General features: G+C 41.7%; 1 protein-coding gene across 1 annotated transcript; it reads left to right on the top strand.

The window, feature by feature from the left end:
- The first annotated feature begins 11,976 nt into the window (after positions 1-11,976).
- On the top strand, positions 11,977-126,509 carry KCNK3 (potassium two pore domain channel subfamily K member 3). The gene is made up of 2 exons (XM_070947090.1): positions 11,977-12,259; positions 125,602-126,509. The coding sequence occupies exons 1-2, from the start codon at positions 11,977-11,979 to the stop codon at positions 126,507-126,509; spliced, it is 1,191 nt and encodes a 396-aa protein (XP_070803191.1).
- Positions 126,510-127,906: the final 1,397 nt, after the last annotated feature.

Here is a 127,906-nt window from a genome sequence, read left to right as displayed (position 1 = left end):
GGCCAAGCGCTTATTTCAGGGTTCAAAAGAGCCTTGGTAGCACAGTGGACTAATGCACTGTTATTAACATCTGCTGCTTGCAATTACTGCAAGTTCAAATCCCACCAGGCTCAAGGTTGACTCAGCCTTCCATCCTTTCTAAGGTAGGTAAATTGAGGACCCAGTTTGTGGGGGCAATAAGCTGACTTTGTATAAATATACAAAAAGTATGAAGGCTATTGCTTAACACATTGTAAGCCGCCCTGAGTCTCTGGAGAAGGGCGGCATATAAATTAAAGCAAAATACACACACACACACACACACACACACACACACACACACACACACACATAAGGTATCATATCAAGCCAAATGAAAATCTGCTATTGAATTCCTTACAGACAGAAATTGCCCATGTGGTCATCAAAGGAAGCAGTCCTTCAGCTTTACATTAGCTGTCAATGAAATAACTCCTTGTAAAATTGGATTGCCTACAAAAACATACAGTAGTACATGATTTCTGATTGGCTGAGAACAAGTTTTAGTGCCAAATAATGATGCAGGAGTCAGAGAAAAGGAATAATGGGCAGAGAACATAATAATCATCCACCATCACCATCTATTCTGTCATCTCTTGGATAGGTTTTCCAGGAAATGTTTCAGAACTACTGAGAACATGATTTTTGCTTTCCAAAACCAAAGTGAGTGAACTTCTGTGCTGTTAGTGATTGTTTGTAGGAGTGCGTGGTTCTTGAGATTTACCAGCAAATAACATGAAAGTAAACAACAAAGTTTGATTTTGACATTTTCTAGTTTATCATAAAACTATTAAAAACTTTCATGACATTTTATCAATACTTACAGATCTGTGCTTTTATTTCTCAGGAATAGGACAAATTAAAATATACTCGACTGCAATAGTTCAGTAATTCTGTTGAAAACCAATTTTTGTTTTGCTTTGGCTTCTGTTATTTTTAAACTTGAAGCCTGGACAGAAAAGAGAGAGCCAGATTTATTGGAAACAGCGAGCTCATTCAAGTAGCTCTGCCATTCACGTCCAGCAGCAAAATTATGGAGAGCCATCAGATGGCAGCAAAGATGTACAAGCATTCTGCCTGTTGTCTCATGTTGTCTGGGTCATTGCAACCTAGATAATGGTAGTACCCAAGTATATGGTACCCAAGCCATTGTTGCCAGACATGTACCTACATCCCAGGCAATCTGAAACTCACATCTGATTAGAACATGAATCTGTTCTGTCATCAGCAGCTATATTTTAGACCTTGCCTATCTTCAGGACTAAAACATTTAGCCAACAGATGCAGCTGACTAGAGATCAAATTGCAAACAAATGGACCCTTTAGTTGAGAGCCAGTTAGGATGCTTAGGAACACTGGCAGTAGCAAACAATATTTAATCAACAGTGATACTTGTCAACGGGACTGCAATATGTACTAACTTGGCTTGTTGAAATGAACTTTGGACCAGACCCAAATGAGCATCATTCAGTAAAGGTAATTTGGGAGCAGCAGTTATTTTTTTTTTGTTTATATCTGTTTATTGTGCCCAGACCTATCTTGTTTGGGTTTGCATTGGCTTTTGTGGTATTATGTTGTGAGCTGCCCAGAGTCAGCTGGTGTTGGGAAGTGCCCCAGTGGAAATTAAATAAAAAAGTAAACCATGTGAATATGAAAAGACCAGAAGTGGATGGCATGCATTATGTAGAAAATAGAATGTACCCTAAAGGACTTTGATAACCAAGAGCAACCATCTGCTTCGGGTACATAGATAATCAGCAGTGAGTTGTCTTATTAATTAATTTCCCAACAAGAGCCCTCTAGTCTTGATGGATTTCATATCCCATAATCCTCAGGAGAGCAATTTTGAAAGGAGGGGGAAGACCTAGCTTGGCAGTAGTTTATGTGAACTTGGCTACTATAGTAAATCACATACAGAACATGAGCCAACAGTGTGAAGCAGAGGCTAAAAGGCAAATGCTATTTTTGGCTACCTGAAACTGAGCATAGAATCCAGAACTTGGGAAGTGATTGATCTATTCTATTCTGCCTAGGTTAGGCTCCACTACTGTGTCCATTAATTCCTAAAAAAGAACATTGACAAATTGAAGCAAGTTTAGAGGAAGACTGCAATGACTGGAAACCAAGTATTATGAGGAACAATTAAATGAACTAGGTGCGCATAGCTTTGGGGGGGAGGGAGGGAAATATGATAGCAATTCTAGATTGGATGGCAAATAAATGAAATGAAATGAAAGGCTTACAATATAGGAGATGGATAAAATATCCAATGTTGCCCTGGAGTGGAGACCAGAAGCAAAGCAAGTAGATTGAGGTTAAACTTTAGGAAGAATTTCCTGAGGGTGAAAACTATCATTCAGTGAAATAGTTTCATTGGCAAGGTAGCATTTTCCCCTTCACTGAAGATTGCCAAATAGAAGCTGGATAACCAGCCATCAAAAAGGCGTTAGCAAACCTGGCACCGAGCAGGATTGGACTAGATGACTTCGGAAGTAATTCCAAATATGATTCTGTTGATTCTGTAATTATTCAGTGCTTTAGACTGCCTTTCTCCAGTATGTACATGATAAATGCAAGCCATTGAGGAATTTAAAGTCCCCTATACAGATGTTCTATCCCTTGAGCCTGTATTAGATGAATATTGGATCGCAGGCATTTCATGTCCTGTGTGGGTTTTGTTATAAAACCAAGTAGGACTTTTAGTGGGGCAATGATACTCTTTCTTAGGGTAGTTATGTGGGGATGTGTCCAAAGAAATGGAAGGGCATGTGACAGGACAAGGGAATAATATGTATAATCAATAAAGTTGATATGTACAGAATAAGAATCAGACTGTGCATAAAATCTGTATCCAACTGCAATGATACTAAAATGGCAACATGTGTGGTGACATTACACAAATACCACCATTATGTACTTGTATCCTGATGTCTGATGAAACATACATTTTAACATTTGCATGAACTATTATTGATTTATAATACATTCTTTTGTTTCTCCTCCATTGATTTCCAATCCCATTTCAGTCTCAGTTTCTTTCATGAAACTTTCTAACATGAAACTTCCATTTATCCCAAATCTGCAGCATCTAAAGAGAGCACTGGGCATAAACAAAATTTGGCTTCAGGACATGTATTTCTACTGCAACTCTTATTTGATGGCCTCTTCAGGAGTATAGTCAACGTTTCACAGCTTTGATACCCTCTAGATTTCCAGATGCATCTCAAGTTCCTGAATTTTAATAATGGCTATTGTTAATCTTGAGATAGAAATTCACATGTCTGGAAAGAATCCAACTTGATGATGATTTGTATAGATAATGCCTCTCCTTTCTAAGTTCTCCATTGTACTAACTATGTTTTGTGAAGCCATCCAGTGAGTATTTTCTTGTTTTCCCTTTTAAGATGAATAGAGCATAACAAGCAGCCTTATTCAAGATCTGATCATGGTTCCACCTGGTCCAATATTATTTACATTAGTGACTTATGGTGTGTATGGTGGCATTGGTTTAGCTCATTTGCAACCTGTTTTGTTAATTTATGGTGCAACGTATTGTGAAGCTGGGCTTGCCAAATAAATGGACACAGCCATAAATGAACACAGCAAAGATAGCTCTATGGATTTCAAACAAAGTTGTTGCCCATCCCCACCCAACTACATCTGGGTTCTAAGAATTGCAAATATGTGGGGGGGGGGGTTTAATATGGAGCCCAGGTGCTTTCTTTTAGATCAGAAAACAAAAGGTAAAATATTAACTCTCTCCACTTGAACTTCACCATCCCCTTCTCTTGTTAAAACATTAATAGATTGGACATGGTGGGTCAGGTTCTTGATTTTTTAAAATTTTCTTGCCTTTTCCCCCATGTTCTGGTTTTATTATTGTTGTGAGCTGTCCAGAATTATGCTTTACAAAATGGGTACCCATATATATATCCAATCAACCAATCATGTAAATAGGATTGTGGATCTCTAATCCATTAATGTAGCTGACAATTCTCACCAATGCTACAATAAGCAGATATTGACACAATGCCATAATAATGACATCACAATCCTGATGACAACTATTGATGTTTTGGTAATGGAAACAAGTCCAATATTAAATACTGCCTTAGTGGCCATTTTCAGATATTGTGTTGGAGTAAAAGTCAATACTTAAACAGATAGAAACTTTTATTCATGATCACTGATCAATACAAGGCTAACCAATCACCCATGGACTTCACCCATTTTATTTGAACTGTCCTGGGTCCTGAACTATTACTGTATTTTCTGCCTGATCCTTCTGATTAGAACTGAAGTCCTATCACCCTGTTTTATTCCTCTGACTGATGGCATCTTCTGCTATCTGGACAATATACTACATGACAGAAGCCTATCTTAAACAAACAAAAATTCAGACATCTGATTTCATTTTATGTAGAATTCATGGTAATCAAGGTGATTTGCAGTGATGCAGTACTCAAATAACATTAGACAAGAAGACAGTACAAATGGCTAGCATTCTTCAAGTGGAATTGTTGATTAGATTGTTCTAATTCTTCAGAAAACATATCCCATCAGAACCAACACTACTAATTTATTACAGATACATTGATCTTCTATTGCTCTGAAGGCGCTTGCAGAATAGTGGGTCATTATTGCTTGTAACAACTGTCATCTTTGTTTTTGTTCCTACATTGTGAAACTTGGAGAGAGTTGTTGGAGGCATCATATGTTTCTGTTTCCATTGTTGATGAGCCTGGGTTGCTAACACTTGACCTTGAATTCCTGATCAAAAAACAAGCAATGCCCCATTGTAAAGAGGTAACACTTAAAATGTTCCAATAGATTCAAGCATAATACTCTACTTTGGGGAATTTTATACCTTTTTTTCATTTATTTATTAAATCAGAATAAAATTAAAACTAAAACCCTGTAAAAGAAGAAGTTTGAAACTTAGAGAAGGAACAGGAACTTGAAAAGTTTTGTTCTAATCATCTATGGCAACTAGATTAAAAATAAATAAAATAATGTATTGATATCACATTCTTCTCTTATATTTTCTCCCTGTTAGCCCTATTGCAGAGGGCTACTATATAAGAATTTAGATGATGACTAGATGACAGCAAAAAGATAAATAAAAATCTAACTTTGCAGCTGTCTAGTGGTTATCTGGATTTTTACAGACCAGATATAGTTGTCTTGCAATAGAGTACCATTTTTGTCAAATTTGTATATAAAAAGGAAGGCAAAATCAGCTCATGACATTTTTCTGCAGATCCCAGATCTCTACAATAACTTTTCTTAATAGTATCCATCAGGAATGGTAAACAACAATTCTCATAATTTTCAAGACTATAGGAATTGGAAATTTTAATTATAAGAGCCGTGGTGGCACAGCGGTTACAGTGTAGTATTGCAGGCTACTTCTGCTGATTACTGGCTGCCAGCAGTTTTGCAGATAGAATCTCACCAGACTCAAGGTTGACTCAGACTTCCATCCTTCCGAGGTGGGTAAAATGAGGACCCAGATTGTTGGGGGCAATATGTGGACTCTGTAAACCGCTTAGAGAGGGCTAGAAAGCACTATAAAGCTGTATATAAGTCTAAGTGCTATTGTTATTGTTGCCAAATATACAAAAACAAAAGGTTGAAGATCTATAAATATGAACTGAGACATCTATTCACCATCCCTTTCAAATTCTTCTATATAATTTTGATGTCTATGTGTAAAAGCTCTTTAGGTTCACAACTCCTAGAACACAAGTTATTTCTCTATGAGAACAAGAAGAAATATTAAGCATTTGCTGTTTTCAGATATGGAATATACCTTAGGCACTACGGTATATTAAAATTCTGGAAAAAGCAATAAGCAGACTTGATTTATGTGTATTTAGACATGTATTTAAATGTGTGTGTATGTGTATGCTACAATGTCACCTCAAATATATGTATGGATTTCAATAGCTACGTCTAGATATTATTTTAAGTAAGGGAGAATTATTTTGGCTGCTTTCTCTCTTTCTTGGGTGGTATTTTCTCCCTCTGGTTGACTGAATATGTTATCTTCCCTCTGGCTTATTCAGCTTTCCTGGCATGTCATCTGCAGCAAGCAGAATAATCCATAGCTGCACGTATTCCTCCTTCACTGAAGTCTTTTCCAGAACACCTGATCACCTCCACTTCAAGAGCTTTCCTCCAGGCTGTCCTGTAACTAGCCAGAATTCTTCAACAGCCCATGCTTTCTAGAAGCATTTTGCTTTTCCAGCCATTACCACCCTCCTCCTCCTTCCCTAAAGTCTTCCCTTTCAACTCCCACCTTCCTCTTTCTCCTTTCAAACACAACAATACTCCCCTATTCCTACTGAAATATGCTGCCTCTTCTACTCTCAGGGTCTGCTATCAGCTTTTAAAAAAGCATGTCTATCTAGTGTCAACTTGCAAAGCATCCCTGGCCTGCTCTCGAGTTGCCAAAGGCAAGGAGGATGGGAAAATGGCAAAGCAGCACGGCAGCCATAAACAAAAGCATGTTCCAGACATATCTCTCTCAAGGCTGTCTCCCAGGGTTAGCCATAGTAGCTGGAGGGGGATGATCTTTACAACCCATGAAATTGCTCTGTTGGTGAATGTGACTGATGACACACCTGGGGGGAGTGGGGAAATAGGGTCAAGTCTGGGCTGTAAATTACATGGAGTTAGAGTTGGCTTCACTTGTAACATGCCAACATGAAGCTCCTAATAATGGCTCGAGGCTCATGATTTAATTAGGGCATCCGTCGGAATCCTGACAGCAAGCCAACTCTGACCCCACTTAATTTATGGCCCAGACTTGATCCTGTTTCCTCCCTATCCCCTGGGTGTGTCATCAGTCACATTCACCAATGGAGCAATATACATATATACATATATAACTTTTGATAAACCAGTTTGCACATCTCTTATTCATTGCTCTCAGCAACATTTCCTTGTGCATTTACTCTGCTGGTTGGTAACACAACAACAATAACCTTAACACATATGTGACAGGATAGATGAGAATCATGTGTGACTGATGTTGTGACACACTCCCTTTATTAAGATTTGAGGTGATTTTTCCATCAGTCTTCTACTGGTCATACTGGTATTTGCATGGCAAGTTGAGATATCTGAGATATTTCTCTAGCTAGATAGAAAATCGGCAGTTTAGTGCTAATGATTTGATGCAATACTACTTGGTAGTTTTGAACAATAACAATAACGGTACAATAATTTGGTACAATACAATAACTACAATAAAGTAATCAAGGCTAAAGTTAATCAAGCTCCGGGTGTTATGCAAATTCATTAATTAGCTCTTTCAGTGACCTGCTTTGGCATTAACTATGTGACTCTAGCTGCTGTGTGATGAGGTGCAAGGGCAATCTTGAGAAATTTACAATCTCAGTTCCACAAAGGAAAACTGTAAAGACACAAAAGCATCTTTAGCACTTTCAAACCTAACCTATTAAATATGGCGTGAGTTTTTAAAAGTTTATTAAGCTTTAAAAATACATTACAGCTAACATTAAAAAAAACATTATATGTAATAGCAATAGCATTTAGACTTATATACCACTTCACAGTGCTTTCCAGCCCTCTCTAAGCGGCTTACAGAGTCAACATATTGCCCCCCCAAAATCTGGGTCCTCGGAAGGATGGAAGGCTGATTCAACCTTGAGCCTGCTGAAATTCGATCTGCCAAATTGCAGGCTGATGGCAGTCAGCAGAAGTAGCTTGCAGTTCTGCATACTAACCACTGCACCACCGCGGCTCATAATAATATGATAAACTACTAAACAAAATTATTATTATTACTGTGTATAAAATTATTACCATATTTTAAAAGATAAAATACTTTTTTTATAGGGGGGAAAAGGAGAAAGAAAAGAATCCCTCTTCTAAGCTATGGAGAAGGGGGGAAAGGGTAAAGAGAGGAAAAATACACAAAACTTTTGAAATGCAAATCATCGAATATTTTAACCAGGGATAAAACAGCTAAATGGAATTATATTGCCAAAGATTAGAATACTAGAATTCTAGAATTCCACATACAAAGGGGTGGGCGCAGGGATTTTTGCTACCGGTTCTCTGAACCACCCGCCGCCATCGCTATCGGATTGGGCTGCCACTATCCGGTCCGAACCGGGAGCATTTCACCCCTATGTACATCCTGGTGGTGGAAGTTCCCTGGGAGTCATTGGGCAACAATAAGTATAGTAGTGACAGGCTGTGGTCCTAAAGAATCCACCAGCCTAGAAGAAAGACAGAGGAAAGTGGTTAGCGTAGCAATAGCATTTAGACTTGCAGTATATACCACTTCACGGTGTTTTACTGCATTCTCTTAGTATTTTCCAGAGTCAGCATATTGCTGCCAACAATCTGGGCCCTCATTTTACTGACCTTGGAAGAATGGAAGATTGATTCAACCTTGAGCCACTCAGGATCAAACTCCTGGCAGTGGGCAGAGTTAGCCTGCAATACTGCATTCTAATCACTACCCCATTACAGTTCCTACATCCCCTACCCTTAGGAGTGCCAAGTAGCCGAGGGAGAAGTACTTAGTGATGTGTAGGACTGGGGTCTCATGATAGAGCTGAATCTAGCATGGAGAATAAAAGTCAGGTTGGGAAGAATAGTAAAGCAGAAGATAGAATAAGGTTAAAGAAAATAAACCAGAATTTAGAAGATTAAAATAAGCTTTAAAAATATTAGAATTAAGATAAAAATGTTGATTGTGAATTGGAAGGTGACAAGTGGTCCTTTTTTGCAATGAAAAGCATTTTAATAGTAAAACATTTTCTAAATTCATTCATTCATTCAATTGGAATGAAAACCAAACGGAATTGATGTACAGGCACCCTTCTTCAGATCTGTATCTTCCTGATCCCACACTTACATCATTATCTCTCTCCATACTTTTCTGTCTTTACACACGTCCTATCATTGCTTTACACTCTTTTGTTTTCTAAATCTATTTTGAGCAATTGATCAATTATGAACTTTTAAGTCATTGCTAGCTCTTAGTGACCACCTAGATTTTCTCCAGGACTATCTGTCCCTAATCTGGTCTTTCAGGTCTTCCAATAATGTATTCATCTCCACTATAAAAATCTATTTTTAATTATCGCATTAACTGTATCCAATATTTTTACTTTCTTTTTCCTTTCAGTCCATTCATTCATTCTTTATTTGTTTTGCAATTCAGTTTTCATCTATTCTGTCCATATGTCCAAACCATCTCAATATAATTTTATTTTATTTTAATAAAAGATATCAAATAAACATATTTCTTTTATAATGGTTGCTTAGTTTTTTATACAATTCATATTCATCACATATTCAATCTTTTGTTTTAACTCAGATACATTTTAAGTATACACACCTTCTGTAAGCAAACCACTTTGTTATTTTAATATTTCTCTAGTTACACAGGCAACCTTATAATACTTCCACATTTTCACAGCATGCATTATTCCCTTTTCATCAATTTTCCTGGACAGTAACATTTGTAGCGTTCATTTCAGTTCCATTCATCAACATATAATTGTATTTCTCATATACATGTCTAAAATACTTCTTCCATCATTTCCTTGCTTCAGTTTCTTCCCAAATAATGTAATCACTTTTATTTTTAATTCAATTTGCTTTGCTGAAAGCTTTTTATTTTTCCCTCTTCCGAATAAATGTTTCTTTTCGTCAAAATTATGATGCATTTTCTTGGTCTCTTTTAATCTTAACCATTTCTTGTAATTTCTTTTTGCAAATAGATTTCCCCCTCTCTAGACATTAAATAATATCTTTCTCTCAACTTCATATTTTTTTTACTGCAATCATCTTATTATAGGTATTTTTTTCTTTCAGTCACTGCCCCTTTGACTTTATTATTCCACAAAATATTCTTTTTCATATTTCTCATACTTAATCTATTCCTGTAGCACTCTGTAACAGAATTCTTTTCAGTTCTAAGTAGTTTCCACCTATTTTCTCTAGGTCTACTTTTCATTCATTCTGTTTGGAGATTGACTTATCATCTAATATTTTTTCATATATGACTCATTTTTCTCTTTTTGCTGGCATGTTACTTTCATTCTAACCCCACTTCTCTTTTCCTATGTCCCCTCTATGGTCTATCCCAAATTCAAAATCTCTCTATTCCTCTCAACTTTTTCTCATTAAAAAAGCATATGTTTTTATATTTACACTCATCCCTTTGCTATATATACATATTAGATTTAAATTTGACATGTATTTAATTTGTACACTCATCAACCATGATTCTCATTCATTTGGGATTTTTTGAATGTTCCCTTTTTTTGTATTTTTGTGCTGTTTTCACTCACCTATTCATGTTACCTAGCTGATCAGCCCTGATTGTGTTCATTCAGAATTTTGCAGTTTTTTTCTCCTAACTCATCTCTGCTTTTGCCAGCAGAATATCTGGAATGTCTGGAAATGTCACCATTCACTGAAGTCTAACATGTAACGTGTACTTGTAACCAGGCTATGGATTCTTACTTTTATCAACACCCTGAACAATCTAGATGACAGCAATTTATATGGTTTAGTCCTTTATTCATAATTAAAGCCAACCTTTCATTTTTCTGCAAGTATTATCTTTATTTCACACAATCTATGTGGCTATCTTCATTTAGAACTACCTTTCTCTTTTTCTTAGTTTCACAGACACAGAACATATTTTTTCTTTCATTTCATTCATTAATAGATTATGTTTGGTTTTTCATTTCATTTCATTTATTTATTGGATGTTGTCAACACTGATTCCAAAATAACTTTGGGTGCTTAGAGACTTCTTATGTCTCAAGCTGCACTTTTCCTTATAATATAGATGCTACCATATGGGGCCGCCAAGATTGATAAATCAAGATCAATTTTATAATTTTTTAGTAAGGTAGAGTTGTAGACCAGGTTAGGAATTTCAATCATACAGTACCTATGCCACATGCAGTACTACCAATCACTTTGATATTATTGCCAGTGTGCCATATCTTCCTCCAAAATCTAATTTTAGTTGAAGCACACTCATGCTGTTTTATGCAGTCTAGGATCTCTAGTTTAGTGCCAACACATTGCCCCCTACTAGAAGGTATATGCAATATACTGATGTCAACTCAAGATACTTTCACAGTTCCGAGAGAAACAAGGAAAGTGATCTTTTGCAGGATTTTTTGGAACACAGTTTCAATCATAGAGTAATAAGTGAAAATAAGAATATTTTAAGGAAGCAGGAATTAGAAGCTGATTAGGGAGGGCACTCACACCACAGGCACTGGACTACAAGACAGGTGAGATGGGGCGAGGCAGGCAAGTTGTAGTAGCAGCAGCCTTGGGCAGATGGTAGGAGCAAGGAAGACAAAAAAAAAAGAGGGGCAAAGGTGCTAGAATAGGAGACAGAGTAATGGGCTAAAGGGATTTAGAAGGCATCTTGGCCAGGACCCGCTTAGATAGTACCACTGGTATATACCGGGATAGCTGAGAAGAGAGAAAGAAATCTCAAACAAGAGCCTAGTGGGATGCTGGAAGTTCAAAGGCGAATCTGTAGGAGCCCGCCATCCAGCCTCAGGTCGCCTCCCCGGCCAGCCCAGTAGTCCTTATAAGGGAAGGCGGCAGCCGCAGCGGCAGCCGCGACGACGGAGGTGCAGGGTTGCGCTGGAGGTGGTGCTGAAAGGACAGCTCCCGTCCCTCCCCTTCTCCCTCCCCCTTTGGAGCTGAGCGGCGGGTGCTGCCTGCAGAACGCGCCGCCTTGCCCAGCACAGCCGCCGCTGGAGCCTCAGCAGCGGCAGCAGGAGCCGGAGCAGCAGCCATGAGCCAGGCAACCGCCGCCTCTCTTTCAGCAGCACAAGTAGCCGCCGCGTCCGCTCCCGCCTCCCGCGGGGCTCCCCAGCAGCCGTCCGCCGCCGCCGCCGCCGCCGCCCGCGTCTCTCCCAGCTCGGCGGGACCATGAAGCGGCAAAACGTCCGGACTCTGGCCCTGATCATCTGCACCTTCACTTACCTGCTGGTGGGCGCCGCCGTCTTCGACGCCCTGGAGTCCGAGGCGGAGACGGCCGACCGGACTAAGCTGGAGCAGAAGCAGCTGGAGCTCAAGAGCAAGTACAACCTCTCCGAGGCCAACTACTGTGAGCTGGAAGGGGTGGTGCTGAAGCTGAAGCCCCACAAGGCCGGCGTCCAGTGGAAGTTCGCCGGCTCCTTTTACTTCGCCATCACCGTCATCACTACCATAGGTAAGGCGGGGGACAGCTGGGCTCCGGCAGCGCCTTTCGCTGCGGCCTCAGGGCGCTTTCCGCCCGGCCGGAGTGATCCCCGGCTTAAATTCCTCCCCCTCCTCCCCAGCCCACCAGGCACCCGCATCTTCCGCCTTCCCTTTTGCAGTTTGTCTCCTGCTTTTGTGTGTGTGCCGGACCTTTTGGCTGGTTTAGGAGTCTCTTCCTGTTCTCACGAGCAGGCTGGAGCGGATCAGCCCAGGAGAAGAGTTCGGCAACTTTATTCTGGGGAAAGAGACGATCCAAGAATAGAGATTGGGTCCCTCTTGTTCTCAGTTAGGTCACTACTTTTGGGAGGCGGCTGAGTGGGTGATATCTTGCTTCCTTCTAGCCTCCCCAAAGCTGGCTTACTACTGTCCCATCAACCCAGCACATCCGCTCTTTTACTCCCTGGGTGTGATGGCTGTTTTGGTCCTAGAGTACGCCGCCTGTGAATAGTTTTCTCTAGGTAGCTCTGAAGCGCCTGACTACATCCTGTGCCTCCTTTCCTGCTCTATCCCGCATTCTCGCCCCTGGTTTTCTTCCGTTGCTTTTGCGCTCCCCCATCCCCCCCCCCGCCCCGGGGAGGAGCAGTCGGGGAGGCTCACTCGGGAAGGCATCCCGTTCCTCGGCGGTGCCTGGGCATCTCAGATTCTCTCTCTCGTGTTCTTCAAGTCAAGCCGTTACCCGCGAATGGCCTTGGGGCTCTCCTCCCCTCTCTTCTCCAGGCTCCCCAGTCTGGCTGTGGAAGAGTGTGCGCGTGTGTGAAGCCTGCAGTGCATGCTAAAGCAGGGGGAACAATGGAGACAAAAGATTTTCCACCGAAAGCAGAGCCTTTCACTCTTCTTTTCCCCCACCCCGAATTTGTTTAGCCCGAGAGCGAGTGCGCCATATCTGAAGGCGTGTTGCGGGTTGCGGGTTATAATCCGTTGTAGCAGCTGCCAGTTGTGGGGCGTGGGGGGGGGAGGAGGAGGAGAATACCTGTGGGGGGAAATTATCTAAAGGGTTCCAAGTCAGGGGCAAAGCTCAGCTTCCCCCCCACCCCCACCCCCCAAAAACCCCTTCTTGGGCTGGGTAACTCCTTGGGCTAAAGAGATGAGAAAAACCACTGCATTTCAACCACATCCCTAAACTAGGCCCAGTGAAACTCTTCTGAGTAAATATGTGCAGAAGTGAGCTGTTAAAGTATCTATTCTGGAGCACGTGCTTGAGAAATTAGAACATTCTTTGCCTCTTTGAATAAACAGACTGACTTGAAGAGAACTCCACTGTATTTAATAGATTTCCTTCCTATGTGAGTCTGTCCAGGACTTCAGCCCTAAGGAGTTGTAGAACAGTGTTATTCTTTCTCTGTCCAACAAGTTTTCCCTTCCCTGCCTCTTGCTTACCAATCAACCCACTACCCCTCTCCCTCCTTTTCATACAGGTCCCTTAGAATTATTTAGATGTCCACATATTATTCTCCCCCCCCCCCCTTTCTTTTTTAAAGGGAGAAGAGATTTGCTTCCTGGTTCTCTGTTGTCCTGAAAGCATAGGGATGGTTTCTGGAGGGAACTCATCATGACTTTTGAACAATGTCTGAATTGTTCAAAATGAACAATATGAATAAAGCATCTTCTGACTCTATCTGCAGTGCATACATTCCCAATCTTTTGCTTATCATCCTGATGGGAATGGAGAGGTTTTCCCTTGACGAGAAGAGAATCAGGAATTGTGTTTCCACTCTGCTGCACAAGCAAGCTCAAAAATTATTAGGTCTTAGAAAAATACCTTATGTTAAGACCAGCAATCTTCCAACCCTTTACAGGAGAGCAAGTGTCAGTGTGTGGAATGGCACATATTGCTGAGTAAGCACACTCATAATTTCACTCATAGACCTCACCCACCTTATCAGGCAGGGGATTATTTTTGGTGCAGTAAAGGGGCAGGTTATAGCAAATTGTTCCACATTATAGGTGAGAATTGAGAAGGGGAAGGAGCTTGCTCAGTGCCCATTGGTGGGGAACTTAGAAAACTCAGTCACTTCAATGCAGAATTATGCCATGTTTGGCTAATGGCAAAGTTTTTCTTTATTTGCTGATAATTTATCTTATGTAAGAATCCATGCAGTCTTAGCTTGGGGGTGAGAGTTTAGGGGGGGAAAACATTAATAAAACAGACTCTTTGTGGGGAATGGATAAGAGGCAGCACGGATAGTAACAGATGAATTTTCAAACTGCATCACAAAATTTCACTTTTCCACTCTATTCGCAAGTCAGTTCGATTTCACAGTAAATGTTATTGTTGCATCTAAACAATTGTATCCATATTTACTTTAAAGTGAGTTCTGTTGAACTCAGTAAAATTTACTATTTTACTATTTACTTAAGTAAACATATACTTGTGTCATCTGTGGAGTGAACACTATGTTCTTTTTATTTTTGTTCCAACATTTCTGTTCTTTAACAGGACAAAAGCCGTTTCTTTGATGCTTTTAAAACTAAACGTTATACATTTTGCAACATATTAAGCCTGCTTCAGATAGAGCATTTTTAAGGACAAACAAATGCAACTGGGTACAGTCTGACATGTAGAGGAAGAGATCAGTTTAAGCTCCTAATTCTTGCTTGCAATCAGATTAATTCCTGATTTATGTTGCTGCTACATAACAGAGTAGAATTCTGGCCAAAGCCTCACAGGGACCAGACAGCCTTGAAACAGCTTTCAATGAGTCCAAATTATTTTTTGAATCTCTGGCTCTTGAAGCATTTCTCTACACCCTGTCCTTCTAAGACAGCTCTTCCTGCTCTCAATCATTGTGTCTTATTTTTAGAACATTCTCGTTGCTTTGGATCATTTCTTTTAAAAATGCAAATCTTTATATACTGTCCTTGTCTTCATGGTCACAAAACTCTTTCAGAGGGACCATCTCTTGCCCTGCCTAATATAAGTAAAGTTCACCCTTCACTCAAAAGAATGAGATAGCACTACAGAAACAGCCATCAAATAATTAAAGCCCACTAGCTGTTAAATGCAATCACTGTCGACAATAATCAAAAGCTGAAATACCTATTGGGCAACCTTATAAAAAAGGTTGGTTTTGCATATTCTCTGAAAAAGTAGAGCAGCTGCAGATCATACAGATGAACATCATCTGCCAACCTAAGGCAACCAGAAGAAGTCTTGTGGCTTGGTCCACAGACCCTGATTTATTTATTTATTTATTTATTTATTTATTTATTCATTTATTTATTTATTTATTTATTTATTTATTGGTTCGATTTATATGCCGCCCTTCTCCAGAGACTCAGGGCTACTTACAATGCGTTAAGCAATAGCCTTCATACTTTTGTATATACCTGCTTAGTAGGGCTTTTGGCCCCCCCAAGCGGTGTTCTTTTTTTATACAAAGTCAGCTTATTGCCCCCACAATCCGGGTCCTCATTTTACCTATCTCAGAAGGATGGAAGGCTGAGTCAACCTTGAGCCTAGTGAGATTTGAACTTGCAGTAATTGAAGGCAGCTGGCAGCTAAGTGCTACTTTAACAGCACTTTAGTCCCCTGCACCACCAAGGCTCTTGCCAATATAGTATTGGCATCACAAGTAGCTCCCACTTTCAGGAAGAAAAACATCCATTGGATTAAAGTAGGGCAATGATATATACCAGACTAGGAAGGGTTGGAGGCAGGGGTGGGTTCTACTTACCTTTACTACCGATTCACATTATGCATGCGCAGATTGCTTCTGATGATGTCCGGGTCAGTGGGCGGAGTCTCCCACCGCTTTTACTACCAGTTCTATAGAACCAATCCGAACCGGGGGCAATCCACCACTGGTTGGAGGGTCATAACAAAGGTTCTGAAACTGCCCTCCAAAATGAAGTGATAGCTAGTGGAATGTCCCCAAATTTAGCCAAATGAATCCCTGGAATCTGGACTTTAAAGGTAATGGTTCCCCGGCACATGCATGCTAGTCATTTCTGGCTCTGAGGCGGTGCTCATTTCTGTTTCTAAGCTGAAAAACCAGTGCTGTCCAAAGATATCTCCGTGGTCATGTGGCCGGCATGACTAAATGGTGAAGGTGCATGGAGCGCTGTTACCTTCCCACCAAAGTGGTCCCTATTTTTCTATTTGCATTTTTTATGTGCTTTTGAACTGCAGAAACTGGGACAAGTAATGGGAGCTCACTCCATTACGCAGTGCTAGGGATTTGAACCACTGAATGCTGACCTTCTGATCGACAAGCTCAGCATCTTAGCCACCGAACCACCACATCCTTTTTTGGGACTTTAGCAACAGATTATCATTGTACTGCTTTTAACTTTCCATGGGGCAAGGGGAGTGACATCACATGTGTCATAATATCACTGTTCACTTGCCATCAATACAGGGCTTAGATGCTTTAGCCTCTGCTGAGTGAAGTCTCCAAGTCACTTTTAAGGACTATTTAGTAAAGCAGTCTCTCTCTTCAAAGATGCAAAAGTATGGATCAGTTGATGCCTAACTGAGTTCAGGTTCTCACTGCCAACTTTCAGTGTATGTTCTTAGACCTTGCTGGAATTCTGCATGCTTTAAAGCTGCTAATTTACCTTCTGCTAAAAGCAATTCCCCCTCGTAGGCATGTGCTTGAATTTGATCAAACTGAATTTGTCAACAAACCATAGCCGGGTTCATGTGTAATGCAAGCAAGGTATGATTTACTAATTACAGTAATTAAGTTTAGTACTGTTGACCTTGAAAGAAACAAAGCACCTTTTGGTTTAGCAATAAATGTGTACCCAGCCAAAGACTTTGTGAAGCTTATGTCTGAGTTAACATAGGCTTCTGGTACAAGTGACGATTCCACATGCATCATGACAATAACCCTTCTGTAAATTATGTAATTTGCATGAATGACATCATGATGCACACAATATATTTGCCTTTTTCTCTCTTCCTCCATGCCCATATAGCTCTCCATTGCTGTGTTTTTGTTATTGCCAAGTAAGGAAAAAAAATATGAGCAGGAAAGTCATAATGGTTGAAATAACACAACATACGTCACCCGAAACTTGAGCTAACAAAAGTAATATATAAGATGCTATATTCAAAGAAACCATATTAGAACTTAAAACAGTGGCTTAGGTCATATGTTATGCTGAACCACTAGCAAACCCCCTTTTCCATTTTAATCAGTTTATTGTTCTGCAAACTTCCAGGACAGATTTCAATGCCAATATTAGCCGAACAGCTGTCAGTGAAAGGAGATTATTCTAGGAACTTTTGCAAAGTCAGTGAAAATACTGAGGAAAACCACTGGAGTTATGTGAAATTATTTTGGGGGCGGTGACAGAAATGGGGAGGGGGCATTTTTTAATATAAAGTAATTTTAGCCACTTTAAAATATAAATTGGCTATCAAGAAAGGTAGCGATTAAGTCAAAATCCACTCCATTTTTTTAAAACTTCATTAAAGATAAAGACTGATTAAAATAAAAAAAAAAAGCAACCCCCCCAAAAAAGTTTAGCTGGCTGGCTAAACGAACACAGTTACTAGCTAAGCCACACACAAAAAATACCCTGCAATAACGGGAATCACTTGGCATCTGAACGTAGGAAGGATGGTAAACTAATCATCTGAATCAGAGATGTCACAATCTCAGGGGCTTTGCTGGAAGGGTTCTTCTGTTCCACTTCCCCACCCTTTAGAAATTTATTTGTTTGTTTGTTTGTTTGTTTGTTTGTTTATTTGTTCAATTTATATGCCGCCCTTCTCCGGAGATTCAGGGCGGCTTACAATGCGTTAAGCAATAGCCTTCATACTTTTGTATATACCTGCTTAGTAGGGCTTTCGCGCCCCCCCCCCCAGTGGTGTTCTTTTTTATACAAAGTCAGCTTATTGTCCCCACAATCTGGGCCCTCATTTTACCTACCTCAGAAGGATGGAAGGCTGAGTCAACCTTGAGCCTGGTGAGAATTGAACTCGCAGTAATTGCAGGCAGCTGGTGCTACTTAACAGCACTTTAGTCTGCTGCGCCACCAAGGCTCTTCACTCTTGGTGGGATACAGAAGAACTGACTTTCTGTAAGTGGATCAGTAAGAAGAGGAAGGAGGTCTTAGGTACAAAACCTGTTACAGATGCTGGGGTGGAGAGTACAGCATGCAGAAAAGGAGATGAAACAGCTCTGATTAGTTAGTCAGTTACCACAAATAGGAAAACATTGTGGAGAGGCCAAGGGTAGACTGAAGTGAGATTTCCAAAGACAGGGTGGTTCAGCATTTTGTGGGAATCAAACTACACTCTTAGTATATTGCATGTGAACCAGGCCCTTAAACCATACTATGGTTTCTTCAGCATAGCACATTATCCTTGCTTACTCAGATTTAAGATTTAGCGTATTATGTGAATCTAGCAACTCTTCCATTTTTTGCAAATCCTCTATGCCAGAGGTCTCCAACCTTGGCAACTTTAAGCCTGGTGGACTTCAACTCCCAGAATTCCCCAGCCAGCTTTGCTGAATTCTGGGAGTTGAAGTCCACCAGGCTTAAAGTTGCCAAGGTTGGAGACCCCTGCTCTATGCTGCCCACTTAACTCCAGTGAAGGGTGTGGCTATATGCAGATAATTCAGGCTCTTGACCTGAGACAGAAATCAGCCTTGGTTTGAGTCAATTTACAACTACATTAATTGAAAGAGAAGGGCCCAATTGGGAACGGGCAGTCTTGGCTCAATGGCACAGCTTCTACTTTAAAGTGCCAGTTTCATTCTTCTCCTAACCTGCTCCTAACCTGCTCTTTTTGGGATATGCTGGGATCACAGCTGTCAACTGGTATGATAGGAATCATCCAGCACATCTGGAGGACACTAGATCAGGGATGGCAGTGGGGAGTGGGGCACAGAGGTCGTTTCTAAAAACGTTTGTGACCCTTCAGTAAAGTTTATTCATTGATGCTAATGGCATTGTTGATGCATTAATGATTAATTGTATGGTGTTGTCCCAATTGCTCCTAGATATTTTATAAAGAATCAAGATCTAAATATAATGATAGCAATCGCAGCAATAATATTACAGCTTCTACTGCTACTACTAACTTTCAGCACTTCCAAAGGACCTACCTTTGATGGCAGAGCTAAGAATAATTCTGGAAAAATCCTCAAGTTGCTGTAACTTGTGTTGAGCTTGGCTCCTGATGGAATATGCTTCTGTTTAAAATATGATTTTTTATAAGAAAGTGAACTCCACTGAGAAATGCTTTTAGATAAACATGTTCAGGTTGAAGCTAGCTATACATTATGCATAAATGCACTTTTTGAAAAGAAAGGGAATGTTAAAGAATTTGAGAAGCAACGTGATGTGTGTGCAAATGGCTAAGATTGATTGATCTTCATCTTGTACAGAGAGAATTAAGGATAATCCAAGTAGAGAGGAAGGAAGGAAGGAAGGAAGGAAGGAAGGAAGGAAGGAAGGAAGGAAGGAAGGAAGGAAGGAAGGAAGGAAAAAGGGCTTTCCCACAGATTCTCTACTCTTTTTTTGTTGTTGTTACTTTTTAAAAGTAATTTATGGGCATCCTTCCATGAATTTGTGCATATACATTATTTCTTTTCACCCACTGTAAATTCTCAAACTTGGCAACTTTAAGATGCGTGGACTTCAATTTCCAGAATTCCTTAGCCAGCCATGCCATGCTAGAGTGTTAGCGCCTAAAAATGGAGACCATATAGAATCGTGGCAAGATCAACATTTACTCAGGATTTCTATTTAGGCCAACCAGAAAAGGGTGTTATGCATATTTCATATTTCTCAAAGTCACTGTGTATGAATTAGGTGGCCATATAAATCTATTTACAGTAATAAATAAATATATCTGAACAATAATATATTCTAGAGAGTGCAGATTTAATTCCCTCTATAAGAAGATAGTAATCTTTTTGGCATATACGCAGGTGGAGCTAAAGTACAGACAAAATTTCAACAAAAAGTCTCATTTAGGCATATATTTATTCAACTGATTTCCACGCTGTTTCCTATGTCAAAAGACATTTCATATTTTCAAGTTATTGATAGCTCTGGTTATTAAGAATCATTTGCTTATAATTTCCAGAATAGAATAGAATAGAATAGAATAGAATAGAATAGAATAGAATAGAATAGAATAGAATAGAATAGAATAGAATAGAATAGAATAGAATAGAATAGAATAGAATAGAATAGAATAGAATTCTTTATTGGCCAAGTAATTGAACACACGAGGAATTTGTCTTGGTGCATATGCTCTCAGTGTACATAAAAAGACAAAATACATTCATCAAGAACCATAAGGTACAACGCTTAATGACAGTCATGGGATACAAATAAGCAGTCAAGTCATGTTAGAAAACAGTCAATATAAATCGTAAGGATACAAGCAACAAGGTTACAGTCATACAGTCATAAGGGGGAGGAGATGGGTGATAGGAACGATGATTAATAGTAGTGCAGACTTAGTAAATAGTTTGACAGTATTGAGGGAATTAATAAAGTGGAGGTTTGCCTGGACCATCCAAGAATTCTGCTTATATCCTAGCTTTGCAGGCATAGGAGGGTCACTGTAGCAAAGAGAACTGGAGTAGAAGGAAGTGTAAGCTTAATCATTAAATCAGGGGTCCTCAAACTTGGCAGCTTTAAGACTGGCTGGAGAATTCTGGGAGTTGAAGTTCACAAGTCTTAAAGCTGCCAAGTTTGAAGACCTCTGCACTAAATCTTTTAGCAGCTAACTGTTTTGCTCCAGGCAACTGGGCCTCCTTTTGCAGAAAATTGTCTTTTCTTTCTTCTTTACTGGGTTCCAGCCCAGGTTTCAAAAAGCTTGTTGGTCATTTGCCCAAATCTAAATTCTAAAAAAATATAACCTTATCGCCATTTGAAATAAAATGTGGGGGAAAAAATAACAATAGAAGAGAATATTTGTAGTCCCGGGTTGAACCATGGCGCCTGGCGCTCTCTAAGCTTGGTTGTTTTCTTGCAGATGTTTCATTACCCAACCAGTGTTATTACCTAGTTGGGTAATGAAATGTCCAGGGACCCCCTGAATAAAGATGGAGATATGGAGATCATTAGCAAAGAGAATGTTGAAGGATAGCAACCAAACAGAGAAACCAGAAAACTTGCAGAGTGAATAAAAGCAAAGCTTCTCTTTTTAAGAGAGAGAGAACCCGAAACTGATTTCCAATAGAGTTTCACCTTTAACTTTTAAACTCAAGAACAAAAGTATGTCAACGCAGTCCATTAATTTTGAGTGGCATATTTATATCAGGCAGAGCAGTCTTTCTCACATTCAGGGACCTCACCTTGACCTTTGAGAGATAGGCTTTCACAAAGATAAGTGTGTGGTTTTTTTTTTTTCCAAGAAAATACCTTAGACGTGGAATTAAAGTTTAAATAAATACAGCTCATGCAATTTGAGTCCATGCATTTAATAATTTATCCCCTCGGTGACTTTAAAAAGTACAATTCTTCAGTACCATCAGTAGACTGCACTCTGATTCAACAAAACCTCTTCATTTGGGTCCCAAGAGCCTTGGTAGTACAGTGGTCTAAGGCACCCTGTTATTAAGTTGGTTATTAAGACCAGCTGCCTGCAATCACTGCAGGTTCGAATCTCGCCAAGGCTCAAGGTTGACTCAGCCTTCCATCCTTTCTAAGGTAGGTAAATCGAGGACCCAGTTTGTGGGGGCAATAAGCTGACTTTGTATAAATATACAAAAGGATGAAGGCTATTGCTGAGCACATTGTAAGCTGCCCTGAGTCTCCGGAGAAGGGCGGCATATAAATCAAATTTTTTTTTTAAAAAAAAGGAACTTCCCCTCTGCCTGTCCTGATTTATTATTGATGTCATTTGTAGCCTACGTTTCCACATGAAATGATGCTCAAGGGAGCCAGTAATACATTATGATACAGTAACATTTAGAAAAACATCATTTGCAATCAAGAGGAGTGCCCACCAACAGGCAAACACTCACCTTTTATCAACACAGACTTTGCTTAAACAAAGTCTGTCTAGATAACAATGAGTTTGCCTGCTTGGGAGAGTAGCAGAAATGAAGTTAGCCTGATCTCCTTTTTTTTCAGGGAGCTCCAGAAACACAGGTAGTTCTCAACTTACAACAATTCATTTAGTGACTGTTCAAGGTTACAACGGCATTGAAAAAAGTGACTTATGACAGTTTTTCACACACGACTGTTGCAGCATCCCCTTGGCCATGTGATCAAAATTCAAATCCTTGGCAACTGGCTCATATTTAGGACAGTTGCAGTGTCCCAGAGTCACATGATTAGCTTTTGCAACCTTCTGACAACCAAAGTCAATGGGGAATCCAGATTCGTTTAACATCCGTGTTGCTTACTGAACAACTGCAATAATTCACGTACCAATTGTAGCAGGAAAGGTGGTAAAAGGGGGCAAAACTCACTTAACAAATGTTTCACAGAGCAACATGAATTTTGGGTTCAATTGGGGTCGGACGTCGAGGACTACCCTGTATGTGCAGGAACTCTTTGGACTGCTTGTGCCCCTTAACTCCTACCTTGCATGCAAATGTTGGCAGAAAGAATCCCAAATAAGAATGGCAGGAGAGACCACCGCATGGCCTCTGAAGAGTGACATGGGTGGAAGAGCCGTTGGGAGCAGGGTAGCCTGTCCAACTCTCCCTGTTCCCACCCCCCTCCCCAGGACAGAATGTACGCTATCTGTGGCATTTCTGCCCTGGCCTTGACTGATCAACACCGCTCTACCGCCTGTTCAAAATTACCCTTGGCTTCACTCATGTGGCCCTGCTTATCTCCCCAGTCATTTCCTGAATTGATTTTCGGATGGTCAAGGTAATCTTCGGTGGAAGGATGGCTTTCTAGCTAAGTCTCTGTGGCTATTCTTTGGCCCCAGACTAGAATTCAGCTTGTCAAAGACTTTGTCATCCATAAGAGATGCTCACACAGATTCCCACTGGGCTTGCTCTGGTTAAGCTTGATTGGCTGAGAGATAGTTGTTTTCATGTTAAGCCTGCACAGATTTTGGACAGGGGTTTTCTCTTAAAAGCTTTCTTGGTGTTGCAAGGCCTGTGAGCAAAAATCTACAATTTTCAAATGGGGGAAAAAAATCTATTCTGTGGCCAGCATGACTTTCTCTCATTTGAGGATATTATTCACGTTCCAGTGCCCTAACAACCCACCCCATTTCACCTGTAAATGCTGTCTCAATTGCACCCATCGTAAAACTAGACCTAAACTAAAATGTAAATAATTAAATCTGTGACTGCAGATCAGAAACGAATAGCAAGAGCAGGCTGCTTCAGCAGTTGGTAATAGAAAAGTCATGTGCTGTTCCGTATATCTGAGCATTCAATCAGAGAGCAAGAAGAAGTGCCACATGTCACAGAGCTGTGCAGTGTTTTGGATTTGATTTCAAAAAAAAAGTTCTTTGGAGCAAGTGGTGGCACAAATGTAGCCCCTGTCTGCCTGCAATTCCTTAAGACAACTGCTTTTTCCTGGAATTTCCTGGAATTACAGTCCAGGTCTCTTAAAGGACCAGAGGATTGATTTAGTGTAGGGGTTATGAGAGATCATTGCAGGGAGGCTGGGAAAGGACTGGAAGGGAGACTGAACATTAATAATCAAGACCTGGAATCCATTTGCAGATTATTATCTAAATAGGTCAGTCCGGGTGTTGAGAAACCTGGGAAAAAGAGTTTCAAACCATTCAAAGTGAGTCTGCTTTAACGAGAGTCTCCTATAAACGAGAGTTGGGGTTTTCTCTTGCCATTGCCAAGATTCTGTATTTACTCTCAGACAAGAATGAAAGATCCCTTATTGGAATTCTTGCTTATCTTGCCTAACTAATCAGGGTTAAATTCACTCTAAGAAAGATTGAGCCAATTTTAGGAGTAAAGTTAACCTCCTGGCAGCCAGCAGTGTGCAGCAGCTGCCAAAAAAGCCAACACAGTTCTGGGCTGCATAAACAGAGGGATAGAATCAAGATCACGTGAAGTGTTAATACCACTTTATAATGCCTTGGTAAGGCCACACTTGGAATATTGCATTCAATTTTGGTCGCCACGATGTAAAAAAGATGTTGAGACTCTAGAAAGAGTGAAGAGAAGAACAACAAATATGATTAGGGGACTGGAGGCTAAAACATATGAAGAACGGTTGCAGGAACTGGGTATGTCTAATTTAATGAAAAGAAGGACTAGGGGAGACATGATAGCAGTGTTCCAATATCTCAGGGGTTGCCACAAAGAAGAGGGAGTCAAACTATTCTTCAAAGCACCTGAGGGTAGAACAAGAAGCAGTGGGTGGAAACTAATCAAGGAGAGAAACAACTTAGAACTAAGGAGAAATTTCCTGACAGTTAGAACAATTAATAAGTGGAACAACTTGTTGCAGAAGTTGTGAATGCCCCAACACTGGAAATTTTAAAGAAGATATTGGATAACCATTTGTCTGAAGTGGTGTAGGGTTTCCTGCCTGGGCAGGGGGTTGGACTAGAAGACCTCCAAGGTCCCTTCCAACTCTGTTATTCTATTTCTATTTCTAAATTGACTCCATCGCTTGACCCCTTGGTAGTGTCCCACAACTTAACTCCTCTTCCTCACCAGGTCAGTGCAGTGTATTGTGAGGTACATTTACTGTGGAATGCATTATTTTATCCTGATGTTGGATCTGAATCTGCCAATGTCATCCAATGACATACAAAAGTCATTCCATCTGCCAGACCATGGAGCTAACATTTATTGCCCAAGCAAATCCCTGTAATTTTTTTCACACAAATTGAGGGTTCTCTTCTTTAGCTCATTTTGCCAAATGATGCTTTGCCCCAAAGTGATAGTTATGAACACCTTGCATTCGTACATTTCCTTGCTTATTTACCATGAAAGGCTAGGGTTTCTCTATTTTTGTCTAATAATAAAAATATTGCTCCATCAGACAAAACACAGACTACTGATTGCTAGATAGAGAGGAGATCCAAGAAAAGAGAAAGAGTACGAAGCAGAACTTTTTATAAGTCCAAATCCCTGCTCTGTGAATAATCATTATTAAAGCACAAGCTTTAATAGAACCAAAATAAATGTTTTACATCTACGATGTGGCAGCTTCTTGAGATTCCAAATAAGATATATAATGGTATATTTTCCTTTCCTTCTTTCCTTTCCTTTCCTTTCCTTTCCTTTCCTTTCCTTTCCTTTCCTTTCCTTTCCTTTCCTTTCCTTTCCTTTCCCTTTCCCTTTCCCTTTCCCTTTCCCTTTCCCTTTCCTCCTTTCCTTTCCTCCTTCCCTTTCCCTTTCCCCCTCTCTCCCCCTTCCTTCTCCTCCCTCCCTCTCTCCCTCCTACCTACCTTCCTTCCTTCCTTTTTTCCTTTCTTTCCTTTATTTGCAACCAATCTTGAATTCAACAACTCTGAGCAGTTTACAATATAAAATTCATCAGAGATTTGACTCCATTTAAGGCAGCTCTATGTATAAAATGCTTACCTGATATATTAAGTGTGTTGTGTGAACTCTTAGGAAGGGACTCTCAAAGCAAAGTTTTTGAACTCGATTATTACTTGAGACCAGCTTTCTTTCTATTACAATTACTACCATTGAGAAATGACTGATCAGGCTCTATGAGGCACTCTTCTAATGTCCTATATAAACCACCATTCTGATGTCCTACCTAAGTCACCACTCTTTTCATTCTGCTGCCTAAGGCAAGGGTATCATCCTGCTTCACGGGCGAGCCAGTCTTGGCAGAGGTGAGAATCTTTTTTTTTTTTTTTTAATTTGATTTATATGCCGCCCTTCTCCGGAGACTCAGGGCGGCTTACAATGCTTTAAGCAATAGCCTTCATTCTTTTGTATATTTTATACAAAGTCAGCTTATTGCCCCCACAAACTGGGTCCTCATTTCACCTACCTTAGAAAGGATGGAAGGCTGAGTCAACCTTGAGCCTTGGAGAGATTCGAACCAGCAGAAATTGCAGGCAGCTGTGTTAATAACAGGGTGCACTAAACCCTTGTACTATCAAGGCTCTTGCTCTGTGATGGTGCTTCCATTCTACACAAGCCTGAATGGAAGTACTTCATTGTCAATACAGGTTAGTATGAAAGGAAGCAGACCTCAAAGTTCTTGGATCCTCAGCTATGGAGTGATTTAAAGGTCAAAAACAGTAGCTTGAGTTGGGTTTTGAAACAAAACAGGATCGTTCTTTCTAAACTGACAAGACATACTTTAAAATAACATTTCCAAAACCTAAATCCCACCCCCTCACATTTGGAAACAGTTGATTTCAAGGGTAGATTCACACATAATATAATTAACAGACTGAAATTTTATCAAAACATATATCTGCACATCTGAGGTGGGTTTCAGCAGGTTCTGACCAGTTCTGGAGAACTGGTAGCAGAAATTTTGAGTAGTTTGGAGAACCGGTAGTAAAAATTCTGACTGGACCCGTTCCCATCTATTCTCTGCCTCCCGAGTCCCAGCTGATCTGGAGGAAATGGGGATTTTGCAGTATTTATTTATTCATTCATTCATTCATTCATTCATTCATTCATTCATTCATTAGTACGATTTATATTCTCCGGAGACTCAGGGCGGCTTACAATGCATTAAGCAATAGCCTTCATACTTTTGTATACACCTGCTTAGTAGGGCTTTCGGCCCCCCCAAGCGGTGTTCTTTTTTATACAAAGTCAGCTTATTGCCCCCACAAACCGGGTCCTCATTTTACCTACCTCGGAAGGATGGAAGGCTGAGTCAACCTTGAGCCTGATGAGAATTGAACTCGCAGTAATTGCAGGCAGCTGGCAACTAAGTGCTACTTTAACAGCTGTTTAGTCCACTGCGTCACCAAGGCTCTTTTTCCTTTCCTTCCCCTGGAGTGGGGAGGGAATGGAGATCTTACAGTATCCTTCCCCTGCCATGCCCACCAAGCCACGCCCACCAAGCTATGCTATGTCCACCAAGCCAAACCCACAAAACTGGTAGTAAACATTTTTGAAACCCACTAATGCTGCACATGCAAGATCTTTGTTTAGCTCCACACTAAACATAATTCCTCTTCCCAAAGTACACACATATTGTCCCTTTTATCAGGTTTCAGATTCTATTTATTGACCTGCTCCAGTCCATAACCAAGTTCAGGTACTGATTCAGATGACAAGGAGAAATATGGAGTGTTGACACTGTATTGGTGGCATTTAGCACATCATAAACATGTTTTAAAAATATCATGAAGCATCGTAACACATGCCATAATTTTCAGTAGAGGTTTCAAAGCAGATGTTATAAAGAGGAGCAGAGCATTCACACCACCATATCTTTAATTCATGAAAATAATCTGGGAGGCTATACTGGTGGTATGATTTAACATGTAGATAAAGCAAATGTCTACTTTGTGATCCGCAAAGTCTTTAGATTCCCAAAGTGGGAATTCTGGGTAGACTGAAAGAAGAAAAGGATCTTCAGAGCCAGGACTTCTTTTCCTTCTCATATCAGAGGCTTCAGATTGCAAACCTCCAAGCTCTGAAAACCCGGAAGCTAGAGAGGAGAATGTCCAAGGAGTTTTTAGCCCAGTGTTTTTCAAGTTTGACAACTTTAAAAAGTGTGGACTTCAACTCCTACGCTGACTGGAGAATTCTGGGAGTTGAAGTCCACAATGTTTAAAGTTGCCAAGCGTGAGAAACACTGCCTTACCTTTTTAAAAAAAATTTTTAAAAGCCCCCAATGCTTTATTCTAATCTTCCTCTAATGCTAGAGTCGGACTGGTATCAGAGATGGTATTCAGCAGGTTCTGGCCAGTTTTGGAGAACCAGTAGCGGAAATTTTGAGTAGTTCAGAGAACCTGTAAATACCACCTCTGACTGGCCCCATCCACATCTATTCTCTGCCTCCCAAGTCCCAGATGATTGGGAGGAAATAGGGATTTTGCAGTAACCTTCCCCTGGAGTGGGGAGGGAATGGAGCTTTTAAAGTATCCTTCCCCTGCTACGCCCACCAAGCCATGCCCACAGAACCAGTAGTAAAAATTTTTGAATCCCACCACTGACTGGTATCCCATGCAATGATGGGCCTATAGCAATAAGTCACATTAATGGTAGAATTGAATCCTGCATACTTCTCTCTGGAAGAGATATGGAAGAAATGGCTGCTGGCAAACTGAGTAGAGGTGCAATGGAGAAGTATTTGTGTTTATGTAGTTTATGTAGCGTATATTGGAGGTGGTGACCCTTTGAGAGCTGTATGGAATGAATCTTCATTTTAATGTATGCCGAATAGTGTACATTTAAAGTGACAATGAAGTTATTCTAAGTCTAAGTCCAAATATAGTAAACGTACAATTAGTCTCAAATTCAAAACATGTCAGCTGAATCAGTATTCAGCCTTGTACTACACAAGTACTGGAGCTCAAATGGGATTTATTAACTCCTAGAGCAGGAATCTGGCATTCACACATTTCATGGCACCCTCAGTCCCCAGTCTGTGTCCTCTGAGATCACCAAAAATTAACCGCAAAATTTTGATGGTGCTTTTTAAAGTTTTTTCTGAAGATTTAAAGTGCTTTCTAAAAAGTTTTTAGAGAATGTGGAATTCAGGTAGTTCTTGATTTATGAGCACAATTGGGATTGAGGCCTCCAATGCTAAGCGATGCATTCATTAAGTGAGTCACATCCAATTTGGCTGGTTGCCAAGCACCCAAATTTTGATTGTGTATACCCAGGGACACGGTGATGGTTGTAAGTGCAAGGACCAGTTGTAAATCGTTTTGTTTTTTTCTCAGCACCATCATAACTTCAAAATGTCACAAGGACTACCTATACACTGTTAATTTGCAGTGCCCATCCCTTACAACAAGGCTGTCAGACTCCCGGGCCCACAGGCTGGATGCATCATGTGCTGGCCACACCCACATCTGGTTTAGCGAAGAGGGAAAAAAGTCCGAATATGTCACGTGACACTGCCATGATGATGTGAGTTTGACACCCCTGCCTTACAAGAATAATGTTCTAATTTCTCTATGATTCCTGGTAGATGCACTTGCTACATCCCCTAACCTTTAGTATTCTTATTGGGATACCAAATATAAACATTGCTTCATATAATAAGATGGACCTAACTGGAACAAGAATCTTTTCCTAACAACAAACTGGTCATTGTCCTCTAGTTTGCTGGTCAAAAGCTGTTCCTCAGGATTGACTTTCCTGGGAAGATTACCCACAGCCCAGTTCTGCCTGAATGTCCATAATTAGAAATAAACTCATCTTGGAGTGGATATATTATCAAGATGAATTGGGCAGGCAATGACCTCTGGAGTGCACAAAAGAAGAAACTTGGTCGGCCTCGTATTATAATGAAGTAAAATGAGTGGGTGTGGTATTAACTGGATATTATACTAATAACCTCAACGGTTCCTTTAGCAATCTCCAGTTACTTATAAGAGGCTGTCACATGCTGTCTATCCAGCTGGTAATCAATATATGGCTCTTTTGCTTTAGTGACACTGTTGCTCTTTGCTGATTCAGGAGCTGCCTTTCCTAGGATTTTAATGTTATTAAAGGTGGTTGGATTTATTGTTTTAGAAAGCATTTCAGTTCCTTTGATTGTGGGGGGCTTTGGGTAATGTTTTCTTTTCTAAAAAATGAGAATTGCTTGATATAAATAAACAGGAATGAGTTTGCTATGGGCTGCCAAATCACAGAACAGGAATAATGCTCAATTCAGTGATGGATGGCCACCGGGAATTGGATGGGTTGCCCAAACAGTAGGAGTTGGCAGGTGGACAGGTCAATCAGCTTATTTTTTTTTTTTAGAGGCAAAAAATAGAAGGCAAACAAGTCCTTCCCTTCCCTAGACAACAGAATTTCCTCTCCCTCAGTGGACATCTGATGCCCCAATCTATTAGTAGTGAGATTGGCTGGAATATAGCTCAGAGCATTGCTGGGCCCAAAAGGGAAGATCTGGCCTTTCAAAACATCCTATTCAAAAAAACAAGAAGATTACATTAGAAACAACAATAAAGTATAAGAAATACCGTACCCTATGGTTGTTGCAAAAACGTTACCAGGAACAACTGTCTATCCAAGGCCACTGTGACAAATTGGAATAATGAAAAGAAAAAAAATATTTGGACCTCAAAGGGGTGGCAGTGACAATGGGAATTCCTTTCTCATCAAACTGCAAGGCCACATTCCACATGTGTTTTCAACAATGGTCAGAACCAGGCAACCAGGCCTCATAAATCACCTATGATATGTCCCAGCAGAGGTCCATAGGTCACAGAAGCTTGTAATGCAGTGATGCCAAACCACTCGATCCCCACCACTCCCCAAGCATTTCTTGTTGTCTTATTACAACTGGGATCAGGAACACTTGTGGTAAAGGAACACTTGTGGAAAAGGCAACTGACTTTTGTTTCTGGAATTAAGGGGCACATGTTATCTGGAATGTAAGTGCTCTCTTTCCAAAAACAGAGACACTCTTTATCACTAGAAGCTCAAATAACCTCTTTGGTGAAAAGCACTTCTTAACAGCTTTGGTTGTTCCAATGACTACGGCTTCTCTACTACACTGTTTTTGCTGTGGTAGCCCATACATTCATAAGACTAAAAAGGATTTTTTGGGGCTCCCCTTGAGAACAGTTTGGGAACTCTATAACTAGTGCAGAAGCTGTACTGGAAAATCTGCCCTGGCTGATAATTGCTATGAACCAATGCCAAGTTATTGATGGTTTATAAAAGCCCCAAATGTTTCAACATCAGATTATCTTGGGAACTGCCTGCATTTTTATAAACCTACATGATCTTCATACTCTGATATGGCTGTAGCAGCCTTCTAATATGTATTTGTAGTGCAGTAGTAGAGCCTCCCCAATGTGGAAGGAACATCTAATGAAAATTGAAATAACGCTTTCCACTCCCTTAAAAATATCTACCTCCTTTTTTTTCTCATTATCTCTTATTTATTGCTATTTATTCCTTATTGGCTTAATGCTCTATTACTTTGCTGTTCTTAATGTCCCAAAGGTGCTTTTCCAAAAAACAACTGGACTTCCTTGGTTTTTCCTTGAAAATGTTTTGCTTCTCATCCAAGAAGCTTCTTCAGTTCTGACAAGAAAGTCCAGTTGCCTTTTGGAAAAGCATCTTTGGGACAACCATGACTGATTTCTCATTTCATGTCTATTGTATTTCTTATAATTTTTCACATGGGCAGGTAAATAATATTGAAATTGCTGTAAATTCTGGAATGAAATGACAGGATGAGTAGATAGGTTTACACAACACAACTTGCTTAAAATGGAAATGTGTCATTTGTTGAGTGCAAGGAAACCAGCCATTATTTTAGATCATCAAGCTATGACATATAATAGTTTATTGTGTGGAAGGTTGTGTGTGTTTATATGGGTGGGGAGCACAACAGTGGTCGGTTTCTCCTGGTTCGCCCCGGTTCGGGTAAACCAGTAGCGGCGGTGGGAGTCTCCGTCCACCTGCCTGGACGTCATCACGGATGCTCTGCATGCGCAGAAGGTTCTACGCATGCGCAGAAGCACCACGTGTTTGAAGCAAGCACGCACATGCGTGCACTCATAGTTCCGAACCGGTAGCGAAGGTAAGTGAAACCCCATTACTGGAGCACAAGAATGTAATTTGAACATAGGAATTGTGTTAAATTGTGTTTAGGATGAAATGTGTCTTCGGTGGTATGTCCCTATTTGGGGATGCTTAATGTATTTTCAATAGCATAACCAGAGTCAATGATTGAGGCTCTAGTGTAGAAGAGGGTTCAGCAGCAGAAATTGTTGTGTTAGACCAAGGAGAAGAAACTGACTGTCTCAACATTTTCTCTTGGGCCCATGAGTTAAATGAAAGGGACTCCATCATTCCCCAGGGATCTTGGCCTATGCTGAGTGTTTTAGGTAGTGGTTACTCACATGCAGACTTCAGAATGCATGTTATAGAACAGTAATTCTGTCCTGCCCACCCAGCTTTATCTAAAGGCAGCTTTCAAATATAACAGAATAACATAGTTGGAAGGGATCTTGGAAGTTTTCCAGTCCAACCCCCTGCTCAAGCATGAGCACTATACCATTTTAGACAAATTGTTGTTCAAACTCTTCTTAAAAACTTCCAGTGTTGGAGAATTCACAACTTCTGGAAGCAAGTTGTTCCACTGATTAATTGTTCTAACTGTCAGGAATTTTCTCCTTAGTTCTGGGTTGTTTCTCTCCCTGATTAGTTTTAATTCATTGTTTTGTGTCTTTCTTTCAGGTGCTTTGCAGAATAGGTTGACCCCCTCTTCTCTGTGGCAACTGCTTAGCTTTTGGAACACTGCTATCATGTCACCCCTGGTCCTTCTTTTCATTAAACTAGACAAACCCAATTCCATCAACTGTTCTTCATATATTTTAGCCTCCAGTCCCCTAATCAGCTTTGTTGCTCTTCTTTGCACTCTTTCTAGAGTCTCAACATATTTTTAATATCATGGTGACCGAAACTGGATGCAGTATTCCAAGGGTGGTCTTACCAAAGCATTATAAAGTGATATTCACACTCCAATTAAATATTTTTAGTGGTGTCTTGCCTAGCTCTCTTACAAAGACCTATGAAAAAAATGCTGACTTGGTATTTATGCTTTTATTATTATCTGTTCCCAGGAGCTACAGCTTGTCTTACAACACATGACCAAATCGACACCAAATGTCGATTGAAAAAAGTGACTATTTTTCACACTTATGACCATTGCAGTGTCCCAGGATCATGTGATCAACTTTTGTGATCTACTGAGAAGCAAAGTCAATGGGGAAGCCAGATTCATTTAACAACTGGGTTACTAACTGAACAACTGCAGTGATTCACTTAACAGCTGGGCAAGAAAGGTTGTAAAATAGAGCAAAACTCACTGAACAAATGTCTCACTTAACAACATAAATTTTGGGCTCAATTGTGGGTATAAGTTGAGGACTACCTGTACAGATTTGGGAAAGCCTCCAATTATTTAGGTTTCTTGTTTTTCCTGAGGTTGGTTTGGGACTTCTTCATTTTTTCCTTATCTGCCTGGGACCCCAGACAGTGTTGCATAACTTCAAGGAGTTTGCATTACTAATAATAAACCACATTGTGAAACTGCCTGGATCTGAATGAACCGTGGTGGTGCAGTGGTTAGAATGCAGTATTACAAGCTATGTTTGCTGACTGCTGGCTGCAGTTCGACAGTTCAATTCTCACCAGGCTCAAGGTTGACTCAGCCTTCCATCCTTCTGAGGTGGGTAAAATGAGGACCTAAATTGTTGGGGGCAATATGCTGACTCTGTAAACCACTTAGAGAGGGCTGTAAAGCACTGTGAAGTGGTATATAAATCTAAGTGCTATTGCTATTGTTATCTGGAGTGTGCTAGCTGGGATGGCAAACAGAAGGATTTCAGGGTATTTGCAGGGAATGTGGAGACCAAACATTCAAGATGTGGCACTATCAAAGCTGCCATTTTGATTCTTAAAGTCAGTTTGTGGATGCTGTTGATAGCAAGCAGTAGAGTTAGAACAGGGGTGGGTTCTACCTACCTTTACTACCGGTTTGCAATGGGAGCGTGTGCACGCTTCTGCACATGTGCAGACCGTCCATTATGACGTCCGGGCAGGTGGGCGAAGCCTCCCACTGCTTTTACTACCAGTTCGCAAGAACCGGACAGAACCGGGAGCAACCCACCACTGAGTTAGAAATGGACTCTGCCTTCATAGCTACCAAGAGATGGATTTTCCCTTGTACAAATTATGTGGTGTAGGAAAGGATAGACCATTTTGCAGCTCCTTCTCAATTAAATCCTGTTGGGAACTCAGAAAAGGGGAGAAAATGGGAACAAGGATTACAATTACATCTACACAATATAAAAATGAGGAATACAAAATTATCGTACTTCTGCATTGTACACAAATTTTTTTAGAAATCTATAACAATCTCCCTAATATCTATGTGAACCCTGCAAAGAAGACTAACAGGGTCATGGCTGTATTTACAAATTTTAAGAGCCTAGGAGAAATCCTATTTTTGAACTGTTCCAGTGTGGCAACTTTCTGATAATGAACCAGGAGTGATAAACTGTTTTTTGGTCACAATGTACAGAAAAAAAAATGTAAGCATTATGAAGTTGGGACTGTATAAATCCCAATGTTCAGAAACAAAATTGCCTGCATACTCAAAGCAAAGTTCTTAGATAGCCATAAATTAGCCCTAAGTGCAAGCACTGTAAAGCCGTATATAAGTCTAAGTGCTATTGCTATTGCTAGCTATAGGGCAAAGATTTATCAGGTTCCAGTTATAGCAGTAGCTGTAGAAATAAAATCTTTGCAAATATACCTAAAACCTTCTTCAATATGGGAAAAAAAGACTTGGAAACAAGTTTCTGCAATAGATGATCTGGTAACTACAAATTGCAACCTTTGTGGGATATGTTGGGTGCCTACAGGCCTACACATTGCCTGCCTTTTGGTGAAATCTATCAATGTTCAGTGAGGAATAATTTTGCTAAAATGTGCAATGCATAACTTGTCCATTCTCATTTCATCACAGACACTAATGCCCTGTTTTGGGAAGCAAAGACCAGAACCAGCAACAAAACATACACACTTATTGCTTTAACACAGACATATCAAGTCACTGTAATTGGCTTCCCATTTGCTTTTAAATTGAATATCGGAGCTGATGCCAACAAAGTTCCCCAGCAAATTACAAATTACCTGCAAGATGATGTGCATAAATCAAAAGTGAATTTTCCTTTGGAAGAGTAAAGGTTTTTTCCAAGGAGGAGGAGCAGGAGGAGGAGATGATGTAAGAATTAGAAAACTTAATTACCTGTTTGGACCATGGGCGCAGATTAAGAAGTTAAAAAAAGGGGAACTAGTCCCTGGAACATCTCTCAAATGCAGCTCTGATTCCAACACTGTGTCACAATTGCCAAATGAAAGAACAGAAGGTTGAACAGCACAGCTGGGCTGGGTTTCTCGGAAGAAGAGACTTCTATGGAGTGAGAACCGTGATGAGTACTAGCTGAGCCTAGGCAACGCCAGTTACTGACAATTTTATAAGGCTAAGGCTGTTGCTGAAGATAACATTCAGTTTAGCTCATCTGAACATTCAGAACATTTGACTATGAATAGTTTCCATGGATATCTCGACCTTCATCTGGATCACCGTTGTAGCTTGACCTACCTTGAGTCTCTTACCATATTTCTTGGATTTGGGCCTGCAGATGGGTTTGAAAAACCCTTTGGCTTTATAGCCTCTTTTAAGATTGATTTACTAGCTCTTGACATCAGCTATCTAACTATTCTCTCACCTGTTCCCTGTATCTTCATGGGACAGAACTAAGAGTCAGAGCAAGAAATTGCTTCCATTGTAACATGGCATAAATAGTCCCAGTGCAAACAACCTACAGTAACTTCATATATCACAAATACTGGAGATCCACTATTTCCTGACCAGGTCATCCTGTGCAGGCCTTGACTTGATCTATACAGTACATAACCCTGAGCAAACTAACGAACACAAGGATTTTTCAAATGTTATCTTGATGTTATGGTTGCTTTCCAGCTGTACATCATATTTATACAGCCCCAAAATGCTATCAATGGTGGGGAAAAAAATCCATAAAGATCGTAATTGTGGTGTTTGTTCTCTGAAGTCAGTTTGGCTGAACTGTCATGAAGCTTTAGCACAATGCAGGTAGCACCATTTTATGGTCCTTTGGCAGCCAAAGGAAGCATTTTGACCCCCCCCCCCAAATGAGTACTTTGGTGACATTCCAGGTGCCCATGTCTTCATTTAGCCTGAGATAGATCTCCTTTGATTTAATGTTGGGAAATTATTTCCATTTAGTGTACAGGGATCAGCCTTAGATATTATCAAAAGACAGACCTCTGAGTAATAAGTGCCTACGGCTGGAACTGAATATGGTGCTGAAGCGTCTAAGAAAACAGCTAAATCTCAAATGAAGGCTTTTTCAGAGGGAAACTATCCTATTATCTCATATGAATTGGACACTCATGAAATGCAACCCAAGGACTTATTTCAGTATTGTGTTTCCTCACACTTTCCTATATCGGGCTGATGGCTTCAATCAACTTTCAGCCATGGAGAAAAAAAAAAAAAGAAAAAGGATGCAGAGAGAAGTAATAAATATACAAATTAAATAAATAAATAAATAAATAAATAAATAAATAAATAAATAAATAAATAATGGCCATGCAGGGTGAGGAGTTCAGATGAATATTTTGTCATGGAGCTCTGCAACATCTTAAATAGGATTGAGGCAAAGACTTAATTCCAAAACCTGATTTTTGAACACTAGACGTATCCTAGTTCTTTTGACATCATTTAGAGCTCCCAGGTCTTGGAGAGATGACCATTTAAAAATGTTTTTGAGCCTTGGGCATCACCTTTGCTGAAAATATAAGCTCCAAGGTGAGGGTTGTATGTCTGATGGTGGGCTGTGTTCATTGCTCACAGCTGCAGAGCACGGTGCCAAGTGGTATGCCCACTGGGTTTAATTTTAGCTCTACCTTCAACTGCAGCACAGAAAGGAACATCCGGCTGGTGTCATTAACTCAGCTGGCATGAACCAGATGACAGCTGCTGCTGTCCGTCAAAGGCCGGATCTTGGGGCTTTAGTGGCATTCAAATCCTATCCTCTTTGCTGAATTACACCAAATGATTCCAAGCTGTCATGATCTCCAGGACTGTTAACAAAGGCCAAGAATTAAAGCCACCAAAGGAGTCCAATGGGACTATGTAGCCTGACCTCAGGCCAAAACTTTTCAGTGGTTCCCTTTTCAGTCCTAAGTACTGTATGTGGCTTGAAAACGCTGAAGAGGCAATGAGGAAGCTTCCTTCTATAGAGTTTGGAAGCCCCCTCAGAATGACAGAATGGATTCCAAGTTTTATAAGATACCTGGAATGATTAAGGATTGAATCTAGGATTTTATCTATGTAAAGAAAAGAATAGAATAGAATAGAATTTTTTATTGGCCAAGTGTGATTGGACACACAAGGAATTTGTCTTGGTGCATATTCTCTCAGTGTACATAAAAGAAAAGATACATTCATCAAGAATCATAAGGCACAATACTTAATGATAGTCATAGGGTACAAATAAGCAATCAGGAAACAATATCAGTATAAATTATAAGGATACAAGCAACAAAATTACAGTCATACACTCATAAGTGGAAGGGGTTGGTTGGTGGGAACGATAAGAAGATTAATAGTAGTGTAGACTTAGTAAATAGTTTGACAGTGTTGAGGGAATTATTTGTTTAGCAGAGGGATGGCATTTGGGAAAAAAACTGTTCTTGTGTCTAGTTGTTCTGGTGTGCAGTGCTCTATAGCGTCATTTTAAGGGTAGGAGTTGAAACAGTTTATGTCCAGGATGTGAGGCAGGGGTGAAATCCAACAGGTTCTGACAGGTTCTGGAGAACCGGTAGCGGAAATTTTGAGCAGTTCGGAGAACTGGCAAATACCACCTCTAGCTGGCCCCAGAGTGGGGTAGAAATGGAGATTTTGCAATATCCTTCCCCCAGGAGTGGGGAGGGAATGGAGATTTTGCAGTATCCTTCCCCTGGAGTGGGGTGGGAATGGAGATTTTGCAGTATCCTTCCCCTGCCATGCTCACCAAGCCATGCCCACCAAGCCACATTACGCCCACCAAGCCACGCCTACAGAACCGGTAGTAAAAAAATTTGGATTTCACCACTGATATGAGGGGTCTGTAAACATTTTCACAGCCCTTTTTTTGACTCGTGCAGTATACAGGTCCTCAATGGAAGGCAGATTGGTAGCAATTGTTTTTTCTGCAGTTTTAATACAGTATCCTCTGAAGTCTGTGTCTGTCTTGTTGGGTTGCAGAGCCAACCCAGACAGTTAAAGTAGGTGTTTTGCCACACAATGCAGTTCCATTGGTCTGTGTGCTCATCCTGCTGTCCTCCAATGCCATCATGGGGCATGTTTGCTATAATTTTTTTTTATCCCATTGTTGAATGCTACTGATTTACACAGGAGAGGGCAATTTGTCTCTGGCCCCGTGCAACCCTTGGCCAACTTTCATCCAGCCCTTGTTCTAATTTTAAAACTGATCTATGCCGCCACAGAGTGGAGGAGGTCAACCTATTCTCCAAAGCACAAGAAGTAACAGATGGAAATGTATTCAAGAGAGATCCAACCTAGAAGTAAGGAAAAATTTCCTGACAGTGAGAACAATTTTTTTTTTTAATTTGATTTATATGCCGCCCTTCTCCGGAGACTCAGGGCGGCTTACAATGCGTTAAGCAATAGCCTTCATTCTTTTGTATATTTTATACAAAGTCAGCTTATTGCCCCCACAAACTGGGTCCTCATTTCACCTACCTTAGAAAGGATGGAAGGCTGAGTCAACCTTGAGCCTTGGAGAGATTCGAACCAGCAGAAATTGCAGGCAGCTGTGTTAATAATAGGGTGCACTAAACCCCTGTACTATCAAGGCTCTTTTAATTAATTAATTAATTAATTAATTTCTCAATTAATCAGTGGAACAGCTTACTTCCACAAGTTGTGGGTGCTTCATCATTGGAGGCTTTTAAGGAGAGATTGGACAGCCACTTTCTGAGGAAGGTATAGGGTCTCATGCTTGAACAGGGGGTTGGACTAGAACAGGGGTCAGCAACCTTAAACATTCAAAGAGCCACAAAGGCCCTAACCAGAAGCCCCCCGCTAAATTCTGGAGCCAACCGGAAGTCTGGTCCCTCCCAACATAGTGTCTCCTCCTTGTGCGGCGTCCTTTTTCCTCTACCTATTCTAACTGAAAGCCCTATCAATTGTGGAGCTGACTGGCAACAGGGGGCCGCAGTAGAGGGATGAAAGAGCCACATGTGGCTCCAGAGCCACAGGTTGCTGACCACTGGACTAGATCTCCAAGATCCCTTCCAACTCTGTTATACTATTAGTGTTATACTGTTAGATTAGTTCAATCCTTTCTAAAAGCTATATCCTCCTTCCCAGTAGCTGCTGTGTGGATGAGAGAGAAGAGGATAGCAGAAGGGAAAAGGGAAGAAGAGAGAAAGGAAGAGTGGTGTCAGAAAGAAGAAATAGAAGAACCACTAAAAGGAAAACATATTTCCCTTTCTACTTTGGCTTTGAATCCCATCCACTACTTGCTTTACCTTATTTATTGAGATTGCTTTTCAGAAGAGAAAAGATTGTTTTCATCAGTGGCTATGACATTGTGATAAGTTCAGAGAAGGACCATGAAGATGATCCTGGAATTAAAACTGACCCCCAAAAGAGATTAAAAGTGTACATACTGTATGTTCAGCCTTGCAAAAAAAATAAGGTCAGGATACCATAACACTTTTTCCAGTCCTTGAAGGATGACACACAGAAGGACATCAGGACCTGGATTTTTTTTTATTATTTTTATTTTTATTTTTATTTTTATTATTATTATTATTATTATTATTATTATTATTATTATTATTATTATTATTATTATTATTTCAGAGTGTAGGACACAAAAATACAGATATAAGCTAAGGGAGGTATGTTATGGTTGAATGTTAGAAAAACATTTAAGCAGTAAGAAAAGTTTGACAGTGGAACCAATTATCAGAGAACAGGTGAGCTTCCTTTCATTCAAAGTGTTCAAGGTGAGCCCAGGTAAAATCTCTGAGTGGGAAGCCTTAATTTGGATTCCAGCTTTGAGCAGAAGGTGAAAACTGAAAACATTTGAATGAACTCATCCAGCTTTGGGAGTTCATGTGAGCTTAAACTTTGTGAGTTTGTCCGATGCAGAAGCTCATATCTTTAAATAAAAGTTGATAGTCTATCAAGTGCTGTCAGGCTCCTTGTAGTTGACAAGTTGCTTAACATAGGCAAATGAAGATAGCATATGATGCAAAGACAATGCCCATGTGAGTTAGTTTTAAGCCTGGGGTGCTTGGGATTGTCATGTCGCGTGCTTAACAGAAAGGAGAAGCTTTGGACCAAGGGACTGTTCTAAGCATTTTGTGTCTTTCTAGTGTTTCTTTTTCAATCAGAGCATCCCTGCTCTTCACCCGTTGTCTGCCTCAAGGTAGTGTAGGTAGATCAAGGGAGCTACAGAGGTGCTTAAATCATTTATGCAGTCAAGCCAGCTGTATAATAATCTTTATGCCATGACATCTTTCACTGCACAGCTTCATTACACCTTCCCCTTTTCTGATCTCTACGCTTGCTTGCGGATTTTTCTCCTCAGAAAATCATTCAGTGATTTCTGTTAGAATTTGAAAGAGCTCATTTGTTTTACTTAAACCATTTGCACAGTCACCTATCTTAAAACCAACTCTGGGCAGCTTACGTCTGAGACAAGCAATATATGCAGCATTAGAACAAACCATATGTAAAAGAATGAATGAATTGTTCTTCTTCTTCTTCTTTTTTTTTACAGTTTCTCCATATATTGTATCTTTTCCTTTTCATACAGCTGGATTTCCTCTAGTGCAGTGTTTCCCAACCTCAGCGACTTTAAGATGTTTAGACTTCAACCCCCGTGCTGGCTGGGGAATTCTGGGAGTTGAAATCCAGACATCTTAAACTTGCTAAAGTTGAGAAACGCTGCTGTAGTTGATAAAACCTTAGATCTTATTTTGCCTCTTCACCTTCTGCCCCTCCTCCTTCTCCCCCCCTCCCCCCCATGTTCTCTGTGTTGTTATTTTCCCTTCATCTTCTTCCTGTCTTTAGATTGTTCCCAATGTGAGCCAGTGTGCTCACAGTAAAAAATGACAATAAAGCTCTTCTCTTCTCTTCTCTTCTCTTCTCTTCTCTTCTCTTCTCTTCTCTTCTCTTCTCTTCTCTTCTCTTCTCTTCTCTTCTCTTCTCTTCTCTTCTCTTCTCTTCTCTTCTCTCTCTCTCCTCTCCTCTCCTCTCCTCTCCTCTCCTCTCCTCTTCTCCTCATATCTTATACCTTACACCTTAATTTCCTTCTGCTCAATCCAACTCAGGTTTACCAGACCACATTAAGTGGAACATTTAATTGTAAGCCATTTCCTTCTAAAACCGTCCTCTTCCATTCTTTCTATAACATAATTAGCTTCTACATTCCCCTTTCATCTTCCCTGACTCTCTTGACACTAATAAATTCAATGCTGTTTCGTCTGCTTTTCTGTCTCTTCTGTGGAAGCTCTTCTGCTTCTAGTTTTTTTCCCCATCTGTCTCATCAGTTCCATTTTCCTAATACAATTGCAAAACTTGCCTTACAATTTCTCAAAATTAAAACAAAAATCTTTTTTATTCACTCTCAGGATGCTTGAGAATTTATTTCAAACTTTTCTTAGTACGTTTGACTTTGCTTTATTGTAGGAGCTGGTGGCTCTTTCTAAGGCTTCCTGGTTGCCCATAATTAGATTGCCAATTTCCTCTACAGGAGAATTCCCTCTTTTAATGGAAATAATGAAAACCCTGGGAGAAATGACAGTGCAGTGAAAGACAGGATGTTTACTCACAACTCTTTGAGCCACCACATGGCTAGATCAGCACAAGAACCTTGTAGGCCATTAATGAGAATCAAAACTCTTCTCCTTTTAAAGACATTTCAGACGGAATTGCTGTTTCATTAGCTTGAGTGAAGTCCAGTTGGAAACGGAAGAATGTTGATAGCACTAGGGCTGTGCGCACAAAACAGAAGAAGTGTTTCATACATGAAACAAACACAGCGTGTCTTGAAAGTTCCTCCCAAATGGTCTGGCCAAATCTGGATTCAATTCAGGATTCAATTCAGCCAAATCTGAAATATGGAAATGAGGGTTAATGAAGGCTTTGATTAAGGTGTTGATTAGGGCCAGGGAAGTTTTAATTTGCTCTCAGCCATGAAATTTACTTGGTGATTCTGGGCCATTCACTTTGCCTCAGCCCAGGGTTCCAAGTAACACCCCCAATTAAATCAAACTCCGAGGCTTGAAGTTCCTCAAAGCTAACTTTTATTAGAGATGTCATATTGGCACATCTGGGAAAACCCGAATCTGAGAGCTTCTGAGTTTTCCACACCCAAAAGAAAGTTGAAGACCTTGCCCCTCTCCCACATGTCCACCACACATCCAATCAGGTACCGTCCAGAAAAGAAAATACCTCCTCATTCTTCTCAGCACAGCTGTAGGGCCTCTTGGCCTTGACTTTCTCTAAAGAATTTTATTGTGACTATATATCTTCTTCCCTCTACGCAATCCCCCCTCCCAATTTCCCACAGTAGGATTTGTGGCAGGCCTGAAGCCTGAAGGCACAAAGGTAGAAAGATGGCTTCCAGGTCGGACACCTACATCATAGGAACTATTGTGGAGAAAAACTGAACTAGCAAGTGCTTTGTATGCCAGCTTGAATTTGTGGTGTAAAGGCAGGATTTAAATTGTAAAAAAAAAAAAAATGGTTTAATTAATTATTTTTTATTTTCTTTACTCAACTTCTATAGCTGCCCGCCTCAGGCAATGACTCTGGCTGGTTCACAATTCAAAAAAATATATTACAATTGTTACACTAAAACAGTAGTTCTCAAACTTTTCTTCACCACAGCCCCCACTTTAAATATCTTTTGTGGCCACTAACCTCCAAGATTTAACTCAAGATTTAAATCATAATATTTCTTCAAGCCTTCGACAGAACCCCTGTGACAACACCATGGCCCCACAGGGGTCCACGGACCACAGGTTGAGAACCACTGCATTAAAACATTTTAAACAATACAAAAAAATAAAACTTCCAAAATAAATAAACATACACAGCAGAGGAGATCCTTGGCCAGTTAGCAAAACAACCAGGAAATGGGCTCCTTAACACATTCAGCATCCCAGGCTCAGGAACATAACCGACTTTTTAGTGCCTTACAAAAGGCAAACAGGGTTGGGGGGCAGTGGTGAAATCCTACCGGTTCGCACCAGTTCGGGTGAACTGGCAGTGATAAAATCTACCAGTTTGGCGAACCTGTAGTAAAAAAAGCTACTGGTTGATCCAAACCGGTATTTCCAATGATCAGCTGTGCCGCACAATTTGTATTAGTTAGAAAGCAGGAAACCCTGCTTTCTAGAGAATCTAAATCACGCGGTACAGCTGTTCCCTCCCCCTCGCTGTTCTACTTACCTTCAAATGGCTCCTTTTTCCACATGAAGCACACATTTGGTGTGCACTGTGCATGTGTGCACACAATGTGCATCTGCATGTGCGTGCATGCAGTTTGTGTCTGGCACGCACTGTGCATGCACGGGCAAGCGAATCGGTAGCGACCCGCGGAGGATTTCACCCCTAGTTGGGGGCATTCTATTCTCCGAAGGGAGGATGTTTCATAGAGCAGGGGCCATTGCAAAAAGCACCTGTCTTCTAATCCCCGCCAGCCAACACATTTTGCTGGTAATTAATAAAGACAACCATGCTTATTTTTTAAAAAGTGCAATGTCATCTAAATGTTACCTAAAATCTTCCAACTAGAGAAGCCCAGATTGTAGGTTTTCCTCCCTTCCTGAAAAGCTTGTCCATGGTCTTTTTAATATAGTTTTGGTGCCAGATGAATACCCCTCCACACACTAGTTTAGCAATCCAAAATATTGATTACAGTTATGAAAATGGTTTAAAGGGGGACATTGGTGCACACTTGCTTTTTCTCTGGAATGGAATGGAGCAGAGCAGAGCAGAGCAGAGCAGAGCAGAACAGAACAGAACAGAACAGAACAGAACAGAACACCTTATTGGCCAAGTGTGATAGACACACAAGGAATTTGTCTCCAGTGCATAAGCTATCTGTATACATGCAAAACAGCAAAGTAACAACAAAGTAATAATAATGAAATGAATTTCAATGAAGGGAAATGGTGCTATATATTCACACAGGCAAGGAAGTGGGCTCTAAAGCAGCATTTTTCAAACTTGAGACCTTAAGATGTGTGCACCTCAACTCCCAGAACACCCCAGCTAGCATGCTGGCTGGGGAATTCAGAGTTTTGAAGTCCATACATTTTAAAGTGGCCATGTTTGAAAAACTCTGCTCTAGAATACCCCTGCACAACTGGGAAATGATGCAGCTGTTTTAATGATCAAACCAAACCTTGCCCTTACAGACTCTAAAGCACCTTTTTGTATTGCCCACATTATTTAAATAATTGCTTTTTTTATTGGTGCTTTTGCATAGGGTTATTGCTGTCTTGCTGTACTTTCAAACCCTTATTATTTATTTATAAATAAGTAAAGCTTTTGCTTAGAAGGTGGGTCATAAATCTGACAGAAAAAGATAAATGATCAAGGCAGACAGCTTTTGTTTGCTTACATGCTAACTAACGCTGTGGTATATTTGAGGCTGCTCTTGTTGCAAGATAGAAATAGCGTTAAATAGCATCTCCCTTCCACGAGATGAGTGGCATAGACGCCTCATAATAAAAAAATTAACATTTTTGAAGTGGATAATATTCTGCTGCAATATTTTAAATTACATTGTAGTGGGAAATGGGGGAGAATGTTCAATTCTATTCTGCTATTTTGAATTTTCACAGGAAAGTAACATCTCACATGAATCTCCCTCTCTCTCTCCCTCCCTCCCTCCCTCTCCCACCCTCCCTCCCCCCTCCCTCCCTCTTTCCCCCCTCTCTCTCCCTCCCTCTCCCACTCCCTCTCCCCCTCCCTCCCTCCCTCTTTCTCAAGAAACAACCACTGTAGTATAATGGAAATACCTTTTTTCTTATTGTTTAAGTTTTTAAAGTTTATTTATTATTTACCAGTGACAGGAAAGTGTTCTTGGATTGGAAATATTTGGGGGAGGGGGGTTTTTAAATGTGAATTTTCATCCCAATGATATATTCCTGACCCAGCATTTTCTAGGAAGCACACTGCCTAGGTTTTTGCTCACATTCACTTTTCATTAGGCCTGTACTTGCGGGGAATGTTTTGTCTGTCCCTAAGCAGATTTTCTCCTTGGGTATAGCTGTTAATGCTGCTGACATCAGCAGGGATTTTGGCCTGAAGCACTTTTAAGAGAGATTGGCTACTCCTGTATTAAGCCAGATGGGGGTTAGCTCTCCTCTAGCTTCAGGAGTCTGTTTAGGTCTTATAGGGGAGGAGATTGCACTTCCCTATCCCACCGTTCAATGTGTTTGTCTCTCCTGACTCACAACTGTGTTAAAGGTGGTCTATTTGAGTAGCTATGAATTGAAGGAATACGGGATGGGTATTTGAAGAATGAAATGGAGTCAAAGAATCCTCATTCATGGATCTCTTTGCTTTGCATCCTGAAAATGAGTACTCGGATAATCCCCTTTTAAACCCGTCTTCTAGGCAAATGTTTTCAAATTTACATCATTCTGAATTGTTCCGTCTCTTCCATCTTTAAATCATGAGTGCTGCATAGAGTTATATCTCTAGTGGTAATGACCAAAGTGAATTCTGGTCTAAACAAGTGTTTCTCAAACTTGGCAACTTTTAAGATATGTAAAGTCAACTCCCAGAATTCCTCAGCCATTCTTTAATTCTGGGAATTAAAATCCACCCATCTTAAATTTACCAAGATGGAAAACCAATTGGTCTAATCATGAGATGATATTCCTTTAGTTCTTTATCTATGTAGTCCAGTAGACTTGACTAGAGTCCAGCTCAAAGTCAGACTTCTTTTCTTTCTCCAATTCCCTTATTATCTCCAGCTGGGTGCCTTCCAGATGTGTTGAGGCTATAATTCCCAGAATTCTTAGTCATATCGACATTCTGTTCCAGAGCTATTTCAGGGTACTATGTAGGAGCAAGCATAACACATGCTTCAGTGCAATTAAAGAGAGAACCAAGTTTGTTCAGATCCTACTGTAACAATAAACTCAGGTAAGAATGTGTCTCCCATGAATAGGATATTGCCAAGATACCAGCAGAAGGGTTTATCTCAGCCAGGCTTTTATGGAAAGGTGGGGATTCTCACAAACAGCCAAAGATGACAATTTCCCATCCTCCCCAACCCATATACCAGTGGTGGAATTCAAATATTTTTACTACCGGTTCTGTGGGTGTGGCTTAGTGGGCGTGGCTTGGTGGGTATGGCAGGGGAAGGATGCTGCAAAATCTCCATTCCCACCCCACTCCAGGGGAAGGATACTACAAAATCCCCATTCCCTCTCACTCCAGGGGAAGGATACTGCAAAATCCCCATTCCCACACTACTCTAGGGGAAGGATACTGCAAAATCCCCATTCCCTCCCCACTCTGGGGCCAGCCAGAGGTGGTATTTACTGGTTCTCTGGACTACTCAAAATTTCCCCTACCGGTTCTTTAGAACCTGTCAGAACCTGCTAAATAGCACCCCTGCCATATACTCTTTCTCGCCTCACTTTTTATGTCTGTGGAAACAGGCATGGGTATATCTTTTGTCAACAACAATAAAGGCTCACACACACACAGAGGTCACTAATCATTTGCTCAGTGCTGTCCCCATAACATGGCTTCCATCTCATCGCCAGCCTGCTACTGAGGCAGCCTCATTCATTGGCATCCTTCAGTCTCAAGAGACTATGGTATTGTGCTCTGGAAAGAGGTCCTAAAACAGCATCTAGTGAGACTAAAAAGGCCAATTCGAGAGTGGCAATCCCTTCCACACTGAGGGCAGATACATTCTGTCCCCTGCTCAGCCCCCAGATTTTGCTGGTTTCGGGACTGCCTCTTTGCCTCAGCCTGCCGAACAAGTGTCTCTTCGAATTGGAGAAGGCCATGCTGCGTCTTTAGCCTGCAAGCTGAATGATCGGAGGTCAAGGTTTCCCAGTTGTTAATGTCCATTCCCAGGGATTTAGGTCCCTATTGCAGATATCCTTATATCGCAGCTGTGATCTCAAGTTGTCATGAAAATAGTGCTTTTCTGATTCTGCATCGTAAGTCCTCCTTTGCAGACATTGAAGGTCATCTGGAAGAGAAGAATCTGGAGACTACTGATTAGCTGTGCTCCACTTGGCTTGTGCAATGGAATGGTTAACAGACTTTGAGAAAGCAGGGGAGGAAAAAGGACCATTGAAAAAAAAAAAAACACCTTGGCCCAGGGGAGGAAGAAGCGTGAGAAAGAGAGCAATCCCAATTTAATTGTTTTATGTATAAGTTGAGCAAGACAATTGCTTTGACAGGCTACATTATTCTACTAGCAATAAAGATCTTCCCAATAATCCCAGCGGTTTTTGTTTCCTGAATTTACTAGTCCCACCTGGTTTGCCACCTGGCAGGTGTGCCTTGGGACTGTTTCTCCTGTCTGGTTGTTGTGCTCTGTGTCTCATTTTGGCTCTAGACACCTTGCATCCATAGCTGCGTTGTTCTTTTTGGTCTGTGAGGTGGAAATACGAGGAAAACCAAATGAAGGTTTATCAAGGTTTTCAACAAGCCAAAACCTGCTGGTTTCTGTGATCGTGGATATTAATTAAGCTGTAATGATCCTTGACACTAATACATTGTTTACTCTACTTTGGAGAAAGAAATTCCATTGCTTTTCTTCTCCACACAGTGCTACTGGATTTTGAAAAGGTTATCGTAGATGAAATGAAAGGTTGGATGTTTGTCTTTTAAACATGTGTATTGCTGGAATGAAGGTGTAATTAATCTTCATTCTTTCTTTGTTTAATCAGTGGAAATTGACAAGAATTCTGTCAATTTTTCTTTATACTGGTAGTAACAAGAAAACTGATCCTCCCTCCCTCCCTTCCTGAAAGATAGTTGCCAGTTTCTCCTTCTACTGTAGTTCATTTAGTGAGAATTATTATTGTTACAACCTTGTGTTGATGATGATGCACCAGACAGGAAGTTCCAAAGGTGCTTTTTTTCAAAAAGTAACTGGACATTTTTGGATTTTTCTTTGAAAGTTTCACTTCTCCTCCAAGAAGCTTCTTCAGTTCTGCTCAGAACTGTTCTGAACTTCAGAACTGAAGAAGCTTCTTGGAAGAGAAACAAAAGGTTTTCAATGAAAAAAACAACAAGAAAATCCAGTTGCCTTTTGGAAAAAGCACCTTTAGGACAATTATTTATCTGGATGATTGAGAATCTCCAGAGACATCAGGCAGGAAAGTGTCAGATATGAAGAGATGGTCTATTGGTAAAAACCACATGCCCTCAAAGGCTCACCCATGCAGAAAAAGGGGACTGGTGCTTATTTTTCTAGCTTGCGGTGGTGGGGTGGGGGAGTAAAGCAATGGAAGAATTAACAAAAGAGAGACAATGATAAGTACAGGCCAAAGTTCCATAGCCATCACCATAAACAGAGCAAAAGAAGATCTGTGATCTCGAAAGAGATTTCTTTTTTTTTTATTGCAAAAGTTTTACAATTACATTTTCACCCCTTTTTCCCCCCCTCAACCCATCCCAAACTTCCCAACCTCGCCCTCCCTAACCCTCCCCTCCCCCCAGACTTCCATACAATATACTCAGATCAAGAGAAAAACCCCCCTTTGTATAAAACTTGAACCCCTCCCTCCCCCTTCTAATTTTTCATCTTCATTACATTAAAATATTTCTATCTTAATATAACATTTTCAAATAAAAACTATTTGATACTTCCTGGTTTGATATTTGTTCTGAACATAATCTATCCACTTTTTCCATTCCCATTCATAAGTCTCTTGTGAACAATCTTTTAAATATGCCGAAATCTTCGCCATCTCTGCAAAACTGGCCATCTTCAGAGTCCATTCCTCGATCGTGGGCAAAGCTTCATTTTTCCAGTATTTACCTATCAATAATCTCGCAGCTGTTATCATGTACAATATCAACTTTGTTTCACCCGAAGTAAAACCCTTAACTATACCCAATAAGGTATAGAGATTTCTTATGCAGGCTTGGTGTCCATCTAGTTCAGGGGTCGGCAACCTTATATATTCAAAGAGCTACAAAGGTCCTAACCGGAAGCCCCTGTTCAATTCTGGAGCCGACTGGAAGTCCGGTTCCCCCATCATAGTCTCCTCCTAGTGCGGCATCCTTTTTCCTCTGCCGACTGGAAGTCCGTTCCCCCACCATAGAATCTCCTCCTAGCGCAGCATCCTTTTTCCTTTACCTGTCCTAACCAAAAGCCCTATCAATTGTGGAGCTGACCAGCAACAGGGAGCCGCAGCAGAGGGATGAAAAAGCCATATGCGGCTCCAGAGCCGCAGGTTGCTAACCCCTGATCTAGTTTATATGAAGCAGTTTAGCAATGCAGGAAATCCCTTAAAGGATGTTTTAATTGGCCAAGCAAAGATTAGACCATATTTTTATATTGCTAGTATTATGGAGCTGCTCCAAATCAGTTTGGATCATGTTGCATCTAAATTGAACAAATGAAGAAGTAAATAAATGAAATTTCCTGTTTAGCCATACAATTTAGCTTCTGGTTTCCTGATCATCTGTGTTATTCTTTCATGAACCTGTTCTTCATCCTCTGAAATCTTCCTAAAGTGGGTTGCCCAGAAATGAATATAATATTCAAGCTGGGGTTTAGTCAGTGCAGAATAAATAGAATGATTATTTCCTGTGACTTAGAAAATACAGTTCTGCTGATACAGCCTAAAACCATATTTGCCTTTCTTTGGATATCAACTGCTAACGCATATTCAGTTTGTAATCAACTACCATTCTAAAGATTTTTTTTCTTAAAAAAAAACTACTGTTGCAAACCAGCTATGCCTTTGCATTTGATTTCTTTTTCCTAAATCAATTACTTTGTGTATTCAATTTCATTCTGCTATTTTCAGCTCATTTCTCCAACCTCAAGATCATTCCGAACTGCATTTCTGTAAAAGTGATAAGATTAATAATGACCACACTCAAAGCAACTATGTTCACATAACACTTTAAACATCTTAGTAGCAATCTTAGCAGGTTCCCATGCACAACGTTATAGGTTTAGCATTTTAGTTTGTTGGCAGTTGTAATTCTCCTTTGAGCACAACATTATGGGCTCCCCAAATTTTCATTCTGGCCCTGAGGCTGGCAAATTTCATTAGTATTTCCTTTGGATGTTGGACTAAATTAAAGGTGGGCAAATTGTGGGGTGAGGAATAAAAGACACTGTAGAAGTGATGATGTATATCAGGGAGGGCCATTTTTTGCATGCGATCCAATTTGCTGCAATGGTTTGAGGCATGAGACTAAAAATGGAAAAATTGTGAATTGTAGTCCTGCCTTAGGGATGAAATCAGAAGGGAGACTTTGGGCCAATCTTTCTATCTCAGATCTAAAAAGATAGCAATAATATATCTGAAAATGTGGCCAAGAAATCTTCAGGGACAAGTTCAGGCAGATGCCAGGAGTTAGGATGACTTGAAGCCATCATAATACACACACACACAGAGTTAGGCTAGGATTTTCTACTCACCCCTGGGGTTTGTGGGAAAAATAGGGTTTTGAAGTCAGTTTAAAAAATATTGGGTCAATTTATGACTTCCCTTTTAAGCAGATGTCTTTAGCCTGTATATCTGCCAGAGAAATGGACTTTGGACATACAGAGAGAGAGAGAGGGAGGGAGGGAGGGAGGGAGGGAGGGAAGGAAGGAGGAAGGAAGGAAGGAAAGAAGAAAGAAAGAAAGAAAGAAAGAAAGAAAGAAAGAAAGAAAGAAAGAAAGAAAGAAAGAAAAAGAAAGAAAGAAAGAAAGAAAGAATGAATTTCCAGTAATGACTATATGGCTATTTTGGTTGAGGAATTCTGGGGGCTGATCTTGATACATTTGTCCTCCAAAGGACACCCAGGTTTGTTCCTGGTTTTGAGTACTTTCTGCCGCAATATTTGGAAACTCCACTACTAATATTCAGCACACTCGTCTCTGGTGAGGAATCCGTGGGCACAACAAAGGACGTGATAGCAGGCTTGCAGCTCTGAGGCCTTGGATTGTTCACCCTTGACATCAGGTTTGCAGGGCATATTTTTGCACAATGTAAAATGGATATGCACAGGGGTGGGCTTCAAAAATTTTAGCAAGGGGTTCTGTGCCCGGTTGCTGGGTGGGCGTGACCATGGTGGGTGTGGCTTAGTTGTCCTCCTGCACCATGGCGGGGTGTGTGTTTTTGCCCTCCCCAGGCTCCAGAGGCTTTCCTCAAGCCTCTGGGAGGGTGAAAATGGCCTCCCCAGGCCTTCCTGAACTTCCAGTAGGCCTGTTTTTCCCCCCTCCCAAAGCCGCCACGCACGTCCTGCACTTACCTGCATCCAAAATGGGCCACGTGGGGACTCCTGCGAGGGTGGGAAGGGCCAGCCAGTATTGGGATTTGGGGGTTCTATGAATTGCACAGAATCTTAGCTAGAGGTTCTCCCAAACCTTTGCGACCCCACAACAGCCCACCCCTGGATATGCACAATGGAATATGTTTTCTCTTTTTACGTGCCAGGTCAGAAGGCAGATTTACTTCCTCTTGGCTGATTCCCCAAAACCTAAGTAAAGTTAGGGGATATTATATCCGAAACCAGAAAATCAACCAGAAAATCTTAGGAATCTAATAGATGGGGCAGTTGGGGAAAAAAAAGAACCCCAAAAGAAGGCCATTTCCATACAAAACATAGAAAGAGTGCAGAGAAGAGCAACAAAAATGATTAGAGGGCTGGAGACTAAAATATATGAAGAACAGTTACAGGGATTAGGGAGTACTGTTCCAATATTGGAGAGGCTTCTACAAAGATGAGGAGGATCAAACTATTTTCCAAAGCACCAAAAGGCAAGACAAGAAACAATGGTTGGAAACTAAGCAAGGAGAGAAGCAACCTAAAACTAAGGAGAAATTTTCCAACGGTGAGAGCAATTAACCAATGGAATAGTTTGCCTTCAGAAGTTGTGGGTGCCCCATCACTGAAGGCTTTCAAAAACAGACTGGACAACCTTTTGTCTGAAGTGATATAGGGTCTCCTGCTTGAGCAGGGAGATCTCTTCCAATTCTATTATTCTATTGTTTTATGTTTCAACAATTTCCATTCTATCAGAAAATCTACATGGAAGAATCCATACGGTTACTAGGAGCCCAGCCCCTTTGGAGCATCTATAACTTTTTTTTTATGTTAAATCAGCCCTGCCTGACATCAGCCAGGAATGTGACTCTATTGTTTGTAAAACAGAAGCTTTTACTAGTAAGTGTGTATATAGAAATGTGAGAAAGTACGTCTTTTTTTGGTGATATATAGTTAGACCTGTTGAATGAGCTTAGGAGGGAAGACACAACAAGAGAGGAAAGGCAGCCTGTTAGAAAGAATCGGGCCAAAAGGCAAAAACAGAAAGAGATCGTATTGTTATGCTGGGAATGTTTATTACCATATTAACAGTAATTCAAGAGTGGGTGGGATTGGCTTTGAATTTGATGGATGGAGGACAGAGGAAAAAGGTTGAGGATATTCAGAACTCTCTCTCTCTCTTTCGCTCTCTCTCTCTCTCTCTCTCTCTCTCTCTCTCTCTCTCTGTGTGTGTGTGTGTGTGTGTGTGTGTATGACACATTCTCTTTTCTCTCCCCCACCCCAGTGGAAAATTATCTGCTGATGACCTTCTCCCCAACTGCCTAGCAAGGGCCAAATGGAACAGCTGCAACAGAAACACCCCTCCCAAACTCTGTCCCCCTCCCTATAGGGAAGAGCATTTTTGTCTATCGTTCTAGCCAGGGCTTCTATACTTTCAACACCCAGGGCCACATGGAACAACTAAACAGCTGCAGCGTTTCCCACTTCTCGACCACGGCAGCAGATGCAGGCTGGGCTTCCCATGATAAATGTGCAACTGTTGAAGGACTGCAAGGCCTTTCTGGACCATTCCAGCAAAGGGCTTCATCCATTGACTTTTTGCTCCTCAGATGGCTTTCAGAGCCCTTTTGGAGTACAACTACCCTGTTTCCCCGAAAATAAGACCCAACTGGAAAATAAGTCCTAGCATGATTTTTCAGGATGCTTGTAATATAAACCTCACCCCAAAGTAAGCCCCAGTTAAGATTGTCAGCCAGATGGATGTATTTAGTACCATATTTTCCCCAAAATAAGACCTAACCAGAAAATAAGCCCTAATGAGTCTTTTGGAGCAAAAATTAATATAAGACCCAGTCTTATTTTCGGGGAAACATGGTAAATATCTCACCTCTGCCATCCTTGCATATGTACCCAGGTTGGTTGTGGGAACCCTTTGTTTTTCAAGGCAAATGAAAACATCCCACTTGCAAAGGTATTTACTTGACAGCATTAGCAAAAACTATTGTTACGGGTGAAAGTTTATTGCTTCCACTTAGGCTTTCATGTCAAACCATGGTTGCTTCACTATTGTGAGCAAAACATGCATATCCAGCAAAGAAGGCTGTAAGCATGTTACCTTTTAGATCAGTGTTGGTGAAACCTTTTGGCATCGAATGCCAAAACAGGAGGGCGTGCACGCACACACGAGCATATGCCAGAAACCGGGTGACTGCTCTTCTGGTTTCGGGCACGCGCATGCACACCAGCCACATGGGCTTCTGGTTTCTGGTGCACATGTGCGCACGAGAAGCAGCTGGCCAGTGCACATGCGGGCACTGGAAACCGGAAGATCATCTTCCCGGCGCATGAACGCACACCGGGCAGCTGCTCTTCCGGTTTCCGGCACTCCTGCGTGTGTGAAGACCAGCTGGCCGGCATGCCAGAAACCCAGAAGAGCAACAGACGATGGCTCATGTGCCTGGAGAAATGGCTCTGCGTGCCACTTCCAGCATGCATGCCATAGGTTCGCCATCGTGGTTTTAGATAGTTATTTCTCAATCTTGACCACTTGAACATGTGTGGACTTCAACTCCTAGAATTTCTCATCTAGCCAAACAACATTAATTTTAAATTTTAGTTTTTACTAGCTGAGATACTATCAAATTTCCAACTCTCACTATACTGTCAACCATTGCTAGAGATTGTAGCATTGCTAAAGCCTCGTGGGAAAGTTTGTGAAGTTTCAAACTTATTGCATGAAGTCTCCCAAGTTTTCAGGATAAGAATGCTAAAATCCCATGAGATTTTGGGCAATTTCAACAAGAGCATGCAATGACCGTAGGGCCCCAAAAGAACGCCAGTCCTAGAGTATATAAAAGGCAGGGATGACTACTATTTGCCAAATTCCTTTGCTGTATTTAAATTGTTTTTTAAAAAGATAAGCAACTGCTTGCGAAGATCTTTTATATAAATCAGCAAGTGGATTGCAAAATGCTGATGGAGTCAGTCCGGCTGATCACCATTCCAGCTTCTGAGTATATAATTAGCAGACAGCTCTGACTTCCCCAACATCGTGGGTGGCATCCTTCTCATCTCAAAGGATGTATTTTCCACTCCAGCAACTGTATTTTTGAATACTGTAATCATGGGATTTTATGATGATCCTGTGACACCCTAGCATTAAATGAAGGTAATGATGACAAGGGAGGCCATGTTTAAAAAACATTGGAAAGAAGAACATCGTAAGATTTCTCCAAGAAAGGAGGGGTGGGGGTGGAAGAAGGAAGACCAGTAGGAGTTTGCAAAAGTCATAAACGTACTTGTGAATTCAATTGCAAAGGATAGCTAATTGGTCATTATTTCAGAATTTTTTATTCCCCTGTTTACAGAGGGCTCGTGAAGCAAATCATGGAGGTGGGCTTTCTCATATTTCTCTCATGCATACTGCTTCTGAACCATTATCAGAGCTAATAGCCATTCTTATACTGTTCTCTGCCAATACTGGCAGCCACTACTGGCAGCCACTACCATATCTATAGTGGGAATGCATTCCATTGCAGTGTTTTTCTCTAGCAAAAATTTCAAAGTTTTCTTCTCAGCCTTGGCAGGGAGCTGCTCAAAGGAGGCCTTGTTATTACAATGTGGTGACAAATAGGCCCTGGGTAGTACACCAAGTCAGGAACTGGTCATGCTTGTATCCAGTAACATAATGGAAAGAGGGAAGCAATAGCAATAGCAATAGGACTTAGACTTATATACCGCTTCATAGAGCTTTACAGCACTCTCTAAGCAATTTACAGAGTCAGCATATTCTCCTTAACAATCTGGGGCCTCATTTTACCGACCTCGGAAGGATGGAAGGCTGAGTCAACCTTGAGCCAGTCAGGATCGAACTGTTGGCAATTGGCAGAGTTAACCTGCAAAAATGCATTTTAACCACTGCAAGGCCCTCTTCCTTTGGTGTGGTCTTTCCAATGAGAGCGGGGGCTTACTTCCAAGTAACAGTGCCTAAGGCTGCACTCATTTTATTTGTTTGTATTGAGGAGTTAAAATGGGGTAACAAAGAACACTAAAATCTTGTGAGGTATTGTATATTATGCTGGGAAGGAGCAACTGGCAATAATCACCAGTGGACTTCATAACTGAGGGAAGGATTTTACAGTAATTGGAAATTCCCAGGCCCAGACAACCATTCCTAGATTGTACCACACTAACTGCCTGCCTTTCCCGTTACCAAAAGAAAACAATAAAGCTACAGCCAATTTAGGCTATTTATGGGGGGAGAGGGGAGAGGGATCACTGCTCCTGCTTATGATCAAAGGTGCCACTTCCTTACCTGTCCATTCAAGTCTAAATGGCAAGTGGAGTGGGACTTTGGTGCTTGATGGATAAAGCCAATTAAATGTTTAGTAAATGGAGTAACTGGCTGTCTGTATTTTAGCAAGGTGTTGGCTCTGCTGATGAATCTTTCATGGGGCCAGTGGAATAGGAAGTGACATTTTGCCAATGGGAAATGAAGGGAGCAAAAGGAGAGCAACAGAAGAATACAAGACACGGTCCTTTTTTGTGAAGGTCATGGACCTAGAGCTTATCCCTTCTCTCTCTCTCTCTCTCTCTCTCTCTCTCTCTCTCTCTCTCTCTCTCTCACACACACACACACACACACACACACACCTACCATATTTGCTTTGCCTTAGTTTTGTATGCCTTCTGAGATTTAGAAGGTGTGAAGCTTTCTTAATATCTGGGGTGGGGAACCTTTTTCAAATGTAAGACTGCACATTGTACTTTTCTTCCTGAATAATGTGGAACAATGTTTATTTAAGACTGAGTGTCTACCTTCTCACGCCACATGAAATTTAAGATTGTTAAGGTTTTGTGTTCATATGTGTATGTCTCAGAATGGTCTGGAAATTAAGTCTGATTCATTAATGTTTCATGTTTTCCTGTAAACCTAGAAATGAATTAATTCAATAAGGTGATTAAGTGCATTATGCACCCCCAGCAATGACTTGCTGGAATCAAGTCAAAAATGGATTGGAGGGAGGGAGGGAGGAAGAGATTTGCATTAAAAAATAGACCAACCATACTCCGACACCAGCATTTAAAAAGTTATCTTTCTTAAATGTTAATACTTTTAAACATCAAGATTATTTTGCTGTTTCTGGTGTTTCTCTTGGGGCTTTATAGCCTGGAGCCCCCATAAGATCTTCCAAAGATCTTGTACAGCCCCAAGAGCTCCAATCCTTGCTATCAAAAATTACAAGCAGGATTTGTCACCATAAACAGCAAGACACATGGCCCATCTGTAGCCAAGAGAGAATCCCCTGCATGGAAAGAGCTGCGCTCATAATGGGTTGTTGGCTATGTAGCTCTAAAGTTTGCTCCACACTCCCCTCTCTAGCCCTTGTTCCTATTTCAGCCATTGGTTGTCCTTGTTAAAGTGGTTGCACTGTATTCTTGTCTAAAGATTTCCTTTTCACCTTTAAATGTGCTGCCGAAGCAAGACAAAAGGAAGCTAAAGTTTCTCCCAGTCAATTTTCTGATTTCCTCCTGAAACTTCCCTTCATTTACTCCTTTATCTGTTGGCTGGAATGAATCTGTTTTCCAGATGATTTTGCAATTTGATTGGCAATGAGCCAATATTTAAATCGTGATTAACTCATTTAGTTAACTGTCTATTGGAGCTCTGTCTTCCACATAACATTAGTTTCTGCAATTCCAATCTGGTTGCGCTCAATTGTTCTGTTTTTCAGGGCATTGCTGGCAAAGATGAATCCTCTCCCTTCCTGGTTTATCAAACCGCTGACGCTTCATGGGTTCATAGCCAAGCCATATTTGATCCCTAGGAAGTTTTATGATTGTAGCTTTTGTGCTTAGCCGTTAGGCTATCCTTGTCTCAAAGGATTCTGAAAAGTATTAGAAAGTACGTTTTTACCAGTCGATGGTCTAATGTAGTGCTTCTTGATCATGGCAACTTGGAAGATGTGTGAGATTCAACTTCCACAATTCCCCAGCCAGCTTTGCTGGGGAATTCCGGGGCCCTTGCTGTAACTCTGATTCTGTAATTTAGTAAGAGCTTTTTCTTGGGATTCAAATAATTCGCCCTTGGGGTTTTATTCTATATGCTTGATTTCACTTAAAAGTTTTTGCTATAGCATGCTTTTCTATTTTTGAAAGAAGTCATCAAAACACTGTATATTATATATGGCTCTTTGCTATATTCTGTAGATTTTATATGCGTGTTTGCCCACAAAATTGCAGGCTGGCAGTTGCTAAGCTCTTGTTTAAGTGCCCAGTCATATTTTTATTTGATTAATTATCTGCACACGAGAGAGAAAATATTTGCCAATTGACCTCCCTGGAGGGATATGATGATTAATGTTTGCTAAATACACTGTCTGAAAGCAAATGTGCTTAGGAGCGGATGGGCTTACTAATTCCGTATAGCAAGGATGGCATTTCAGAAATGGTTGAATGAAAGGCCCTCTCTGACTTCAGAAGGAACAGCACAAAACCTGAATGAAGAAGGGAGCACAGTTAGAGAGTGTCTTCCTGATACCTTAATTGAAGGGGAAAATATCTCAGAAGATGGTGAAGAAAGTTAACACCCACCCATTTTAGAAGAATGAAATATTCTAGGAAATATTTAAAAAAAGGCAGAATATTATATTTCTCTGGATGAGAAAAGGAGAAACATGCTCTTGGAAAGCAGCCCCCATCTTTGTTAATAGCCCCAGAAAGACTGGGCCATCCTATCTACAAGACAAAAGGCCTTCAGTTCCAGGGTGATAGGATAAGCCCTCACTCAAGTTCCAAACCAGGACAAAGCCATTAAGCCATAATAGGAATTGTCCAACACCCTTTCAGAGCACAAGCCTCTACATTACATCATCACCCAGCAAGATTCAACCAAGCCTGGGACACAGACAGCCTATAAGATTAGCTGTGACCCCTGCATAGCCCCCTGGGAGTCTGACAGCCAATAGAATACTTGCCTTTACCACAGGAACAGGAAGCTCAAGTTCAAAGCCCAAGAGAGGGTATAAATAACACTCACTCTTCACGCCATGTATTCAACTGCACGAGGACCATGTGCTTAATGGTTCTGCTCCATTAAACCAGCTTTCCAAGCAGCCTCCATGTTTCCAGTGTCTTTCTCCCCACTTGGAACTGAACCCAGATGGACATTTCTTCCTACAATGGCTGTGTTGAAAGAAGGGCTATACATATGGATTTGGATGAAACTTCAAACCTCTGTTGCTTTTTTCTTTATTGTGCAAACCAAAGATCAAGATAAAAACAATATGGAATTAAGAAATGAAACAACCAATTAAAAAGAAAAAGAAAATCAGATATGCCTTCATACACAAAGATTTTATTTTAAAGAAAAATGCATTCATACTTAATATTTTAAGTGGAGATGGCTTTCATGATCAATTCCTGATATCTAGCTAAAAAGAATTCTGTGCCCCAACTCTGGATTTTATCAGGGGGTGCTATTTTGACTACAGTCTCTGGACACCCCTGGGGTTGAATCATCAACTTTAAATCATCATACAGTTTTCAAGAAAACCAATAGTGCTGGATAAGATTGAATCTAATAGATTTCCTTGATATTAAATAATCCAAGGACACATTATTATTCAAATGTGCAGTGGTCATAATTGATAAGAGCTAATAAATTTATGGTTAAATTTGACTCATTTGAAATGAGGGTGGAATTTATGACCTTTTCCTAAAAATATTCGGTAGAAGCTGAGACTGGGGTGGAAGTTTGAAAAATTTCAAATGCTTTTTAAATTAACATGTGAAATAAAACCAAGAATACCCTTTAATTTATTCATATTTTTGGTCAAAACTAGTAAACAATATTAAATAGAGAATGGGTTATGTTAGAAGAAAGTGCTTGGTCAAATATATATTTGAGGGAAATTGCATATAAAAATACATTCACGCTGTTGCATGCATGAAAAAGCCCGTGAAGTTTTGTGCAGACTTAAACTAACAATAATCACAAATTGTTTGAAGGAACAAGAAATAATAAACGTCATCCATCCAGTATCCCCAAAGCCCCAATTATATTACAGCCTTGTGTGATACATAAACTCAAGAAGAGAGAAAGAGAGAGAGAGAGAGAGAGAGAGAGAGAGAGAGAGAGAGAGAATGTGTCAGATTGGCATGGATTTTTGCTTGTTTCAAAGCAAATATTCCATATATGGACAAAAAGAGTAATGGATGAGCATCTCTGGGTGCAAATCTTGTAAAAATAATGTTTCTGTGTGCCTTCCTCAGTGCTGGCAAGAAGAACTCTTCAGAGAGAAATGCTAAGGAAGTAGAGGAAGAAGATGAAAGCATTTTGGAGATGAAGAACTAGCTGCAAATATTTACAACAGAGATTCAAAGAGGAAATTTTTGCAGACCATCATAACTAGTACAGATAGTCCATTTTTTTAAAAAGTGTAAGCGTATTATAAATTAAAAGGAGCAAACCAGCAACACACTGTTAATAAGTTTCCATTTATAAAGATTAGCTAGGGAAGTTGTTCCCCATCCTGATCATCTCCATATCTTACCCATCAAGGCCACTGTAACTAAGGGAATTATGTTGGGAAACATTAATGTAAGCATGAGGAACCAGATCTGGGCTGTGAAATTCCACACCAATATTAGATAACAGCACAGAGATATGGATAATGCTAACTTTCCACTTATTGATTATCAGGGGTTTTTGCAGCACAATATAATAAAGTAGAACCGACTACCAGGAAATATCACTGACCAATATTCTCTCTCTCTCTTTCTGCTCATTTTATGGCAGGAATTAAAACAAGGTCCAAGAATTAAAACAACAGGCCAACAATCCAAGTAACAAATACTCAAGGTCACATAAATAAAACCCAACTTAAAACACACACACACACACACACACACACACACACACACACACACACACAATAGAATCAATTAACCAGCGGATCTCACATAGCCTCCTGGCCTAGATGCTTGAGAGATCTTTAGTGCCTTGGGAAGTTAAGGCCATCTGAATCAGGGGTGGGTTCTACTTACCTTTACTACCGGTTCGTAATGGGGCTGCGCCTGCGCATGCTCTTCTGCGCATGTGCAGAAGCGTTCTGATGACATCGGGGTCGGTGGGCGGAGCCTCCCGCCGGTTTTACTACCGGTTCTATAGAACCGGTGTGAACCAGGGGCAACCCACCACTAATCTGAATGTTTAGGTTCTCCAGAGAAGTGCTGTTCCATAGAACACGATTTGCCTAAATGACATGTAACATTTAGCTGTTACCTTGTTTAGTGATCATTTGCAATTACAACTGTGCAGAAGTGGTATTCAGCTGGTTCAAACCGGTTCAGGCGAATCGGTAGCGGAAATCGCGGGTGGGCCTGCCTACCTGCCCTGGCTCTATGCCATCCTATTTAGGCACGTTTTTGAGGCTGGGCACATGCATGGAAGGCGCTCAAGAGAGCAAAGCACATGCGCAGAAGTCAGGAGGCATGTGTGGAAGGTACGCGCGTGAAGCAAGTATGCGCTCGAATGGCAAACCGGTGATAACAAAATGTGAAACCCACGGCTGCAACTGTGATAAAGAAAAGTAAGTTTGCGACCAGTCCTCACATAAACGACCTTTACAGGTCTGTAAAGCAAAGAAGAGCTGAAGTATGTATGTATGTATGTATGTATGTATGTATGTATGTATTTAATTAATTAATTAATTTGCCAAGCATATATAAAATAACAGGTAAAAGTATAAACATAATTTGAATACATGAAAAGAGTAAGTAAAAAGGAATATTAGGACAGGGACGGTAGGCACACTGGTGCACTTATGCACACCCCTTACAGACCTCTTAGAAATTGGGTGAAGTCAACAGTAGTACAGGCAGTCCTTGACTTACAATAACTTTGTTTACTAACCATTCAAAGTTACAACGGCACTGAAAAATGTGATTTATGACCGTTTTTCACAGTTGCAGCATCCCCATGATCATGTGATCAAAATTCAGTTGCTTGACAACTGGCTCATATTTATGACCAATGCTGTGTCCCGAGGTCATGTGAAAAGGTCCCTTTTGCGACCTTTTCACAAGCAAAGTCAATGGAGAAGCCAGGTTCATTTAACAACTGGGCTACTAACTTATCAACAGCAGTGAATCATTTAACAAGTGAAGCAAGAAAAGTTGTAAAAGTGGGGCAAAACCCACTTAACAAATGTGTCACTAACAACAGAAATTGTGATCGTAAATTGAGGACTACCTGTACAGCAAGATCATAAGTCCAGTCATTGTTGCACTTAGCAACTGCTTTACTAATATCTGAATTGCTGGTCACAACAAGGACTGTCTGTAGTTGAATCAGCCACGTAGGCTGGATTAACATGTCATTTTAAACCATAAACCACTATTTGCAAACTGCAAAGGGTAGGCTCATACATGCTAAACCACAAATATGAAAACCGTGATGTGTTGTGTGAATTCAAGACTAAAGTGGCAGAGTAGCAAAAGAACAACTAAAGGTAAGGAATTCCAGGAGCAAGTGTGACTTCATATTGTGTAATTGTATGTGTTTCTTCAAGAAATTGGAAACTCTGTTGAGGCAATTAATAAATTCTTAAAAAGAAACTGCTTTGGTAAGATCTGAGTAGACAAATGTTTTTTTTTCCCCTTTCATGCCAATTCTCCCTCTTCTTTTGCCACATAAACACAGCAATGTTCTGCTACATTTCTCATTTAAAACGCAGTAGCCCTTCCATTGGTTCTTCTGCGAATGAGCAACTTTTGGTGACTTGGAAACTTTTTCTTTAGCCTAGCTTTGGGAACATATAAGCAGCCCCTTTTTCCTATTATCCACAATGCTCAAGATAATGGAGGTTATGAAATCTCTCAGTGGTTTCATCTGACTGTTTTGGTGTTCTGACTCATGTTTGAACCTAGCTGGAGCGAAATCAAGGTTGAGAGAAGAAATTGGATTAGAAAACTGATCTCCTGTCTTTTCCTGTTGCAGAATCTGATCTTTTGTCCCTTATGTTTACCTTAAGTGCTTCTTGAGTAACATTTTTTGGCTGCTAAAACCAACTGTTTTGTTGAAATGAGATGCTGGTTAGAACAAGGCAGAACACTTTGCAAGATAATTTAGTTTGTTTGCATGCCAATTAAACCTATGTAGCAGTTCAGCTTCTTCATTTAATTAGCTTAGATACAGCATCTAGCCATTCAGCTTCTTTTTTTAATTAGCTTACCTAGAGCTCTAGTCCCTTTGTAAAGAGATACAACCAAGTGGTTGTACAAGGGGGCTTAAACCAGTGCTCTTTACATGGTTTCAGCTCCTTTTTCAAACCAATTAAAAGAATCTGCTAAATCCAAGCAAATACAGTAGTTAGATCAAGAACTTAGCTGCCCTTTGATTAATGCAGCATTTAACAGGAGTGACAGCTTGGATTTAAATGACCTAACAAAACTACACTAAACATTTAATAGTTTGGGTAGTTCTATTGTTTTGCTTTTGGTATGTACCTAGGCCAGTGGTGGGTTGCTTCCGGTTCTCCCCAGTTCTTGCGAACTGGTAGTAGAATTTTGAGTAGTTCGGAGAACCGGTAAATACCACTTCTGCCTGGCCCCGTCCCCAATTTATTCGCTGCCTCCTGAGTCCCAGCTGATCAGCTAGAAGGAAAAAATCAGGGCTCATTTGACAAAGAAGAGAAGGAAAAAAAAAACAAGACACCTTAGCTTTAAATTGAGAAGCCAAGAATCCTGGAACATGCTCCACCTACCCAGTGGGAAGGGTAGAATATGGCCTTTCAAATACTCTGGTCTCTACAATATAGGGATTTATAAATAATAACCAGCACCTTGAATTGCACTTGAAGGCAAGTGGGGAACCAGTGCAGTTGTCAGGGGAAAGGTGTGTAACATGGACATTAACAATAGGCACCTGTACTAGCCTGCACTACGGTATTCTGCATCAATTGATGTTTCCAATGTTTGTCAAGAGTAAGAACATGTATAACACATTGCTGTAATTGACTCGAGAGGAGACCAAAGTATGAGTGACATGTGTAGAGCCTCTTGGTACAGGAATGGGAGCAATGGTGCATGACCCCAGTTACAGAAGGAAGCCAAATGTGCGTGTGCTATTATTATTATTTTTTTAGCTTAGTGGCTTGTACAAACTTAGCCATGGCAGATGTGTGAACCCTGGTTTATTGCTTAGCAGTTTCTATAAACCCTTCAATTATGGCCAATTTGGTAAGCCATGTTTAAGCTAATCATGACTTAGCACAATGTAGGAAACTACTTATATTTTCATCTAAAAAGAAAAAGAAGTAGAACACTGCATTGTGAGCATTAAAACTTTCTTCTTTTAGGGAAAAACTGATTGGAGAGCTATGGTGTGTGTGTTTACTGCAGTGGTGAAATTCAATTTTTTTTTACTAATGGTTCTGTGGGCGTGGCTTGGTGGGCGTGGTGTGGCTTGGTGGATGTGGCTCGGTGGACGTGGCAGAGGAAGGATACTGCAAAATCTCCATTCCCTCTCCACTCCTGGGGGAAGGATATTGCAAAATCTCCATAACCACCCCACTCTGGGACCAGCCAGAGGTGGTACCGTATTTGCCGGTTCTCCAAACTACTCAAAATTTCCGCTACCGGTTCTCCAGAACCTGTCAGAACCTGCTGAATTTCACCCCTGGTTTATTGGGTGGGAAATTTTATGGTTGTTTGTATATTCCCAGTAGGAAAAACATGGAATCTTGCTCCAGGATCACCTCGGTAGCACCCATGTGCTCCTGCTTATGGTGTTTATTATCCTTTTGCCCTTCCAGATGACAGGAAAAGTCATCAGCATGAGGCTATCAATATGCCATCTCTGTTTTGGGAAATGTAAAGTGAAACCCAGAGAAAAAGAGAAGGAGACAAAAGTTGTCCAGATTTAAGCCTAGACTCTCTATACTGAGAATGACCTTGGCATTAGCATCTGCTTCAATGCAGTAGGATTACCCACACACACATACCGACAAGTGATAAAACAAATGGAAACAGCCAAAACATAGAAGTCTTCTCTTGCTGGGTGAACTTTCATGCATTCCAGTGACATCTCTCACAATTCCCATTGAGCTGTGGGCTATGGAAGTTGTAGTCCTGGGAGTAATAGTTTGGAAAATACCCTCTGTATTAGATTGATGCCCATTTATTTTGTCTGCTAATGTGCTGGTGGTACAGGGAGATTGAGCACTTCCATTCCATGCAAGATGAAGGAAAGAGCAAGGGTACAAGACTTCACACCTCCTAATCCAAGGACAGAGGATAGAGCAATTTTTCCATGTAAGATAAATATGTAGTTTCTGGCATGTGCTGATTGACTGGAAATGTTTGTGCTGGGGGTCCAGAGAGTGGCTGTAAGCCAGTGCTAGCGATACTGAGTTAGATAGGCTCATGATATCTAAGGCAGGGCTCACACAGTCCTCTTGGCTGTAACATGGTTTCTTTGCATTTGGACGTAGTCGGTCATCTAAACTCAGTGTGATTTGTAAACTAGGGTGCATGGCTTAGCATGATGTATGAACCCTATCAATTGTGATTTATTTGGAACAAAGGGAAAGTATCTTTATTGTATCAGCCTCAGGTTTTTTTCTTTGAACTCTGTTAAACTACATTGAAATGTGTTGGGGGAAAAAAAATCAAACATCAGATTAGCTGGCAATGTCTATACTCTGCCCCTCGATTCTACTTCCTTCAAAATTTTCTGCTGAAGAAAAGCTAATGTTAAAGTTAAAGCTGAAGGCTATTTTGAAAAATAGATGGCTGTAAACGGAGAGAAAAATTCATGTAGCCAGTTAGGGCCTTCCAGCTGAACTGGAATGTAACTCCAATTCCCAAGGGTGTTGGATTGGGTTAGGTTTTTAAAAAGTCAAGATGGCCACCTTAACTATGCAGTTGAAGTCCCACCTTTTGTGGTCTGCCAGCAGCCTGCGGAACTGGCAGCGGAGGCTGAGGAAGGCTGAGGAAGAACATGGCCCAGTCCTGGAGGCTGGGGAAGGCCACGATGAGGGCTCTGCATTGGAGGCAGAGATGGGGCCAGGCCATCTGGGAGTGATATGTGGACTCCGAAGCCTACAGAGCCTGACAGCAGAGAGACAGAGGAACAGGAGGAGCCTGTTCCTAGTGCACACTTGAGAAGAGCTGCCAGAAGGCATGAGCAGCTAAAGCAAAAAGGACAACTCGGAAGTAAGGCCAAGAGATGATTGGCCCCTCCCATAAGTCTTAAAAGACCAGCAACGGCTCTTGGGCTCTTTGTCGGAAAACAACGTTGATAACTTTGTTTCTTGTCTTGCTGCATTTATTTCTTGTCGGCGTCTTCTGCTTCTGAACTTTTGCCAAGAAAAGCCTTTGGCAGGTTGCCACAGTAGACCAAGGTTGGTGATAAGGCTGAAGAATTGTGTTATGAAGAATTTGTTTTGAATTAGTTTGGACTACGCTGAGAATGAATTAATTCTCAGCTGTTCTAATAAAGTCTGTTTGTTTCTATCTGATTGCGTCTGATAATACCTACTTGGGCCTGGGTCACAACACCACCACTTTTGAACGTGAATCATCATGCATGTAATGAAGAGATAGGTTTTGATCGTATGATGGTAGAATCTTCTTGACTCTCTCTCTCTCTCCCTCCCCGCCTCTCTCTCTCTCACACACACACATACACACACACACACACCAGGGGTGGGTTCTACTTATCTTTACTATCGATTCGCAATGGGGCCTAAACCTTTTCTGAAAAGAAAATTGTTCTAATCCTTTACTCAAAGTGACAACAAGAGACAGGAACATAGGCTGGCATAAATGGCCTAGGTTAGACAAATGGAGCTACATATTTCAATGGCTGTTAGCCAGGATTTAAATATATAAATGAAACCTCCATGTTCGGGAACAGTGTATCTCTAACTATCAGAAACTGGATAGAGGTAAATATCTATATCTTGACTTCTCAGCTTTTTTTCTTCAAACACCAGCTTAGTTGTTTTAGAGCCAAAGGAATTGCTAGAGGGAGCAATGGGATCCAAAAACAGTTTGGCATTTAGCACTTTTTTTCCAATTCAAGTTAGCTTCCTTATTTGATTAAATTGCCTTATTCCATTTCATTGTATTTTAACAATTGATCTCCTGTCATTTTTGCATCACATGCCTGATAAATAGCAGGGTGATAACTTAGAAAATATAGCTATAAAAACATAAAAAACACTGCTAATGATAATGGCTAGAGTCATTTGTCTGGATTTCCAATTATGTAAAAAGGTTCTATTCACGCTCCCATGAATAGACTAGAAGCTGCTGACAGATTTCTTCTCTCGACATGGAGAAGTTGGAACTGTTAACGATGTAATTGATGCTCATGTAACAGTTGGAGATAAAGGAAGTGTGCCCAGCCCTGTTATTCTTGTTGATGTCCATGGTCCTTTTTCAGGCACAGTAATAAGTCAGGAGTATTATAATACAGGTATTCCTCAACTGACAACCACAATTGGGACCAGAATTATCATTGCTCAGATAGGTGATTCGTGTCCAATTTTAAAATCTTGTTTGCCACATTTATTAAGCACTGCAGTTGTTAAGTGAATCACATCGTCATTAAGCAAATCCAGTTTCCCCCAGTGGTGAAATCAAAATTTCACCACTGGGGCCGGTTCTGTGGGCATGGCTTGGTGGGTGTGGGCATGGCTTGGTGGGCGTGGCAGGGGAAGGATATTGCAAAATCTCCATTCCCACCCCACTCTGGGGCCAGCCAGAGGTGGTATTTGCTGGTTCTCAGAACTGCTCAAAATTTCCGCTACCAGTTCTCCAGAACCTGTCAGAATCTACTGGATTTCACCCTTGGTTTCCCCCAATGACTTTGCTCATCAGAAGCTGGCTGGCAATGATCAGAAATGTTAATAGCACTTAGACTTATATACAGCTTCACAGTGCCTTAAAGTCCTCTCTAAGCGGTTTACAGATCAGCATATTGCCCCCAACAATCTTGATCCTCATTTTACTGATCTCGGAAGGATGGAAGACTGAGTCAACCTTGAGCTGGTGAGACTCGGACTGTCGAATTTCTGGCAGCCTGCAGTCAGAAGCAGCCTGCAGTACTGCATTCTAACCAGTACGCCACCATGGCTCATGGTGATCATGAAAGGGTGATCATGTGATCCTGGGACACTGCAATCATCCTAAATATATGCCATTTGCCAAGCACCTGAATTTTGATCAGTTGACTATGGGGATGCTGCAATGGTTGTAGGTTGCAACGATCAGTTGTAAGTCACTTTTTTCAGTGCTGTTGTAAATTAGAATGGTGGCTAAACAAATGATTGTAAATTGAGGACTACATGTAATTAGATGTTGGATTAGGATTATTAATTATTATTATTCATATTTCTATGTCGCCCACTCTCCTGCCGCCGACTCTGGGCAACTTACACCAAAGACAGTATACTAAATAGCATATTGCCCCCAATAATCTGGGTCCTCATTTTACCCACCTCGGAAGGATGGAAGGCTGAGTCAACCTTGAGCCAGTGAGATTTGATCCGCTGATCTGCTGAACTAGCAGTCAGCTAAAGTAGCTGCAGTACTGTACTCTAACCACTGCGCCACCTCGGCTCTTGATGAGACTCAGGGTCAGGACTTTGGTCAGTCATGGAGGTTCACTAAGTAATTTTGGGTTAGTTGCTCTTTCTCCGTCCAAAATACATCACAGAATTATTCTTTTGGGGAAAAATAGGAGAAGGGAGTACTATGTATGGTATCTTGAGCTTCTGGAGGAGTGGCAGGCGATCAAATTAATGAATCAAGAACTGAAGCCTCTCTTGGTATAGGGATTATCATCCAAAGAGAATGCCATCTTGATGAGGAGGGTTTAAGGGTAGGCAAGAGATGTGGCATCTAAGAGGTGGTGGCCAGCATTTTGGTCAACAGAGCACACAGTGGCAGAACCTGAAGATCAGAGGTTACAAATAGGCAGTAGTCTACTCAAGGTTGAGTTTTGGGGGTAAAGTCTAACAGTCTACAGTTAGAAGGCAGTTCACAATGCAGAGAAAGGATAGTGGAAAATAGGCCTGGTGCCTGCACACCATCATCTTTCTGTCCATCACAATGGAAATACGGTAATAATGCCTTTGGTCTCTAGAGGGTGGGTAAAAAAATAAGATCATAAAATCTAAATTTACCTAGTGCTCCGAGGCATGCACTGAGGCATGTACTGAGATATATAGCCCACAAATACTATCAAGCAAGTGCCTGAATTGATAATCTTCTGAGCTTTCAAATGTTAATTTACTAAAGCTTTGATGATGTCGAGTAGGCTATTAATATTTAGGTCTGGCTTTGAGTTCTCTCTGTGGCATGTGCACACGCACACACAGAGACACACACTGCACAAACACAAATACACAGGCTCCATGCAATGCTGGGCATGGCATAGGATTTGCACAAGCTGCACAGTAGGATGCGTTAATGACTTGATGCCATAGCATGGGAAAGCTGGGGTGATCTTCTCTAGAAGGGGAGATTAAGGACTTCATACTGATCTAAACAAGTTAGTCCCAGAATCACAGAATTAAATTCAGGAAGGATAAATAAAATTGCATGGTGCACAAAGAGGAGAAACAAGGATGGATCTTAAGGGATGGAAGAGCTATAATTAGAGATGGATCGAGAACTTTGGAGTTACTTCTCCATTATGTGGGAAAAGCAAATCTAGAAGGAAACAGTTTCTCATATTCTGGATGTAAATGGCCTCCATATCTGGAGGGTCTTCCATAGGGATCAGGCTTAATAGTTGTTGAATAAATTCTTCCTTCTTTGTCATTTATCTCATTTCTTTCAGAACTGCTGTGGAAATACCAATTCCCTCAAATTAGAGGACCGCAGCCATTTCAGGCAGCATATGCCACATAATTTTGTGTAATGTTGTTGGCCACAATAAAATCTCATGATATATATTGTGAGTGCAGGGAACTTGCAAGATTTCACTATCTTATAAGGTTTGGCCCGTTATTATTTCTAAAAAAAATTAAGAAGTTATCAGGTGCCAGCATGCAATGCTTGGGCACTGAAACATCCCTTGTTGCCAACCTTCCCCTTAAATTTATATGGGTATATGAAGAACCTCTCCTTATATGTTTACAAAATGAATGAATCTGGTAGTGTCTTGGGTGAGAGAAGGAAAGGCAGCTGGCAAAATAAGATAAGGGTAAGGAAAAGAGAGACAAGGAGTTCTTGTTTAGCAACTGCCTCATACAGTGACTATTCACAGTTAAAACAGAGAAGAAGTAATGTTGTGACTGGTACTTGCATTTACAACCATTGCAAGCCTGTAAAGCAAAGGAAAGCTGAAATAAGATCAGCTCAACTGCAGTTTCACTTAGTGACAGCTTCACTTAGCAACCAAGTTGCCAGTCTCAATTGTCATCTTAAACAAAAATTAACTGTACCTAGTTAGCCTATGAAGGACTTTGGTAAGTGTGGAAGAGCAGGTTGCTTTTAAAAAAAATATATCAGGCACCTGTGCTGCCTTCTTCCCTTCCCTTTCCTTACCCATTTTATTCGCCCCCAACATCAGCAGAGCAGAGTTGCTAATAAAGATGCAACCTTGAAATAGGTAGGAGGAGGAAATGTGCATTTGGGAAGCTTTGCAGACACCAGCAAGCAGAGTAAAGCAGCGGAATACAAAGATGGTGTTTTCCCTTCAAAGAAAATGAATGGCCCAGAAGAAAAAAAAACTACAAAGGCACAGCAAGGAAAAGTGCAAATATAAAAGCACAATGTAGAATTTTGCAAGTATTGTACATGTGGGCCAGTAACAGAGAAGAAAAATGCAGAAAAAAATTCCAGAGAGAGGAAATAAGAAAATATAGAATGTAGCATTGTTATAATAACAGCAATAGGATAGAATATAGGATATAGACTAGAGGTAATAGGCAACACATACAGACTTGTAAGTTTAACATTTCACTTTGAAATCTTTGAATCACACAGTCATTAAATGAATCTGATTTCCCCCATTGACTTTGCTTATCAGAAGCTGGCTGGCAGCGATGGACAGAAATAGCAATAGAAATAGCAGTTAGACTTAAATACCACTTCACAGTGCTTTACAGCCTTCTCTAAGCGGTTTACAGAGTCAGCATATTGCCTCCAACAATCTCGGTCCTCATTTTACTGACCTCGGAAGGATGGAAGGCTGAGTCAACCTTGAGCCTCTGAGAATTGAACTGCTGAACTTTTGGGCAGCTGGCAGTCAGCAGAAGTAGCCTGCAGTACCGCATTCTAACCACTGAGCACCACGGCTCATGGTGATGATGAAATGGTGATCATGTGATCTTGGGACATTGCAACCATTGTAAATATATGCCAATTGCCAAGCATCTGAATTTTCATCAGTTGACTATGGGGATGCCTTGAGGAAATATTTTTTTAAAAAACCTGTCTAGAGTCCAGTGCTTTTGTGGCTCTTTTGGATCTCGGTCTATTTGGGTACAGTTAAGAAAAACAACCTGTGATAGTTATGAAGGGGAAAATGTACTTTGACTCATGTACCACCTGTTGGCAATTTCTCAGAACAGCTGTGCTTTTTCTCTGGACCAGGCAGGTGTCCTCCATGACAGTAGCATTATCCTGGGAAAAGTTGTGCTTGGTTAAAGGAATTGCCAACAAGTATTTGTGTGCATGTTCCCAGGCATTTCAATGCACCTGTTTGATTAGCTCAGATAGGATGAGGAAGGGTAGGGAAAGAAAGAAAAGGAAACTAGTATTCCTTGCAACACTGTTTTGCAACTCTAAGGTATGTCGACTTCAACTCTCAGAATTCCCTAGCCGGGAAACCTTATTTAGCTGCTCCAAGCTTGCAGTCCTTCATAATTCCAGTACACTGTATCTGGCAAATATGAGCAGTACAAAGAAGAGATGAATATGTTGAAGTCCTTCTTTTAGATTTTCCAATTCTCTTTTTTTTCCCCTGGTCCTGTTCCTGTGAAAGCGAAATTAGTTCACATTTCAGCATACATTTCTCCTACTTAGAGATGTCAGCAAAGTGTGGTCCAAAGAGCCAAGATAATAGCCACTGTGGTGCAATTGAAGTTCTGCCTCCTTTTTATGTGTGCTGCAGAGTTTCAACCACACCATTATGGCTTATTCTAAGAAAGAAGCTGTTATGTCCTTATAAGGACATCCGCCCTGATTGGCTGCCAGCCATCGGGCGGGAGATTTGAATCCCTGTCTAGGGGCGGTGCGTCTGCCGGGAGCGAATATAAGGAGAGCTCCGGCAGCGCGCCAGCAGTCTTCTTTTACTTGCTACACTGTAAATAAAGTTGTTACATGTACCGAGCTGGTCACGTCTTCTGTTCCTGCGCCTGATCGAACACTGGCGACGAAGGACTAGAGAAGAGAACCTGAGAAAGACTCACGGCACGATCGCCCAAGAGCTGAAGTCACTTCACCACAGCGACTTCCAGAATGGCTACCCCGCAAGCCCCGATGACCGCGCTGAACCCGTTCGACCCATCCCGGGAGAAGTGGAGGTCATACATGGTCCGATTCCGGCAGTTCCTGCGAGGCAATGGATACCAGAACCTCGATGATGAGAGGAAAAGAGCCCTCTTCCTGGCCCATTGCGGATCGGACGTCCTAGAGATGGCGATGGACCTCGTGGCACCTAGGGACATCGAGGAGATGTCCTGGAACGACCTGCAGGACGTCTTACAGGAGCACTATGCACCTACAGGCACCCCCATCGCAAACAGGTTCACCTTCCAGCAAAGAAACCAGCGGGAAGGTGAATCCATCAAAGAATTCGTGGCAGCGCTCCGCCAACTCGCTGCCAACTGTGAGTTCGATAATGTGGACAACACCATCCGGGACCGCATTGTTTTTGGAATGCGAGATGTGGGGCTGCAAAAGAAATTCCTCAGCAGGAAGAGGATTCCGCTTAAAGACGTCCTCGACGAGGCAACAGCGGCGGAGACGTCCGAACAAGCAGCCGCCGCAATGGTAAAAGCAAGAGGGATCCATAAGATCCACAAGTCGGGCCCAACCTCATCAGACGAGGCAACCACTCAATCCGAGTCTGATGAGGAAATGGCCGTCCACAAGGTGTCCCGCCCTCCCAGGCGGGAAACACCACAGCATGGCGACCGTGGAGAGCGATGCGGCAGCTGCAGAGGCGACCACCCCAGAGCAACCTGCAGATGGAGGGACGCGACCTGCCGCCGATGCCTGAAGAGGGGCCACATCGCCGAGGCCTGCAGAGCCACAGACCCAGCCCCGGAGCCGCCCAGACCGCGATTCCGGGAAAATCGCAAAGATAATCAGAGGACATCCAAACGGTCCTCAAACCAGTCCCGGCGCGGGGAGGAGGAATATCCCCGAAACAGAACGGTGCACCAGACCACCACCATTGCTCACACAAGCGACGAGGGGACCACCAAGTTCCACGTGACGCTGCTAGCAGAGGGGTCTCCGTGCAAGATGGAGGTAGACTCCGGATCCGCCTTCTCCATCATGGACTGGCAGCACCTACAACAGCTGAAACCGGCATACAAAAGGACCCAGCTGAAAGCCCCGAAAGACAAACTTGTGGACTTTAACGGAAACCCCATTGAAATCCTAGGCAGAGCAACCATCCATGTGAAGTACAACGACTTCGATGGAAAGCTACCCATCACCATTGTGCAGCACAGCCGACCGAACCTGTTGGGCGTGGAGTGGTTCAAGCCTCTAGGACTTTCACTTCAGGGCATCCACGAGATCCGCAGGGACGAACTCGACTCCATCATCGAAGAGTTCAAAGAAGTCTTCGATGGTAAGCTGGGGAAATTTGTGGGGAGGCCAATCTCTTTTAATCTGGACAAGGGAATCACCCCAATCAGGCTCAAGCCCCGCCGAGTTCCATTTGCCCTGCGGCCTAAAGTAGATGAACAGCTGGATAAGCTGATCGCCCAGGGCGTACTGGAACCGATCGATCATGCCTCATGGGAGACCCCCATTGTGACCCCACTGAAGCATGATGGGTCGGTGCGCATCTGTGCTGACTACCGTTGCACCATCAACAAGGCGTTGGCACAGAGCGCATACCCAGTCCCAGTGGTGCAACATCTGCTGCATTCCCTGGGATCTGGAGCAATTTTCGCGAAACTGGACCTGGCCCAGGCTTACCAGCAACTGCCAGTGGATGACAAAATGGCGGAGGCCCAAACGATTGTCACGCACAGAGGGGCATTTAAATGTAACCGCCTCCAATTTGGAGTCAGCGCTGCCCCTGGCATCTTCCAATCCATGATGGAACGCCTTCTCCAAGGCGTTCCAGGGGTGGTGCCTTACTTCGATGATGTGCTCATCTCCGGTGACTCGAGACCCCAACTCCTTGAAAGGCTCAGGCTTGTCCTGCAGCGGTTCAAGGCCAAGGGTTTGAGGGTCAGGCGGGACAAGTGCATCATAGGAGTACAGGAAGTCGAGTTCCTGGGCTTCCTCATTGATAGCACAGGCATACACCCCACCAAATCAAAAGTGGAAGCAATCCATGAAGCTCCAAGCCCAAAAAACAAAACGGAGCTTCAGGCTTTCCTTGGGTTGCTCAACTTCTACGCCATTTTCTTAAAACAGAAAGCCACAGTTGCTGAGCCACTCCACCGCCTGCTGGGGAAATCGGCTTCCTGGAAGTGGGGCCAGGAAGAGGAAGCAGCATTCCGGGCCATCAAGGGACTATTGACGTCCAAAAGCGTCCTCATCCAATACAGCGAGACGCTCCCCATCAGACTGACCTGCGACGCGTCACCCTACGGGGTGGGGGCAGTCCTCAGCCACGAACTGCCCAATGGCTCGGAAGCCCCAATCGCGTACTTCTCAAAGACTATGTCCGGCGCAGAACGGAACTATAGCCAGCTGGACAAAGAAGCCCTGGCCATCGTGGCCGGAGTGAAGCGCTTCCACGAATACCTCTACGGAAGACGCTTCACCATAGTCACAGACCACAAGCCTCTCCTGGGACTCCTCGCAGGCGACCAACCAACCCCGACCTTCATGTCCCCAAGAATGACGAGATGGGCCATCTTCCTAGCTGGCTACTCCTATAGGCTCATGCACCAGCCAGGCACAGCCATAGGGAACGCTGACGCCCTCAGCAGATGCCCGTCGAAGAAGCCGGTCGAGGACCCAGCCCCCACGCTCCACCTACTTCACATTGATGACGACGCCAGCTGCCCGGTGTCATCCGCAGATGTGGCCGTCCACACCCAAAAGGACCCCACACTCCGCCAAGTGAAGTCATGGATCCTCAGAGGGTGGCCAGCGGAAAAGCCAGAGGAAAGGTTCAGCCCGTTCGCCAGGAAACAGGAGGAGCTGTCCACCATCAAAGGCTGTCTGCTATGGGGAGACAGGGTGCTGATTCCAAGCACTCTGCAACGGCGGACGCTAGAAACCTTACACAAGGGGCATCCGGGCATCGTCCGCATGAAGGCCCTGGCACGGAGTTATGTCTGGTGGCCCTCCATGGACAGAGACATTGAACAATGGGTCTCCAGATGTGACCCGTGCCAAGAAGTCCGCCCAGCGCCACCGCAATCCGAAGTCGCGAAGTGGGAGACCCCCAGCAACCCCTGGTCGAGGATACACATTGACTTCGCGGGTCCGATGCAAGGGCGACACCTCCTCATCGTGGTAGATGCATTCTCCAAATGGCTCGAGGTGGTGCCCATGGCATCTACCACAACAGACGCTACGATCCGAGCCCTGCGCCGCCTGTTTGCCACACATGGTCTACCGGATGTGCTGGTCTCAGACAACGGCCCCCAGCTCACATCCCTGGCCATGGAGTCCTTCCTGGCAGGACTGGGCATCCGCCACGCCCTGTCCGCCCCTTACAGGCCGGCCGGAAACGGACAAGCCGAACGCATGGTCCGACTGACCAAAGAGGCCCTCACCAAGATGGGCCCGGGGGACTGGCAAGAGCGCATAGACAATTTCCTCCTCACACAGCACATCACGCCACACGCCACCACCCACAAGAGCCCGGCCGAACTGTTGATGGGCAGAAGATTGAGGTCACCCTTGGACCGGCTGCACCCCCAATACAGCCCGGAAGTGACCGCAACCGCCAGCCGCCCGCTTCGCGCCTTCAGCAACGGAGATTCAATCTTCGCGCTAAACTTTAGCGGCTCTCCTAAATGGCTGAAGGGGAAAATTGCCAGCACAACCGGCCCCAAATCCTACATCGTCGAGTTGGAAGATGGACAGTTCACGAGACGCCACATCGACCAACTCCGAAAAAGGTGGGGGGGGGCACATGAAAACCAGCCTGACGAGGGAGGCCTACAACACCCCGACGAGGTAGGCCTCCAACACCCCGGCGAGGTAGGCCTACCACACCCAGACCAGGTAGGCCTACAACACCCCGATGAGGTAGGCCTACAACACCCTGATGAGGTAGGCCTACCACACCCCTGCGAGGCAGAGCAGCACCACCCCGACAAGGTTGGCCCAGCCCACTACCAGATGCTGTCACATCGGCAGCCCAGCGAGGTAGACCGGGGCCAGCCGCACGGGGGATGGCAACACCAACCCAGCCAGGTGGGCACCGGGCACGGCAAGGCCAGGGACCACCAACCCAGCCCGCAGGTAGACCGGGACCTGCCCAGAGGAGGAGCAGCGCACCCCACCAGTTACAGCAGCCTATGCCAGCCCAGCCAGGGAGACTGCAGTTCCAGGCGAGTAGACCGGGACCCAGCCAAGATGGGCACCCCACGACCCACGGGCGAGGGTAGCACACGGCTCACCGACGTGGGGGACCCCCGCCCATCACGGAAGACAGCCAACAAACGACACCCTGACCCGGATGACCCCAGGCACCACCCGACGGTAGACCAGGGACTAGGGGGAAGGGAAAGCCGACAACAACCCGGCCAGGTAGACCTGCACCACCCCGGCAGGGGAGACCTCCGCCGCCCCGCAGAGGTAGTGCCGCAACAACAGCCCGATCAGGTCGACCACCACCGACCAGACGGGGTAGACCAACGCCAGCCCGACCTAGCAGACCAACGCCACCCCTGCGAGGTCGGACAACGCAACACAGGCCAGCACCACCCGCAGCCGGCGGGCCGGTCCAGAGGGCACCAAACGGAACCACCACCCACCCAGCACCAGGCCGAACCGCAACCGAACCGCAGCGCCCGGGAGACCAGGGAGGAGCAAACGATGGACTTACCGAGACTCAGACGCTCTTCCCGGGTCGGAACCGAGCCACCGAGACGAGGCGACAGATCCACAGGCCAGGAAGAAGACCACCAGAACCAGCCATCCAAGGTCTGCGGTCCGGCCGGAGGCGCTGGGGGTGACCCCGCTCACTCGACAGCCGAACCAAGCCCGGTTCCGGACAGGGAGCCGGGAGACGACAGAGCCCCGTCCATCCAGGTCGGAGACGGAGAACAAGTGAGACTGCGCAGGTCAGCTAGGGTGCCGAGGCGTCCTACGTACCTGCGGGACTACGTGACTTTTGTGAACGAGATTTGACAGTTCAGACTAAGGGGGGAGGAGTGTTATGTCCTTATAAGGACATCCGCCCTGATTGGCTGCCAGCCATCGGGAGGGAGATTTGAATCCCTGTCTAGGGGCGGTGCGTCTGCCGGGAGCGAATATAAGGAGAGCTCCGGCAGCGCGCCAGCAGTCTTCTTTTACTTGCTACACTGTAAATAAAGTTGTTACATGTACCGAGCTGGTCACGTCTTCTGTTCCTGCGCCTGATCGAACAGAAGCAATTTTTTTTGGTAACAAAAATAACGTTTTGTTCTTCTCATTTTCGTGAACAAATGGCACAGGTATAAAACAGCCATTACCTGGCTCAACAGTATTACCTGCGACAAGGATCTAGGTGTCCTGGTGGACCACTGCTTAAGTATGTTGTGTTGCAGCTGCCAAAAAATCCAATGCAGTCCTAGGCTGCATCAACAGAGCGATAGCATCAAGATCACAAAATTCCTGCCTTTGATTAATTGTAGAGGGAAGAAAGGCTATCTCTGCCCATCATCTGTGCTTTCTTAATTCTCACTGAACATTTTAGTTGTCACTGTTTTTGTTCAGATACTATGAATCCATGGCAGCTATCCTGACTGCTCAGTTCATAGAAATCTGATTTAAAAATGTCTAGATGGTTGATCAGTCCCAAACCAATAATGATATGAAGAGGAACAGAAGGTAGAATGAACTTCCCTCCATTTGAGGACCGAGAGTTGCCACAGCTTAGAAGATGCTAGGAGAAAAGCTCAACATCCTAACATCCTTGCAGCAAAACTTTGAATTCAGGAGTCAGTTTTCCTTATCCTTCCATAAAAACCAGCACTGTACTTCTTGTTGAATTCCCCTTTCAGCTCCGAATGATTCAGGATAGATTCTTGTCTTCCATCACTTCTGGACATCAGACTCCAAGTTGTACTTAAAATACAACAGGTTGTTTTTTTTAAAAAAAAATTATATGTACTTTCTCATTCCCTTTCTTATAATACTGTATTTGACTAGTGTTACTGGTATAAGAACAGATCCGTTAAAAACAACATTATAGTTTTTTTCATAATTGTGTTTAAACATTTTTAAAAAACCAGCACAATGTAATAAGGGCACTTTAGGCTGATTTGTGTAATTTAAAAAGCCAAATAAAGAAGAGATTAGAAGATAGTCAGTTTAAAGGAGTTGTAGAAGAATATATCAATGGACATGACAAAATATTCAACATTTAAAATGCCCAAATTAATGCAGGTTACTTAAAATACAACATTTAAATGAGTGCAAGAAAAAGATCTGATTCAGATATTTATTCATTTAGTTTTTGATAGCAATAGCACTTATATACAGCTCCATAGTGCTTTACAGCATTTTCTGAGCAGTTTACAATGTCAGCATATTATCCCCAATTATCTGGGTACTCATTTTCCCGAACTTGGAAGGATAGAAGGCTGAGTCAACCTCGAGCCCATTAGGATGGAACTCATGCTGCATTCTAACCACTGCACCACCAGGGCTCTTGATATTCTCACTGGTATTGTGTTTCAGCCACACTGGGAGTTGTGGACATTGAAGTTCAATACATGTTATGATGTAATGATAACAATGGAAATCAAGGCAGGCCTTTAAAAAGGCTTCAAAAGACAACCTACCTGAACTGGTTTAAACGCAGGCTAAATTTCATTATGCAATCAAGCAGCTCACTTCCCTACAAACCAATTTAAGGAACTGTTTTGAAATCAATGGGTCAATGCCCTTGGCATGCCTACCTGATGGCTAGGTCTCACACTATATTTGGATAATTATTGCTTGTAGTATAGAATGAACCATGAATAGATCTCTCAAACAGCTTGTCATCCAAACAAAGAACCAGTTAACAACAATTCATCCATTTCTTTATCATGAAGTGAGATCAAAAGCAAGTTAAGAATTGAGAGCATTCAGGATCTCCATTTATACTGATAAAAATGTTTCAGGAGGGACATGGATAGCAACAATTATAGCTGTCAACCTTCCCTGATCAAATATATTGGATGATTTCTATCACCCCACCATCAGCATGGCCAACAGCCACATTGTGACCATTCACCATATGGAGAGAAGGGGATAACTCAACACTTCTCCAAGATATCAGGTTCAAATAGACTAGTTTAATATTAGGGTGGGCTCCCAATGAAACCCAAGAGAAAGAATTTACCCTGTACCTGGCTTTTTGAAAAAGGAAGCAAATACAGTCTCCAAACTGGAAATAGGCAGATTTTTTTCATGTTTTAAATTTCTCACCCTGCCTTTACATTGTTTGTTAGCTTCCTTGCATATTCAAATGAAAAGGAAACATATAAACTCAATAAATAATTATTGGAGTAAAGGGTGAAGATCCTTCAACATTCTGCTCTCCCCACCCCCACCAACACTTTTCTGGCAATTTAGTCAATGCTTATTTAACAATTCAAAAGGAAGAGCTGCAAGGACAATAGAATAGAAAAACAGAGTTGGAAGGGATCTTGGAGGTCTTCTAGTCCAACCCCATGCTTAGGCAGGAAACCCTACAACACTTCAGACAAATGGTTATCCAACATTTTCTTAAAAACTTCTGATGTTGGAATATTCACAACTTCAGGAGGCAAGTTGTTCCACTGATTAATTGTTCTAACTGTCAGGAAATTTCACCTTAGTTCTAAGTTGCTTCTCTCCTTGATTAGTTTCCACCCATTGCTTCTTGTCCTACCCTCCGGTGCTTTGGAGAATAGCTTGACTCCTTCTTCTTTGTGGCAGCCCCTGAGATATTGGAACACTGCTATCATGTCTCCCCTAGTCCTTCTTTTCATTAAACTAGACATACCCAGTTCCTGCAACTGTTCTTCATATGTTTTAGCCTCCAGTCCCCTAATCATCTTTGTTGCTCTTCTCTGCACTCTTTTTAGAATCTCAACGTCTTTTTTACATCGTGGCGACCAAAACTGGATGCAGTATTCCAAGTGTGGCCTTATTAAGGCATTATAAAGTGGTATTAACACTTCACGTGATTTTGAATCTATCCCTCTGTTTATGCAGCCCAGAACTATGTTGGCTTTTTTGGCAGCTGCTGCACACTGCTGGCTCATATTTAAATGGTTGCCCACTAGGACTCCAAGATCCCTCTCATAGTTACTATTACTGAGTATTACAATCCTTATATCACTCATTGCAGTAATCCAGAATATGGATCATTATAATTTGAGTACCTCTGTCTAGACTACTGATGGTGAACCAACCTGGTTGATGCCAAAAGCCAACTAAATCTCCAGCAATATCTAGTTCACCAAGCTGAGAACATTTTTTTCCCCAAAGAGAGAGTACAATCTTTCAAACTCAAGTAAACACCATTTCCCACTCTAGTCATAGCATTTTTTTTTTACCTTACCAAGATCATAAAACATTCCTAAAGGCTTTTCTGCACTTCCTCTACACCAGTGTTTTTCAGACTTGGCAACCTTAAGATGTGTGGACTTCAACTCCCAGAATTCCCCAGCCAGAATGAGTGGAAATCCATACATCTTAAAACTGACAAGTTTGAAAAACACCCCCTCCATACTCTACACTTGTCGGTAACCAGCTTCAGAAGTCATCTGTATTAGTCAATCTGATCTGATCTGATCAATTTAATATTACGCTGCATAGAGTTTAACTTAACTTTTCCTACTCACCACTCTCTGTGGGGTTAATTCATGCTTATCATTCCTGAGGTAGAGAAATTTCTGACTGAAATGGTTTTCACTCCCCACCAGAGGCTCCAGAGTGGGGGGATGGAGAGAAAAAATGAAAAAAATGGGTTAGAAATTAGTAGTCCCTTCCCCCACCCGCCATCTGCCTGAATTAACATAGGTCCCCTGCTGCTTTTATTTTATTTTATTTTTTCCCCTTTTGCATTGACCCAAGGGGACTGTCTTGGAACCACTGTTGTTATGTTTGCAGGAAATAGAAAGAAAGATTTTGGCATTGTCCTGCCTCTAAGAGATGGATTCATACTGTGGTTTGGGCTGTAGTAATTTAGTCATCATGGATTGTAAACCTTACTTTGCGGTTTAGGTTTTGTACAAATCCCATTATATTATTTTTAATGGCCTAACACAAGGAATAAAACTACCTGTCTGATGCAGTACAGAAACAGCCCTTTGAATATTCTTAAATTATATTGTTAGTTGTAATTAGAACTGGATTAGTTTAGGTAGGGTGCAAGCCAGTGGTGGGTTTCAAATTTTTTTACTATTGGTTCTGGGGGTGTGGCTTGGTGGGCGTGGCATTGCTTGGTGGGTGTGGCAGGGGAAGGATACTGTAAAATCTCCATTCCCTCCCCAATCCAGGGGAAGGATACTGCAAAATCCCCATTTCCTCCCAATCAGCTGGGACTTGGGAGACAGAGAATAGATGGGGGCAGAACCAGTCAGAATTTTTACTGGTTCTCTGAACTGCTCAAAATTTCCGCTACCGGTTCTCCAGAACTGGTCAGAACCTGCTGAAACCCACCTCTGGTGCAAGCTTTCCAGAGGATTTGCCTATCAAATGGCATGTAATATAAAAAATGGGATGCTGTCCCTCTCCTAATAAAAAAATAAAATAAAATACAAATTGTCTCAATGCACACGCAGAGTGCATTAAGCAGTATTTTCTGCAACAAGCAGTATCAGATTTCTGATCAAAGATATCCACAGAAGTTTTGATTTCTCTGCGGCTGGCCAGATTTAGGATGCTGAATTCCTCTCTGACCGTTTCTTTTTCCCTTTGTGGGTTTCTTCTTTCTTTCTTTCTTTCTTTCTTTCTTTCTTTCTTTCTTTCTTTCTTTCTTTCTTTCTTTCTTTCTTTCTTCTTTCTTCTTTCTTTCTTTCTTTCTTTCTTTCTTTCTTTCTTTCTTTTTCTTTTCTTTTCTTTTCTTTTCTTTTTTTGCATCTGCCTCTGGCTGACAAAAGCAAGCTGCTGAGAAAGGGAGGAATGAGGTGGAAACTAGGGTGAGGGTAGCATTGGGACACCATTCTCCTCTTAGCAGAGGTTGCATGTGCTTTTGTGTGTGTATGTGTCTGTTTGTGTATGTGTCTCTCTGTGTGTGTGTGTGTAGGGATGCAAAGAAATGGCTTGCTATGATCCTCTGCTGCCAAGGGCTCAGAATGACTCTGGGATAGGTCTGGCCGGGAGCCATTGCAAAAAATAGGAGAAAATGCCTGATTCTGTCAGCACAAATGCTCCTTTTGGCCGGCTGCAACATTTTCCATGACACTATCCGCTCTGGCGGAGGGCGCAGGCCCTCCCGTCTGCACACAGTGGGTGAGGGGGAAAAAAAGCAAGGATGACAGATTTGACCTGACAGGTCTGAATGTTCAGATGGAGAAGCTGCTTTGCCTTTGTAGATGCATCTGGGGAGGGGGGGGAGAGACCAGGGCATAAAAGGAGAGAGGCAGAGTGCAAGAGGCAACGTTTCAATGATTCTTCCGCTGAGAACCTGCTCTGGGGTGCCAAAGGTCCCAGGGTAAATACCAAGTAGCTTCATTCCAGAATTATACCTTGAAGCAGGTTAGAGGCTAGCCTGTTTCTCTCAGAGCCTCCAGAAAGAGCAGACTAACCTCTACTGGATGCACAAACGGTCTGATTCAGTAAAAAAAAAAAACAATTTGCCTTGACTCATTGGAAACATAGAGTCAGAGCGGTCAATCAACAGAGAGATACAGGAGCAAAAGCCACTCGTGAAGATGCTGCACTGCTTTGCCTGCAGATGTGGGCAACTTTGAGATCCCGCCTATAATTCACGCAGCTATACACCGACTCCGTTATTTTATTCCTCACTTTATGGAAGTGTGAACTTTATAGTTCGTATCATGTAGCACTCCCACATAAGAAAGAATACATACAGCTCTGTGGAGTTTCCATGAGCATCCTGTTGACAACGCTAGATCAGTCAATCTGGAAATGGACTAGTTTAGGTGGCAGGGAGGATGGGATTTGCTTTATTAGTTCACTGCTAAAATCGAGATCTTGGTTTGAGTGACAATTTTCCACTAGTGGAGTTCTGGAACATGTGAAGCAACACGTTATGTGAAAGAGAGAACCTTGGAAAGTTTGTAGCATGTAAGGTGGAGTTCTGGCTCATGCGTTAAATGTCTATGGAGATTCTCAGTCATCCAGGTCATGATTGTCCCAAAGGTGCTTTTTTCAAGAGGCAACTGGACTTTCTGGTTTTTCTTTGAAGATGTTTCGCTTCTTGGATGAGAAGCAAAATGTCTTCAAAGAAAAACCAGAAAGTCCAGTTGCCTCTTGAAAAAAGCACCTTTGGGATAGCTCATGCGCTCTTAGCAATTATTATTCTATGTTGAGTTTAATGCTGCACATTACAAAGATATAAGAAACATGGCCAGAAAGCATTCATTTTGGTTGCCTTTCCAAATGCCCAGGTTTGCCTATAAAGTCCTCAATCCTTCCCATCTGGAGCTGTGACAACCTCTCTGAGAAAACTGAGCAGTTATTAAAGAACCAGGTGTACTACAATATGGATTATGAACTCTATCTATAGAATTTCCCCTTCATGAGATCTCCATCCCCTCCTACTTGTTCCCATTTTTACCTTGATTTGTATCAATACAGGTAGTCCTTGACTTACAACTGTAATGGAGCTGGGAATTTCCAGTTCACAAGGCACCCATGTGACTGACCTGATTTTACCAAAATGCATCCACATGAGCACCAGAAGTAGGGGAAGTGGATCAGTGGTGGGTTTCAAAAACTTTTACTACTGGTTCTGTGGGTGTGGCTTGGTGGGCATGGCATGGCATGGCTTGGTGGGCGTGGCAGAGGAAGGATACTGTAAAATCTCCATTCCCACCCCACTCCAGGGGAAGGATACTGCAAAATCCCCATTTCCTCCCGATCAGCTGGGACTTGGGAGGCAGAGAATAGATGGAACTATCAACCGGTTCTCTGAACTACTCAAAATTTCTGCTACCGGTTCTCCAGAACTGGTCAGACCCTGCAAAAACCCACCTCTGAAGTGGACATTGGAACTTTAAATTCAGGTTGTCAAGTGCCTTTTTAAGGATCCATTATAACTTTGAACAGTCACTAAGTGACTAGTCATTAAATGAGGACTAACTGTATCACAAATCTCCCATCATGCTATTGCTACAGCTAGTGACATATCCTTAACAATTTATAAACAGTTCAAGCCCCAGATTCACTGTTGTCTCCATGAGGGCTACCAGTGTGATGCTACAGATCACTTAGGGTACAAAAAAGAAAACTGTGGGCCATCTGTTAGATGTTGTTCCAGATTTCCATTTCATTTGTGTTCCTATCACACCCAAGTAATACTGCTGAAATACAGCAGTGCAGTTCTTTGCTCAAAATAAAAGACCAAATTATTCTTGCCTTTTAAGATGACCTCAGCCCAGTCAAAAAACAGAAACTGCTTTGGCTTTGATAATATCATTGTGTTACCAAATTCCCTGGAGCCGTTGGGAACAAACAAGCAAAGCAAGCAAGTAAGTTTTTCTACTCCTATAGTTCTTAAGTAATGCAACATAATCAAGGAGCATCAACCAGATCTTATCAATGTGCATCATTAACCATAGTGAACTAGCACCTGCCGTGTAAAACCCCAGACTTAACAATTATTGATAAGAAAAACAAAAAGGTCTGGATAGTGAACATTGTAAGACCAGGGGACTGCAGAACAGAAGAGAAAGAAATAGAGAAAAGTCACAAAATATAAAGACCTACAAATAGAACAACTGTAGCAAAAGAAAACAAAAGCAATACTAATAGCAATAGGCACCTTGAGTGAAATCCCAAAACATCTCAAACACCCTCAGCATTGACAAAATCAGTCAATTTCTAAAGGCAACTTTATTTGGAACAGTTTATATCCTGTCGCTGTATTTTAATATTATTAAACAACATCTGCCTATCTCCCAGTGCTTGGGAAGGATTCAATAGGTGGACAAAGATGGCAAATCTACTCTAAGCATCTGGCTGATTGTGCAACTAACCATAATAATAATATATTAAATGTGCACGATGCCCAACTCTGGGCAGTTCACCAGTAATAATTCATGGTTTATAAATTATGGGTTCCATCGTAAATATTTGTTTATGGCTTAGAAAGTAGGGGAACCTAGCTAATTCTGGTTTATTAAACTGTGTTTAAGCAAAAGGCGGTTTAAGGTACAATGTGTGAAAATCATGGATCCTTGACTTCAGGGCTTGGCAATGTCAAGTCTTAGGTAAATTAACTGGGTTTTATAGGGTTTCCTAGAAAGGAACATAGAATAAACTTGCTACTGGATTTTTGCTAGGTCAAAAGAAGGGGCAGAAGGAGGTTTCTGGCCATTTGCGGACAGTGCTAAACTAATTGTTTTTAAACACTGCATACCTTTGACGTGTAATTTTAAATATCACCTTGAAGTTGTTCTTATTCTAGGAAGTTTCTATGGCACTTTTTGTTTTGCGAAAGATAATAAGAAAACAAAGAGGCCCTTATCTGGGCATCATTTCCCCGGAGTCTAAATTTAAAAAAAAACACCATTTGATCTTTTTTGGCAGCTGAGTGACCATTGCACAGTTCACAGAAATCATCTTCCTTCAATCTCAAGAATCTCACCAAGCTTTAGATTAGTGCCTTCAGCCTTGCAAAGGATGATGTTTGTATTAGAGAGACAGAAAGCTGGCAGTAGATGTTCATTTCCCCTGAGAATTAATGTGCTGATCCACCATCTGGAATCTGAGCATTAATGTTCTGGCTTCAGGATAGGGGGCCCAGAGGGGAACAGCTGCCTCCAGGCCTCCCGACAATAGATTAACCCCCCAAACTCTCACCTCATTTCACCTTATCTAACAAGTTGGGCAAACATCACCCATGAATGCAAGTTTGTGACCTGAGACAACATGGAGTCCTGCCGCCAAACCTTTTGGCCTTCTCAGATCATCTCCTTTTCCACTAATTTTCATTATGTAAATTCATGTAGTTTCAAAATGAAATAAAACGCAAGAGGGTGGTAGAAATCAATATATGAATGGACTTAAGAAAAATACATTTTACAATGGTTTCACACGCATCTTGATTTGGTCACACACATTTTATTTCTCCCCAGTGCTGTCCTTATGTGTGGTCCAAAAAGCCATGACAGTGTAATACATATAAAAACCAGCAGAGCTTCAATCATGCCATTGTGATCACTATACTGATGTTTTGGAAGGATATCCCTGACTCTCATTCCCTCACATGTAGCAAATGACCCATTTCATTAGGTACACAAATGGACTTGAGTTCAGAAACTTTGATGCAGCCTGTTCCAGAGTTTTAAGATGTGTGAGTTTCCATTTCCAGAATTCTCTAGCCAGAATTCTGACTGAGGAATTCTGGGAGTTGAACTCCACACATATTATACTTGTCACGTTGAAAATTACTGTTCTGTAGAATTCTGGCAAAGAGGATACATTTAACATCCTCTGGCTGGGTGAGGATGAAATTATATCAAATAGGAGAATGAAGATTTTCCAGTGGGTGTGGGATGGTTTTAAGTTGTGGGTTTTAACTGCGGATTTTTAATGTTGTATGCCACCTAGAGTCACTTATGTGTGAATTGAGCGGCTATATAAATTTATTAAATAAATATATAAGGATATTGGGGCTTATACTACAAGGCAAAATTTTTATGTGGCAAAAAAAACCCTTTGTTTTTTATTTTTGACATTTGCACAATTCAGATTTGGCTAGAATGAGTTCCATGAAGGTCACAGAAGGCGTATTCAGATGGTGCCTGTGGGCCTGATGTCAGAGCTTGCTTACCTTTGATTCATATGATGCTCCTCTCAATTAAAATTTGTACTAATTAAAAATTCAGTTTCCTAAACTGTATAATTTCTACAGTATATTAAAAATGAGAAGCTATTGCTGTCCCCTAACACACAATATAGGAGAAGATCACAAAAATTAACAAGGTTTTAGGACGAGGGCTCCCAAAATATAGACCACAGTTATAGGCAACTCACCATGATCCTCTTTATGGTTTCCTCAAACCTCAATGGATGGAAACAAAAATGTGAGATGCTGTTTTTATTTTTGGGGAGGTGGGAGGGGGTGCTTAAAGCCTTGCCAAAGTTTATAGCACCACTTGAATCCCTTAAAACTCTCAAACATTTCCATGGGCATCCACAGGGAGGTGTTAAAATGCGAAAATAATCAATGTTTTTTCATTTCATTTCTAATATTAAATTTACATTTTTGAAGAAAAGTTGATTAATTATAATGCTTGTAATATTATCATCCACATTTGTAAATATTGATAGAAAATCCCCCCTTTTTTTATCGCAAAGGGGCTTTTTTCAGGAGGTAATTGGACTTTGTTATTTTTTTCTTTGAAGACATTTCGCTTCTCATCCAAGAAGCTTCTTAAACTCTGACTGGATGATGGGGAATGGAAGGATTTATATTCCTTGCAGACAGCTGGTCATTTGCATCCTTTTAGAGAGTCATTGAGACCACTTGGAGGTTTATCTGTGTATTCAGGGAGTCCTCAGGAATCCTCCTTTTTTCTTTAATCTATATTCAACACTCTAAGGTAGTGGTCCCCAACCTTTCTGACTTTGCAGGCCAATGGTGGCGGCAGCGGTGGGGTGGGTGCAGAGGTGGTATTCAGCAGGTTCTGACCAGTTCTGAAGAACCGCTAGTGGAAATTTTGAGTAGTTCAGAGAACTGGTAAATACCACCTCTGACTGGACCCACCCCCATCTATTCTCTGCCTCCCGAGTCCCAGCTGGTTGGGAGGAAATGGGGATTTTGCAGTAACCTTCCCCTGGAGTGGGGAGCGAATGGAGATTTTACAGTATCCTTCTGCTGGAGTCGGGTGGGAATGGAGATTTTACAGTATCCTTCCCCTGCCATGCCCACCAAGCCATACCATGCCCACCAAGCCACACCCACAGAACTAGTAGTAAAAATTTTTGAATCCCACCACTGAGTAGGTGGGTGGGAGAGGGAATGATTCTGCTCACAGAAATAGAGCTTTGTGCACTTTAATTATCAAGTAAATTGATAATCACTGCATTAAAATAACATATTGTACCAAATCTGAGAAAGTGGAGCAATAGATGGTTTTTCTATGGATATTCTCAGTCATGCAGGTCATGGTTGTCCCAAAGGTGCTTTTTCAAGAGGCAACTGGACTTTGTGGTACCTCTTGAAAAAGCATCTTTGGACAATAGATGGCCTTGTGGCTAGATTTAACACTATGTTAAAGATCAAACTACTTTTGTATTGATTCTTTATGGATACATTTTTAGTTTCTACAAATGTTATTCATTTAATAATTATTCCGTATATGCTTTTCAGATTCTATTAGCATTGTTATGTTTTTTTGGTTGTACTTCTGCTTATTTAATTTTTTAAAAAAATAAATGAATAAAATGTGAAGATGATAGCCAAAAATTTCCAACTGAAGCCACAATGGCAACTCAATCATGGCAACCATTTTCACTTTTTTTTGCCTCCCTGGCATGCCCCTAAATTCTTCTGAAACAGGTATATGGCTGAATGTACAGGTAGACCTCAATTTACAACTGAAATTGAGCTCAACATTTCTATTACTAAGCAAGGCAGTTGTTAAGAGAGTTGTGCCTGTTTTACAACTTTTTTTTTCCATGGTGGTTAAGTGAATCATGCAGTCATTAAGCAAACCTAGCTTTTCCCATTGACTTTGCTCATCAGAAACTCCCTAGGATGACAATGACAATCCCAGGACCTCAGGATGCAACAATCTTTGTAAATACATGCCAGTTGCCAAGCAAGCTTGAGGGTGTGACTGTGGAATGCTGCAATGGTCATAAGTGTGAGAACTGGTCATAAGTCACTGTTTTCAGTGCCATTGTAACTTTGAATGGTCATTAAACAAATGGTTGTAATACAAGGACTATCTGTATGCCTATAAAACCTGGAGCGGCTCTTGAATCAACTGTTTCAGAGATGTTTCAAGTCCTGCATTGGTAGGATTTAATTAATCTCTCTCAGTACTGTTATTCCAGACCTCTGGGACCACTGGAGTATCTTCTTTCTGCCATTGACCCAGTCTCAGCAGTAAACAAGAAGGACTTAAGATCCAGGTCTTAATTTATGGATAGGACAATCATGAGCAGAAATACAAGCCACCTCACTGTTCTTCAATCTTGTTTTCTTGAAGGTGTGTGGACTTCAACTCGCAGAATTCCCCAGCCACATCTTCAAATGGCCAAGGTTAAAAAAACCACTGAGTTAGATAGCTTATCAAAGCCATGTTAAGGATAACTTCAAGAAGATGGAAGAGGATAGAGGGAGATTTGGAAATTATAATTGTGAATAGTTACAGTTAAAGAGTTAATGTAACTCTTAAATCAGCAGCAACTTCTTTTTTTTTTTTCAGTCTGAAAAAGAGACAGGATGATTTAATGACTAGCCGAGAGGTTCTGTGCTTCACATGAAGTCCAAAAAAAGATGTTATTTTGCATGGCTTTCGAAATATGCATAGCCTTTCTATCAACGATTAATCTATATGTCCCAAGATAGTGTACCCCTTAATTCCAATCGCTGGGGAGAGACTAAACAACAAAAATGTCCTTGCCAAATCCTGCTTCCCCTCAGTTCCCTTTCCAGAGCTCAGAGAGGCTATGCTTTTTAGACACTGGTGAGTTTATAGACGCTTGTGGGAACAAACATCCTCATGGACTCTCCACTAGGGATTATCCCCTGCCTTTTAATTCTTTTATTCCTGAAAAATTCGAAAGTTGGCATGCTTCAAAGCAAAGCCCCCATCTTCAGAGTTTTCTTTAATTCCAGGAATCTCTCTTCTCTTAGCTCTTAAGCCCCGCTGGCATTCTGGAAAAAAAAATGAATATGACTGCTTTTTGAAATATGCTTACTTTTCCAGGGAAAAAAAGGAAACCAAATAGAGAATGTCCTGGGGATTTTAAGGGTGGGAGAGAGTGGGAGACACAAGCAAGGCAGTAGCTACTTTTGTGAAGAGCCAAGTATTTCCCATATATCTGCTATCTTGTGAATCCCCTTATGATAAAAATGTTTGCATTCCCCATGGCAGAATCCTTGATTAATTTGGAATAAGAAACACAGCATCTGTGTTCCCTCAATACCAGGTCAGTCAACTGCGTGTACCCAGCGTGATAAACTGGGTTGGTATTCACCTTAATTTTTTTGTGGTTTTGATTAGTTTATAGCTGAGGGTGCAATGCAGGTTAATTCATTGATCAGATTAAGTGAGTTGTGTGAACAGAGATTCTCTCGATTCTCTGAAATGCCTTTTGAGCCAGATAACTGAATTCCTACTCACATCAAGTGCATCCCTTGAATTCCTGGTCTTTTCTAGAAGCTGCTCCCCCCTCCCCCCCCAAACACCAGCTTGGCATGCTGCAGTGCTTTTGGCACAACAGCTTGTTTTTAGTTTTCTCCATGTCTCCTTAATCCAAAAGAGATATATTTTGTAGCTGATGCTGGAGTGGGATCAGCTGATGGCGTCATGCGGAATGATGTTTGAGAATCCACTGGCCTCACATTTTTAACATTTCCGTTCTCTCCCCCCCCCCCTCCCCAAGCAGTACCACCATGTTTATTTTCCACTGGTTCCAGTCTCCAACTGTCACCCTTCATTAACGTTTTTTGCAATGAGCTGCTTGCTCTCAAAGTGGCACTGAAAATCACACAATGCAGAGAAAACAAAACAGAGCATCTGGTATTAATGAGGAATTAGTGGAGGACAGGGGTTATGAGTTAAAAGGCACCCAACCAGGCAGATTCCAGCTATAGAGGATTCAGCACAGACAAGTAGCCTGCAGTCATGCTGGTTTTCTGCTTGGGCAAACATTGGTAGATGTTAATAGCTGCATTGGGACGTTCTTCCGGCCATGAAAATCAATATGTCTTAGTGGCCGGTGTTCTCTTCTATAAAAATGGAAGCAGCTAAGTTAAGGGTGGCCAATGGGCATCTAAAAGACAGCTGCCTGGTTTCTTTGTATTTGACAATTGTTGATATGTGACAACAATTTTTTGTTGTGGTCTGCCCACCGGCCTGCGGAGGTGGCAGCAGAGTTGGACAGTGAGGAGGTTGGGGAGGAACATGGGCCAGTCCTGGAGTCAGGGAAGGTGCAGATGAGGGCTCTGTGTTGAAGGGGGCCAGGGCCATCTGGGAGTTACGTGCTGCCTCCAGAGTCAGACATCAGCGAGGCAGAGGAACAGGGGGAGCCTGTTCCCAGTGCGGGCATGCGCAGAGCTGCCAGAAGGCAAGAACAGTTAAAACAAAAGGGACGACTCGGGAGTAGGGCTTGGAGATGATTGGCCCCTCCCACAAGACATAAAGGAGGAGCAAAGGCACGTGAGCCTTTGCAGGAAGCAACTTTGTTCATTCTGGTCGGTTTAAATTCTGAAGCTCCGTTTTGACCTCTGTGTTCTGTGTGGCCTTGCAAAGCTAAGTGCCAATTAGGTCTTTAGCAGCGTCTCAAGGGAGATAAAGGTGGGTGCTTATTAGCCTTATCCCGAAGGACTGTGTCAAACTTCTGTTGGACTCTTTACAAATTATTTGTGCCTCATTACGGGCTGTGAATGAACAGAATTCACAGCCGTTGAAATAAAAAGAGGGTTTTTGGGACTAATCGTGTGCTTTTTACTGTCTCAGAAAACCTAGGTCAGAACACTTTTTATCTTGCAAACAAACATGGTCAACTGTCACAAGACATGCCATGACAGTGGATATTTCATAGCAGCCATTCTGAGAAATCCAGCAGTTGAATAAATTCTTGAGCATTTGGCTCAAAGAAAGGAGCTTCGGTAATTGGAGGATATCATATCACATTTAGTAGTTTTCTTGGCCATATCTATTCTTTGTTTTAGCTGTCTATCTTTTGCATAGTATTTGCCACTGGCAAATCACAAAGGTGCCAAATTTGTCTCTTTAGTCCCTCAATTTTTCTTCATCCCTCTGTTGGGCCTGAAGCAATGGAAGGAACGTCCCTGATTGGCTCTTGCTAATAATTTGAGACAAAATCAATGTTAAGCAGGAGGAAGGACTTATTTAAACAATAGGCAATCAGCTAATGGAATTCACTGCTGCAATAAACCACTAGCTTAGAGGGGGAAAGGAACTAACTGCTCTATCGATCGATCAGCAATTGTTAATCCCTAAGAGATTTCAAAATAAGATTTCTTTTCCTGCGCCAATCTTCCAATGTGAAATGAGAAAGTCCCTGAGTGAGAAGGAGGTGCAATTAAATGGGCAGTTGCCAAGCAGGTGCAACTTCATTCCCTGGGAGACTTTGGTCAGAGGCATAGATCTGGATAATATGATCTGATTGGTGGATAAATAACCTCTACCAATCAGATGATGCCACATCTGACGATTGGCATTCTTTCCTGTGTTTTTCTTATTTCCTGTCCTTTTTAATAATAGGACAGTGCTGCTACCCAAAGGTCTGGGTCTCATTTCCTTGCTGAGAAGCAGAATTTGTGCTATTAATAGAGGAGAGTCCCAGCACAATTTCTGCCATGTTCCTACTCCCTGTTGTAGCCAAATGCTCTCTTGATAGGATGAACTTCAGCCCAAATGATCTTGGTGTCCTTGTATCAATGGGTTTGAAGAGTGACAGATGAAAACATGAGGAAGTGGTATGTTTATTTAGTTTTCTATAATTTGTTTGAAGAGATAAAAAAGACCATGATGGTAAGAACCTGGGCAGAAATAGGACAGTGCAATCAGTATTTGGATGACAGATGAGCAATGACTGGCTGGCAGAAATGTGTGCTTGGTTAGAGGACAAAAATGAATAACGGTGATGAATTGGTGGGTTCTCCACAGGTAAATATGCCATGCTGTTTTATCAGTTCTATTTCTAGAAAGATTTCAAAAGGTCACAAAAAGCTGGAACAATATGAAGTCAGCTTCAGTCAGAATCAAACAGGTTTGGGGACAGGAAGACTGTCGTCTGGAAATTCCCTTGGAATATACCATATACCATAGAAGTGGGATTGTGGTGCTATTTCCAACAAACAGATGGAAAAGAATGACATTTATTGCCCATTTGCTATTACCTAACTTTAACTTTTCCAAAGTACCCTCTAAAAATAAAGTAACATGTTATTATTGGAATAATTAATAATAATTAATAAAATTATTGATATTATTAAAATTAAATTTTATTTAATGAATATTAAAATAAACACTTGTCTTCCTGTCACCGATCACTCCCAATTTCTGAGCAATAAAGGCCATTTAAGGGAAGTTTTGAATGAATGAATTTAATGAGCGAGCCTTTTGGACTTTTTTTAAAGCATTCATTCATTCATTCATTCATTCATTCATTCATTCATTCATTCATTCATCCAAAACTTCCCTTAAATAGGCTTTGTTGCTCAGAAATTGGGAATGATTAGAGAGAGAAAGACAATGTTTAAACATGTTTATTTTATTAATACTTTATTATTAATTATCTCAATAATAGTATGTTACTGTATTTTTAGAGGCTACTTTGGAAAAATACTGATCAATCACAGATAGCAAGTTTCCATCTAACCATGAGACCCTTAAGAAAAATGTCCCTTTTATGTTTAACCAAATTGTTAGTCCACAAAAGAGCACAACAGAAAAAGTCATTTGTTCCTGATTTTAACATGCAAGAAGGTTGAAACAATGAAGGCTTGCCTTTATTAAAACTATTAAAGATTTCAAGACAGACTCTTTGAATTAAGCCCAGTGGCCAATGCAAAATGTTCTCTTCCAGCTGAAGTTTCTGGGCTGTTTTAAATATCTCAAAAGCAGAAAGAATAAGATTTGACTTCAGGTAATTCTAGAGGGGTTCCTCTGTAAATCTCAATTCAATTTTAAATTTAGAATATATTTTGCATAGGTTTGTTGTCGTTTAGTTTGGGATGTTTTTTTTTATACTGTACACCAGTGGTCCCCAACCTTTTTATCGCCGCGGACCAATCAGCCTTTGATAATTTTACCGTGGCCCGCTGAGCGCGCGCAGGGGTGGGGGCTTTGGGCCACACGTGCGTACCTGCGCGGGGCTCTCTTCCCTGGAGCCTTTGCGCACGGCCCAGGAGCTTTTGCGCACGGCCCAGGAGCTTTTGCGCACGGCCCAGGAGCCTTTGCGCTGCAGCGTTCATGTCCCCCGGCCGCTGCGCGGCCCGGTGCCAGGTACTCCACGGCCCGGCACCGGTCCGCGGACCGGGGGTTGGGGACCACTGCTGTACACCACCACAAAATTACACTGTATCAGGTGGGCAGCCACATGAAACAAACAAACAAACAAACAAACAAACAAACTCCTTCCTTCAATGGCAAGAGCCCAGGAGGTGGACAAGCATGCTGGTAGCAGCTGCTTTTTCTCAACTGTTTGTTCTTTGGCTGTGATGATGCCCAAATTATTGTCTGTGTATTTTGTAGCTCTGCATTAAGGGCCTGCTGTAGGTCATTTGGCTGTAACAGTTTTTGAATTACGATGCAAAATCAATTCTCTCTCCTTTCAGCACATCTATTCTTGGGATTCAAAAAAACTCTGATAGGTAGCTTTAGTTAGTATCTCTACTGTATGTCTTTCCTTGTCAACAAACTATTGTTGAAGTAAAATGATGTTGGTGTCCTATTTGAATTAGGTCGTTTTTACTTGCAGAAGGCAAGGAGCATTATGCTCTTCCATAACAATAACTGAAGAGAGAAATGGGCATGCATGCAGATATCTACCTTGGAGAGGGCCACACTAATTAATGCGTCTGAATATTTTTATATATATACATTGCATTAAAAGTTTCAAAGAGACGATAAAAACTAACAAAAACTGATATAGGAAAAAGAAAACAAAGAAAAAGGTGCAAAAAGAAAGGATAAAAAGAAATAGAAAAAGAACTTTACAATTTCTTTTGCAGCAAACGGAAGTATAATTACAAAGTTATATCTTACTCCATGGTTACAAAAAAAGCTATTTTTTCCCCCTACTATCTAATTTCTTTCTAATCATCAAAACCACAAGTCATAAGTGCATGGTTTTCTGTTTCATGTAAAAAGTTTATAAGGGATTTTCAGTCAGCAATAAATGTAAATGTTATCTTTTCTTTAGCCATCTCTTTGCCATCATTCCTCTGTTATGGGTAGCATTGTGCCTTTCCAGTTTTAGCATATAATAGTCTTATAGCAGTTATTATATATAAAAACAAAGTTCCATATCTTTTTTTCCAGCTGTTGGTCCATTAGACCCAAAAGCAAAACTTTTGGTATCAACTGTACATTACCCTTTAGTGCTTCTGAATATTTTGAATGAGAAGCTTTCTTGTAGTTTGGAGAGAAATACAATCTTGGCATTCGTGCATGTAGCTGCCAAGTCTCAGGGTGTTATAGAAGGTGAAAGAAATCAGTTGTTACTCTGTCAATACAACATCTTGCATTGGTTTAGCTCTCATAACCCCTCAAGAGATACACTAGTTCCCTGACTTGTGTGCTACCCCAAAGCTGCCACTGAAAGGGCAGTTCTTGACATTTTAATCAAAAACTGAGTATGATTTCATCTCTAAAAAAATTAGTACCTTACTGCTGCAGTGGCGCAGTGGTTAGAGTGCAGTACTGCAGGCTACTTCTGCTGATCAATGGCTGCCAGCAGTTTGGCAGATTGAATTTCACCAGGCTCAAGGTTGAGTCAGCCTTCCATCCTTCCGAGGTTGGGAAAATGAGGACCCAGATTGTTGGGGGCAATAGGCTGACTCTGTAAAACTGCTTAGAGAGGGCTGTAAAGCACTGTGAAGTGGTAAAGATGTCTAAGTGCTATTGCTATTGCTATTGCTATTTACTCCAGTCCAAGCCTTTCATTCCACTCATCTGCAACATCTTGCTTTTCCTTGGAATTCACTCTTACTTCCATGGCCATTGTTTCTCCTCCCCAACCCATATGTTCTAGGTTGGGCTATAAACTCCCCGATATAGTGTTAGTGATGGGAAGGGAAGGGAAGGGAAGGGAAGGGAAGGGAAGGGAAGGAAGGAAGGAAGGAAGGAAGGAAGGAAGGAAGGAAGGAAGGAAGGAAGGAAGGAAGGAAGGCTGGCTCTCGGTCTAATCCAATAAAGTTGCTTTTTTCCATTCTTGGGTTTTGAACTTTAAAGGGGGAACGCTGAGATGAGACATACAATACTGGGAAGGGGGGATTGTGAGAAACCAAACCTTTGTATGGCCAAAGGAACTGCAGTGCAGTACTATATATCCACAGACAAGCCAACAGAAAGGAAACCTTCATTTCTAGAGTACCCATGATAAAGCAAGAAGCCCGGGTGATCTTCTATGGCTAACATGCCTGGTTTTGATGAGTGTGAGGCACTTTAGAGAGAAGGAAATTTCTGTTCCAACAAAAACTTATTTATTTACAAGATTTGGGGGAAAGAGGCGAACAAAGGGGAAGATGGAGGCTATGCTTTTCTTGGCCAGCTAAGAAACTTTGTCACATTCTTAATCACTTCCAAGCAGTCATCTTTGGTCTCCTCCTTCCAAAGCCCCTTAGTTCAAAGAATAACAGCCGTTGTCAGTTGGAGGCAGATCAGGTTCCTAGACAGCTGGACACAGCTGCTTTCTATTTTTTTTTGTTTTACTCCCTAATTCCTGGATGAAGTTGCAGCCCCTACACCACCACAAACCATACTCTTCCATGGTTGTTGGCTAGTCAACATCCCCTTCTTCCAAAAATAAAGTCACTGAAAAATGAGTTACTAGCACTGAATTGTTAAAGCAAATACCAATGCTGGATTGCACAGAGGACAAACGAGAGAGAGAGAGAAAGATACGGTGTGTACTCTGGTTATACATTATCTACTCCTAATTTTCAATGTCATAAGGTCAAGTAGGCTGTTTTCTGTTTCAACATAAAATAATGACTTGATTTAGATAGATCATCAGCAAAAATTATGGAGAAGTGCTAGACTACCAATATATCATAGCAATGAAAGTCTGTGGTTGACCAGTGAAGAATCATAAAGTCTATAAATTATGGCAAAACAAAGTGATGCTACACAACTGTACCATTTGGATCTTCCCCTGTTGCCTATTTGGTTGCCAACTAATACAGTTGGATTCACTGTGCAAATCAAATTATTATTTACAAATAATAATAACCATAGTTATTTTCTGAAAATAAAACAGCTAGAAACTCTTATAGAGTAAATACAAGGGTTGTAAAAGCATGTGATGATATAAATAGAATATAGAAATAAACAGTCAAGTAGAAATGTGGTTGGATTATCATGTCCCATCATCTGAAGGAACAAGGCATACAGAATAAATTAGCATCTTTTTACTGCTGGTATAAAGGTCGTAATCATTGTTATATAATGTTGTAGTCAAAGGCCGTGGTGTATTTCACATTGGTTTTTGAGTAAGTATATCTTACTGGTTTGGATTTTGTTGACTTCTCCACTTACTTGTCCAGACAAGAAATGGACATAGGAGATAACCAGAAAGGTCCATTCTGATGCCAAACAAGAACAAATTGGGGTGGAGGCAGGGCAGGAAGAATGTAATGCTGAAATATGGAAGATCAAATGCAAATCTTTTCGCAGGTATGGCTACTGTTGTTCTAGGTGTTATTGAGCATATCTTGTAGGAGATGACAAGGTTGAGCCCAAGGGAGGGGTCAAATGCATCATCAGTCTCCAGTCCCTTCACTCCCAAGAGATCTAAGTCCAGCCCATCTTGAATTCCATTGATTCTTATCTACCGCCTATTTGCTTTGACTGTTAGTAGTTCAGACTTTTGTAGAAAGCATAAGCTTGAAATAAACCTTTGTATCAGGGGTGAAATGCTCCCAGTTCGGACCAGCTCAGGTGAGTAGGTAGCGATGGCGGCGGGCAGTTCAGAGAACCGGTAGCAAAAATCCCTGCCCTCGCCCCCCATGCCCAGGTGAGCCGTGCGATCATCTGACGATCCAAGCTCTGACGATCCCAGCTGAGTTGCCTGCCGATCAGGCAACTCAGCTTGGATCGTCAGAGCCAATTAAAAGAAAAAATGTTTTTTCTTTTAAATGGCTCTGACGATCCAAGTTCTGACGATCCCAGCTGAGTTGCCTGATTGGCAGAGGGTTTTTTAAAAACCCTCTGACGATCAGGCAACTCAGCTGGGATCGTCAGAGCCTTTTGAAAGCATTTTTTACATGGTTTCACATGTAAAAAATGGTTTTAAAAGTAAAAAAAAAAATTGGCCATGCCCACCCAGTCACATTACCCCCACCACCAAGCCACGCCCACAGAACCGGTAGTAACAAATTTTAGATTTCACCAGTGCTTTGTATTCATTTGAACTGCCTGGACTTCCTGATTTTCCTGTGCTTGACACATCTGTATTTTTCAAAGTAACTTATTTTATAGGATTATTGAGAGAATAATTTTTCCTAAAAGCTGCTTAAAGGAAGATTAGGAGTCAGTCCACAAACAGACAGCGGGTATCTTTATATATTCAATTGATCAGTGGGTTATTGATTTCCCCAAATTTGGAGAAAGTCTTCTTCTCAAACTTTGCCCAAAATGCCCTTAAAAGCTGCTCTGTAGGGTTCCTTGTAACCCTACCATGCATATCTTTAGATCTATATGAGTTTTGTATAGTTTTACCTTTTTAACACTTTAAGACGCCCAGAGTTAACCTGTGGTAAGATGGCCAGCCAATAAATTTAATAAATCAATTTAATAAATAATAAAATATTTTAGAAGAAAAAAAAAGATAACGATCAGCTCTCTCACTGACTGGCCAGAAAAAAAATGTTTTACACCAAAATGGTCTTTAATGTTGCTCTGGAATAGCAGGCTTGGAGAATATAAATTAATTCTCGATTTACAACCACACCTGAGCCCAAAATTTCTCTTCCTAAACGAGACAGTTGTTAAGTGAATTTTGCCCCATTTTACGACTTTTTTTTTATTGAAAAAGTTTTAAAACAAACACAATTTCCCCACAACCCTCCCACCCAACCCCCCCACCCCCTCCCCGACTTCCCAGAGCAGATCACAAGGTATTTCTATTGACTTTTAACAATAAACTAAATTGCTTAACCAATCATTAAACTAACACCCCCTAAAAAAAATTCTTAACCCCCATATATAAAATCCTACTTCTTAGACATAAAACTTCTAATATCACTTATATAGCGCTTATACAGATAAAAGAAATCATTCATAAGCTATTTGATATTTTTTGGTCTGATAGTTATTTTGTATATAATCAATCCATCTTCTCCAGTCCTGTATATACCTTTCTTGTGTTTGATCCTTCAAATATGCTGAAATTTTAGCCATTTCAGCTAAGTTAGTTACTTTCAATATCCAGTCATCAATAGTAGACTTTTCTTGACACCATTGTTAAATTAGTAACATGGCTGTTAAGTGAATCTGGCTTCCCCATTGACTTTGGTTGTCAGAAGGACACAAAAGTTGATCACCTGAGACACTGCAACAGTCATAAATATGAGTCAGTTGCCAAGCATCTGAATTTTGATCATGTGACCATGGAGATGCTGCAATGGTTGTATGTGTGAAAAATTGTCATGTCATTTTTTAATAAAAAAATGTTGTAACTTCAAACAGCCAGTAAACGAACTGTTGTAAATTGAAAATTACCTATTCCTTGTTTTACAATTTACATAGGTAGCAGAGATAGTCTCATTGGGAAACTGTGCCGCTGTTGTGACCTCTACAGACAATGTTCCAAAAGCTGGAATTTTGGGGTAGATCAGAGGTGGGTTTCAGCAGGTTCTGAACAGTTCTGGAGAACCGGTAGCGGAATTTTTCAGTAGTTTGGAGAACAAGTAGTAAAAATTCTGACTGGCCCCGCCCCCATCTATTCTCTGCCTCCTGAGTCCCAGCTGATCGGGAGGAAATCGGGATTTGCAGTAACCTTCCTCTGGAGTGGGAATGGGAATGGAGATTTTACAGTATCATTCCCCTGGACGCCCACCAAGCCACGCCCACCAAGCCATGCCACGCCCACAAAGCCACACCCATAGAACCGGTAGTAAAAATTTTTGAAACCCACCACAGGGGTAGATGGAGTGGTGGGCTGCTGCCGGTTCGGACCGGTTCTAGTGAACCAGTAGGTCCGACGATCAGCTGGCCCCGCTCACCTGCCCCCACCCTATCCTGTCCTATATTCCCTTCTTTCTGGCTCAGCTGATTCGAGTGGCACAGATGATTTCTGCGCCTCCACTGTTCTACTTACCGGGCTGCCGTAGAAGGTAAGCAGCTGAGCTCCAAATTGCTGTATTTTGAACACTGCGTGCATGCACGCGCTCACAGAACTAGAAGTGAAATCCAGCAGGTTCTAACAGGTTCTGGAGAACCGGTAGTGGAAATTTTGAGCAGTTCGGAGAACCAGTAGTGGAAATTTTGAGTAGTTCGGAGATCTGGCAAATACCACCTCTGGCTAGCCGCAGAGTGGGGTGGGAATGGGGATTTTGCAATATCCTTCCCCTGGAGTGGAGTGGGAATGGGGATTTTGCAATATCCTTCCCCTGCCACACCCACCAAGCCACGCCCACCAAGCCACACTACATCCACCAAGCCACACCCACAAAACCGATAGTAATAGAATTTGGATTTCACCACTGCACAGAACCAATTGTTAAACTGGTTGCAGCCCACCACTGGGTAGATGGGCCATGGTTACTCCAAAAGTGCAATAAATTGGTGGATCTGAATTGGTGGATCTGAAAAAGACATCAAAGTTTGCCCCTCCAGCTCTCTTCCATTCCAACAATTAGGTGCTAGAGAACAAGCTGAAACTACTGTTATTGGCCTCACTGCTGTGTAGCAGAGACCCTTAATCAGTTGCCTGATAGGCTTTTGTTGGGTCTCTTCTAGGTTATGGCCCAAGGGAACTTCAGTCTGCTTTCTCTTGGTGTTTGATCTGAAGCATTTCAGAAGTCCAGAGCCAAGTTCAGGACCTCTCACAGATCTGAGTAGATACAATATTCAAAATGGACTATGATGGACACAAAATAAAGTGGGATGATTATTTCCCATGATTTGGAAAATATATTTCTACTGATACATCTTATAATCTCAGTCATGTAACACTGCTAAACTCATGTCTAGTTAGTAATCAATTGCTATTCCAAATTCTTTCTCACAAGGACTACTGCCAAACCAAATACCCTCATTTTATATCTAGGCATCTGAGTTCTTTTTCTTAAGTGAAACGCTTTGCGTGTGTCTCTGTTAAATATCATTCTGTTGTATTCAGCCAAATTTTCTACACCAGTACTTCTCAAACTTTGCAGAAATTCTACTCCTAAATGAATTTGGGTGACCTCCCATGAGTAAAACTAATAATTTCACTGGAGTTAAATTTGGGCAAGAAATAAATATACTGTTTGCTTTCCATAATTAAATATACAGATTAAATTACAGGGCTTTGTCATTTTTGCTCACTGAAATTTATGAAGGCGAGATGAGGACTAAAGCCCAAAGGGAGTCCAAACTCTGATGCTATTTTGCCTGTCCAAGACTGACCACGTTTGACAATATGTGTGACACTCTTCTTGCCCAAGGGGTGCTAACCAATGGTTTGAAACCCCTGGTACAATATAGGAAGATCATTCTGAGTTTTATTTCTATATTCTGGGTTATTAGCTGTTCCATCAATTCTGTATCATCTGAACATTTGATAAATATTTTCTTGGTCTCCTCAGAACATCAATAACCATGTTGACTCCAGATTCTAGTATTTTCCACTCAATGGTCAAACCAATTGAGAGCCATCAAAATGAAGCCTACAAATATTTGGGCATTTTATAGTTGAATAACATCAAACATAGGCAAGTGAAAAATGTGATTTGGAAGAATCACATCCAAAGAGAGAGAAAGTTGCTAAAGACAAAATGGAACAGTGGGAACACTGTCAAAGCCATTAACACATAGGCCATACCAGTGATATGACATTTGCTGGAATTATGAACTGGATACAAGTTGAACTGGACCATTTGGACCCAAAACAAGAAAACTGATGACACTCATGAATATCAAAACAAAGTAATTAAAACATCTGGTCCGAATGGCTTTAATTGCAATATTTTTAATTGGTTTTTTATTTCAAGCCTACAGTATTGGCCAAATGCCATTTTGTTTAATAATATAAAGTCAATTAACTTTGCTGCATGCAGAGTCAAATGTTTCATTTCAGAGTCCAAACTATCCTTCCACAGAATCATGCCCTCCATAAATGCTGGAAAGGCCATCCTGGAAATTCCAGGAGTTACAATCTCAAAACATCCGGAGGGCACCTGGTTGGGGAAGACAGGTTTGACTTAGGGTCACCATTCCTACACTGAAGGCACTTATATATATTTATCAACAACAGAAGTAGATATAGTGATCATATAGGAATTATTTGCATTAACAGGCAGGGAAATTAATTTGCTAATTAAGTAAAGGAGGTAATCAGACAAGACTGTTATCATTATATATATTATATATATTAAGAGCCTGTAGTACAGTGGACTAAAGCACTGTTATTAACATCTGCTGCTTGCAATTACTGCAAGTTCAAATCTCACCAGGCTCAAGGTTGACTCAGCCTTCCATCCTTTCAAAGGTAGGTGAAATGAGGACCCAGATTGTGGGGGCAATAAACTGACTTTGTATAAAATATACAAAAGTATGAAGGCTATTGCTTAACGCATTGTAAGCCGCCCTGAGTCTCTGGAGAAGGGCGGCATATAAATTAAAGCAAAAAAAAAAAAAATTATATTTGCTAACTCTTGCATTCCTGATATGCTGCAGGGCCCCGCAGACAAATTTTGGATAAACTTGGATAAATGCAATGCATGCGTGGCCCCTGTGCATGTACCCCACCCTCCCGTGCATGCACACGTGGCCCCCTCACATGTGCCTCATGCCCCCCGTGCATGCACACACGCTCCCTGCATGCGCTCCCCACACGCACCCCCATGCATGCATGGGCCCCCTGCATGTGCCCCACCCCCAGGCATGCACGCGTACCCCCCACACATGCCCTGCCCACCATGCATGCATGCGTATCCCCCACACATGTGCCCCAACCCCCTACACATGTGTGCACGGGGCTCCCCGCACGCACCCCACTCCCAGCTCATGCGCAGCAGAGATCCGAAGACCAGCTGGCCAGTGGGAGGCACACATACATGTGGGGCGGAGCTGAACTGGGTTGCCGGCTCGCGTACCCACAGAGAGGGCACTGCGTGCTACCTCTGGCACATGTGCCATAGTTTCGCCATCATGGCCCTATACCATTCTGGACAAACGGCTGTCCAATCTCTTCTTAGAAACCTCCAGTGTTGGAGCACCCACAACTTCTGAAGGCAAGCGGTTCCACTTGCTTATAGTAAAGTAAGCAATTCCCTTACTTTAAAGTTTAAAGTAAAATTCTAAACTGAAATCAGTGTGATCAGTATAGGGTCAGAGGGAGAAACAGCTTTTGTTTCCTTCTGTTTTTGTGTTTAAGGGAAGATGATGTGATTGTCCAAAGCTGCAATATTTGCTAGGAGAAGCAAAGACTGCCAGCAAGGCTAGGACTGAGGAGATCCTGCGTGGGCCTGCTAACAATAGAGAGGGATGCTGGAGGCACTGACATTCTGTAGGAGGGGAGGACAATCTTGTTGAGACTAGAAGCAATATGTTGCAGGTGGTAATTAGAATTTGCCTGCTGACAGCACAGTGATGCTACATTGATCACCTGAAGGGGTTACGCTAGGATTCTTAACTCATTTCCTCAAACCTTGCTTTCTGATATTATAAGGGTGGTAGAAAATTCACCCAAATAAATGCCAACAACTGGAAGTGAGTCAAGGATAGTTTATATTCTAAAGCTAGCAGTTGTAGTGAGTCACTGCTCTCCTACACCTCATCTTTAAAGCCCTTCATGGCATGGGGGGAGGTTACTTGAGGGACCATTTCACCCCATTGGGATTGGCCCGTCCCACTTGTGCTGGCAGAGGAGGCATGCTGCAGGCCCCGATTATTTTGGCTGGTGGGGTCCAGGAGGAGGCTCTTCTCTGCTGTTGTTCCTGGCCTCTGGGATATCCCCCCCCCATCTTTTTGTAAGGGCCTAAAGATGTGGTTCTGCCAGTTGGTTTGGGGGCCCAGTGAGGAAAAAGTGAAATGGAGGAGGTTGATCGAGTAATAACCTCCCCCACCACCACTCCTGCCCTCCCCATGTGTCCTTGGTTTTAATCAGTGGTGGGATTCAAATTTTTTAACAACTGGTTCTGTGGGCGTGGCTTATTTGGGGGCGTGGCTTGGTAGTCATGTGACTGGGTGGGCATGGCTAGCTGGTCATGTGAGCGGATAGGCATGGCTAGCTGGTCATGTGACCGGGTGGGCATGGCTACGTGCATAGGGACTACTCAGAGGGCTGAAAAAAGTGAATTATGACCGGTCCTCGCACTTTTGACCAGTCCTCCCACTTACAACTGTCCTCACATGTATGCCTGTTGCAGCATTCTTAACAACCATGTGACTCAACTGCGGTGCTTCTCTTCACCATGGTGACAAGATAGGGCACAAAACGTAAAATGTGAGGACAATCGTAAGTGCGAGGACCAGTCAAAAGTGCGAGGACCGGTCAGAAATCACTTTTTCAGCCCTCTGAAAGGCTGAGGGCTGAAAAAAAGTGATTTATATATATATATATGCCCCAAGGCTACATAGGTTTTATACTGGTGATTGATCCAAGATAGTTTAAGCATGCCCATACACTACCAGAGACCCCTGTATAATGGCTTTACGCAGTGGTGGGTTGCCCCTGGTTCGGACTGGTTCACAAGAAGCAAGGCGCACACATGAGCAAAGCAAGCATGCGCGCATGATCCCATTGCAAACCGATAGTAAAGGTAAGTAGAACCCACCCCTGGCTTTACTTCTGATGAGGACACCAAGGGAAAGGGATTCACAGGTATCACATTCAGTGCAAAGACACTACAGACAAATGTCTTTGAAAGGCAGCATTAGCAGCTTTGAAATATAGGAAGTTCCAAGGCTCTAATTGTTATTCTAAGACATTTTACTGCAGAAGGCGGGCGAGAGATAAAACAGCAGCAGTGCATATCCTTGAATCCGCAGCCTCTACTAACGGCATAAATTCTATAGGTATTTAAACCATTGACAGCATATTGGCACAGTTAGAAAATCCTCACTTAAAGGAACTACCAAAGAAGTGCAGTTCAAGACACATAAGCAATACTGTGGCTGCAAACAAATTATTATGGAGAAGTACAGGCAATTCAAGTTAATATTCTTATTTCAATTCTCCTTGAGATAACTCCTTTGGTTTAAATTAGTAGCCACCACCATTTTTCAGGATCCCACCCCCCACACCGGTCCCCAAATTTTGGCAGTGAAATTCTAGTGTGTCTCATGACCACAAGAAAAAGTTGGGGGCCTATGATCTGCTTGCTTCCTTTTTAAATAAAATCTTCTGCAGAACATCATGAGCCTGGAATGGTCTGTTTCCCTCTCAATATCATTCATATTTAATTTGGAGACAGAATATAGACAGAAGAGGGCTCCATTATGATTAGGGGCACCTACTAGCCAGGGGTGGGCTTCAAAAATTTTAGCAAGGGGTTCTTTGCGCAGTTGCTGGGTGGGCGTGGCCATGGTGGGTGTGGTCTCGTCGGCCTCCTGCACCGCGGCAGGGGTGTTTTTGCCCTCCCTGGGCTTTGGAAGCTTTCCTCGAGCCTCCAGGAGGGTGAAAACAGCCTCCCCAGGCTCCGGAGGCCCTCTGGAGGCCGGAAATGGGCCTGTTTCCAGCCTTCCTGAACTTCTGGTAGGCGCATTTTTCATCCTCCCCGAGCCTCCGCACATCTCCTGCACTCACCTGCATCCACAATGGGCCAGGTGGGGAACTCCTGGGAGGGGCATGGCGGGGCCAGACAGGAGTGGGATTTGGGGGTTCTCCGAACTGCACAGAATCTTAGCTAGAGGTTCTCCCAAACTCCTGCGAACCCCCAGCAGCCCACCCTTGCTACTAGCTCAGAGTCATATATCTAGTGGGATATCGGTGGAGGCTTTTGGGGACATTTGATCAGGAAAAGGTTGGTTGACTGTCCTCATATCAGGGCAAACAAGCTGATTGAATTGTCTTACAGAGAGCCATTATGTATATTTCTGCCGTCTCAAGCAGTAGCCTATGATTACATTAAGGTGACCTATGTGATACCAGCCCATAACATGTCTGCTTTAAATGCTGGCATAAATAGGATAACATTTTAGATGCATTTTTCAGCATGACCCGTGGAAGGCCTACAAAGTTGATAAAATATTTATTTCATTTTTAAAATATGTATTGCCACATTTTGTTCTTAAATCTGCAAGGAGAGGAGGTAATGAGGCATTGCTGTGTATTCATATGCTAAGGTGACCAGACGTCCCGCTTTTGGCGGGACAGTCCCGCTTTTGAGCAATTTGTCCCGCGTCCCGCAGCGTTTTTAAAAAGTCCCGATTTTTCATTCTGCCTCCCGAGTCCCCGCTGATGGCTAGAGGGAAAAAAAACTGTTTGAACTCTTGCCACGGGGCTTCAAAGGGCCAACCTACAGCTGATCAGTGTTAAAAAAAAAAACCTTGGTATATTTGCAGCGCAAGGCAGCCCTCCTCTCCTGTCGCTTGGGACTCGGAGCGGTAAACAGCGTCTGGTTCGGGGAGCAGCCGGATTTTGCTCTCTATTGCTCTCTCGGCCCCCTGCAAGCTCTCATCTCTCGAGAAGCCCAACCAAAGTTTCCCGCGCCATTTCAGGGAGCGCTCCTCGAGAGACGAGAGCTTGCAGGGGGCCGAGAGAGCAATAGAGAGCAAAATCCGGCTGCTCCCCGAACCAGACGCTGTTTACCGCTCCGAGTCCCAAGCGACAGGAGAGGAGGGCTGCCTTGCGCTGCAAATATACCAAGGTGGAATCCTGATGCCGCCCTTACAGCGGAGAGAAGAAGCCGGATTTTGCTCTCCATTGCAGACACCAGATCGTAATGCACCACCTGCAAAAATGCGAAAATTTCCAAATGTAGCCCTGCCCTCTTACAGCTCTCCTGATGTTCAACTGTTGTCTCTCAAGGAGGATACTTGGCCAGCCTCATGCTTGATGTCTCCCACCTTGGCAGCTTTAAGACTTGTGGACTTCAACTCCCAGAATTCTCCACAATTCCCCAGAATGGGCTCGACGGGAGTTGAAGTCCACAGGTTGTAAAAGAGCCACAATTGCCCAGCCCTGGGCTAGGGTAGGCTAATGTCGCGCGGATGGGAGGTGGGGCAGGGCGAGGGGCGGGCGACCCAGCAATTAAGTTGTGGTTTGGAGGAATATATGGGGGAAATTATTTGGTTTATTATTATTGGTAAATATAATTAATTGATTTGTAAGAAATTGGATTGCATGGAAATAATTGGAATATTCATGTTCATATTGATTAATATACAAAAAAGATAGTTTTATAACTAATTGATTTATATTAAAATGTTGAATTTGTATTAAACAACTGTATTACATAATTACATAATTAACCAATGTGAGGATGGATATAAAAATAGATGACAATGGGAAGGGGTATAATATAGAATAGAAGGGAAAAATTGAATTTGATTAAGATTAGAGATGAGTATGAAGGGTAATATTGGTTTTTTTAAAAAATAGATGAGGAATAAATATGGCAAAAAGGAAATATAGAAATTGTAAATTTAATTGAAATGACTAAACGCTGTTTAAATTTGTGAAGCAGCCAAATATTCTGTTCAAAGAAAATACATTGTATGTTTGTATGTGTGTTTCTAATTATTGCTATTTATTCATATTTGTTCTCTTTTATTCTTTAAAGTTTAACAATTCATTCTTTATCTTAATATCTTTATATTTGCTTGGGGTTGGCTTTCTTCCCTTTCATCTTTTTTATTGTACAGCAGTCTTTCTCCTCAAACCTACCACCTCTCTCTTTTCTTTCCTTCTTACTTTCTCTTCCCCCCCTCTTCTTCTCCTCCCTACTTCCTCTTCCTTTCTCCTTCTCCTCCTCTCTTCCTCCCTCTCTTACCCTCACTCCTACTCTAATTTCCCTTCCTTCATCCCTCTCTATTGCTGTATCCTTTAATGCATATGGACTACTCAGAGGGCTGAAAAAGTTATTTTTGACTGGTCCTCACACTTTTGACCAGTCCTCGAACTTACGACTGTCCTCACATTTTACATTTTTGCCCTATCTTGTCATCATGGTGAAGAGAAGCAGTTGTGAAATGAGTGACATGGTTGTTAAGAATGCTGCACGGGCATAAATATGAGGATGGTCATAAGTGTGAGGACCAGTCAAAAGTGTGAGGACCTGTCAGAAATGACTTTTTTCAGCCCTCTGGTTAGTCCTTTTGTGCATATGGACTACTCGGAGGGCTGAAAAAGTTATTTTTGACTGGTCCTCGCACTTTTGACCAGTCCTCGAACTTACGACTGTCCTCACATTTTACGTTTTTGCCCTATCTTGTCACCATGGTGAAGAGAAGCAGTTGTGAAATGAGTGACATGGTTGTTAAGAATGCTGCACGGGCATAAATGTGAGGATGGTCATAAGTGTGAGGACCAGTCAAAAGTGTGAGGACCTGTCAGAAATGACTTTTCAGCCCTCTGAGTAGTCCCTATACACATAGCCATGGCCACCCGGTCACATGACCAGCTAGCCACGCCCACCCAGTCACATGGCCTCCAAGCCACACCCACACAATAAGCCACGCCCACAATGGTGTCCTTCTTACCAATGTTAAAATCTGTTCACCTTACCCTATACACATAGCCATGGCCACCCGGTCACATGACCAGCTAGCCACGCCCACCCAGTCACATGACCAGCTAGCCACGCCCACAAAATAAGCCACGCCCACAATGTCCCTCTTTACCAATGTTAAAATCTGGTCACCTTATCCTATGCACTTGGGAGATACATTTTTATTTAGGATGACAATGACCAGCATCAACATCTGTTTATATTAAGTTTAATTTTATCCTGCAATGGTTGCCTGTAGTTGTAAACATGAAGATTTATATAAAATATTAACTGGAGATAAAGTAAGGGGGCACGTTCTGCTTTAAACCTGGGTCCCTTGTTCATTTCTTCAGTACATTTGCTTCTGTATAATAATGATGATTATGATGACCCCAAAATGCTGGCTTGTTCAGCTTTTTGAGAATGAACGCTTGGTTACTTTATTGTCCACAAATATTGTATGATCTGTTTCGGAGCAGTCTAAAAAGCAAGGTTTAAATCTTAGTAATTTGTTGCTTGTTCACAGTAAGCCAGTATAAGCCATCTGTTTGGTATGAACATACCACTTTCATATAGCCTCTTCCACAGAGATGGGGTATCTATAGTTCCAGGGTAATGATGAATTAAAAATTCCCAGTCTCCTTGACTACAGTAGATAATGAAAGTTACATACAGTATCTATAAGCTCGAGGTTCTGTGTTATGTAGGTTAAGAATAGATAAATAATGTTTTTCTGGGGAAGTTCCTTCCCTTTCTAACACAGAGTATGTTCTCACAACACCCTTAACCTGGGCAGTTAAAACTTTTCCCTAAACTTGGTTAGGGTTACCCATAGAACCACTCACTTGTGCTTCAGCATGCTGTGGGACTCGGATGGATTGATCTTGGTTAAGGGTCAAATAAAATGAATAATATCAGAAAAGGAGGTATTTCATAATCAGCTAAACTATGTTGTGTGAATAAAGCATTCTATTGTTAATCTCAGGTTCTTCCTCACTAAAACAAAAACAAAAAACTTCTGTTCATTATGCATAAAATAAATGTCCCCCTTTCCTTGTCCTTTCTTTCTTTCTTTCTTTCTTTCTTTCTTTCTTTCTTTCTTTCTTTCTTTCTTTCTTCCTTCCTTCCTTCCTTCCTTCCTTCCTCCCTCCCTCCCTCCCTCCCTTTCTTTCTTTCTTTCTTTCTTTCCTTCTTTCTTTTTTTTCCTTCCTTCTTTCTTTCTTTCTTTCTTCCTTCCTTCCTTCCTTCCTTCCTTCCTCTCTCCCTCCCTCCTTCCCTCCCTTTCTTTCTTTCTTTCTTTCTTTCCTTCCTTCCTTCCTTCCTTCCTTCCTTCCTTCCTTCCTTGCTTATTTTTTTCCTTTCTTTTTTTTCAGTTCACCAATGTGAATAATATTTGTGGTATTAAGGAGGAGACAACTGTATTATACTAACACGTTAGGGTCTGTGATGTACTCATGGCTGATGCATACACCATATTAAACTGAGCTAATGATTGGCTTGTGTATTCAGGAAGTTGTTAGAACCCAGTCATAATCTTACTATGTTGTGTGAACCAGGCTGTAATGTTAAGCCACAACATGAACTGTTTGAGTTTAGCATGTAGTATGAAGTGAGTCAATGGGTCAGTTGTTCAGATTTGTAAAGGCTTTCATTCTAAATTGGTGTGTGTGTGTGTGTGTGTGTGTGTGTGTGTGTGTGTGTGTGTGTGTACGGGCATCCTTGCAGTAACTTTTGCATAGAGTATCAGCACTTCATAAACTCTTTAAGACTCCTTTTTATTACCATTTCTCATTTTCAGAGCTGCAAAATCAGGGCTCTGGAACCGGAGCTCTGTGCTCAACATTCCTTCAATGCTGAATTGGAAGTAACAAGATTTGGATTTCACTGAGGAGTGGGGGGGATATGTAGGGATCACGCTTTCTCTGGATTGAAACCTTTGCAGTGAGGTGGAGGGAAACGGCTGATGCTGAGTCAGACTGAGCAGATGAGCAAAATTACTTATGATCCAGCCTCTTTTTCTTTTTATAGCCTTCTCCCTTTCTCTGTGTGCACATTCTTTGCCAAATGAGAGGAGTGTCTCAGATCATTGCACTTCAGCTTGATGATGCTCCCTGAAGACAGCGGTCTCATAAGGACAGGCTGCCAGCAGAACTCAGGGTCCCGTTCAGCTATTCCTCCTGTGGGCCTTTTCTGCCCATCCCACAGGGAAGGCTGCCCTTTTTCCTTTTTTACACCGAATGGAAGGGGCAGAGGTCTCTCCTTGTCAACAACCAGGGGTTCCAGGAAGAAAATCCCATCCCATGAGGGAGCTGTACGTTTCCTCAAGGAGATTCAATTAGCAGAAGTTATTCTCTTCCTGATTCTCCTTCCCCTCATGCCGTTCCCGTACAGTTCAAGACAGGGCAGGAAAAGAGTCATTTAGGACAGGTTTTAAACTTTGTTAAAGGAAAGGCCATATCTGCCTGGAAACCAAGCCACTGGTACTTTGTGCATAAGCAAACACATTCATGTATGCCTACATCGTTCACATTTCCAACCCGGACCGAGAAACGACTCACACAACTGCTGAACAGATTTTAATACAGAACTAAACCTGGCCACCAAAAAGTCAGATTTAGGACCACTATATCTAGGCATAAGCAAATTCTGTGCCCAACATTTTGGTGACAGATTATAAGAATTAGCAAGAATTATATAACTTTGCATCACATGTGTTGGTTTCAGTGGTGGATTGGGCGAACCGGTAGTAGTGGTGGCGGGAGGCTCCACCCACCTACCCGGACGTTTCTGCGCATGTGCAGAAGCTTCTGCACATGTGCAGAAGTGTTGCGTGTCCGAGCGAGCACACCCATACCCACGAGCAAACCAGTAGTGAGGGGTTTTGAAATCTGAACCCTGGCTGATTTGCATATTTTCTGTCAATTTCTTCCTTGTGTAATCATGAGATTGGTGCAGAATCCGAAAATCTGTTTTTGGTTTTAAGTTTGATCATTCCCACCTAGGAGAATTGTTGTCTGGGCATCAGTTTAGTCCCAACATGACTGGCTGTTATAGTGCAAAGATCTATGAGCTCAAGCAGTACAGGGTTTGTTTTTTTGGGGGGTGGGGGAAGCCCTTTTCACTATTAACTTAAGATGTTGGCAAGTCAATCATAGATCAACAGCAGGAATCTAATAATCAACAACAAATCCAAGTGGAGAGACAGGAGACCTGATGGGGTAGAATCCTGAGTTCAAATCTAGCAGGTGGGACAGAGCAGAGGCTTGAAAATTTGCTCTCAGCATCTACTGCTAGAGATGAATAAATACATAAATCAACTACCTTGAGCCTCACTTTACACCTCAGCAATGGCTCTTTTGTTGGCTTTTTTCTTGGCAAGGCGCTCACATCTACAGAATTCTGCTCTCTGTTGTCAATTTTTTTATCATTTGTCTCTGCTTAAGACGGAAGCAAGGGGGTGGATGGGCAAAGCTGTACATGGAACTTCCTGGATCTGTCTTTCTTAGAGTAGAGTCATTGGGTCTAATGCTGCTGGAATCATCATGGTCAGGCCAATTATCACTAGATGCCTTGTCTCTACTTCCTCCCATCCTCCTCACTTGATGAAATGCCCAGCCGCAACGCTGCATCACCTTCTTGTAAAAGTTTCTTTCTTTTTTTTAATACAGTATTAAGATCAGAGGTGTCTGTGGATCTGTGTGTCAATCAAAATTCCGATTTTTGCAGGCACATCCCACATAAAAAGGGCAAGAGCTTCGATTGCACAGTCTTGGCTGCTATCTTAGGTTTTTGGGTTTTTTTACCCTTTCCTGCAAACACCTCTAGTTAAGATCAAGACATTTGTTTTGTAATTTTTTCTTCCCTCTCTCCTCCTCAATTTTTCTCTTCCTGCCTATCTTTTTAAAAGAAATGTAAGATTCTTGAGTGGAAATATGGTTAGCATCTGCCAATGCTATACTCAGCCCTTCCAGAGTATCCAATCCATTTGTAGTTTATCTGTCAGGGCATTCCTTCTGAAATGTAGTCACAAGTTTCATATTCCCTATGACAGAATAATTGTTGTCATTTTCATGCAGATTATTATTAGCCTTCATTAGGAATAAAATAAGCCATTATTTAGGACAATACCAAACACAGATTACTCTTACTCCAGCCCCAGCAGTTTCAGAGCCTTATGAAAATGTTAGGCCTACTCCCCATCTGAGGATCAATTTAAGTGCATCAGCTATACATTTTCCAAACTGAAACCCAAAATTACAGTCTTCTCTTTCTCTTGATCTTCCCAGAAATCAGAAAGTAATCCAGAATCCAATTTAGCCTAGCCAATTTCCTTCCGCCCCAGGGGATATTTTTCTCACTCTCCTAAACAACCCGCCCCCCACCCCCGCCCCAAAGTTGTGTGTATGAAGGGAGGAGATGGTAATGCAATGCAATGGTTTTGGCTGGCAAAAGGAAGCTTATCATTTACATCCATGTGCATGAATGAATAGAAGTATTTATTGCGTTTTAAGATGTATCACAACTCAGTAGACAAGACCTGATAAGGAGATCAGAGTGGAATAGATTTTAAAACAATGACGATCCGATAGAAGGCAATATACTGTATATAGCTCAGGGTTGAATTGTGGTGTTCCGAGTGCTCTCTAATCTTGATTGTTTTCTTGTAGATGTTTCATTATCAGTGGTGGGTTTCACATTATGTTACTACCTGTTCGCCATGTGCATGCGCACACCTGGTTCACGCACGCATCTGCCTTCCGCACATGCCCTTTGCTCGTGCATGCACCTTCCGTGCATGCACCCGGCCTCAAAAATGTGCCTAAGTAGGACAGCATAGAGCCAGGGCGGATGGGCAGGTGGGTGGGCAGGTGGGTGAGTCCACCCACGATTTCTGCTACCGGTTTGGGTGAACCTGTCTGAACCAACTGAATCCCACCTTTGTTCATTACCCAACTAAGTAACATCATTAGTGTGAGTGTGAGTGGAGTTTCCTGCCTATTAATATGTAGCAGTTTGCCTTTCCAGTTTTGATGAGTATGTAATTTCCATCCTGGTGTTTCCTTGATTAAAGTATTATTTTTGACCTGATTGTTTGTCTGGTGCTGAACCTTGCTTATCTGAATGTGAGCTGCTCTTGTAATCTTTTTGTAGTCTTTTTGTATTCTCTTAGTTTTTTTGTAACTGTCTCTTAAATGATGCCTAAATGTGGTATGTAAATGGTGGACATAGTCATGTTCTTAAAACATCCTTGTACCTGAATTTAAGGCACTGGAAGAGAGTTAAACTCAGGCTTAGAGGTTTCTATATCTTAATTGTGGATTTCCTTGGTGTTTCTTGGAAGTTGAAGTCTGATTTGGATAGGTGATCTTAGCTAACAGGGCAACTCCATAACACTGTTGGGCAGAGATGCTGGCAAAAAAGGAACTTCCAATGAGGGAACGGCAATGAAGGTCTCCAAAGGTGGGGAAGGGTTACCATCTCCATACAGTGGTGGGATTCAGCCAGTTCACACCACTTCGGGAGAACCAGTTGTTAACTTTCTGAGAAGTTTCGCAAACTGGTTGTTGGAAGAAATCATTAGAGCACAGAATTGGTTGTTAAATTATTTGAATCCCACCACTGCCTCCATCCCATTGTAATGAACTCTCTTGTCTCCAAGTCCGTTATGGAGATGGAGGTGTCCAACAAACTTACTGTAAAGCCCATCACAATGATGGAGTTAATCCTGTGGAAATATAAGGAATAAGCCCTTTTAGCATAATTGAACACATGGTATGGCCATTCTCAGCAGCAAGCATGAATCTTTCTATTGTAGACATTTTGTCTGTTTGCATTGCTAAAGCCATCGGGTCTTTGTCGGGTGGTGCTTGGATGAAGCACTTGCTGGAAGCAGCTCTGAATGTCTGAAATAGTTTTAGGAATGAACCATTGCTCAGAAGTAGCGTTACCCAAAGTGGAAATCTCCTTAATTTCCTACTTCAAGGGAGCACACCATGTCTTTCAGTGAAAGACACTGTTCCTAAACCAGCGTAAGTTGAACAGATAGATTTTTTGGGTGGGTGGGTGGGTATCCGTAAAGGAGAACTGTTAATCCTCTCTGTACCAGCAGATTATTCTCTGTAAATAGTGGTACAGTTAGGGCTTAACTGACTTAGTGAGGGAGGAGGCACTTCAAATTCTCATGTATATGACAATGGCCTGCTCATTTTGCTGGGTTGGATTCTGCATATCCATCCCAAATTCCAGCCACAATGGCGCCAGATTGTCATCCTATGTTGTAAATTCAGTGTTTGTGTTGCAGACTACCTTTCTACCTTCCTTCTGATTGCAAAGGGTAGGAAACTCTAAAAGGTAGCAGAAAAAGTTTCCTTGTCAATCATGCCTGATCCTAGAGCCTGGTGCTCATCTCTGTTTCTAAGCCAGCATTGTCCAAAGACAATTTCCGTGGTCATTTAGCCAGCATGACTATGCGCCAAAGGTGCACTGGATGGTGTTACCTTCCCACCGAAGTGGTACCTATTAATCTGTGTGTATTTGTGTGGTTTTGAACTGCTTCGTGGTCAGGAGCTGAGGCAAGGGACGGGAGCTCACCCTGTTGTGTGAAGCTTGGGTCTCCAACTGACAAGCTCAGCATCTTTAACTGCTGGGTCATTGCTGCCCTGAAACTCTATGGATGGTTACAACAGCATTTGCTTTACTCTTTTGTTTCTATTGGTTTTCTCACCTGGAGAAATTTGTTTGCAAAGGTAGGAAACTTTCTGTTTTCTGATCATAGTATTCCATGAAGTGCTCTGTATGCCACAGGTGTAATACTGTTCTCCTCATCAGCACATAGCCCCATCATTCAGTTTTTTACACCTTTGGATCAAGGTTGTACTCATACAATAATCTTCAATGTGTCAGCTACTGACCTAGCAGCTGTATTTGCACATGCTGGGTTAACACACCTGCTTGATTAATGGATGTTTTCAAGTATTTGTGTAAACCTGGAAAGTGGACTCATGCAATAGGTGGATTAAATCTATTGCGTGAATGCACAAAAAAAATAATAAATTCAGGCAATAGAGATGAGAAAGATTTAGTGCTAAACCGAAGATACTCTTCTCCTCTTTGTGGAATTCCTGGGAGAAGATACTTTTCTTGTAGTAGACTTGGAGAATACCGTTGCTTCCAAGGATATTTTATGGGACTGAAGAAAGCAACATGCTGTTTATTGTAGCTTTGCTGCCTTTTAAATGGTACCAACCTTGGGGGTTTTTTTAAAGAAAGGGATTTTTTTTTCTCTCTTGTCCCATTTTAATAGGAACCATCCTGGATCCACTGAGAAGAATTAAGGTTTTGAATCATGGAATATACTTTGGATATCTCCAAAGGCCCCAATAAATAATTTGGCCTAGATTTAATAAGATCCTTTGATCGCTTGGACCCTAAAGAAATGTTATCCGTGGTGGCACAGTGGTTAGAATGCAGTACTGCAGGCTACTTTGGCTGCCTGCCAGCTGCCTGCAATTTGGCAGTTCAAATCTCACCAGGCTCAAGGTTGACTCAGCCATCCATCCTTCCGAGGTGGGTAAAATGAGGACCCAGATTGTTGTGGGCAATATGCTGACTCTGTAAACCGCTTAGGGCTGTAAAGTACTGTAAAGCAACATATAAGTCTAAGTGCTATTGCTACCAGGCAAAATAAATAAAAAACAGACCACTGAGCCAGTGATTGGACTCAATATATGGAAGCTTCCTGGGTTTATTTATAAATGTATGTAAAATCAGTATACAGGTAGTCCTCCACTTACAGCAGTTCATTTAGTGACTGTTGGAAGTTATGATGGTGCTGAAAAAAGGGACTTATGACCGTTTTTCACATTTACAACATTGCAGCATTCCTGGAGTCACGTGATCAAAATTCAGATGCGTGACAACTGGTTCGCATCTATGTTAGTTGCAGTGTCCCGAGGGTCATGTGATCCCCTTTTGTGACCTTCTCATCAGCAAAGTCCATGAGGAAACCAGATTCACTTAACAACCGAGTTACTAAATTAACAACTGCAGTGATTCACTTAACAACTGCGACAAGAAAGGTCGTAAGATGGGACAAAATTCACTTAACAAATGTTTCACTCAGCAACAGAAATTTTGGGCTCGGTTGTGGTCATAAGTCGAGGACTATCTGTAATTTATTATTTAATTCACTCTGTTCAGTAAAGTGGTGCACACAGGTGTGTGCTTGTATATAGCACAATCATTTAATGCAGGAAGTTCTCAAATTACGACCAGTTGCTTAACAACTGTTTAAAATTATGATAGAAAGGTACTGGGGGAAAAAATGGTACTTATGATTTGGATTCGATGTTTTGATGGCTGGGTCCCCCCATTATTTCATTTTGAGTGCTCGGCAACCGTCTTACATTTATGGCCATTTGCAGGATCCCAAGCTCATGTGACTGTGATTTACAATGGATGGGTGTGTTTTTTGTCAGAAATAGGTGTTTACTTCCAGTTTCCAGCAAAATTGTCCATTGCAAATAATGGGTTCAGTTTACAACCATGGCGTTTGCTGAACAACCATTGGAAAAAAAAAAAAGTTGTAAAATTGGATTGGTTACACGATGCCAGGCACCTGACTGGAATTCTAGGCACAATTATAGTCATAAATCAAGGAGTACCTGTAGTATAGTTTTATTGTCACTGGAAGGAATATTTCTGCATTGGTCAGAGTACTGCTGGTCTAATCTGGCCAGGGCTGGATGTTTTATTTTAAGGAGGATTTGAAAAAAAAAAAAAACTAGAATAGATTCAGAGAAGAGCAACAAGGATGATCAGGGGACTGGTAATTTGAATCTTCCAAGGAGAAATCGAGCGAACTGGATTCATTTAGTTTTGAGAAAAGATGGTGATAGATATGATAATGCTTGTCAAATACCAGAAGAAATTTAACATCGGTTGTTCTCTAGTCCCACAATGCAAGCAGTGATCTTTGATGACCAGAAAAGCATATTCTAGACCATTAGAAAAAAAAAATCTCAATGGTTTGACAGCAATACCAAAAGAGGTAGTAATCTCTTCTTAGACACTCCTGGATGTATTCATGGAGAGGCTCGGCAGCCAAATCTAAAGATGGGTTTATTTGAATTCTTGCAAGAAACTGGAGTTGATGGCACAACTAAATTTTCCACTCTCTTTTGATGACCTGCTCTTCTATCCAGAAAGAATGTCACTGCTCCAGTAGCCTCATTCATTGGAGAATCAATAATGCCACGTTCAACTTCTTCCATAAAGCACCCGATAATTCTTGCAGCAAATTAACTGACAATTAACTACATGAATTTAGTGAGAATTAAACATATGTGGTACAAGATGATATCAGAAAATGGAATGGATGAGAATTGTTTTGTGTGCTCACTCCCTTTTACATGGTGGAGATGGGTCATAAAATTGTTCAGCTTGGCCCTGGACCAACAAAATTGTGATGACGATGAAAGGAAATCTGTGTTATTTGACACAGAGAATTCACCCAAAATTCTTTCTGATCTCTGAACTTTGTGTGATTGACTGGTTTAAGTAACTTTAGAGGTTGATTGTTGCTAAACAGTTTCCAGAGGGATAACTGCCTGTTGCAATTAAAAACATCAAAGAAATCTTGGTGTCTTAAAAACTAACAGAGAAATTTTGATGTAGTACTTAATAAATATGTTAATAGTTCATCTAATTCAATTTGGTATTAAAAATTCAAGACTCTTGAATTTTTTATTGTATGGCTTCCCTAGTATCAGTATATATGTAAAATTTCCTTAAGACATATTGGAGCATGTCTTGCAAAGATTAAACATTTTAGTTGAGAGAAACTAAAGTAGCGATTTAACGTTTCTGATTTGTAGAGTAAAGATAAAGACAAACAAAAAAAAGCATGGCTTTTGCTCAGGTAAAATTGGAGGAATTTCAAGACAGGTTAATCTTGATCAGTTCCACAAAGGTCAAACTCACAAACTTTGTACCCTTGAAGAAAATATACAAGTGCAAACTTGTATAGCTTCCAGTTGCCCTTCCCATTAATGATAAGAATAACTGTAACATAATGGAGATCAAATAAAAGAGCATGATATGATTGACAGAATACCATGAGCAACCTTCTACAATCTGTCATAATATGCAAGGACTACTTTTTGTCTCAGATAATTTTTCCTTTTGTTAAAAAAAAAAACCCACATTTGTTCTGCAGATGCTCCTACTACACACACATACACAAGGGCGCATTTGCACACACCCACCTCATTCCCTTTGTGCATTCTCTCTCCCTTCTGTCTGAGGTCATATTATCCTCTTAGAGTTTAATCTATCTGTAATTACACCCTGTAATTGCAGAGCAGTTTTAAAGCTGATTTTACTTCCCAGTTTTCATTTTCATGGATCCTGAGTCCCATCTATAAGTATATTTCTAATCATCCATCAGGAAGCTAAAAGAAGGTCAAGAAACAATCTCCTAGTGGGGCACTGCTGCATTAGAAATCACTTCTGAGGACCAGCAAGTGGCAGAACACATGCCTTGCTTGCAGAAGAAATCAAATTCAATCCCTGAAAGAACCTCCAGCTGAGTAGGCCAGAGTAGAGATCCTGGGTTAAGTGGACCCATAATATCACTTGATATCAGAAAACTTTCTTGATTCCAAAGAATGTAGTTTTATTCAGGGTCTGAGCATGAATAACCTGCAGAGTTAACTAAAGAAAATAGGTTTTGCTAATAAATTTATAAAGTAATGTAACTATTTCAATTATCTTATTTGTTCTCTCATCTTGAAATTTGCGGGGTTATAAGATACCCTTGGACCAGTGGTGGGTTTCAAATTATTTTACTACCAGTTCTGTGTGTGTGGCTTGGTGGGCATGGCATGGCTTGGTGGGCATGGCAGGGGAAGGATACAGCAAAATCTTCATTCCCTCCCCAATACAGGGGAAGGTTACTGCAAAACCCCCATTTCCTCCCGATCAGCTGGGACTTGGAAGGCAGAGAATAGATGGGGGCGGGGCCAGTCAGAATTTTTACTACCGGTTCTCCAAACTACTCAAAATTTCCACTACCAGTTCTCCAGAAGTGGTCAGAACCTGCTAAAACCCACCTCTGCCTTGGACTAAATTTGAAAAGTGGACTGGAAAAAAAATGAATAGAGCTTTTTTTAATTTTACCTTGGGCTGTAATCAAGATATTTCCAGATTGTAAGTATCCTCTCTGAAGAATATATTTATTATTTAAATCAATTTATAAGGTCATTCATCTCATAAAAGCAACTGTGGGTAGGTAACAACATAAAAAAACAATCAAAAACATATTAACTAAGAGTAAAAAGCTATAGTGAGCACTGAGGATAAACCTCAACAGAACCATCAACAAAAACCTCTCAACAGACCATCAAATTTCCCAGCCTCCAAACTCTGGGACACTTCCAGTTCTTCAATACTTTATAAAAGGCTGGCAAAGTCCAGACCAATCTAATCCTAGGGGGTGCAATAAGGTGTTTCAGAAGGCAGGTTTTGCAACAAAAAAGCATATTGGTGAATGTGAATAAGTAGATTTACAGAAACAAGGGATTGAATACCCTGATCTCCATCTGAATTCCATATATCTGTCCAAGAGGACAGCCAAGAGGATCACTATGTCCACACATTCATGTCCACAGATGAGGAGATCACTGGCGATCTATGAATTCAGTTGCATTCCAATTCAATTATTTTCATATTTATTTCCTTTGTTCAGAAAACATGCATTCGGTATGCTTTGTATATTACATTTTAAATCTACACACGCTGACTTATTTTAGTACTTTTGCACGTTGAAGAACAAAGCACTTTGCAGAAGGGTAACTCCCATTGGCATCCTATTTGTTTTGCACATTAGCAATCTTTTAAAAATAAGAAAATTGAATAAGTGACTTTCTTTTGCATATAATGCAGAAGACAAGACTTACAATCTGCCTATGTGGTGTGGTGTGGTGTGGTGTGGATCAGAATAAAAACAAAACATAACAAACAATTTCAGGCAATGGAAATACTTTCTTCCATAAATTCACTCCATTGTACCTGGTTTTCTGCTCTCTGCACTACAGAAAGGAGGAACTAGAAAATATGAGTCAACATGCTTCATTTTTGTTAAAAAAAAATATCCACTAACTATTTAAATAAACTGGTGCTGTTATCCTCTACTTCAAAGGCTTTGTTCCATTAAACAAGCAAATACAGTGTAATTCAAATCTAATTATATTTTTTATATTTGATGAAACTGCTGTAGATAACTCAGCTTCTGGCTTCTGAAAGCAGAGAAGTCATGACTATTTTGATTTGCACTATTAACTTTTTATTAATATCCACAGTTTTGTTCATTTGTTGAAATATTGCTTCTCTAAAATCATTTAACTGGCTATTGCTAATAGGCATTGACATTTTATAATACAAAAATTGCAGAAGCTTAATAGGGTTCTATAGAGGATGTTGCTCATATTTTAAAGATTCATTTTTCTTATACTCATAACCAGCAACTGGTTCCCGTGAGAATCAGACCTGACCCAAAAAGGAGCAGTTTGCCTTGGGGATATGTTTTTCAACTCTTCATTGCCCCCTTAATAGTCATCCACCAGAGTTTATGTTTTCTTGAATCCTTTTATTCTAGAATACCTTTAGCCCCGGTGGACCAACTGGGAAGAAGGAAAGGTTGCATGTGACACTCTCAACGAAAGAAAACTCTGAGGCTTGAGTTTCCTCAAAGTTCCATTTTATTAGAGATGTCATATTGGGACCTCTGGGAAAACCCAAATCTGAAAGTTTCCAGGTTTTCTCCACCCAAAGGAAAGTTCAAGTCCCTGCCCAACATCCACATGTCCATCCATCCCAACTGGAGATGCCTTCCAGTTCCAGCCGTCCAGGTGCAGGCAAGATGTCCTTGACTCTCTGAGAAAGGAATGTTATTATGACTATATATCATCCTGGCTCCATACAATCTCCCCTCCCAGTTTCCCACTGAGAAAGTAGTCAATGTGGCAGGCCTGAAGATCCAATGAAAAAGATAGCTTCCAGGCCTGAGAGGATGTGTACTAATCCTCTATATCAGGAGTGTCAAATTTGACTTCATTGAAGGCCACATCAGGGTTGTGTTTGATCTCGGGGGGGGGGGGGGGGAAGCAGGGCAGGCGTGGCCAGCTCAACATCACTCAAGGAAGCTCCGTTTTCAGCCGCGACAGCCTCCTGCAGCCCTCTGCCAGTGAAAATGGAGCCCCGTGGCCCTCCCAAGCTCCATTTTCACTGGCAGAGGGCTGCAGGAGGCTGTTGTGGCAAAAAACAGAGTCCGGAAGGGCTGCACGTGGTCCTCCCGAGCTCCATTTTTTCTGGCAGAGGCACTGTGGATCAGTCCTTTGCTGTTTCCAGGGTAGGCCCACAGGCCAGATCTAAGCACCGTGCAGGCCGGATTCGGCCCGCAGGCCTTGAGCTTGACACCCCTGCTCTATATCCTTGCTTTTCAAATATGGCAACTTTAAGATGCGTCAACTTCATCTCCCATTATTCTCCAGCCAGCATCTGGGGAAATTCTAGGATTTGAACTCCAAACATCTTAAAGTTGCCACATTTGAAAAATGGTGTTCTTATATCATCCGAGAGCAGCTTTTGGGGAAACAGAAAGCAGTGCCTCCATTTTTTAGAGTAATGAAGGAAGGGATATCTTCCTTCATTAAAGCTGAATGTCTGTTAAATCCAAATTTTAGATAATTGCCATAATTGATGCTATTTGCATTAATTAATGGGTTTTTTTTTGCATCATTATATAATTAATATCATCCATAATTTGAAACCTTGTGTAATTGACATCATACATAATTTGAATCATTATATAATTGTTATCCTGCATAATTTGCATCCTCATGTAATGGCAAACACTTTAAACTGAGGCAAATGACATACATTATGTTAATTGTCCAGACTGCCTCGGAAAGGATAGCCTATCTGTTTATGTGAAATCCATACTTATTTTTTTCCCTAGTGCATCTGAAATCTCCATAAAATCAAAGTTTTACTGTAGTTTTTCTGGTAGACAAAAATGCACTGCCAGGTTCCTTAGCAATTCCCAACACACCTGGGAACTCCCATCTATTTTTCTGTCCGATTTTGACTAGGTTTCTTCAGAAAAGACATCTTTCATAAAACTAGTTCTGGTCCTCAGTCCTCAAGGAAAACTACATTCTGTTCAACCAGATGCCGCTTTGTATAACTGCCATCACAACATTGCTAATATAGTAGGATTCTGGCAAGATCCGCAGTTATTCCTAAGCATTCTTACAGTATAGGAATAGAAGCTGAAAAACAGCTTCTATACCTTTTTTTTTTTTTTTTGATTTATATGCCGCCCTTCTCCGGAGACTCAGGACGGCTAACAATGCGTTAAGCAATAGCCTTCATACTTTTGTATATTTTATACAAAGTCAGCTTATTGCCCCCACAAACTGGGTCCTCATTTAACCTACCTTAGAAAGGATGGAAGGCTGAGTCAACCTTGAGCCTGGTAAGATTCGAACCTGCAGAAATTGCAGGCAGCTGTGTTAATTACAGGGTGTATTAAACCACTGTACTACCAAGGCTCCTTGAAGGGTTGGTCCATTATTGGTCTATCCAATAAAATGCTAATTAATTGCCAATTCTGCCATGAATAAATTGATGTGTTCGGCTACAGTTGTTATAATCCCCATCCAATCACATTAAGACCCATTGGCCTGATGTTTGTATATTTATTTAGGTTGTTTAATGCAGGTACAATAAACAGAACATTTTTATTTATTATCTTATGACTTGGTTAGTTTTTTTTTTAATGCTGAAAGGATATAGGTTTCAGATTTGGAAAGAGAGGAAATAATTTCTTCCTATGATCTTGAACAAATAAAGATTTCCCCCACACACACACCCAGAAAAAACATGTAGCTACTGACCCAGAAAAGTCTGAATTAGTATTGAATTGGTCAAATAAAGGGAAACATTAACTATTTTCAAGGTGTTTGGGAAATGTTTTGAACCTCTAACTGGTTATATTTGGGTTGGATCAAGAATGTATTAATTCATATCCTACTAATCTATTGTAACCCCAGATTTTGTCTGGATGATGCGATGGTGAGGATGATGATGATGATATTTATGTATATGTCACCCAACTCACAGAAATTCTGGGCAATTTCTTGGGGTTGTTGTTCTTGTTAATTATTCTTGGAAATAATAGTGAGCTATTTCTCAGCATTGGTTGACATCCACGTAGTAAAGATTATGTGAGTGCTATTCTTTGCTTCTAGACATTTCTTTTGCTGATCCGCTAGCTGTGAAGAATAATAACTGCATTTATTCTTATTTTCTTACTTTCAAGTTGAAACCTCCCTCCTCATAAGGTTGAAATTCTGTTGTCACATTTTGGTAGCCTTTGAGGAATGAAAAAAAGGTACTGAAGACATAGCAGGTAACCCAGGGCTATAGATTGTCCAACCTGGTTTTTGAATGTGTTCAAGAGCAGGGGTCTCCAACCTTGGCAACTTTAAGAATTGTGGACTTCAACTCCCAGAGTTCCTCAGTCAGTTGGCTGAGGAACTCTGGGAGTTGAAGTCCACAATTCTTAAAGTTGCCAAGGTTGGAGACCCCTGTTCAAGAGGTTAATCAGCTCTTCAGATGTAATATAAATTATACAGAGTATAATAGATAGTCTCCTCCTCCAGTTTTACATTCTCTTTACTAGGCTATCTCAATGATGCTTTCAATACACATTCTGATCAACTCTCGGATCCTCATATGGTTAATTCAGTTGGGATCCCTTAATCATTGTTCTTCCCTGTACCACCCTTTTACCATCACCACCCTTCTCTTTAGTGTGTGTGTGTGTGTGTGTGTGTGTGTGTGTGTGTACATGTGCGTGGGTGCGTGCGCCTTACTTGAATGGAGGCAGCTTCAGAATGCAAACTTTGGTGGTGTGGCTTTGTGTGCTGAGGTTGTGAGGATAGAGAGTTGCAATGTGGTGATAGATTAATGTAGCTTTTCTTGGCTCTTGAACCAAAAGCAGCAGAATGTATTTGCCCTCAGTGTGGAAGGGATTGCCACTCTCGAATTGGCCTTTTTAGTCACACCAGATGCTGTTTTAGGACCTCTTTCCAGAGCACGATACCATAGTCTCTTGAGACTGAAGGATGCCAATGATGATGAACCAAAGGCAGGTGCACAAGGACCAGAAGAGGATTTAGGTTTCAGATTTGAAAAGAGAGGAAATAATTTCTTCCTATGATCTTATACAAATAAAGGTTTTTTTCCCTAGACAAAGCAGGTAGCTGTACTGACCCAGAAAAGTCTGAATTAATATTGAATTGGTCAAATAAAGGGAAATGATAACTATTTTCAAGGTGTTTGCGAAATATTTTGAATCTGTAACAGGTTATATTTGGGTTGGATCAAGAATGTAGCACCCTTTTACAATTACCACCCTTCCCTTTAGCATGTGTGTGTGTGTCTGTGTGTCTGTGTGTGCATGCGCCTTGCTTGAATGGAGGCAGCTTCAGCCTGCAAACTTTGGTGGTGTGGCTTTGTGTGCTGAGGCTGTGAGGATAGAGGGTTGTGGGTGCAATGCGGTGATGGATTATTGTAGCTTCTCCTGGCTCTTGAACCAAAAGCAGGCTCACATGGACCAGAAGAGGAAGACTTTGGTACAAATTGCTACACCACTGAGTTTGCAGGCCAGAGCAGCATCCCATCCAGCTGCGATTCCTCCCTTGTTTCGATCAACATTTTTGAATGAGGAAGTGGCACACCCATCACCTATCAAGCCAGAATGAAAACTCTTCCTCTGTTCTCCCATGAAAATGGTATTCGTAATCTATGAGGTGCTACTGACCAGGTTGCCTTTGCTTTGTTTTTTTGTTCCACAGGCTATGGACATGCAGCCCCTAGCACTGATGGTGGGAAAGTCTTTTGTATGTTCTATGCGCTGCTGGGAATCCCACTCACCCTGGTCATGTTTCAGAGTCTGGGCGAGAGGATCAACACCTTTGTGAGGTACCTCCTGCACCGCATCAAGAAGTGCCTTGGCATGAGACGGCCAGAAGTATCGATGGCCAATATGGTCACCATTGGATTCTTCTCCTGCATCAGCACCCTTTGCATTGGGGCTGCTGCATTTTCCTACTATGAGAATTGGACCTTCTTCCAGGCCTACTACTACTGCTTTATCACTCTCACCACCATTGGTTTTGGAGATTATGTGGCCCTTCAGAAAGAACATGCCCTCCAGACCAAGCCCCAATATGTGGCCTTCAGCTTTATCTACATTTTAACTGGGCTGACAGTCATTGGGGCCTTTCTCAACTTGGTGGTGCTCCGGTTCATGACTATGAATGCTGAGGATGAAAAGCGGGATGCGGAACACCGGGCGCTGCTCACCCGCAATGGACAGGCCAGCAGTGTACATACTACAGACACTACGGCATCCTCAACCGCTGCTGCATTAGGGGGCATAGGGGGTGGTGGAAGCAGCAGCGGTAGAGGAGGACTCCGAAATGTTTATGCTGAAGTTCTCCACTTCCAGTCCATGTGCTCCTGCCTCTGGTATAAGAGCCGGGAGAAGCTGCAGTACTCTATCCCCATGATAATCCCCAGAGACCTCTCCACCTCTGATACCTGCATGGAACAGAGCCAGTCCTCCCCTGGGCATTACCCAGAGACTCCATCCAACAGATGCTTCTGCAACACTCAGCGTTCAGCCATCAGCTCTGTTTCCACAGGACTTCATAGCCTCTCGGCCTTCCAAGGACTTATGAAGCGGCGAAGTTCTGTGTAAAGACTAGGAGCCCTTTTACAAACTCTCCTTTACTACTGAAAAAAAAAAAGAAAAGAAAAAGACAGGCATGAAAACCCAGGTGGAGATAAATGGCAATGATACAACTTAGAATTTATAAAAAAAATAATTTAACCATAAGAAGGAAGGAAGAACATGCGCCTAAGGGAGTGCGCAATAAACTGATGGATCAAGCAGCGGGTTGGTTATGAGGGGCAATCTCCTAGGGAAACTGAACCACCAGAGTCTCTAGATCAAGATCTAGTAGTGGATTCTGTTAAGTTCTTCTGATGATCGAAGAAGGGAGAAATTCAAGCTGTCCTTCCAAAGATCTGGCAACACTAAGTTGTCTCTTCTCCCCAAGAAGGAGGCTTGGCACTCCTGTTGCTGGTGGAAATTTTAAACTTGTTTTGCAGCAACTCCACAAAATGTGAAACTTGAAAATAAGGCTTTGTGCCCTTAGAACAGGGTGAGGTGGCTCTCAAATTGAGCATACAATCTTAATTTGTGCCAAGGACTGATGGAACGACCTTACATTCCCCCCCACCCCACCCCCGCAGGCCAGTCCAATAAAGTGGGGTGAAAAGAGAGGAAATGATGTTAAGTACAGGTTTTTCCCTCCCTCTCCGTTTATTTTATTCCATCCATTTCAAAGGGAAAGGAGGGGTCTCCTTGCTTGCTTACCATTGAAGGGCCTTCCATAAAGGGGAAAACCTTTATGTAGGAGAAGTTAGAAATCTTATAGAGGATGAAGAACCTGTTCCTGATTAGTTAATACATAAAAAAGATCAATTACAAATGGCATGGGTATGTACACACAGAGTGGCTTTTGCTACATGGTTTGGGTCAAATATCAGCAAAAGTGGCTTCTTATTCATTATATCCCATTCACAAGTGACATTTATTACTCTACCACCCTCCAGAGTACAGCACTGTGCAAAGCAGTATCCCATTTGTATTTCTGTGTTCATGTGTACACAACAAAGCCCGTATGCTCTTTTGCAAAGCTTTCACATGTACAAATCCACTCTCAAAATCTTGCCCAACTTCCCTTTTCTTACTATCCCTAAATCTCACTGAATAGATTTCAAAAATGTCTTCTATATTTCCCCCTTTCTAGACCTTTCCCCCATTCTCATAGGCTCCCAGGAAGGAATGCCGTTACAGTATACTTTCCCCCCTCAAATCCACCATTTTTGAGTATGTGAAATATTTAACTTCTTCACAAATGTGACAAGGTTGTAGCTCTAGCACTGTCTTGGCTAAGACATCTTTATGCTATGGTGCAGCGAGAGTCTGATGCGATGTGAAGGCAGAGCCTACTCAAATCTCATCATTTCTCTATAACCCAAATTTCTATTCTCCTAGGATGTGCTATGTCTTCTAAAAGTTACTGCATT

This window comes from Pituophis catenifer, unplaced genomic scaffold, assembly GCF_029215685.1.
Source record: "Pituophis catenifer annectens isolate HBS135680 unplaced genomic scaffold, rPitCat1.0.hap2 SCAF_1, whole genome shotgun sequence".
Lineage (NCBI taxonomy): Eukaryota > Metazoa > Chordata > Lepidosauria > Squamata > Colubridae > Pituophis > Pituophis catenifer.
This window is presented reverse-complemented; position numbering and strand designations above follow the sequence as displayed.

Coding starts and splice junctions, on each gene's coding strand:
- KCNK3 (XM_070947090.1), top strand. CDS start 11,977: ATGAAGCGGCAAAACGTCCGGACTCTGGCCCTGATCATCTGCACCTTC. Junction 12,260..125,601: donor CACCGTCATCACTACCATAG/GTAAGGCGGGGG, acceptor TTTGTTCCACAG/GCTATGGACATGCAGCCCCT.